Source organism: Prionailurus viverrinus, chromosome X, assembly GCF_022837055.1.
Source record: "Prionailurus viverrinus isolate Anna chromosome X, UM_Priviv_1.0, whole genome shotgun sequence".
In the NCBI taxonomy this organism is placed as follows: Eukaryota; Metazoa; Chordata; class Mammalia; order Carnivora; family Felidae; genus Prionailurus; species Prionailurus viverrinus.
This window is the reverse complement of record NC_062579.1, coordinates 106,085,419-106,229,597: the sequence shown is the minus strand read 5'-3', so window position 1 is coordinate 106,229,597 and position 144,179 is coordinate 106,085,419. Positions and strand designations below refer to the sequence as shown.

Genomic DNA, 144,179 nt, shown 5'->3' with positions numbered 1-144,179 from the left:
CTTCTTCGCTTCCCTCTTCAATTACAGACCCCAAGCTGATCACACCATTCTAATAAGGCCCTGATCAATGCTAAGGAGTTATTTTATGATTCCTGCAGGTTGTATTCCTGTTATTATTACACATCACAGCATCACATTAGCTTTCAAAAAACAAACCGGCATTGATTTGCTGACTCACTCTATGGTCTCTTATGACGCCCAGATCTTTCCATTATGTTTGCATCTCCAGGCAAGGAGAGAATTGATTTCGTCTCCAGCCCTCTATAAGAGGTTCCTGTTCACTCCCTGCTCCCAATCTCCACCCTGTCTCAGTACCTCAAGCGGAAAAGTGTGGAAAGCAACAGAATCCTGAGGTCTATTTGTCAAACCCCCAAGCAACAACAAAACAAAACAAAACAATCACAAGAAGTAAAGCAAAGTCTCTTGCCTACTTTCTGCCAGACCTCTCCGATTTCTGTTTTAAAAACAGAAATAGCCCTGGCGCCTGGGTAGCTCAGTCTGTTAAGCGTCCGACTTCAGCTCAGGTCGTGATCTCACGGTTCATGAGTTTGAGCCCCACCTCGGGCTCTGTGCTGGCAGCTCAGAACCTGGAGCCTGCTTCAGATTCTGTGTCTCCCTCTCTCTCTCTCTCTCTCTCTGCCCTTCCCGCTCTCTCTCTCTCTCTCTCTCTCTCACTCAAATAAATAATAAAAAAAAATTAAAAACAGAAATAGCCAAAAGTAGTTTCGATTATGGCCTGTAAATCAACGCAGTGGGGGTAATTCAGGGCTTAAGCTATGAAATCACAGAGCTCTGGGTTCAAAATCCAGCTCCAAAACCTCCCAGCTATGTGACCTTGAATAAATCGCTTTGCCTCTTAAGACCTCAGTTTTACCACCTGCAAAATGGGAGTAATTACAGGACAGTCGGTTCTGCTACAACGTGATGTATGCGTTCCTAAAAATCCCATGCTATGTCAAATTGTGCATTCAAAGTCACAGGATTCACAGGAAGAGATAAGTTGAGAGGCACAACAACTCAAAACCTTCATCAGCAACATGTTCTGGAAGACAGGAACCTAATAAAAATAGCATGGCCATTTTGTGCATGTTAAATGGTCAAGTAATACATAAATACGACAACAAATGTGACACTTTCAAAAGACCTGAGGTTTGCTTGTGCAGATGGCTGTCGGAAGGGCTGCAGCCTGTGAATTCTTGCCAGGCAGGGGAAGGAGGGTGATCTAAAATTGGACAGAGGAGGGGCTCCTGTGTGGCGCAGTCGGTTAAGCGTCCGACTTCAGTCAGGTCACGATCTCGCGGTCCGTGAGTTCGAGCCCCACATCAGGCTCTGGGCTGACGGCTCGGAGCCTGGAGCTTGTTTCCGATTCTGTGTCTCCCTCGCTCTCTGCCCCTCCCCCGTTCATGCTCTGTCTCTCTCTGTCCCAAAAATAAAAAAATAAAAACGTTGAAGAAAAAACAAAATTTTTTAAATAAAAATAAAATCGGACAGAGGGGCTAGAGCAGCTGCGGACTGCTGTGGCTCCCATCACACGTGGGGAACTGAGAGAGCTGTGGCATGTCTAGGGGCGTGTCCGTGCATGCTCGCACATGCTCGCACATGCTTTGTGTATCCCTGTGTGGTTCGGTTCAGGTGGGTGCAGTTTCCTGTGCTCAACTCGTGTGTCTTGCGGAGGAAAGCACGTGTGAGCAAATACGAAGTTCGTGTTATGCTCAGATTGTTCCCGACTCTATCAGCCACACTAGTCGGAAAACGACTTCACATTTTTTCGAAAGAGGAGTTCGAGTGGAACTGACCGTCCTGACCTCCTGGGCCTGGGAAGATTACATGAAATAAGGCCTTTAGCAAAATGCCTGGCACACGGTCAGTTCCCAATAAATGATAGCTGCAGTTATCAAAAGCAGCAGTAAGAGCTCAGACCTACAGACCTTACGGTGCCTGCAGACAGAATCCAGAACTGCCTTGATGTGGGGTTTTCCTGCGCACATCTGATGGGAGGCAGTGGAAGCCCAGTAGAGCTCAGCTCTGTTCAGAGTCAGCTCCCCCCCCCCCCAACACCCTACCGAGTGCCTATTTGCCGTTAATTCTACGAACGTCTCTTATGGCCCTAGGGTGCCAAACAGTGGCTCTGCAACGCAGGGTCTACAAGAGGAGCCAGAGGCCCAGCTCTTGGCCTAAAAGAGCTTCCTCTCTCTCTGCTCAGTGAGAGGGTAAGGTGAGACGGGGGCCGGAGCTGGCCGGCTGGAGAGTCTCCAATAAGCAAAAAGGCGACACTGTCGGTTCCAAAGCAGGGAAGTTTCAGGATCAGGGCCACTGTTTAAAACAGGCGTCAGCAAACTTTTTATGTAAAAGGCCACAGAGTAACTTTTTAGGCTTCGTAGGCCATACGATCTCGGTTACAGTTCATCAAATCTGCTATTGTAGCAGGAAAGCAGCCATAAGCAATACGTACAGGAACTGAAACAGAGGCCTGAAATTTGACTCAATCAGAAATCCAAATTTTACCAAAATAACATATGCAACACAAAAATAATAGGGTGCTTATTGGCTTTTGCACTCGAAAACATACATTCCAAATTAACATCTGCTGAAATGCACCAATTGGCAAACTTTCGTGCCCTAACTGGTGCTGGGGCCCAAATTACAGGTATACCTGGGGATCTCTACATGCTTAGGGGAATTACCAAATATGAAATAAAGGACAAAGAGGTATGCCCCACTTTAACCATCAGAACTACCATCTTGGCTAAATTGCCCATGGTCATCCATGCCCAGAGTGGGCATAGCCACTCTGACCCAATGAGTAACAAACCAAAATAAAATTAAATATTTCATAGTTACAATTGGCTTGGTAAAAATGAAATCACATGGACCTCTTCCCTGCTGTTTAAAATTCGTTAATCATACCCAGTAGCCCAAACTGGCCAATGCTCAGGCCTGATTAAAATGAATGATGCCCAACAGTGGATTGCTTCAACCTTAACTACATGGCACCCCTGATTGAGGCCCCTCCAAAGTTACAGGGAGCACAGTTCACAAGACTGCCCTCACTTCCGACACCAATTATAAGTTTAAGCATTCTTGCGATCACACTAGGCTTCAGTAATTCACTAGAAGAATCCATAGAGTGGCACCTGGCTGGCTGAGTCAATAGCACATGGGACTCCTGATCTCAGGGTAGTGAGTTCAAGCCCCACGTCTGGTGTGGAGCCTGCCTAAAATTTAAAAAAAAAAAAAATCTTTGGGGCACCCGGTTGGCTGGAACATGCAACTCTTGATCCCGGGGTCATGAGTTTGAGCCCCACATTGGGTGTAGAGATTACTTTAAAAAATAAATAAATAGGGGAGCCTGTGTGGCTCAATGAGTTAAGCGTCTGACTTCAGCTCAGGTCATGATCTCACGGTCTGTGAGTTCGAGCCCCGCGTTGCGCTCTGTGCTGACAGTTCGGGGCCTGCAGCCTGCTTCGGATTCTGTGTCTCCCTCTCTCTCTGTCCCTCCCCTGCTCACGCTCTGTCTCTCTCTCAAAAATAAACATTAGAAAATCAATCAATCAATCAACTTTGAAAACAAGAACTCATAGGGATAACTAAATGCTGTTATACTCACAGTTATAGTTTGTTACACTGAAAGAATATACAGACTAAAACCAGCCAAGGGAAGAGATGCGCAAGGCAAAGTCTAAGAAAGTTCCAAATGTGGAGCTTCCAGTTGTCCTCTCTCCACAGAGTCACGGACAGTACTACTTTCCTGGCATCCAGAATGTGCCAATACACATGGGCTATTGCCAATCAGGGGAGCTCACCTGAGCCTTGGGTCCAAAGTCTTTGTTGGGGCTTGACCACACAAAGCTGGTCGGCCATCCGTGTGGCCGACCTCAATATCCAGCCCCTCCAGAGGTCAGTTGATACTCTGTGACACAAAGCCCTCACCCTAAATTGCGTTGTTGGTATAGCCCAAGGCCCCAAGGCAAACAAAGATATTCCCGTTAGGCATGCCACTTCAAGGGCTTAGACACCACCTCTAAGAAGCCAAGGGCGAAAGCTGGACCTGCCTTTGGACACGGTGAAATTCTTTCCTATACACTTGCCACATACACACCCAATATTATTGAAATTATTGACTCCATGCAACCCACAACTGGAAACATCTTTGGCTATTGTAGATTTGCTGAATATGTTCTATTCAGTGCTTTTTTCAATAGTCTCTCCGCTGAAGTTTGCCCTCATCGCCAAAGAGACATAGTAGGCCTTTACCCAGCTACACACAGAGTATCTCAACAGCCCTACCATTGCACGCCACCTTTGCAGCCATCCAACTTCCCCTAAGAGCGGAGGTATGATATCACACTGATGACATCATCTCCAAAGAGATGCATTTGACACACTCAATCAGGGTATTCAAATAACTGGGAATCGTTTGGTCAGCCAAGGGCCACTCCATTGCTGATAGCGTTAGGAAACAACTACTGACATTCCCAGCACCTACATCATTAAAACAAGCCAAACATCTTTCAGACACGTTTGGGTTCTGGAGGCAACATATTCCTTGTTTAAAATTTTTTTACTTCAGCCCACTTTATGCTGTTACTTACAAATCAGTTCATCTTGAATGGGGCTCCCTCCAACAAGGCTCTACAAAACAACAGGCACTCCCATTCGTGTCCTTCACTACAGTGGCTTTAGCAACCTCCTCTCATGCCTTCTAGAGTCTCTGGACCATCTATGATGGCTTATAAGTTGTCTATGCAGAAGAACCTGGTTTTTCTGTAGTACAAAACAACTTTTCTTCTCGGCCCCATGCTACACGTCATTGGAGCAACAAATGCTAGCTGTATACTGGGCCCTTCTGAAGACGGAAACTCTCACAGGTGACTCAATATTCTTTTGATCGTGGAGGCAACACCCCTTCTTATGAAATGAAAATGATACTTCCATGATACTCACAAACCTGGCCTCTGGTATATCTCACCTCTAAGAAGGGGGCCCTCCCCTTCCTCAGTCTTCTTAACAGATACGATGGTGCCGAAAAATAGTATCCCTCTCTTATGCTCAATGACCACATGGGGAGCCCCTTGAATTCAACTGAGTGATCAGAAAAGGGAGTTTGTACCCTTTACATTCAGCAGTGCTGCTGGACAGCTGCTGTCTGTCATCTAACCTGGATGTCCCTAATCAAAGACAGGACGCCACTGTCAGCAAAATGAGCCAAACTTCAGGCCATCATCTTAGCACTAGACCATACCTGGCCAACAATCGGTCGCATACGCACATTTCTACAGACTGTTGTGCTATTTCCACTGATCTGGCCCTCTGGTCTGACCAGTGGCAACAATTCCTTACCCAAGGTTGCCCCCCTTGGGGTAAGGAACACCGGGAATTCATTGCCTCACAGATACCCAAAATATAAACGCAGGTCACTCAGAGTTCCAGACATCACTGATGGTGAACAAGGCATTCATGTCACTTCATAAAATACACAATGCTGGGCTCTTGAACAAGGTATCCAGTGGAACATTCCCTTCCCTTAAACTGGTTGCAGGCTGCAGCCCTCATAAAGCATCATAACGGCTTTCTCAAACACATTCAAATTCAAATAAATGAAATAAGGTACAACTGAGTCATCTGTGAAACATCAAAGGTGAATTGTAATAAAGAGGCTGACTCCAAGTGAGCAGTGGGGCCGGCTAATGATAACAGGGAGGAGAGACTGTTCACAGAGCAAGTTGAAGATGAATGTCAAAGGTCTCGGATCACAGCTAAAGGACAGCATTCCAGTTACTGAACTTTGAGCAAGTGGACCTTTATGAAAGTCATGATCTTCTTCGAAAAGGTCTTCCTTGTGTGAAGAATGAACTTTTGCCTAGTCATCCTCTTGAAATACCAGAAAAAAATTTCCAGCTCAACCAAGATAAAATGAATTCTTCCATACTGAGAAACATCCGGGGTCTGTTTGTTCCCCTAAAATTACAAATGGAATTCAAGGCGGTACAGCGGGTTCAGCGTCTTCCATTTCCTCCAAGCTCTAACCTTTCACTGGATACTTTGAGGGGTAATGATCAGACTATTGCATTTGAACATATTCTTAATGAGCCATCACAAAGTGAACTAATGGGAGAACCGCACTTGATGGTGGAATATAAACTGGGTTTGCGGTAATCTGGGGTGCTGTTCACGAAAATACAGGGGCTACGCCTCGTTCATAGTCATCTTTTTACTCTAGTTTGATGTACACGACGTTAAACGTACTGAAACGAGAATTTTGCCTAAAGAGTATCTGTCATCATTTGAAATTATGCGGGTCTTTGGCTTATTGCCATGTGACAATTGAAGGCACTAAAGGGAGATGTTAAAACTCCCAATTTATATGAAAAGAGTAGCCTTCTAAACCTTTTTAAAAAATTGTTGTTAATGAGAATTTGAAAACTGTCTACAGGTCTACAATGCAACCTATTTCCGGGTATTCTATAAATTTAATTTTGAAACCATCATCAGCATTTGAGTCTGCAACCTTCCTAATAATGTCTTTCAGAATAAACACCTGTAATTGATTTTAGTGGCAACACTTCAAATTACGTACAAAGCCAGGTATTTATATCTTACCTTGTTTCAGTATAGCTCATTAATAGTCACCAGAATAATATTGGCTGTATTGATGCTATTTTAGAATTATAGCTGTTCTTTGATTCTTTCAGGTTGAAAAGTATAAGTTGGAAGGTTTTGATTTTGGTCTTGTTTTAAAGTGAAAAATTAAATAAAGCAACTAGGATATGTCGATTTAAAACAAAACAACAACAACAACAACAAAGAGTCTGGGGCACCTGGGTGGCTCCGTCAGTTGAGCGTCCGACTTCGGCTCAGGTCATGATCTCGCAGACTGTGAGTTCGAGCCCCGCGTCGGGCTCTGTGCCGACGGCTCGGAGCCTGGAGCCTGTTAAAAAAAAAAAAAAGAAAGACTCTGACTCCATTTTTTTGCTTGCTGACATCTTTGAAGCCTCGCTCCTCCTCTGTCTTTTGTCCCACATTTGAGCAAGCCCATAAGGAAGCCTGGGTAATCCCCCCCTTTGTGCTGACACGGTAGATCGAACCACCGGAACCTCAGCCCGTGCGTAGGAACCCTCACCCCTACCCCAGGCCCCAATCTCAATAAAACCAAAGGCACTAGCGTCTTCCTTCATTCAAGCTAAATGGACCAGCTTGGGAGCCTGCCCCGTTGTCCCCAAAGAGCCTCATGGTGTGCCCGATAGCTTTTCCATACCACCTTTGGTGCACAAATGGGATCATCGGCCTCAATTTCAAAACCAATCTGGGACAAAGAGCTAATCCCACCCTCTCCGGGGCACACGCAAAACAGAGATTCTACCAATTAATAACTAATGTAAGACAGACCATCACATTTCTGATGAAAACTAACCCCACCTCCAGGAGAAATCAACTTTTAGTCATAAGAGTACCCGTTGAAGGAACAAGACATTTTAGAAGCTTATATAACATGTCACCTATCTCCCCCACTCCCACTTAGCTACAAATTAATTTCCCCTTCCATGTATTTGCAAAAGCTTACTTTTCTAGCCTGGCAGAAAAGAATGCCAGATTCAAAGCCGTCATCTGTACAGAAATCCCGAGAGAGTTTTAAAGAACTGCAATGTCACAGCTACCCTGGTATTGTTAATGCTTGAAGAAACGGAGTTGGTGTTGCCCAGGAAAGCTTTGTCAATACTATAACCACGACATATTTGGCCAACAGCAACAAAAAAGTAGCAGCAGTAGGACTGAAATCCTGAGTAGGTTTTATAGAAATGAAGGTTCTGTAAGAGGCTGTGTAATGGAAATGATATTGACAAATGCCATAGCAACCAAAACTGCTTGTCGCCTTGTGAAGATTAAAATCTTCCTGATGATCAGGCATTTGGTGTGTGTCTGGAAGCGAACGTATGAATAAAAAGCTTCCCCCGAATCCTACATAGACGATATCAATCTCAGCTTCCAAACAGAAAGGAGAAATGTGCATGTATGTGAGAATGTGAGGCCAAAAGGCACCTGCAGAGGCAGCCACTACATCAGGAGCCCATCGATAGGGTTGTGCTTCCAAGCGAGGCTGTTCAGAAATTCTGTATTTCCACAGAACGGTATTTCATTTTCTTCCTTTGCCAAACACTGATCACAGCCCTCACTCGCAGAGTTATTTCTGGGTCTAACTTCCGCTCTTCTTGCCCTGGTTTCAGTGCTTCTCGTTGTTTTGGAGATTGTTTTCCTTGTACCTCAGCCATCCAATCTAGCCTTGTCTGCGGGTTGAGAAGCTCAGAAATATTTCCATTCTGTCACAACGCTGACCCTGGCATTCGTCCCCACTGAACACAAATGCTCCTGTCTCTCTGTCCTAGGAGTCACTGCACTTCACGATTCCTGCGTGAAAAGAATTCTAATGGAAGATTTCTGTTTTTATTGTTGAAGCATAGCTGACATACAATATTACATTCGTTTCGGGTGTGCAGAATAGTGATTCAACACTTATATACATTACAGAATGATCACCACAGTAAGTCTAGTTACCGTCTGTCACCACAGAAAGTCGTTGCAATATTATTGACTATATTCCCTATGCTATGCTTTTCATCCCCTATTTATTTTCTTTTTTTTTTTATTATTTTTTTTAATGTTTATTTATTTTTGGGACAGAGAGAGACACAGCATGAACGGGGGAGGGGCAGAGAGAGAGGGAGACACAGAATCGGAAGCAGGCTCCAGGCTCTGAGCCATCAGCCCAGAGCCTGACGCGGGGCTCGAACTCAGGAACCGTGAGATCGTGACCTGAGCTGAAGTCGGACGCTCAACCGACTGCGCCACCCAGGCGCCCCTCCCCTATTTATTTTCGAACTGGAAGTTTGTACCTCTGGATGCCCTCCATCTTTTTGTCCATCCCCCCACCCCCTCCCCTCTGGCTACCACTAGTTCGTTCTCTGTGTCTGTGAGTCTGTTTCTGGTTGTTTGTTCATTTGTTCCGTTTTTTAGATTCCACATATAGGTGAAATCCTACGTGTCTTTCTCTGACTGACTTACTTCACTTAATACCCTGTAGGCCCACCCATGTTGTTGCAAATGGCAAGATTTCATTCCTTTTTTTTTTATGGCTGGGTAATATTCCGGTGTGTGCGCGTGCGGGTATATGTGTGTTTGTGTGCACGTGTGTGCACGCACACATTTGTGATTGTGTATACTACGCCTTCTTTATCCATTCATGTATGGATGGACACTTAGATTGCTTTTGTATCGTAAGTATTGTAAGTCATGCTGTAATGAACATGGGGGGGGGTGCACTTATCTTTTCAAATTAGTGTTTTTGTTTTCTTCAGATGAATACCCAGAAGTGGGATTGCTGGATCATAGGGTAGTTCTCTATTTAATTTGGGGGGGGGGAAACTCCATACTGTTTTTCATAATGGCTGCACGAATTTACATTCCCACCAACAGTGTGCAAGGGTTCCCTGTTCTCCACATCCTTGCCAACACTTGTTATTTCTTACCTTTTTGATTCTAGCCATTCTGATTGACGTGAGGCGATATCTCATTGTGGTTTTGATTTGCATTTCCCTGACGACTAGTGATGTTGAGCATGCTTTCATGTGTCTGTTGGCCATCTGTATGTCTTCTTTGGAAAAACGTCTATTCAGGTCCTCTGCCCAGTTTTTAATTGGATTGTTTTTTGGTGTTGAGTTGTACGAGTTCTTCATATAGTTTGGATATTAACCCTTTATAGGATGTATCATTTGCAAATATCTTCTCCCATTCAATAGGCTGCCTTGTCGTTTCGTTGATAGCTTCCTTCAGTGTTTAGTTTGATGTAGTCCCAGTTGTTTATTTTTGATTTTCTTACCCCTGCCTGAGAAGACGAATCCAAAAGTATTACCGAGACTGATGTCCAAGAGTTTACTGCCTACGTTTTCTTTTAGGGGTTTCATGGTTGCAGGTCTTACATTTAGATCTTTAATCCATTTCTAGTTCGTCTTCGTGTATGGTGTGAGAAAGGAATCCAGTTTCAGGGCACCTGGGTGGCTCAGGTGGGTTAGTCGCCAACTCTTGATTTCAGCTCAGGTCATGATCTCACAGTTTCATGACTTCAAGCCCTGTGTCGGGCTCTGCGTGCTGACCACAATGAGCCTGCTTGGGATTCTCCCTCTCTCTCTGCCTTTCCCCTGCTCTCTCTCTCTCTCTCTCTCTCTCAAGATAAAATAAACATTTTTTTTAAAAAGGAAAGTAATCCAGTTTCATTCTTTTGCATGTAGTTGTCCAGTTTTCCCAGCACCATCTCTTTTTTTAATGTTTATATATTTATTTTGAAAGAGAGAAAGAGAGAGAGAGCACGCACAAGCAAGCAGAGGAAGGGCAGGAAGAGAGGAGAGAGAGAGAGAGAGAGAACCCCGAGCAGGTTCTGAACTGTCAGCACAGAGCCTGATGTGGGGCTTGATCCCATGAATTGCGAGATCATGCCCTGAACCAAAATCAAGAGTCAGAGGCTTAACTGACTGAGCCCCCCAGGCACCCCCAGCACCATTTATTGAAGAGACTGTCTTTTCTCCGTTGTAAAGTGTTGTTTCCTTTGCTGTAGATTAATTGGCTGTATACACGTGGGTTTAGTTCTGGGCTCTCTATTCTGTTCTATTGATCTATGTGTCTGTTTTGGTACCAGTACCATATTGTTTTGATTACTATACCTTTGGAGTGTAGTTTGAGAACAGAAAGCAGGATGCTTCTAGCTTTATTCTTCTTTCCCAAGATTTCTTTTGGCTTTTCAGGGGCTTTTGTGGTTCCACACGCATTTAGTGATTATTCGTTCCAGTTCTGTGAAAAATGCTATTGTTATTTTGACAGGGACTGTACTGAAGGCATAGATTGCTTTCGGTAGCATGGACATTTTAATAATATTGGTTCTTCCAATTCACAAGCACAATATGTCTTTCCTCTAATGGAAGACTTCCTTTTCTTTCTCTCTCTTCTCCCTTCCTACAAACACACACACACACACACACACACACACACACACGTGTGTGCACAACTGCTCAGGATTCACAATCTCAACAAAGTAGAAGGAACAACAATAACTTGAACTCTCCCTGCTGCCCGTTTGATGAACCCCTCTGACCCCCACTCAGCTCTACAGGTTGCTGTTCTCCTTTTCCACGTGAGGAAACGTAGGCTCAGAATCATAGAAGAAGTGCTCACAGTACTAGCCCTTGGTGGAAATGAGATGCCAAGCTTTAACTCCTAGGTGCCCACAACGCCTGGGTGACCTCGGGTTGGCCCAGCTCCCCCCCCCCAAAAAAACGCCCGGAGATCAAGAGTTGGGACACAGCGAGTCAGGCCACTCCCCTTATCCTTCACATCTTGAAAAGTACTAGCAATAGCACGAAGACACCCAATGGCCTTTTCTGGGAGTCCAGTCTGAGGCTTACCGACCAACCCAATCTCCCAGGAAGACCAAGTAAACAAAACAAACAAAGGAAGCAGAGGTTGCACAGTTTCAAAGGGAAACGAAGCATTTGAACACTGGCCGAAGAAATCAAGTTTGACCTCCGCACTTCACACACGTGCAACAATAAAATTAAAAATATAAGGGCTACGTAAGGGAAAAAGAAAAAGAAACCCATTTAAGAAGATCCACGCAATGCAAGTGCTTCTGCAAGCTTTGGACTTTCTTAAATGGGACATGCAATTGTTTCTTGCAATTGTATTTCTCTTATCATTTCCTCCTTCCAACCTCTTACAGATCTGCCTTTCACAGAAAACGCATTTGGTGATGGGTACTGAATCGGAACGCTATACTTGTGATAAACCTGTCCTGCTGAGTTTACATAAAAGGAGAGGGGAGGCAGGGGGCGGGGTGGGGGGAATCAAGTAAGAGAAGATAATGCCATAATTGAGACAATAATAATTCTTCTTCTTACTTTTGCCGTTAAAAACATTTTAACATTTGAAGTGATGAATGCATATCCTCCCAGTCTCTGCTATTCAATAACCCAACTCATTAGGAGGGAGCAGAGAGAAATCTCGGTGGCATTAAGAACACCGAGCAAGGGGAAAATGAAGGCCGGTGTTACAAGCCCCATGGCCAAATTCAGAAGTGGAATGGTAATTAGATTGTCGATCAACACGCACAGGCGATTCAGGCACACATTTTGAATCGCATCCACATTTGCAGAAGGGAGAGGTAACAATGCCTGGAATGTTGCCTTTCAAAAGTATTAATGATGCACTATAAATTTCGTCCACGTATTAACAATAATTCAGTCCTCATTAAGCTCCGGTGCCGATAGCAAACCCACATTTCGGCACAGCAGGCCCCTGCAAAATTATTTTCCCTTTGTTAAATCTAGTTTACTTTAATAGTTTGCCGAGCAATCGGCAGACGCTGCGTGGGGGTGGAAATCAATTTCTACGTCTGATCAAATACCGGCTTTTCTAACCAGCAGCACCCACGCTCTACGGACACGCGGGCACCTTCTGGCTTCCGAGGAGAAGAGGCTATGCCCGGGGCTGCAGGTGACATTTAGTTACGAATAGGCCGCAGAGAGATAAGCGCCCCCTCCCTCCTTTGAGTGCTTCCCGAAACGAAAATGGGGGTGGGGGCAGCAGATGACAGCCGCTAGGGCGTCGCGAGACGGGGCCCGGCAGGGACGCCGCCCCGAGGGACCGGCAGCGGCGTCGGGATCAGGGCGCGGTGGGGACCTCGGCCGCGCTGAGCTGCAGGCTCTGCCATCGGCAGGAGGTGGCGCCCTCGGGGCAGGCGCGGCCAAGCCCAGCGCCCAAGGGGCGCCCCGTCTTAGGCACAGTTTCGCTAAAGAAATAAAAGTCTGGAAGCGCCCCAGGGTCCGCGTTCTGTGCACCCAGGGGGACTCGGGATACCGGGGAGGGGAGGGGTGCAGGCGGAGGCGCGGGGCAGGGCGGAGGTCTCGGCAATCACCCACCGAGGGGGCCGGCGGGCTCCGGGCGCGCGCACCGGCGCACTGACCGCGCCGGGACACCAGAGGGCGCCGTGCGCACAGCTTGCTTAAGGTGCGAGCCGGGCAAGGTCGGGGAGCTGGGTGCCTCCGCGAGGGTGGGGACCCCAGCGGGTCTTCCTCAGCCCTCCCGAACCGCCGCTAGTCGCCCGCACCGCCCCCGGGCCACCCTGTGCGGTCCCGCACTTCTCCGGCACACCCGATCAGATACGGTCTGATGACAACCCAGCAAAACGCAAATGAAGGAGGGGGAAGCATCCATAACACCTACGGGAGCTCAAGCAAATGTCATTTTAAACTGCCGAGCATGAGCGGGCGCCTTCAGACGCTCTCCTGCGGCACCTCACAGCCCCTGGGGGCTGCCTGTGTCCCGAGGCACGCTCCGCCTCAGATGCAACGGTGCCCCACCAAGGGGGCTTCCCGTGTGCGACGCCCCAGGACGGCATCACGAATGGTCAAAATAGCACCTACTATTTGCCGTCGCTGCCCTGGCTACTTTCACACTGATCATCTTCCTCGATGCGCAGAAGAATCCCTCGAGGCGTTCTCAGCCCCACTCTGCAGATGGGGAAACGGTGGCTCACGGGGTCGTAGAACCCGTCCAGGTTCGCGCAGAAGCCGCGTGTCTTTTCACCGAATGCAAGGCCTCCCTGATGGGGAACACATATTTCTGCTTACATGGCTGCTTACATACTTCTTCAAGGCAGCAGGAGCTGTCAGAGCTGAAAGGAAGCGTGTGAATTCATAGAAATAACTCGGGCTCTAATCCCTTTTCACTTTGGGAAATAGCCCCCAAAGCCTTCCGCTGGTGCCCTTTCACTGCGGTATCTCAGACTGGTTGAGGGACACTTCCCCACTTAAGTCAGGAGGTCATCACTCCCCACAGGATCCACGGTGGCCCGAGACACTCAGACCCTTTTCTTTCAGACTCTCAGGCACGGCTCTTGTCAACATTTGCAAGATCTGCTTTCTGCGCGCAGAGCAGAAGGGAGAAGCATCCAGTGGTTAAGAGGTGGCACCAAGCACACCGGTATGAGCTGCCGATGCCAGGGTCTCCCCACCTTCCAGAAGCCTGTGCCAGCTCCCTCGGCCCACACCAGCCTCTGACCTCCCCCCCCGGCACTTACTGTAGGAGCCATCCTGTAGCAACTTGCTCATTTCTACCTCCCGTTCTCTGGCTGTCTCGTGTGTGTGTGTGTGTGTGTGTGTGTGTGTGTGTGTGTCTTCCCAGGGAGCTGGCGAGAACCACAAGAGCAGAGGTCGTGTCAGCACTGGGCACTAGCAGCTCTCGGGCAGTTGTGAAATTGAATTATGATCGCGTCTCCGCCTGCAGCATCAGTCACTTTCCACCAATTAAACAGGGTGGCCCTGTTTGCTTTTTCTTCTGGTTTTTAGGTTTGTTTATTGGAAACAGTGCGGCCCGCTGACCGGTACAGTTGCTAAAAAGACAACAGCAGTCGTGAAAATGTGAATCACTTCCTTTGCACAATGCAATGTTCACCACTGGTGTCCACTCTTCTCGTTTGCAGCCCGTTTCATATCTTTGTTTATGTTTCTGCGCGAATTCCGGCATGGTTAACACACAGCGTAACATTCGCTTCAGGTGTACAATATAGGGATTCGACACTTCCACATGTCACCCGGGGCTCATCCCGACAAGTGCCCTCCTTGGTCCCCGTCACCTGTTTCACCCATCCCCCCACCCCCCCCCTCCGGTGACCATCGGTTTGTTCTCTATAGTTGAGTCCGTTTCTTGGTTTGCCTCTGTCTCTTTCCGCGCCTGCATTTTGATAACAGGTACTCATCTACGCTACAGAAAGCCAAATGCAAATTAATGCTAATAGGAAACACTGCTGTCCAGCCAATTCCCGTCTTCTCCACAATTTGCTAGAATGTGTTTCGAGTGCCGTGGAGCAATCAGATGTGCTGGGCTGGAGATCTCTCCCTCTTCCCCATAATGCAGTGCCCAAACTGGCTGTCACTGGTCGGAAATGGAAAGATGGGCAGTGAGGGGGAGAAAGCAGGGGCTGATGAAGAAACATGAAAAAAAGGCAGAACAGCGGTCGGGATGTTGGAAATTGGAAACGCAACAGGGCAGCGTGGACACTACAGAACCCAGTAGCTGGAGAGACAGAGCGTTACGGTCTTGATGCTTGTGTCTCCCGAGGATCTACGTGTTGAAATCCTAACCCCCAGTGTGAGGCTATTTGGAAGTGGGGCCTTTGGGAGGCGATTAGGTCGCGAGTGTGGAGCCCTCATGAACGGGGTTAGTGCCCTTCTAAAAGAGACTCTAGAGAGTTCCCCTCACCCTTTCCACCATGTGAGGACACAGTGAAAAGACAGCTATGAACCTGGAAATGGGTTCTTACCGGGCACCAAATGTGCCTTGATCTTGGACTTCCCAGCCTTCAGGACGCGGAGAAATACATGTCTGCTGTTTAACTTCTGTTTTCTTACAGCAGCCCAAACTGATGAGGACACGGAAGAAGGCCTAAAGGGTTGAGACTTCTCGATAGACCATGGCAGGCCACCCAAGTGGCTCCATCCAAAGCACACACCCCTGCGAAGGCTCCAGAGTTTGCAGACCTACCTCATCATGCGGAGCTGCTGCCTCAGTTTGAACAAGAGTTCCGTGAGCTCCCTGAGGTGCTTTGGTTGAAAAGGACAGAGTCTCGTCCAGGATCCCTTCAGAAAATGGTCCACCTCACGAACAACTGAATCTAGGTAATGATCCGCAATGGCTGTTAACATCGCCAAGAGAGAGACAACCAGACGCCGCTCATCTGTTGACAGAAGTACATGGCACCTTCTGTGAAGGGGTCTTGCCGAAAGGCAGACAGGAGTCTGATGAAGCTTCCGTCCAACTACTAACTTACAGGAAATACAAAGGACTGAGGAACATGTTGAAAGACATCACAGGGATGCGATCAGTAAGATCCGGACTCTGGGAAACTCTACAGAACAAATGATCTCGCTTCTTTAACAGATAAATTGGAAAGACAGGATATAGGGGAACCTGTAGATAAAAAGGCTTAAATCTGTATCAAGTGATCTCAATTAAAGACCTTATTTAGCTCGAGATCTGAACAAACTATAACTTTAAAAATTCTATGGCATCTAAGAGATCACTGGAACTTTTAGTACTGATTGGATTATTAAAGAATTATTGTTGGGGCACCTGGGTCACTTAGTCGGTTAAGCATCAGACTCTTGGCTCCGGCTCAGGTCGGTTTCTGAGTTTGAGTCCCACATCGGGCTCTGCGCTAACAACGCAGAGCCTGCTCGGGATTCTCTGTCTCCCTCTCTCTCTCTGGCCCTCCCCTGCTCGCTCGCTCTCTCAAAAATAAATAAATAGGAGCGCCTGGGTGGCTTAGTCACTTAAGCGTCCGACTCCTGATTTTTAGCCCAGGTCATGATCTCACAGTTTGTGGGTTTGGTTGGGCCCCACATCAGGCTCTGTGCTGACAGTGCAGGGCCTGCTTGGGATTCTCTCTCTCCCTCTCTCTCTGACCCTCCCCTGCCCGTGCTCTCTCTAGAAATAAATAAATAAATACATAAACTTAAAAAAAAGCTTTTAAAGGAATTATTGTTGATTATTTCACATGTGGTAATGGCGTTGTGTTTATGGTTGGTTTTTTTAAAGGCTGCTGTGCTTAATTCAGAGATACATCCTCAACTATTCGCCGATGAAATGATGTCAGAGGTTTGCTTCAAAATGTTCCAGGAGTGAATATTACTAACAGTATTATTGATAATGGCCAAAGAGTAGAAACAACCCAAAGGTCCATCCACTGGTCACTGTATAAATGAAATGTGGTATGCCCATATACGATGGAATATCATTCAGCCATAAAAAACGTACAAACTACTGATACATTCTACAGGCTCAAGAACATTATGCTAAGTGTAAGAAGCCAAATGCAAAAATCTGCGTATTGTATGATTCCGTGTATATAAAATGTCCAGAAATGGCATATGAGGAATCTCTTTGGCGTGATAAAAAATGTTCTACGACTGGATGTGGTGACAGCGGTACAAATCTGTAAATTTCCTAGAAGCCATTGAGTTTTACACTTAAAATGGGTGAGTCTTATGGTTTGTAAATGATGCCTCGGTAAAGCTGTTTTTGGCGTAGCGCTCCAGGGGATGGGAGAAGGAAGTGGGTCGGAATGAAACGAAACACGACCGGCTCAGATAATGGCTTCAGCCAGGTGACGGGGTACGTGGGGCTTATAAAGCTATTGTCTTCAATTTTGCATATGTTTGAGAATTTCCACAATAAAAAAAAAAATAATTAAAAAGTGAGAGGAGGAGCTCGGAAGTTGAAAGTCGTCAGGAAGGAAGGAAGGCTTCTCTGGGGACCCGCTACTCCCGCCAGTTCTCTTGCTCCTGCGCCACAGTATCTTTCCTGGTGTCTCTGCTCTTGCCCGTGCCCTTGCAACGACCAGCTGACCAAGCGTCTTGACATTCCCTAGTCCACAACCCAGAGGGCACTTTCCGCATGGCCAGGCTGACTGCCAGGGCCACTCTGAGGCAAAGTCCTTGGTGCCAGCGTAGGGGGCTGCGGAACAGGCTGTTCGCGCTAGAAGCAGAAACTCAGTACAGCGGACTCTAGCATGTTCCGTATAGCCCCCATTCCCCTTGCCCGCGGAACAGAACATGAGCTGTTGCGTTTCTGGCACTGCCTCCGCTGGACGTGGCTCCGGCAGTTGAGTCTGAGACGCAGAGCACGGCCTGCCGACACGAATGAGCAAAAGTGATGGCAGGTACCCCGGTCTAGCGCTGGAGGGCAAAAGCTGAAGAACAAGTCAAAGTCTTCTGAAGGGCCCATGGACCCAAGTGAAGGCTAAAGACACTCAAAGAGCCCCCAGCAACCTGGGGGGTTCACTAATTCTACAGGCCTGGTACGCGTCCTCAGCACCTTCACTCTGGTGACCAACTCTCCCAAGTTCTCTCCTGAAAGTCCTTGACCATAAAGAGGATAAAAGAGGTCCAAGAAGAAAGGGAAACAACTTCTGGGCAGCCAAAACTGTCTCTGCCTATTTGTGGAGGGGCAAATAAGTGATGGCGAGTGGTTCATTAGCAGCAATTCGCCCTTCCGCCCCTGAAGTGGTTGATTACAAACATTTCCCTGGCCATTTCCCCGTGAGCTCACCTACAACCACCCACAGAAATGGCACGTTGCCTTAGGCAGGGAAAGTGCTACATTTGAGCCAAAGAAGCTATTCAGCCTCTAAGCCCATTGGCTTGTGCCACCTGAACAACAGCACAGGAAAAGCAGGACTCTCCTCCCGCCACAGTTACACTCCCGCTGCCGCTCCAACTCTCTGGCTGGGTCCAATGCCAAGGGTAAATTCAGGATGCCAAGCAGATGCCCCAGGCTGACACGATTAATTCCAATTAGCTGACCCCTTTTCCTCCTGCCTGCTGGCTCCAAAGGAGCTTTTCCCCGATGCTGCCAGTCTAGCCAGAGCTCTTTCACAAGCTCCGTATCTTGGACAGTTACCCTCCATAAATGTTCACCGCGGAGGGTGCGTACAGCCGGCACTCAACACAGCTCAGCCTCCAGCACGGACATCGTGCTTCAAAATGGACCAAATGCAGGTACATTAAGGAGGGATCTGCATACACCAGACGACGCCAGTGCCCTTTGCCCAGCTCCTTCTAATCTCCACTCTCTGGGTCTCAACATCCCCCTGACACCTCACAGTTCCATGGCACAGATGAGCGGGCTCTCGACAAAGGAAACCATGACCTCTCCATAAAGAAATAGAATATCAGTGTGAGGGAAGTTCTCCCGAAAAACATCCCCCCTCCCCCACCATTTACTTTTCCTTAGGCTTGCTTCTTTTTTCAGGCCACTGGCTCTCTAAGTCTGCTCATCTCGCCCAGGAGCAGTCCTTCACCCTCACTCAGCCACTTCTCATCTGAACATACATCCCTCTCACTTGGGCCTTCATCTCACTCTTTACTTGGCTATTCGTTCATAGATCTTGGCTGCTATAGCAGAAAGCATGGATTCTCCTCCTCATTTGCCAACCACAGAAGCACTTCCCAGCCATTCCACACCCACCAGCAAGTCTCTGGCCAGACAAGCCCTTCGACCTGAGATGCCGTGAGAATCTGCCCACTTGGCCCCCGTTCCCTCTCCTTATTATCATTGGCAGAGCTTAGCACAAGTTCTCAGCTACAGAATCACCGCCCAAGAGGGAGCTGGCTCCTTCCCGATACAGTCAAGGCTCTGGATCGAGTCTGGTGGCTCGCTGATCACCCACACTGGTCCTAGTCCATAAAGTCAGAGCACAACCAAGTGGCAGGGGAGGATGCTGGGCTCCGTGAAGGCCAGGAGCCATTTTCTAGAGCAGGGGTTAACCGAGGGTCCCTAGAACCCAGACTCTGTGGATTGTCTTCAAAGATCACGAACACTCTACGATTGGGGTCAGACTGGTACATGTCTCTGTGGGTATGGATGCTGGTACATGCGTTCTTTGGTGGACAGGGTCCCTAGCTTTTATCAGCTTCTCAAAGGGGACCCTGATCCAGAAAAAAAAAAAAAAAGAATCACTGCTGTCAAAGAAACAGTAGGCTTGGTTGGCTCTGCTCCTCAGACCATTGTGGAAAAGACCGGAGAGCCAGAGTACAGGGAAGGGCATGGTAGAACTGAGAATGGGATTTCAGGACCCTCTTCTCCAGAGCCAAACAGCCCAACCACAGCCATCAGTCCAGATCTAAATGCTGACTCCAAGGTTCAGACACTGGACGGATCCAAAACTCTTGCCCAAGTCTCAATGCAACGCTTTACTCATGGACAAGGGTACACATTAAAAAGGTGGTAATGGAAACCGAATCACTGGGACCTCAGTTATATATCCCTGTCCTTCCTGTGGGTCGTCCCCTCATTAAAAAGAGGAAACTGAGCCCAGAGGAGGGAAATGGCCTTCTAACTATCATACAGGGAAATTGTGACTGAGACAGGCCAGAAGCCAGATTCTCTGACACCACAGATTGCCACGAAGCACCCATTGGTTTCACCTATCACCCTCCTGCGCCCTGGGCCTATAATCAGTAATGGCTACTGATCAGGTCATAGTGAGTGAAGCCTTTGAAAACGCTGATGTCAGAATAACCAGCGCCACCATCCCCGTGGGACACGGAAAGCCAAAGAAATCCACCATACACTCGTTTACTTCATTGCAGCAAAGGGAGCCCTGACCAAATGTGAGCATTAGTTAAAAGAGGAATTGAGGGGCGCCTGGGTGGCTCAGTCAGTTAAGCGTCCGACTTCAGCTCAGGTCACGATCTTGCGGTCCGTGAGTTCGAGCCCCGCGTCGGGCACTGGGCTGACGGCTCAGAGCCTGGAGCCTGCTTCTGATTCTGTGTCTCCCTCTCTCTCTGCCCCTTCCCTGTTCATGCTCTGTCTCTCTCTGTCTCAAAAATAAATAAAACGTTAAAAAAAAATTTAAAAAATAAAAATTAAAAAAAAAAGAGGAATTGAAGAAGTTAAGAAAGTTAAGAACCTCAAGAGGCCTGTAGATGGTTTAGAAAACTTACCTAACCGAAATACCAGGGTATTGTGTGGCAAAAAATCTCAAACACCAGAAACTTGGAAAGAACTATCTTCAAGCAACAAGTAGCCAAGTAAGAGAGGAGCAGTGTGAAAAGGGCTCCTTCTCCAAATGGAAAGGTGGCTCAAGAGAAGGGAACGAAGACACTACCCAAAAGGGGCAGGGCAGAGGCAAGCTGAAAATCAGGAAGGACTGAGGGAACTGGCGAGAAACCAGGCAAGGTACCTGAAAGCCAAAGCCAAGAGCCTCTTCAGTTATAGTCTAGGAAGAATGCCAGCAAGATGATCAGTGAGGACAACTGACAGTTGGGATAACAGCCATGCTCGGGAGGCCAAGAAGTGATACCACACAGGATGTCACTGCGATGTCTGTTCCCTAAGCTCTCACTGGAAGTGTCCAAGCTGCGAGACTAGACTGTGGCAAATGCTGAGGATGTCCAAGGCCTACAGAATAGGCTAAAAGTATAGCCTTCACTAGAACACAGTGGCAAAGTGTCCCCAATGAAATTAGGGCAGAAGGTGCAACCTGTCCTTACCAGGTAGCCCCCATGATGAAGGCGGGCACATTGACAGTATGAGTTCCATCCATAGGTAGGGTCCTAAAGAGATCTTGGGGCACAGGCTGGGAAATGCCTAATTTGCATAACGAACAATGAGCTCAATGACCAGTTAGACCTCAGTTTACACAAGATGAAGTCGTGCCTGGCCAATCTATCGGAAAATTTTAAGCAGTTAAAATGCAAATAAGCAGTAAATAAAAAGCATGAACAAAAAGGGAACGTGAGAATAGAAGCTTTTTGATATAGTGCCAAATCACTATGGGATTGAGAGCATATTTGTGTCACGGATAAGCAGTGGGCATAAGGACAAGGACACGGGGATAAACTTGACTTTCTCTTAAGGAGAGAAGTGTAGATACTATGGACTCCCCCCCCCCCAAAGATTGATGGAGATCTAGCTTATTTGACTTACTCGAAAATTAGGTGGAAGAAAGTCAGCCTCGTAAAAACTTCAGGTTTCCAGGCAACACCCAACCCTTCTGGGTAGTAACATGTTAAGCTCTTTAGATTAAACTGCAGGAAGATGCTGAGAGGCTGTGTGAGTGGGCTGAAAAGTAGCAGGTGAGCGTCAGTGTAGGCAAGTGCAACATAATGCACTGAGAAAAAGAATCCCATTAACCACTCAAAATAACACACGGAGCAATCAAGCCTCCTTTGTACAAATCCTCGGGACATCTGCATACAAAACGAAAGGGCCAATTTTGCCATTAGACCGATGGAGTGACATAGAGGTCATCCACTCAAATTCCTCCTTTGAGGAATGAGAATATGGAGACCCGGGGACCCAGCCAGGTCTAGAACCAGGAGCACACTCACTGGACAAGAGTATTAGTCTTTAAGCATCGGCTAACAGATCAAGAGTCACGGAAATGATGTGGTGTGATAGAGGCCCATGGCTTTGCAAGCCAGACACATACAAATCCCAGCCCCATTTCGAGCTGTGTACAAATTAAGCGAGTGGCTCAATCTTTCCGAGTCTTTCTGAGTCTCGGTTACCTGTAAGATAGGAATCGTGCAAGGCTGTTATGAGGATTAGAGACACTTTAAAAGTGCTCCACAGAAGGATCTGAATAGGCACTTATCTAAGGAAGATATACAAATGGCAGTACGCACATGAAGAAATCATTAGGGAAATGCAAATCAAAACCACCACGAGATATCACGCCACACCCACCAGGACGGCTCTAATTTAAAAAAAAAAATGGAAATTAACAAGTGTTGGCAAGGACGCGTAGAAATCACAGCCCCAATACGCTGCAGGCAGACACGCAAAAGGGTGCAGCTGTTGTGGAAAACAATTCAGCAGATCCTACGTTAAAAGGAATCACCATACGACCCACCGATTCCACTCCGAGGCACAGACCCAAAAGGATTGGAAACAGGTGTTCAAACAAAAACTTGTACGTAAATGCTCGTAGCCGCGCGATTCACAACAGCCAAGAGGTATAAACAGCTCAAATGTCCAGCAGCTAATGAGCAGAGAAGGAAATGGTGGTCTATCCATACAAGGAAATATTACTTGGTCAGAAAAAGGAATGAAGTACCGATACATATCATCAGTTGGATATACATACGTGGATGTATCAGTTGAATCCAAGTGTCAACGTGGATGAAACTTGAAAACACTGCGCTAAGTGAAAGAAGCCAGTCACAAAAGACTAAATATCATGTAATCTCGTTTACATGAGATGTCCGGGATGGATAAATTTATTGAGATGAAAAGGAGATTCGTTGTTGGTTAAGGCTGAGAAGTGTAGAGCGGGGGATAAGGGACTATAAGCTAAAGGGTATGGGGTTTCTTTCTGAGGCCGTAAAAATATTCTAAAACTGACCCTGGTGATGGTTGCCCGCGTCCATGAAGATACTAAAATCGGTTGAACTGTACACTTTAAATAGGGTGTAGGGCGTAAGGATTACATCTCAGTAAAGCTGGATAAAAAAAAGTAATGTGTTCTACGGACAGTGATGTGTTGGTAAATGTTTAACACCTGGATCTCAGAGAAAGAAGTCCTCCTTTGTAGTGTTTGATTATTTCCATGGTGAGAAGGGTCCCTTGACCCATTTCGAGTGACCAACGTGGTGTCGGGAGATACAGAGCTGGGACGAGATGTGTTGAGGCATGCCATTATAAAGCATGTGCATCATGGGGACACAATGGATGTAAATAACCTCGAGATCACACGTGGTAGGAAAAGGTGATAAAATAATTAGGAAGTGGTGTGTTTTGAGGATTTATTACCTGTGCTTTGAAGGTGACTCATTTAACTGTAGGTTTATATAACTTTTAACGGGTGCCTGCAAACTTCCTGGAGACTTACCAGTCGGCTCTCACAAACCCGGCACCGACTGTCGCCAGGCACCTCACTGTAAGCACTGAATACTCCCTTTGAAGGATGACACACACGCATCTTCCATAAAAGTGCCACCTTTTGCCTTCACTTGGGCAAAAACTCAAAACCGTCTATGGCCATTACAGTTTGGCTTGAACAAGCTGCTATTTCCCCCCTCTAATGCTGATATCTGAGCATGGCAGGAATGTTTTCCTAAACGTGGAAATATAATCCTATTTTCTGAGACTCCATCTTGAGGCGTTCTGGCAACATCGCCACAACCCCCAAGCAACGCTAACTGTTCAAGGACGGCACCCGAACACGCTGGAGTTGCCTTTCTCTGGTCAACCCACTGGCCCCGGGGGCTCTCTGCTGATTCTCAGCTGCCATCAAACTCAGGGTTCATACTGTTTTATGAAGTCGAACTTCCAAATGTCTTAATTCAATTATAAACAAAATATAAACCAGCCTTTAAAAACTCCACAGACCCTGCACTTCAACGCACAGCCAGGGGAGGTTTGAAGCGTTTGGAGCTCTGAATATTCACTACCGATTAGCGATATGTCAGTTCTAACCACCCAAGCCCTCCACCCAAGGAATACATGTAGAATGCGGCAGGCCGGCCCAATGCTCCCGGCCCCTGATACTTCACCAAGGTCACATTGTGAAACTCTTGAGCCTCTGGGCAAGTTGACTCAAGAAGAGTAAGCGTGGTTCCAAAGATAAGAGGGTTTCCTGTTCTGGAAATCTGAACAGGAAAGCGAAGCAGCTACAGCGAGCTCTGAGGTTTTTCCACATGTTACTGGGGGGACTTTGAGCAAATTATACAGCTTCTCTGAGCCTCGGTTTTCTCGTCTATAAGATAAGAAATATTGGCAATACCCATCTCATAAGACCGTTGGGAAATTAGATGAGATAAGGTGTATAAGATGCCTTGCACGTCAGTGATATGTTTTCAGAGCCGCTTACAACAGGGAAGCAAAGTCGCGTAGCAGCTAAGCAGCCATGTTGTAAAGTCAGAGTCTGTCCTAAATTCAAGTTGTATTATTTTTAAAAGTTTATTTACTTATTTTGAGAGAGCGAGAGAGAGCAGACGTGCCCGTGCGAGAAGGGGAGAGGGGCAGAGAGAGAGAGAAAGAGAGAATCTCAAGCAGGCTCTGCACTCGGTGCACAGCCCGGCACAGGGCTACACCTCACGACTGTGAGATCCCGACCTGAGCCGAAATCAAGAGTTCTTTGCTCAACCGACCGGGCCACCCAGGCGCCCCACTTTAGGTCATTTTATTTATTTATTTATTTGTTTATTTATTTATTTATTTATTTTAATGTTTATTTATTTTTGAGACAGAGCATGAACGAGGGAGGGTCAGAGAGAGAGGGAGACACAGAATCGGAGGCAGGCTCCAGGCTCCGAGCCGTCAGCACAGAGCCCGACGCGGGGCTCGAACTCACAGACTGTGAGATCACGACCTGAGCCGAAGTCGGTCGCTTAACCGACTGAGCCACCCGGGCGCCCCACTTTAGGTCATTTTAGATTTGTGTGCATTTCTGAAACATTCTGTGGATGGAATCACACACTATGTACTCTTTCCGTGTGTGGTTTCCTTCACTCGGCATAATCATTTTGACATTCACCCATGTTGCCGTGTCTATTAACAATTTGTTCTCTTTTGTAGCTGCAAATGGGATTCCGATGTGTGACTATGCCATTTGCCTGTTGGTAGACATCGGAGCTGTTGCCAGTTTTTATCTGTTACAAATAAAGGAGCTGTAAACGTTCAGGTACGCCACGGGAGAATGTTCTAATTTCTTTTAGGAGTGGAAAGGCTGGGTCATACAGTAGGTGTATGTTTAACTTTGTTGTTTTTTTTTTTTTTTTTTTTTTTAACCAACCCACTTCCCAATGTGGCTGTCCTATTTTCCATCCCAAAAGCAGTGCGTGAAGATTACGGTCTCTCCAAATCCTCATGACCTATGCGGAGAAACGAGCATTAGGATGCGCTGTGATACGGTTTTCCTCCGACCTGTGGGGCTTGGGTTTTGTTGAGGCTCTTGCATCCATGGATGTCTACTTTTTACTCCCTTTGGGAAAGTTTTGGCCATTAGGTCTTCAAATAATATTCCTGCCTCCCTAACTCCTTGTGGGACTTCAGTTACACTTGAAATTGTCTCACAGCTCACTGCTGCTTTGTTCCTTTCTTCTCTTTTTCCTTTCGGTTTCATCTTGGGCAGTTTCTCTTGCTGTGGCTTCAAGTTCACAAACGTTTCCTTCTGTGGTGTCGAGCATGCTGACAATGTCATCCCGTGTGTTTCTTATCTCAGACATTATATTCTTGAACTCTAGAAGTCAGATTTGAGTCTGTTTTCTCTCTTCCATGTCTCTCCTTCACATGCCCATGCTGTCCTCCACCCTCTTGAACGTATGGAGTCCGTTTTTCAAAAAACCACTTTAATGTCTTTGCCTCCCAATTCTATCACCTGTGTCTGTTTTCTAGCTAAGGGGTTTTCTTCTCATTACGGGCCACATTTTCCTGTTCCGCATACTGCGTAATGTTTGATTGGACTTTGGGCTTTGCAAATGTTATGCTGTCGGCTGCTAGATAATTTGTGTACTCCTTTACATATTTCCGAGCCTTGCTCTGAGTTGTGGTAAAGATACTTGGAAACTGTTCAGTCCTTTCAAAAGCCTGATTTAAGCTTTGTCGTGTGGGGTCAGAACAAACTTTAGACTGAGGTTAATTTGGCTCCACCACTAAGGCAATCCCGTTCTGAGCACTGATAACCCTGTACGGTATGAAGTTTCTTCTCTCTGACTTCCGGGAAACTGGGCTATAGCCAGCCATGTGTGAGCCCTAGAAATCCCTCCACCTATTCCTTTTGTGTCATTCATTCCCCAGCCGTGGGTAGTTCTCCCACACACATGTGCTGATCAGTATTTGGTCAAAACTCTGAGGGGTACCTTTTGCAGATCTTTGGAGCACGAGTGTGCTCTCTCTCTCTCTCTCTCTCTCTCTCTCTCTCTGTCTCTCTCTCTCTGCTCTCTCTTTCTCCCTCTGGAAAGCTCCTCTCTAGTATATTACCTTGTAAATTCTAGCCACCCTCACCTCCCTGAATGCTAAACTCTGTCTCCTCAAGTTAGGCAGATTTTCAGATTCAGCCGGAGTTCCCACCCTGGAAACTCTCTCTATGTAGTAAACTGGGCCAATGGTAGGGCTCACTTCATTTATCTCTCTTTTCTTGAGGATTATTGTCCTGTACTTCCTGTCTTGCAGTGTGTGACAATCATTATTTCATTGCCAGAAGCAGAAGTCCAGATATCACATTTTAAAGATTTGGGTTGGATTAGTTTGGAGAATTTTTTTAAACGTATGTTTGTTTGTTTGTTTGTTTGTTTAGAGAGAGAAGGCATCTGAGAGGGGCAGGGGCAGAGAGAGAGAGGGAGAGAAAGAATCCCAAGCAGGCTCCATGCTCGCTCAGCGTGTTGCCTGGAGGGGCTCGGTCTCATGACTGTGAGAGATCGTGACCTGGGCCAAAACCAAGGGTCAGACGCTTAACTGACTGAGCCACCCGGTGTCCAGTTCAGAGGATTTTTAATGACACCCTGATAGAAAGTAGACGGAATCAAAAGTCAGAAACTGAGAGGACCCGTAGAGATTATCTAACCCTGCCCTCGCCTCATTTGGTAGATTCATAACACTGAGATCAGAGAGGGGAGGGGATCTTCTCAAAGTCACACAGCAAGTTAGCCCCAGAATTAGGACTAGAAATCAGGTCTCCTGCTCTTCATTTCTAATCCATCCAGTTATTTCCTGCCAATATTCTCTTCCAAACCATTTGATTTGGACAGCCGTGACTTTGAAATCCAGACCTTCTGTCCTGCCCAAGCCTACAAAGTGGGCAATATTAGCTCACACCCAGATGGTACTTAATTTCCCCTGGGTTTTGCGAACACAACCTCTAGGGATGGCCTAAAGTGAATGCCAGAGCAGTTCATAACATGAAAAAACTCAAAACGCCCCCTTGGGTAGGCACTCCAGAACGAAACCATATATCATTCCCCGCTGACTTATTACGAACCCGCTAAGCAGGAAGGAGTGTGACTTAGAATTTAGATTAACTCATCTCGTCATTTCATCACCTATGGGAGCCATGTATCCTACTAAGAGAAGCCATTTTCAGCGCGACTGCGTTTGTCTTCCCACAATTCTGGCAACTCACCTGGATGCCAAACTTTCTCCTGAGCTGGGTCTCTGGGAGCCTTTCTGTTTTGCTTCTTGAGCCTTCCAGGAAGCCGTCTAGGAAATGTCCTCGCGTCGGAGTCAGAACAGGTTTTACCTCTCAGCTCCAACACTTACTTGCTGTGTGGCTTGGGTAAGTTATTTAACTTCTCTGTAAGGACAGGGATGGAACTATCACACACAGATTCTGAAGCACATTTTTAATTTTTTTTTTTTACTTTAGCATCTTTGAAATCAAGAGGTATATTGCTATGAGTGATGTGACAGCTAAATTTGCAGCTTTTCTTTCTTAATGATAAATGATACCTTGGATTCTAAAAATACTGTATTGATCTGTAACTTGCAGAGTTTCCTCAAGGATTAAATAGGATAAAGCAAGCATAGGGCCCGACCCATGGTAGGCACTCCAGGACCCTTGTACCTCCCTTGTTTCTAGAACCAACACCTGGCTGGGCTGTGGGCCTGCGATTTCCCTCGTCCAGCAGTTGGTTACATCCATCGGGGCAGTCTGATGAGGTGAACAAGACGGGGCCGGCATGCTGCTGGCCAATGTTGCTGTGTCTGACTGTCATCAGGCCCTAGACCCCTTTCTAGAAACTTCCTGCTCTCCAGCCCCACCTCATTAATACCACTGTCCCGAGCTGATTTCTGCTGCTACTGAATTATGAAGGTAGAGAAAAGGACTAGGTGGCTTCTTGTGCCATCACCCCAAACTCTCCCTGTCTCGTCCCAAAGAACCTCTCCAGAATCTAAGGAGGCTTGTCCGTTGAAGGGCTCTTCCAAGGCCATCAGAATCAGAGCCTGCAGGGCCCGAAGCCAAATCCACATTCTCCAAGGCCCCCCACATACCTCCAGTTGGTTGGGATGCTGATACTTGAATGCCTTTGAAATTCAAGGACACCAACTCTGTTCATGCCTGGAGGGAATAAGAGGAACCAGACACCTGAGGATTTACAACCCTCAAATATCTCCCTGTCCAGAAGAGCGCCTTTCATTTCTTGCCGTCTCCTGCAGGCCCACTGGCCTGTTCCAGAGGCCTCATCCCGCTCGGGCTCCTCCACTCCCCCCTCTGCCCGCTTAGTCCCCAGGGAGGCAGCTGCAGCCTCCATGAGCCTGCCACCCTGAGGCACCCACCTTTAATATGTACCTAGAGGTTTGCGCCCTGTCCCCCAGCAGATTCCAGCAGTCCAGAGAACTCTCGGGACCACAGGGAGGAGCAGGAGAGGGTAGGATGGACCGAACTGGCCTGTGCTGTGGCCACTTCTCACAGGATTCTGTACCACGGCCAGCGTGAGGCTAGGAATTAATAACTGTGAGCGATTATCATGGGAGCTGTCTCCAGGAAAAACGACCAGGTTTATACCATTCAACCTTGGGAAGATAAAATCAGGCCTAGCAGAAAAAAGACAAATGATCTACAGCAAATGTAGGACTTAAAATCCAAAGAGCGTCCTGGAGCCTGATTAGACACCTGCCTTGTCTCCCTGTCCAGAAGGCATGGGGTGCAGGAGTTGGCGGGGGGGCATCTCTCTCTAGCCCATCCACCGACTCAGAACCCTGTGCTCATCGTCGGCCCTCTCCAACACCTTGCCATTCTCCCTCACCGCTGTCAATCTTGCCTCTCTGTGGGTCTCCGTTCGGCCCCCTCCGGGTGACCTCTCAAGACCCAGCTGGTCCCCTGCCACAGCCTCCTTTCTGCTCTTTCTCCCTTCAGTGTCTCCCCCACCCCCACCCCAGTCCCGCTTCTACAGGACCCTGGAAAAACAGCAATCTCATCACATCACCCTGCACAGAAACCCGTCAATGAACGATAATGGCAAAATGTTTATCATTGTTAAGGCTAGATGGTGGGAACATGGGAGGAGGTGATTTTCTTATTCCCATGACACCCCTGTACGTTGGAGATGGCTCAGCATAAAGCAAACCCTCAGCAGCCCTCCAGGGATCTCAGGATACAGTCGCCAGTCCCCAGACTGGCACTCGAGGCCGTTCAGGATCGGCCCCTGCCCCATTTTTCCAGCTTACCTCCTGAAGCTCACCGCGCTGCTGCCTCTCCTGGCCCCCAGCTCTCTCCTGCAGCCTTATCTCTGCCAGCTCGTCTCCTTCTTGCAGAACATGCTTTCCTTTCGGTCCTGCTTAGAAAAACTGTCTCCACATCCCTCGGGAACCAGATGCAAATGGCCCCTGTACACGGCTACCTTCCCAGGCCTGACCCTCCCTTTTTTTTTCTTCTTTTGGTAGGTGGGTGGGGGGGGGGGGGATGCCTTATGCCCTGGTATCTGCCCAGGCGTGGCACAGAGCAAACACCCCGTATGTGTTTGGGGGAGACCGGAAAGTCTTGGTTAATAAAGCAGGTGCCACATTGACTTGAACTTGGGCAAGTAGGGGAATCTCTCTTGGCTTCGGCTCCTGTCTCTATAAAACGAAGGTAATAGCAGTGCCACTCTCACAAGGCTGAGGTGCGGATTCGGCGGCATTCTCTGCGTGAACAGCTTACCACAGTGCCACGCTACCTGGCATGGAGGGTGGGGGCGGGGGTGGCTGACAGACAGACTTCCATCAAACAATACCGTGGATCATTAAGCGGCTTCTCTCACACGAAAAGCTCCCCAAACCCCCACGAAAGGAACTACCGCTCAGCTCTTGCCGGGAGCCAGAGAAAACTGTGGAAAATTGGTGACATCAAAGTCACCCTTCCTCTCTCGGGCCCGGGGGCAATTCTTACTTTGGGAGGGGGAGGGGAAGGGAGCGGAGCGGGGTGGGGGTGGGGGGGGGGGTCTTCAAAGGTCGAGGCCCGAGGCCCCGGGACCGGGTTTCTGCGCCTCTTTGGAAGAACTGTGCAGGTCTGTGGCCGGGGCCCGGCCCGCAATCCGGGGGCAAGGGAGGCACAGGTCTGCCCGAAAATCCGTCCCGGCGACAAGCCCCAGTCTGTGAGGCCTCGGCGAGTTCGGGGCCGCCCGGGTGGGGATGCGGGGCGAGAAGTAGCCGAGCGGGGTCCGCGGCCGCGCGCGCGCGCGCCCCTCTCCCTCCCCCCTCCCCCCGCCGCGGGCCCCCGCTCCTCCGGGCGCCCGCGGCCTCGTGCGTCACCGGCGCGGGCGGGGGCCGAGGGGAGGGGGGCGCCGCAAGGTGAGGGCCCCGCGCCGCCTTAAGACGCCGCGCGCCCCCGCCGCCGCTCAGAGCTTCGCAGCGCTGCGCGCCGGCCGGACGACGTGCGGGCTCGGGCGCCCCCGCTCCCGCCGCGCCCCGCGCCCCGCCGCCCCGCCGCGGGCTCCCCGCCGCCGGCGCCTCGGGAGGCAGCCCGGACGAGCGCGCGGCGAGTCCCCGAGGGAGCGGCACGCAGCTCCCGCGGCGCGACGCCTCCGCCAGCAACAGGTAAGCGGCCCGGCCCGGCTCGGCTCCCCGGCGCCGCGGCCCGCACCGCCCCCCCTCCCCGGCCCCGCGCTCCAGCGCCCCGGACGCCCGGTCCGCCGCGGCCCCGACGGCAGCCCCGCCACGCGCCCCCCGTGCGCCCCGCGGCCCTCGCCTTTGGCCTCGCACTTCTCGCACGCGGCCTCGCGCTCCCCCCTTGCTCCCCACCCTCCCTTTCTTAGCCTGCCCTTCCTCGATTTTCCTGTCTCTGTCTCTCCGCGCCTCTCCTTCGCTTGCTGCCGCTCTCATTTCGTCGTCTCCATTCCTCTTCCTCTCGGTCATTTTCTCTGCGTCCCTGGGTGGGCTCTCATCCTGTCTCTGTCTCCCATCCTCTTTCTGTCTCTGCGGGTCTCGTTTTTTGTTTTTTTTTTTTTTCCTTTCATTCTCTCTCTCTCTCTCTCTCTGCCTCCCAGCGTCTCCCGCTCTGCCTCTCTCAGACTCTCCCGTCAGCCCGGCACCCCTGCCTCCTCTCCTGCTTTCCTCGAGCTCCCCCTCCTCACCCGCCCCCCGCCGCCGCCGCCGCCGCCGAGAGAGACCGCGGGAGGACCGGAGGATTCGGGGAGGGGGCCGAACAGGGAGGGGGTCGCGGGAGGCATCCTCCCCGCATCCAGCCGCGGCGGTGCCGCTGAGAAACTAGGAGATTTATCCGCCTGAGCCCGCGGTAGCCAGGGCGGCAGCTGGTTTCCATGGCAAAATAGTCAAGCGAGAGATAGAGATCGGGGACAGAGAAAAACCGAGGTGAGGGCTCGTCGGAGACAAATGGAGAGCCACAGGGACGCACACGCGCTGAAACAGACGAAGAAAGTGTTCCGCGAGAGTCCCGGGGACAGAGGGAGAGACAGAGATCCCGATTCTCCAAGCGCACGCGCTGGCGAGACAGCCTGAGACAGGGACAACTAGGAGAGACAGCCGTAGATCGTTAGAGCCAACGGCGAGAGACCAGGCGGACGGCGACAGAGACGGAACTTCGCGCGCGGAGAGACAGAAACCGCAGGGAGACACGGGGGAGACAGAGAAGAGATGGACGGAGACGCGGAAGCGGGAGGCTTGGGGAGACGCGGAGACCGACAGGGACACGCACGCAGCGAGGGACAGTGAACAGGTGCACCGGGGACTCACAGAGATCGTCGAGGAGATAGGCTGAGAGAGACGGGGAGAGACGAGACCGCACTGGGAAAAGACGGAGGAGCGCACGCGCTGGCGAGAGACATAGACAGTGACAGGGACACAGGGAGAGACGGGAGCGCAGCAGAAAGAGACGGAGGGAGAGACGGGGACAAGGCCGGGAGAAAGGCAGAGAGAGACAGAGAGACGTGCACACACAGCTACAGAGAGAGTGCGCTGCCGAAAGAGGATGGGGGGGGGGGAGCGATGGGGAGGGAGACTGAGTCAGAGACATTGACCGAGACTTGGAGGGAGAGACGGGAGTGACGGAGAGACAGAAAGGCAAGAGAGAGCACGACAGACTGACGGAGACCGACAGCGCGCACGTGCTAGCGAGAGACCGGGAAGGAGAGACAGCGTGCGGGACACGGGCGGGCGAGAGAGTCGGAGAAAACCGGTGAGGCGCGGCACACACACACCCCCCGAGAGACACGTGACGAGTGCGCTAGTGCGGGACACTGGGGTGAGAGAGACAGCGACACGTAAACAGGCAGAGACAGCGCGCGCGCATGCGCCGGCGGGAGAGATCGCTGGAGAGATGCAGAGACGGTGGGAGAGAGACGCAGCGCGCGCGCGCCCGCCGAGGGGCCGGTGGGGGTAGGGGGTGGGGGGTGGCGCCGAGACCCCGAGAGGGAGGGGCGGAGGGGCCCGGAGGGGCAGAGGAGGTTCAGACGAGCCGCGGTCACGCGCGGACTGGCGCGGCGCGGGGGTCCCCGAAGCGGCCCCGCTCGGCGGGGTGACTAACCCGGCCCGCGTGTTTTCTTTGGTCCCCGGCACAGGCACTGAGTGCGGTCCCGGCGCGCCTCCGCCGCCCGCCCTCTGTCGCCATGACGTCCACCTGCACCAACAGCACGCGCGAAAGCAACAGCAGCCACACGTGCGTGCCCCTGTCCAAAATGCCCATCAGCCTGGCCCACGGCATCATCCGCTCGAGCGTGCTGCTCGTGTTCCTCACCGCCTCTTTCGTCGGCAACATCGTGCTGGCGCTCGTGTTGCAGCGCAAGCCGCAGCTGCTGCAGGTCGCCAACCGCTTCATCTTCAACCTCCTGGTCACTGACCTGCTGCAGATTTCGCTCGTGGCCCCCTGGGTGGTGGCCACCTCCGTGCCTCTCTTCTGGCCCCTCAACAGCCACTTCTGCACCGCGCTGGTGAGCCTCACTCACCTGTTCGCCTTCGCCAGTGTCAACACCATCGTGGTGGTGTCCGTGGACCGCTACCTGTCCATCATCCACCCTCTCTCCTACCCCGCTAAGATGACCCCCCGCCGGGGCTACATGCTCCTCTACGGCACCTGGATCGTGGCCATCCTGCAGAGCACCCCCCCTCTCTACGGCTGGGGCCAGGCTGCCTTTGACCAGCGCAACGCCCTCTGCTCCATGATCTGGGGGGCCAGCCCCAGCTACACCATTCTCAGCGTGGTGTCCTTCATCATCCTGCCGCTGGTCGTCATGATTGCCTGCTACTCGGTGGTGTTCGGTGCCGCCCGGCGGCAGCATGCCCTGCTGTACAACGTCAGGAGCCACAGCTTGGAGGTTCGGGCCAAGGATCGTGTGGAGAACGAGGACGAAGAGGGAGAGAGGAGGGCTGCGTCCCGGCGCCAGGACGGAGGTGAGGCCAAGGCCGAGGAGGGCGGCGTGCCGGCCGAGGAAGAGAGCGCGGAGGCCAGTGCGGGTAGGGTGGCGGCCGCGGGCAGCGAGGAGGTCCGGGACGGCGGCTCGGTGGCCAGCGAAGGCAGCTCAGAGGGCCGGGACGGTGGCCCCCAACCCGCCGGCAGTGTGAAGGCGGACAAGGGCCGCGTGGAGGTCAGCCAGTGCAACGTCGACCTGGGTGAAGATGACGCGGAGTTCGGCGAGGATGACCTCAACTTCAGCGAGGAGGACGTCGAGGCAGTGAACATCCCCGAGAGCCCCCCGCCCAGTCGTCGAAACAGCACCGGCGACCCCCCTCTGCCCAGGTGCTACCAGTGCAAGGCTGCGAAAGTGATCTTCCTCATCGTCTTCTCCTACGTGCTCTCCCTGGGGCCCTACTGCTTTCTGGCGGTTCTGGCCGTGTGGGTGGATGTCCAAACCAAGGTGCCCCAGTGGGTGATCACCATAATAATCTGGCTTTTCTTCCTGCAGTGCTGCATGCACCCCTACATCTACGGCTACATGCACAAGACCATCAAGAAGGAAATCCAGGATATGCTGAAGAAGTTCTTCTGCAAGGAAAAGCCCCCGAAAGAAGACAGCCACCCGGACCTGCCGGGAACAGAAGCCGGCACAGAGGGAGGGACCGAAGGCAAGACCGTCCCTTCGCACGACTCCGTCGCTTTGCCTTGAAGCTAGCCGGAAGGCAAACCTTGAACTGTCCACAGTGCAGAAAACGGGAGCGGCTTTGTTTCACACGGACCCCCCACAGCCCCACTCACGCCAACCCGTACCATTTCAGGCCAAGGTGTTGCACACGTCCTTCTCACCACGAGATAGACAGACAGACAGATAAATATACGGAAGAGGTAGGAACTGGAGCATTCCCTTAAAAGTGTGCCCCTCAAAGCACGGACTTGAGGATTCTGACTGAAATTTCTCGCCCCCGCCCCCCGCCCCAAATTATTAGGCTCTGAATTTCTTAAGGCAACAAGGGCTATCCACTTTGGTCCTGGATCTGTCTGCCCAGAGCTACAACGTCCCAGCTTTTGCCCTGAGGGAAAAGGAAGAGGAAGAGGAAGATGACGCCTGTGAACCTGGGGACTTTTAGGCCCTCGGGTCAAGAGATTATGGGTGAGAGCTACAGCCTAGGTTCGACTGAAAGAAAAGCAGTGACCAGATCGTTCCTGGAGCCCAAGAGGCAGAACCTGACTGACTGATCAGTGTTGTAAACTGAAGAGACCCACAGTCCGGTGCAAAGACTGTTTTGGAACCTAAGACAAAGGGCGTCGTGTGTGGAAGATACGAAGAAGGTCCCCAGATCCTCTCAAGGGACCCAGAGAAGTGGAAGAGGATATTGGGGCATGTTTGAAATGGGAAGCCGGTCCTAGGGAACAGTTAGAGAAATAACACACATCCATGAGGCTAAACAGTTGGCTTTTTTTCTTTTTCTGTAAAACCCTGGGTTTGTGCATGGGCTGGGACCAAGGTCATTCCCTACGCATGGAAAATTGTCAGTTGACACTAAAACGGTGTTTGTTCTGTCTCCTATTTGAGCCACAGTGGGACAGGAATCACGCCACTACTTTGTAATGTTCCTCTTGTGGTCGAATTGGGATGCCCATCAGAATCTGCAACATCTCCTCTGCCAGTCCCAGAGGCCTTTTCGGTCAAACAGATTTTTTCCAGAAAAAAAAAAAAAAAACGTAACTAGGAGCGGCCAAAAGTTTCTCAAACTCACACTCCCGATCGAGAGTGACGTGCCCATTAGAAATCTCTTTTGTGTCAAGGGGATCCTAGACAAGAAACGTGACCTCCACGTGGGGAGCAAGCGAGGCAGAATAAACATTTTTCTTCCCCCAGGCACACCCATGGGTTTTTTCTACCTGTGGCTCTCCCTTAAAGCCCTTAAGCTCCCCGCAGATGTGGAAGAGAAATACAAGAGAGTCAGAAATAGCAGAGAGGATGGTTTCTCAATACCTAGCAAGCATCCGACCTATTTCAAGCAACCCTAGTTTCAAAGCATTCGGGTCAGACATGTCCCGATTATTGCTATTGGAATGTATTGCTTTGGGAAGACCGTTACAATATCTAAATTATCCCCAGGGTCAGTGCAGAGGGAGGGCTTTTCACATCTCCGACCCTGAAATCACTCCGGGTCAGGAGATCCCTGTGTGTTCCTGGGGGCCCAGACCACGTCGACATGACCAAATAACACGGGCCCCCAAAACGGTCAAGAGAGTGTTTTTGATCGTCCTGAAGGTCAAGTTAAAGCCGACTGGTGGCCAGTCAACTGTTCATGCAGAAATCCAATGTTAATATGGGTGGAGGCACAGGTGGGAGGGTTTGGTTGAAAAATGTTCATCGGACGGTTGTATACAAAGATGGCCACATTCAGAGTTTAGCCTCATTCTTGTGTGGTTACCGTGTCTGTATTAGAACTCAAACTGCAGCCATGTAAATGCCCGGCTCACTGATATTTTCTTTATCTCTTCCTCCTCACAGATCCCAACCTGAGCTTCTCAAGGGGGAGAGGTAAACAGCAGCGTTATTTGAGCTGTGAATAAGTCTGCCTGGAGATTTGGGCTTGCCATGTTCAGGATTTAGGAAAGGAGCCGGGATTGATGCAAACAGTATTAAGCTGGCCTGTCGACTCAGTATGACCACGATAAACTTAACTAATTCCAAGCCCATTAACCTGGAGTGTGTGGCAATTGAGACAAGACACGCGGGCTGCTGTTTACCCTCGCGCTATCGTTCATTTTTCTACCAAAATGTATGAAGCGAATTAAGAGTCGTCAATTTATGACACCCGTTCATTGCCACATTCTCACACTGCCCCGTCCTCAAAGGATATCTGGGTGCGGAAATAGCCTGTGTGGGCGACCCTGTTATGGGGGGAGGGGTATCGCCTCGGGGGTCTGTCATGGTCAAGAGTTCCAAACAGCTCCGGCCTGTCCTTTGGGTAGAAATGCTTACCTGGGTAGGAGACAGGCTTTCAAACGTAAAGTGTCCCCAAATATTATGTTGAAACTGAACTTCTCGTTTTATTTTTAAAGCTCAACCCCTTCCAAGTGTATCAGAGAAAATTGTTTGCCAAAATCATAATCAGAACGGAACCACAACCTGTACGAGCGTGGTAAGTTCATTTAACAGCACACACAACATTCTCCAGGGCGCCAGGACTCGCCAACTTCCTTCTCAGAGTTCCTCTCTTCCCTGTTTTAGTCACTGTCTGTTCTTACGGCAAATTGGATTTTTCAAAGGTGAAAACCTTTTGAAAATAGACTGGAAAAGAGGACCTTCGAATCGAGAGCACTCTGCTTTGCTGACATTTTCTGCTTAATGAACAATGGGGCCTCTAGTTAGCTCGAGATAGCAACTGCTTCAAATTTTGTGCCATTTCGAATAAAACACTATCAACTTAATGAGGTTTTACTGCACATACTCTTTTGTCATTTAAAACTCTGGAAGCACACACAAAAAAGCCATCATTAGCCTCACACATCCTCGTGTGCAATAGCTCTCCCTAAATGTTTTTAAAGGATGTATTCTTTTGCCAAGGCCACTTCATATGTGCAGTAAAAATCCCATTAAAGTACAGGGGCCAGACGAACCAGACTTTGAAATGATGTGATTTCCAACTTAATGATTTCCTTATTTAAAAATAATAAAGCATCCAGTTTTGCCAAGGAGCCGCAGGTGCTCTCGCTAACGTACCAATTTCAACAAGCCTGGGAAGGCGGTAATAAGGAACAAGCCCAGGGCTTCTATGATGCAAGGGTCCATCTTCTCGAAGGCACCGCCGACGGCAGCTGCTGGGAAGTCCTCTGCACTGCCAGCTCCCTGCCCCCCTCTTGCCCATCACACCCCTGCCTCCACCTGCCTCACTCCCCCTCCCCCTTGCCTGCGCTGGCCCCTGAGGACGCTCCGTGGGCTCACCCCGTCCCATGCGTCCCCTCCTCCTCCGGCACCCAGAGCTGGCACATTCTCCAAGGGACCCCGGGGGCCCGAGGAAGCAGGGAAGGAGAGAAGTGAAGGATAGGAGTGGCCAGCAGTTAAAGGCATGTTTCCGTCCAATACAATTTAGAGATGACGGGATATCAACTTCAAATCCGACGTAAGGAAAAGGGCCATTTTATCATTTAGGAGGTAGGCACCTTGTTTCTTACCCAGAAAAGCACCCACTACCACCCGTCTTCGGGGGCACATTCAATCCTGTGGACCACCGTCCACTTATTTCAGAAAAAAAAAAAAACCACAGAACACTAAAAAACCCCTTACCTCATGTTTTTTTTTGCTGTATTGCTCTTTAAGACAAAACCCATGCGGTCAGGAGAGGCTTCTCTAAAGCAAAACGTCTTTTCCTCCTAGAGCAGACGAAAGATTGAAGGAACAGTTGGCTGCCAGCCAGTTACCAAGATAAGGAGAGAAAAGCTGGTCAGTCATGGCTTTTAACCCTGTCCCTCCTTATCTCTGTCCCTCTCGTTTTCTGCGGGCCGGACAGGTGCTCTTGACCCCCCTCGAAGCCCCTCCCAGCTTAGGCATAAGGAGACAGGCCGCCGCCGAAAACGTAGAAAGAATGGAAGCCCTTGTCGTAAATTCTTTCCAGTTACTTCCAAACGCTCTCTTCCTCTACGGCCAGTGCCCTGCCCGCTGGCAGCAGTCTTCTGCTAAAAGCAACAAGACTGGCCGGAGGCAGAAGTAGGAAAGCCACAATCTGCAGAACTTGACCACTGATTGCCGCGTCACCGGCAAGTTCACCGCTCTTTGGTAAGTAGAGTAGGCACCCTCGAGGTAAACAAAGGTTGCCAACGGGAGTCAGACGTTCCCACCGTCACCTCCCAAAGCTCTTCGATCTCCAAACACACACGCACCAAGAGGAGACCGCATCATTTCCACACTCGCCAGAGGCTCGCCGTGTCTGAGGGTTCATTACCGGATCTCCCTTATTCCAAAAACGAGACTGGTTTCGGTTCGGTGCTTTAAAGTTGAGTGGATTCCACCACCCCACCCCCCACCCCCGCTTCATCCGTGTTACAACTCTGATGTTAAAAATTTGATATTTTTGTCCGTTTCGGTGGTGTATTTCTCTCTGTAGTAGTTCTCCGAATTGTAAGCTGTAACTGTATATATAATACCAGTGTTCTTGGAGATAAGGTGCTAGATATTAGATCTTGTGTGTTCGTAGATAGTGTCATCCTCAAAAATGGGTAGATGTACATGTAACGTTAATCAAGTGCATGCGGAATTCTCTGTGTGACCCACACCTTGGTCCGTTTCTGAAGTAGAACGTAGTACATTCGTTTGTAAAATTTCATTTTTAAAGTGTATACTACAGGCTGTATAACATGGCTCCAAGGTGGGGTAGCAGGTAACGGTGCCTTTAATTCCTCAAGCCCCTGGTAGAGTCTCTGACAGGTGAGAACTCATTCTGGTACAATTGGTCACTAATGCGAATTAATCATCTCGGCTGAAGTCCCCGCTGGCAGTTCTCCACGACACTCTTGGCACTGGTATGCCTGGCGTCCACGAGTTGAACGTATAGAATGCAGAATCCGAGAAGACAATCCTTTCCCCCTCAAAGAGCAAAGACCCCCAGATAGGCTGTTGGAGTCCTGTTAGCAGGATTAAAAAAAAAAAATTACTGTGAACCGACAGGATTTGCATTTAGCAGGGCTATATCGTACCCCTCCCCGCCCCCTAGAGCAGCGCCCAAACCAGAAAAAGGCTGCTCAGGTTTTTTTCTTTGGTCGATCACCTGAGAGAGAAGACAGAGCACGGGTGGGTAAATAAAGTAGTGGGACTCCTCCAGGGGTCACAGCTAAGGTGTTTGAGAAGATCACAATCGTGTATCGACAGCGTTTGCATCAGACAAAAAGAGAGAACCACGAGTTTATTATATTTTAAGAACAAAAATAATTACAACTAGAAAACTGTGTATATATGGATACCCTCACTGAATAATTTCTCAAACTGCCTTTAATACCAAATTGTGTGTGCTACTTTGAGACTGAAAACAATAGAAATCTTCATTCAGTCAACAAACAGTTCTCCTTAGTATTTTAAATCTTGAATTTAAAATGTTCCTTTTCCTTTCCCCCCCAAAATTTGTCATTTAGAAGTGCCTTTTCAAAGGGTTGCCAAACTACAATCCTGGGGCCAGGTTCCCATTGGCACAACTTACCTTCAGGTGCACAAAAGGGGTGGGGCTTTGTCCTCCTCACCCGGCAGGAAGAGAAACCCCGTCACACCCCAGTCAAATTCATAAATCAATACTGTTACACGGACTAGTGTCTCAGAGACTCTGCCCAAGGACAAGGTTTCATATATTGGTTGGCTTAATTTGGATCGTTTCTAAAATGATTACAATGCATTTTTTTTTTTTTTTTTTTTTTTTTTTTTTTTTTTTTTTTTTGCTGGACAGGAATAACGGACTCCTGCTTGGGGAAGGCAGAGAGTTTGATGTTTGTGGCTTAACTAATTATTATTGAGTAATGTTTGTGTTTCTTAAATAGGTGCTGTTAATCTGTCCTTGGTATTCTTCTTAAATATGCTAAATAAAGTCTAATTTTAATGTGCGTATCTGGTCATTATGTGGGAAGACAGCGAGGGAGACACACAACCAGCTGTTCGTGCCTCCTCTTTCGCTGCAAGGGAAGACGCGGGATGAACTAACTGTATTACACAGAATGAAAGACGGGGGCTCTGAGATTTCCCATTGTGCTATCCCGATATAAGAAATACTAAGAAGTACGCAGTGGGACGGGGGAGCCGTCCTGATGGGCTTGGCAGAAGAGGGGCGGGTGCCTAGCCCTCCATGAGTGAAAAGGATGTCAAAGTGAGGGTGGGGTGGGCAAAGTGGAGAAAGAGCGGGTGGCCTGTGGGGCGACCAGTGCCCGTCTTTATTCCCAAGGCAATGAGGTTGGAGGGGGGAGCGGGGCAGGGAATAGCCTTCATTTTCAGGAAACAGTACTGCCCAGCACCCGGGCCACCCCCCACTGGGCTCCTGACCCCCCCCCCCCCCGGTGCCCCGCTAGTCAGGACTAGAACACCTCCCTGGGCCCAATCCGGTCACAGCCACTGCGGCTCACCAAGGTCTGGGGGACTAGACGGCAAGTGCATATTCCCTGGAGCCCCAGGGTGAGAAAACGGTGACACCTCGAACGCCAACCATGAAATATGTACACACGGGACACGGATGAAATAGTCAAATATGTCTAAAACTTAAGAGCCCGCCAGTTCGTCTGGAGCTGACGCGCTTGACCTACTCGTAGCTCTTCTTCTGTCATTTCATCAGCAGTAGCTCAAGGAATCGCGTGCCTCGTGCTTCCCGAGTGGCATTCAGGGCCCACACGCAGAGGCTCAGGGAACTATTCATCTCCGTTTCAATCAAAGTGAAGAGCCCTTCTCCAGTTTTCACTCCGAAATCAGGCTAAATACTGACTGACACATTGTATTTCAAGATGTTCAAAGATGGCCGCCATGAGACCCGCATGTGGCTACCTTCACCTTAACCTGTGAATGCCATGTCTAGGCGGCGACTTTTTCCTGCTGCAAAAATAGATTTGCCTTTGTGTTTTTAGCCCTTATTATTGAAGCATAGTTGACTTAGAATGTTATATTAGTTTCAGGTGTACGACGTAGTGACTCAACGATTCTATACATTACTCACCGCTCACCACTGTGGGTATAGTCACCGTCGGTCACCACACAACATTATGACGCTATTATTGATGGTATTCTCTTTGCTGCACTTTTCATCTCCGTGACTTGTTTTATAACTGGAAGTGGGTACCTCTTAATCCCCTTTGCCTATTTTGCCCATCCCCCCACGCCCCTACCCTCTGGCAACCACCAGTTTGTTCTCGCATCCATGAGTCTGTTTCTGTTTTATTTGTTCATTTGTTTTGTTTTGGTTTTTAGATTCCACGTATGAGTGAAAGCCTATGGTATTTGTCTTCCTCTGTCTGACTTATTTCACTTAGCAGAATACCCTCTAGCTCCATCCATGCGTAACAAATGGCAAGATCTCATTCTTTTAATAAATTTGCCTTTCGAGCAAACTACTACCATTAATGCAAGTAGGAGGGCTTGTGAGCTTAAATAAAACTATCAGGCAGCCAACCCGGCGGGAGAAGAGTCCCCCGAAGCTCACTATAACGACTGCTTAGTTCAAAGTATTTAGAGGAGAATGGAATTGGTTCCAATGAATCTCGTAACTGCACTTACTCCTCACAGGGCTCAGCCTATGATTCTGAGACTGAATGGAAGAAAGTCGAGAGGATCTGAAAATTCCACTGTTAAGAGACACCTTTGACCTTGCGTAGCCACTCCCTCCTCTCTCACCAGCCAGCTCCAGGTGCCAGGCCTATTTGCCACCAATCAGAGCCCTGATCCTTCAATGTAGACAAAGGCATCCTAGTGGTTCGGGAATTACCTCCCTCCGTGAGGAAACCAGTCGAGTTCCACGTCCCCCCAACCCTCCTTCAGAATGCAACTCTCTGACCCTGTCCTTCTGAATTTCAATCTCCCCTTCAAGGGTAACCCGACTTCTTTGATCCCCACCCCCCCACCCCCCCCACCCCACCCCCCCACACACACACAAACAAGTACTCCTCAGCTTAAGGACGGCTTTGAGAATGTTCATGAATTGAAGCATATGTGTACGTTGTTTTCAAACGTTTTCCCCAATAAGGCCAATAATTATCAATAACATTTATCACAGGAAATGTATGATTTTCATGACTGCTTCCCCAAAACAGCAAGCTGGGAGAATATTTGCCGCACAAACTCCTGACATTTGGGGAGTTATGACACCTGACTATTGTTTAGTCAAAGCAAATAAATCCAAGAAAATTGAGTCCCAAGATTTTTAATCTACACACAGCTAAGTCAAACTTGAACATTCTCAACCTCCAAAGGACAGCAAACAGAAAAAGACAACCAATAACCAGAAATGTGCAGATTTAATTGAGGAATATGACAGCGGTATCTGGTATTTCATAAACTTTATATGCTAAACCAATGTGCATTTTTAAAATGGTCATCCAGGGACACCTGGCTGGCTTAGTCAGTAGAGCACGTGACTCTTGGTCCTGAGTTCAAACCCCACAATGGGCATAGAGATAGATAGATAGATAGATAGATAGATAAAATGATCAACTACAAGAATGGAATACAGTTTGTCCAATTCACTGACGTTAGAAAAATTCACGTTTTATTTAACATTTATTTGACAATAGTTCTGATGCCGTATACAAAATGAGGAAGAAAAAGGAAAAAGGAAAAAAAAAAACATTTCATCTGAAAAGCCAGCGTGCTCACCTTTCATTTTGTAAGGAAATGTGCCTCCCTTGCTCTAATTGCTTTCAATTAAACCTTTTTTATGCTATCTTTTCAGAACGGTCTGACTTTGAATAAACCTGTTTCCCAACCTGTTTTTTCCACACACTCGGTATTTTGTGTCATACAAACGGGAGCCAGACGATGAGATTTTTAAGTGATGTCTGTTTATAGATGTTCATTTAGATACAGATGTATATATTCCAAAGCCACGGTGATGGGCCTGGAAGCCCCTGGGTACGTTCTTTAATCCACTTTCACCACACTGTAGATTTTAATAATAAACCAAAAGCAGGAAAAAAACCCAACTGTCCCTGAAAGAAAATGAAAAAAGATCCTTGTTAACCAGACACTATAGCAAATCAAAGCATGTCAGTTTTGAGGTGGGCCACTGATTCTCTAAGTCTCAAGACTCGTACCTTATCAAATAAAAAAATCACCAGGCTCTCTTGCCGAGCAAAGAGGATGAGCAGAAGGGCTCGAGTAGCTTAAGTTCTCTATTTCAAAAAGGATACAAAGAGGTCCAAGGCTTGTTCCTAATATAATAAACTTGGTAGAACTTGCTTCGATTTAGAAAATGTAAATAGACTTCAGCCAGGTCACGATCTCGCGGTCCGTGAGTTCGAGCCCCGAGTCGGGCTCTGGGCTGACAGCTCAGAGCCTGGAGCCTGTTTCCGATTCTGTGTCTCCCTCTCTCTCTGCCCCTCCCCCATTCATGCTCTGTCTCTCTCTGTCCCAAAAATAAATAAACGTTGGAAAAAAAAATTTAAAAAAAAGAAAATGTAAATAACCGTTATCATTCTATGTAACAAAAGTGGCAATAATCTATTGTTTACTTGCATACCCTGAACATATATAAGTTTTTTTTTCTTTTAACGTTTCTTTATTTTCGAGAGAGACAGAGACAGAATGCGAGTGGGTTAGGGGAAGAGAGGGAGGGAGACACAGAATCCACAGCAGGCTCCAGGTTCCGAGCTGTCAGCACAGAGCCCGACGTGGGACTCGAACTCACAGAGTGTGTGATCATGACCTGAGCCGAAGTCAGACGCCCAATCAACTGAGCCATCCAGGCGCCCCTATATTAGTTTTATAAATCAAGGTTTTGTCTTATTAAACTTGAGAAATATCCAATTTCTGGGGATTTATCTAAAAGAAATGACCCCATAGAAGGAAAAAAAATTACATCCAAAAATGGCATTCATAATACTATGATTTATGATATTGAAAAATGAAAAACAAACCCAATGCCCCCAAATAGGTGACTTAGCTCAATGCTGGACTAAGTGCTCAATGAAATAAGACAGTCGTCAAAAGTGCCTGGGTGGCTCAGTTGGTTAAGTGTCCCACTCTTGATGGTCGCTCAGGTCATAATCTCCCGGTTTGTGAGATCAAGTCCTGCCTTGGGCTTCGTGATAACAACACGGAGCCTGCTTGCGATTCTCTCTCTCCCTCTCTTTCTGCCCCATCCCTGCTTGCTCTCTCTCTCAAAATGAAACATTTTAAGAAATGACAAATTTAAAGCAGCATGGGGCAATCTCTGTAATATGGTGTTAGGTAAGCCAGACCTTAACTCCCCAGTGTGGACACGGTATATACACTTAAACCCAAGGACCAGATAGAGCAGAGCGTGGACAAAAGAAAATACCTTTATATTTACAGTGATACAATTCTGGGCAAATTTTTCTTTACCATAGGATTTCATTGATGTTCGTGTTATAAAAGCAATTCTCAGATATTAAGGTTCAATGACTCAATCAAAGAGAACTCTAACAGTTCTCTTTCCCAGATCCTATAATCTAATGGGGCACCCCAAGACAATTCAGTTGTCTAGGAAAACATCTTAACCACAGAAAGCATTAGGCAGGATTTGGTCCCTTTTTCTTTGCCATTCTCCAAGCTCAGAATAACTTCCCATCCAATACACTATCCTGCCACTTCCCTCCCTCCCTTCAACGCTCCTTTTCAGCAGTCAGTATGGTACAGTGACTAAGACCATGGGCTCCGGAGTGACACAAATCTCCCTATTCCTACTTTAAGCTTCCTCTTCTGAATCCAGCAACTTTAAGGGTTCAGGAGACAGCAATGTGTAGCTAACACATGCCTCCGAATCTAAGACATTCCTGACTTCAGTTTGCTGCATATTATCCCCATAAACTACGGAAATGCCTATGAATTTTCAACTTTTTGAGGCTCTACTCACAATACCCAAATTGTCTCCTACCCGAAACACAAATATCCAGCAACCCTCACACTGTTCTGATAGCCGACTGAGCTCAGTCAGCTGACTTCGGAGTCAGGCAGGCACTTAGCTATATGATATAGAACAAGCTGCCCATCTCTCCTGCTCCTCCTAAGTGAAAAGGAGTTATAGTCCCACCCAAATAACACGCTTGACCTGAGAGAAAAAGGTAAGATACATGAGCGTGCCCGTCAGAGTAGAAACTACAAGAAATTACAGCTGCCGTTCATGTTCTGATTTGAAAAATAGGTTCATGTTGAAAAATATGGTCACATGGGGCTTATTTGACTAGTGTAGTAGGACTCAAGATTGCCTGTACCCTGGAATCATCTAGGGAGATTTAACAACTACTAATGCCTGGGTCACAACCCCCAGAGATTCTGATTTAATTGATCTGGGATGCAATCTAAGTATCAAGATTTTTAAAACCTCCCCAGGTGATTCTAACATGCAACCAGGGTTTCAGAACCTGTGGACTAGCGGGGCGCCTGGGTGGCTCCGTCCGTGAAGCACCTGACTTCGGCTCAGGTCATGATCTCACGGTTCATGAGTTCAAGCCCCGCGTCGGTCTCTGTACTGACAGCTCAGAGCCCGGAGCCTGCTTCGGATTCTGTGTCTCCTGCTCTCTCTGCCCCTCCCCTGCTCGTGCTCTCTCTCTTTCTCAAAAATAAATAAACATTAAAAGACATTTTTTAAAAAAGAACCTCTGGACTAGCCTGCCTGCCTTCCTACCTTCCTTCATTATATGTAAGCAAACATAATTCAGTATAAAGAGAGGTGGGGAAATTTCTCTTCTGAAGGTCACTGAACCACACAATTGAAAAAATAACTTAAAAGGATCTGGAGAAATTAAAATATTTTTTTTCCTACAACTCAATTGCGTGTAGCACAATTTGAAGGTAGAAAAACAGAGATGGACCAAAAAGGGAGAGAACGATCACTTCGGTGTCTCTGTCTACTTTTGCCTCAGGTCAGAGAAAGTACTAACGCAATACGAGAAATGTCCCGGTTTCTTTCTGAGCTTCATAACCTTTTATCGTTAGGTCAGGGGATACATAAGAAAAAGACAATCTCACCACAGAATCTTGATGAGGCACTCCAAGACAAGCAGAGAAGCCCATTTTTCCCCTTGTCTTTTCCCTAATTGCAGTTCTAGCACATTCTACTCAATATAACCAATCTTTAAAGGGTCTTCCCACAGCCACGGTGGGCGCTAAATTCCAATACACATTAATTTAAGAATGTGCAGCACTGAGTAAACCATGCAGACGAAAGCTTTTCCTGAAGTTGGAATTAAGGCCGTGCGTTGCACGAAGGAATGAAGAGAAAGCTTGTTTGAAGAGAGTCTTGAGGGTCGTGACTCCCTTCAGCCATGTTTGATTCAGTATTCATGAAGCACTCTCCCCGGGCCTGGCCCTTGCTGGCCAATGGGAAGGACAGACAAGGGCTCTCGTAGGGACTGATCTCAGGTGATGTCTACACACTCCTATCTCTACTTACATAGACAACACGTTAAATCCTTCTTCATTTGCATCCACATCTTGTGGATCACATCACCAAGACCTGCCAATTCCAACTACTTATGACCTTTGGAATCACCCCCTCCATACGTCTGCCCAACTGCACAGCGACTGGGCCTCCAGCCACATCCTTTTCATCTCTCATCTAGAAAACTCTCTCGGCTTGCCTCTACCTCCAATCTCTCTCTCTCTCTCTCTCTCTCTCTCCCTCTCAAATCTATCTTCCACCCTGTCAGAGTGACGGTGAGATTTCCAAAGCACAATTTTGATTACCATGCCTCCACTTAAAACCTTACATTGTTTCCCATAGCAGAAGCACTCAAACTCTTGAGTGTAGGAGAAACCTTTTAAGCTGTTAAAAATAAACATCAGCAAGGATTCTGATTCAGGGCTGTGCGATGGGCCATGGGCATCGGATATATTGGTTTTAAATAATTTTCACAAATGAATGGGATGCACACCCCCATTTGAAAACGACGACTGGATATAAAAATTCCAACTCCTTAGGGTTGGCACACGAAGCCCTCCAGGACTGGGCCCTACCCTACTTCTTTAGGACTTGTTCTTGCCACTTGCCATCCCATGTCTTAAATTTCTTTTTTTTTTAATGTTTATTTATTTTTGACAGAGAGAGAGAGAGAGCGAGCATGAGCAGGGGAGAGTCAGAGAGAGAGGGAGACACAGAATCCGAAGCAGGCTCCAGGCTCTGAGCTGTCAGCATACAGCCCAACGCAGGGCTCGAACCCACAGACCGCGAGATCATGACCTGAGCCGAAGTCGGACGCTCGCCCGACTGAGCCACCCAGGCGCCCCACCCGTGTCTTACATTTCAAACTCCAGCAGCCCAAAGTTACCTATAGATCTCCACATACCATGCCTTGCTCAGCCTGTCAGTTCCCCCTTCACCCTGTTAAGACTCCACTCTATCACTTTCTCCAGCAAAATTTTTTCTGATCTCCTTCGCTCCCCCCACCACCTATGCCTGAGCTGGGAGGCCCTGTTCGGGGCTTTCCCAAAACCCTGGGCTTCACTCTACTAGGCTCCTTGCCACAATGCATGGAAATGATTTGGAGGTCTTCTCTCTCCACACTGTAGCCGTGAGGCTAGGGGTTAAGCCTTGCTCAGTTTTGTACCCCCAGTGCTTAGCATAGTGCTGAACACGTTGTAGGCAGACGACACTCGTTTGTTAAACTGAACCGTTTGAATGAACTGCATAGCAATGTAAGCTCCACGAGGGTAGAGATTTTTATCCCGTTATATAAAGTTTTGCTCACGGCTACAGTCCCGGCCTCTAAGGACTGACGCACAGTAGGTATTCAATATATACTTCTTGAATGAATGGCAAGAATTTGGAGAGGGCATCACAGAGAAGGTACTCTAAAGCAGGACTCAGGGGCATTGGAGGATGGGAGACAGCTATTCGAGACACAGCAAAAAGTACCCATAAAGGCCTGGAACAATTAAACCCGGCAGTGTTAAGGAACAGCGAGAACCATGGCAGAAGAATTGGGACATTAAGGATGTGTCATCAAAGAATGAAAGGAACATTGGGGAGCCTGGCTGGCTCAGTCAGAAGCACACACGACTCGATCTTGGGGTCGTGAGTTTGAGCCCCATGTTGGGAAGAGAGATTACTTAAAAATAAATAAATAAACTTTGAATATATTTTTCAAAAATTAAAAAAAAAGTACAAATTAAGGGAACACCAAAGACAGCATATAGGAGAAAAAGTAGGTGAGAGCCAAATAGGGAATGCCGAGTTAAGAAGTTTGGATTTGATCAGGCAGGCGCCTGGGAGCCAATGAAGGCACATAAGCCAGAGAATGAGACGACCAAACTTGTAGTTCATGACGACGAAAATAATGATGATAATAATGCTAATAATGATGAGCATATCTGCTGTGTCCTAAATACTTACATGCTCAGCTCTGGGTTAAGTGCTTACATGTGCGATCAGATTGAGTTGAAGTCTCCGAGGTAAGTACCAGGATTTTCCCCACTCTGCGAGGAAAGAGAGGCTCAGACAGCCCGTTGACTTGCCTCACAACACCCAGCCAATAAGCAATACAGCTGGAGCTCAAAGCCAACCCTGTCCGATTGTTCCAGGTTAGGGAGATCGATACAGGTTGAGGTGACCATGAACTGCTTTGTGCAGAAAGACCTCGAAGAAGAAGCACCAGTTGGACACAAAAAGCTTGGGGTGGAGGGAGGAGACATCAGTTCAGGTATGAGATGCCAGAGAACGTAAAATACACAATACGAGAACGCCAGAGAATGCAGATTCTGCTTCCCTCCGGGGAAAAGGAACGCTTCCCTTCCAAACTAGAGGAATACTGGCTACTAGGGGCCCAGAGCTGGAGGAGGAGGCCAGCAACCACTTGCGCTGGGAAAAACAATGGGAGCCGGAAGTTTTCAATATCCTTGAGAATCGACGGGACTCTGTCCTGCTCATTTCTACAGCACTTAGCATTTAGGGCCATAAATGTAAGTTGAAATCAAAATGAGCTGGGACTGAAGAAGTAATGAAACTATTCCAGAGGAAAAACTAGAAGAATGTGCCTCTATTTTTTTTTTTTGTTTTGTTTTTTGTGCCTCTATTTTTTTGAAAGAAGGGTCGAAAGGGCATGGGAAACACTTGAGATACTGTTTTCATCATGGATTCCCAAGGGCGATATTGTATCGTCTTACGTGTGCCGATCAGCTCTCCCGATTAAGAGCAATCTACCTGGCCAAACAGAGGACCACAGAGAAGAGTCCGTGGGCATTCTTCCGTTGTTGGTTTGGCCTCCGCCCAAGGAGAGTCTCTCTCTTGAGGAGGACATGCAGAGTTGTATTTAAGAGAATGAGCTTTGGAGTCAGACCAACCTGGGTTTGACTGAATCATAGCTCCAACGTGTACTAGCTGAGTGACTTTGAACAAGTCACTTAATCTCTCTGGGTCTCAGTTTCCTCACCCATACAATGGGAGTTACATGACCTAACATGTCATGATAATTAGACAATTAGGTGAAAATTAAGTGAGATAAATATATGCAAACAGTTGGTAGTCAACTCAACAAAAAATAAATAGTCTCAGATCTGTGTTTCCGTATTCCCTATTAGCACATTGCCAAGCCCACAGAAGCTTAATAAATATTTGTTTGTCGGTTAACAATTAGCATTAATACGTCTTTATCCCTTTTTTTGATTTTTTGGCCTCTAGAGCCGAAAACTTTAATAAGGCAGAGACAACTTGGTGTCGTAAAACACAAAAGGCCCACTAGAGCTAACATTTGTGTGTTAAGGTAATTGGACTTTTCCTTCAGGATATTTCATCTTACACTGATAAACTAGGACACAATAGAAACTCTCAAAACATATTGAGCATCGTGAGGCTCTTTTAATGAATAGAAATATATCCAAAGCACTGGCTTCAACACCGCACAGTGATTGGTGGTTCGGAGTCTCAGATTCTAAACACAATCTTGATTCCTGAGACGATCAAAATTGTGTTTTGAAAACAGCATCAACTCCCAGGTAAAAGTGAGGTTCAGAAATAGTTCAACTCTAGACCAGGGTTTCTTAACGGTGGCACTGTTGGGCATTTGGGGCCAGATAATTCTTTGTGGTAGAGGGCTGGTCTGCACATAGTAGGATGGTTAGCAGAATCCCTGGCCCCCACCCACTAGATGTCACTACCAACCTCCCAGTCATGACAATCAAAAATGTCTCCAGGGGCACCTGGGTGGCTCAGTCGGTGAAGCATCCGACTTCGGCTCGGGTCATGATCTCGCAATCGGTGGTTCAAGCCTCACGTCGGGCTCTGCGCTGACAGCTCAGAGCCTGGAGCCTGCTTCAGATTCTGTCTCCCTCACTCTCTCACTGCCCCCCCCCCCAATGGCTCTGTCTCCTTCTCTCTCTCTCTCAAAAATAAATAAACATTTTTAAAAAACTAAAAAAAAAAGTCTCCAGATATTGCTAAATGTTCCCTAGGGGCAAATTCACCCCTAGTTGAGAACCACTGCTCTCAATGGCTGAATAATAGATTGTGGCTAAATGAAAGCATTTTTCATTGCTTGCCTAAAATATACATCATCACATAAAATATTTCATTTACTACCCAATATCCATGGAAGCCAGGTTTACATTAGGCTATACATTATAATACAACATAGCACTATAGACTTTTAAAGAAGGAATCCTAAGGTTAGATCTTAATTGGTTATTGTGATCATCTGTCCTTCCTATCAATATAAAAATCTATTATTTCAATTCATTTTCTTAAGCCTTTAACTTATTTGGGGTGCCTGGCTGGCTCAGTCAGTAGACTGTGTGACTCTTGATCTTAGGGTCATGAGTTTGAGGCCCATGTTGGGTGTAGAGATTACTTAAATAAATACATTTTTAAAAAATAAATAAAGGGGCACCTGGGTGGCTCAGTTGGTTGAGGGCCTAAGTTCGGCTCAGGTCATAATCTCACAGTTCATGAGTTCAAGACCTACATCGGGCTCACTGCTGTCAGCACGGAGACCACTTTGGATCCTCTGTCCCCCCTCCCTGCCCCTCCCCCGCTTCCATTCTCTCAAAAATAAATAAAACACTTTAAAAATTAAAATAATAGGGGCGCCTGGGTGGCTCAGTCGGTTAAGCGTCCGACTTCAGCTCAGGTCACGATCTCGCGGTCCATGAGTTCGAGCCCCGTGTCGGGCTCTGGGCTGATGGCTCAGAGCCTGGAGCCTGCTTCCGATTCCGTGTCTCTTTCTCTCTCTGCCCCTCCCCTGTTCATGCTCTGTCTCTCTCTGTCTCAAAAATAAATAAACTTTAAAATAAAAAGATTAATTAATTAATTAAAATTAAAATAATAGGGGCACCTGGGTGGCTCAGTCAGTTAAGCATCCGACTTCAGCTCAGGTCATGATCTCACGGTTTGTGAGTTTGAGCCCCGCATCAGCTCAGGACCTGGAGCCTGCTTCCGATTCTGTGTCTCCCTCCCTCTGCCCCCCTCCCTTGCTCACACTGTCTCTCTCTTTCTCAAAAACAAATAAACATGTTTAAAAAATTAAAAAATAAATAACATAAAATAAATACATAAATAAAAATAAAGGATTTGTAGCAACATGGAAATAGACTTAGTGTATAAAGAGTCTTCCCTAGAGTCACAATACTCAATATTAAAAGATGACAGCTGTGAAGTCCTAGCCTTCTGCTGTGATGACACAGATGAATCCAAATACCAAAGATAAATGAGGTGATCGCAAGGAATAGCTTCGGATGAATGCATAATTATTCTAAATAAGTGTGAAACTCCTCAGCATTTTTTACCATGAGTGGACACTGCTAATTTCCAAGTTGCCATTAAAAAAAAAATCACTTTCAGGGGCGCCTGGGTGGCTTAGTCGGTTGAGCATCCGACTTCCGCTCGGGTCATGATCTCGCGGTTTGTGAGTTCAAGCCCCGCGTCGGGCTCTGTGCTGCCAGCCCGGAGCCTGGAGCCTGCTTCGGAGTCTGTGTCTCCCTCTCTCTCTGCCCCTCCCCTGCTCACGTTCTGTCTCTCTCTCTCTCTCTGTCAAAAATAAATAAACATTAGAAACAAATTTTTTTAATAAAAAAATCACTTTCAGAAGCATGTGTCTACAGCAAGAAAGAGTAATCAGCAATTAATAACCGTACTCTTGTGTACATCTATATTCTCAAGACTAATGATTTAATTGCGGATGCCTTCCTCAAAAGTGAAACAACATGAACATAGACAATAAGACCTGCTTCCTGCCGTGAACCTCAAAATACAATGATAATGAAAAAATAAAAGCAATTCAACAGGAAAAAACTATATGATGATGAAATGTAAGGAGATGCCATTTACAGGTCTGTGAGCAGACAGGGATTCTTAAAAAACAATTCTAGAAAATAGGCGTCAAAAACACACTTCATAATTTTACTAATGTTTTTTCTGATACGAACGATAACCAGAATTTACCTGGGAGGTTTCTCATACCTATGATGTAATTTTTAAAAAAGATATGGAAACATCACGCCATAATGGTATCTCCTCTCTTTCACACTCTACACAAGTCAAGAAGAAACATGTGCTTTGCACAATGAAGGATACAAAATAGGCATAAGACATAGTCCCTGTTCTCAAGGAGATTCCAATTCCGTGCTCAAACAGTCTGGAGGAGGCTTAGAAAATACACTGAGTAGGCAGAACAGGGGCCCAACCCCCAAGGTCAGTTTACCCTTGATAGACAAGGACATACGTCACTATTAAAGTTTTCTAATTAGAAGAATGATGGGCGCCTGGGTGGCTCAGTCGGTTGAGTGTCCGGCTTCAGCTCAGGTCGTGATCTCACGGTTCATGAGTTCAAGCCCCTCATCGGGCTCTCTGCTGTCAGCACGGAGCCTGCTTCAGATCCTCTGTCTCCCTCTCTCTCTGCCCCTCCCCTGGTCGCTCTTTCTCTCTCTCTCTCAAAAATAAACAAACATTTAATTAGAAGAATGATACAATCACATTAGTCCCTTGTTTAAACTCCCTGAACTTCCTATGGCTCCTCTAATAAGATCTAAATTCTTTAATATAGTTTCTAAGACCCTTGTAAGATCTGACCCCTCCCTACCTCTCTGGGGTCTCCCAGAGCCCCCCTCCCTCTAATGCCATCCTAAGCTTCTCTGTGTTCTTTGAAGATGTCAAATTCCTTCCTATGTCAAGACTTCTGAACACACTGTCACCTCTGCTTGGAACAGTTGACCACCCACCTCTTCTTTAACATCATTTCTTTCATGAAGCTCATGCAACTAATAATTGCTTGTCTCCCTGCATTAGAATATAAGGTCCACAAAAACATGGGACCCCCATGTCTTCTTCACCCCTATGTCCCCAGCACCCGGCATAGTGTCTTGTGCAGTGTAAGCATTCTATAAATATGTGTTGACATATTAAAATTAATCTTGGACCGAATTGCATTAATATAATGAAAAAAAAAAACGACAGAAGTTCACCATCAGGTAGTGTGCGGAGTGGGCTAGAAAGAAGAGACTTGGGTCCAGCCAACTGAATAGGAGGCTGTCGGAGCAATTCTGGCATCAGGGAACAAAGGCCTCGACCAAGACCAAAAGCAAGAGCTGGGCAGAATGAGCAAAGATAAGAAACTTCCGAAGAAGCACGACTAGGGAAGTTTAATCGGCTACCGGGCACGAAAGGGCTATGTTAAGAATTCCTGACTCGGGAGCTGTCGGCATCGAGCAGGTAAACAAAGCCCAGAGGGGCACAGGGAACACGACACAAATCACACTGAGAGACTTCCACACAATAGGTGTTGGGGAGTGAGCTGCAGAAGCCCAGGAGGGTGAAGGCTAGAGAAAGGCCACTGGATCTGGCAAGGGATCACCGGGAACCTTCACGAGGCGGAATTCGGGGGGGGAAGGTGACAGACGACACCGCAAACGGTGGAGCCAACCAATGGGAGAAGATTTCTGCCTGCAGTGTGACCATCCGGGATTCCACCTACCTTCGGAAAGAAGCTGTTGTAATACGAGGCTTCCAGAAAAAAAGCAACCGGAGTCAAAGTGCTAGGTAATGAAGAAAACAGAAGCCTGAAATTACCGTGCTCAACACAGCCAACTCCGTATCACCCAAATATAAAAGCCAGTCAGTCCCTGGGGGAGAAATCCAAAACAGAAGACACGAGGGGTGTAGAATGTCCAGTGGCTGAGAGACGAGAGGAAGTCTGCACAGCCTTCTGTGTACCGAGGAGTTGAGACCGGCAGCTCACGGGTAATACGGTATCAAAAAGGAGCCGCCACCGAGATGCCTTGGTTTCTCCGGTGACATTTACACCTGTCTCAGGGCTTTGATTTCTTTTTTTTTTTTTTTTAAGTTTATTTCTTTTTACAGAGAGAGAGAGTGCACACGCACACAGGAGAGAGGCAGAGAGAGAGAGAGAGAGAGAGAGAGAGAGAATCCCAAGCAGGCTCCAGGCTATCAGCACAGAGCCTGTCATGGGCCTCGATCCCATGAACTGTGAGATCATGACCTGAGCCGAAACCAAGAATTGGACACTTAACCAACTGAGCCACCCAGGCGCCCCTCTCGGCTTGGATTTCTGACAAGTTTCCACTGTGGATTTTTACACATTTGTTGAACCTGAGACTTAAAATCCGAGACAGTAACTTAAAATTTGTCAAAATGACCTGTGACTCGAGCTAAAACTAGAACTTAAAAATGAAGAAAAAGTATGGGGTGCCCGGATGGCTCAGTCGGTTGACGAGCATCCGACCGGCTCAGGCCATGATCTCACAGTTTGTGAGTTCCAGTCCCACATCGGGCTTGCTGCTGTCAGCATGGAGCCTGCTTTGGATCCTCTGTCCCCCTCTCCCTCTGCCCCTCCCCCACTTGTGCTCGCTCTCTCTCTCTCTCTGTCTCTCTCTCTCTCAAAAATAAGTACAACATTTTTTTTTCCAACGTTTATTTATTTTTGGGACAGAGAGAGACAGAGCATGAACGGGGGAGGGGCAGAGAGAGAGGGAGACACAGAATCGGAAACAGGCTCCAGGCTCCGAGCCATCAGCCCCGAGCCTGACGCGGGGCTCGAACTCCCGGACCGCGAGATCGTGACCTGGCTGAAGTCGGACGCTTAACCGACTGCGCCACCCAGGCGCCCCACAACATTTTTTTTTTAAGTGAAGCAGGTAGATGGGTGCCTGGTTGGCTCAGTCATAAGAGCATGCGACTCTTTTTGAATTTTTTTAATGTTTATTCACTTTTGAGAGAGAGAGACAGAGCGCAAGTGGGGGAGGGACAGAGAGAGGGAAACACAGAATCCGAAGCAGGCTCGGGGCTCCGAGCTGTCAGTATAGTGGACACACTGATGACTAGAACCCACAAACCACGAGATCATAACCTGAGACGAAGTCAGAAGCCCAAGTGACTGAGCCACCCAGGCGCCCCAAGAGCTTGTGACGCTTGACCTCGGGGTTGTGAGTTCAAGCCCCACATTGGGTATCGAGATGACTTAAAAATAACATCTAAAAAAATAAAATATAAAATAATAAACTCTTTTTTTAAAAACGTGAGGCAGATAGAGATGGAACACTGCCTCACTTGTACTGAAAAGGGTTCCAAGCTCTCTGACCTCATAATTTCCTTAACCGGATCATTTTATAAACCACTCCATTTTGTCACGTACTTCAACAAGCCTTCATCTACAGAAAGGCTGCTGTCACATCTTGAACCCAAATAACAACCCCAAATGAGTAATCCTGGGGAGTATACATCTTGTCCCTCACATCTAATTGCTTATATGGCCACACATTTGCTTCATCTACTTTTGCTAATTTAAAAGTTATTCAAGTCAGTTCATTTTTATTCTTGGAGGCTATTCAAAGGTGATTACACATAACCCTTTATGTGCTTTGGAACACATCCCTACTGTTTAGAAACATTCACAAGGGACAATCTTGAAGCTAAGTACATCAGGTCCCTCCGGTTCCCCAGGCTTTACAATCTTTTATCCCCAAAGCATAAAAATGAACATGATGACTTTGTTCCCTATTCCTCCCATTAGTTGTTAATTGATGCTTATCACATTATGGCTATCTCCGAGTCTCTTCAGAGAGTGTGAAATGCATGAAGTCATTCTGTGGTTACCTGTGAAAAGGAAGAAAATCAGGACCATGGCCATCGTGTACCCAAAATACAAAATGGCGCTTGCCGTGCCTGTGATTTGAAGTTTGGCGAAGAAGTAATGAACTGTATATATCAGAAGATAAACAGCTGTAAAACTGCTAGTGAAAAAGGCTCTCCACCACCAGTGATAATCCTGCAAAAAGAAGTAGAAAAAATTCACTTTAGGTGAAACCTAACTCTAAACGGGTTAGCGATTATTGTGATAACAAACCACATGAAACAGGCTCCATTAGATTGCGGATGAGAAGAAATCCAAGGGGAAGTTGTATAAGAAACCGTCGGACTAATGTACGTTCTGCTTGGGGTGCCTTAACATTGATAAACTCCCTGTTTCCAGGGGGACCACGTGTGCCCTCGGGGACCGTACTTGTAATGCACGCATCCTTTCTGTCATGACACTGCCTCAGCCTTGGAGGGCTTTCGGGTCAGCTTCAATTTACTGGCAGGAGCTGGGCCTGAATTGATGTGTCGGGCCAGGTAGACAAAGGTTAGTACAGAAACCGCATATAGAGCTTTCTGGTGAATGGGATTTGTCTCACCCAGCTGAATTCGGGACCCATGGGGGCATGACTGAGGTCAATACACAGGTTTGCCTCACCCTTCCCCACGGCTCCAACTGATGCTCATTTTACTGTAAAGGCACTGTGGTCAAGGGCCAAGGGAACCTACAGTGCAGAAAAGAGTTAACATAGCAGGTCTGAAGTTGCTATCTTTAGAAGGGCCTGCTTGCAAGGTTGGCCCTTGGCTTATATCTGAGAATTCGGCATTTAATCATCCCCTGACTGATAAGACGTGTTGGCTATACCTAGGCCGTACAAACAGTGTGATTTATGGCGAACACATGCTTTCCTTTTGGGGGTCTGGAATTGTTGTAATTGCTAGGCAGAGGGTGCCTATGTGACCAGCTCCCAGTAAAAACCTTGGATGTGAAGTATCTAATGGGCTTCCCTGGGCAGAAACATTGCACATATATGACTATATTTTTTATCGCTGAAAAAGGGAACGTAATTGGCGTGTCCCCTCATGGAAAAGAAAAAGTACAGGAAGACTAGACGTGGATTTCTCCAGGCTCCACCTGTGTCTTTTCCCCTTGCTGATCCTGTTGTGTGTCCTCTGGCTATATTAAGCCCTAGCCAGGCGTACATCTGTGTACTGAGTCCCCCGAGTCTTTCCAGTGAACCACCAGACATGTGGGTGGTCTTGGGGGCCTTCAAAACACTTCTGAGAAACAGAAATATACACATCATCTGCCTGTGAGTATATACTTCATTCACGATTGTTGCGGATTTTCTGTGACAAAAAAATACACCGTAGAACTGAGAAGCTGAGTATAATATATACAAAATTCTAATTTTTTCACCCTTATACTTGTAGCTCAAGAAGAAAATGCTCTAAGAACATCATGCATATGATCCTCATTCCCAAAACTCTCTATTGTTACGTTTAGAGAGTCACATTTAACTACCCAAACAAGAGGGATTTAGGGGATTTAAGAAAATAACGTTCACTACCACCTTAGTTACCCAGAAGGACATCAGAAACAAAGTGGGGGTACAGTGGGGTAAACAAAACTACTTCTGCCCATGGTAACCAAAAGTAAGAGAAAAGGCCTTTAGCAGCAATCTCAAACCCATAAAATGCAATCCTGGCCCAAGCTGTGAAAACTTCAATTGTCCAAAAAAAACAACAAAACACCAATTGAGCCAGATCTTTTGTATGTCTAAATATCAAATCAGTTCCCTGCTTTTTTCTCTGTTAACTGAATATTATGCAGCAATTATAGTAACTAGCCGGAGAGAAATTGCTTTCTGTTTAGATTTTCCATCAAAGTAGCATTAACTTTCCATCAAAGCTGCATCAAAATCAACATGTGTCATCAGGAAAACACAATATGAAACTGATCCCAAGTTGTAGAAACCAGGTAGTTAACATGTGCTTCCAATAGTGCGAGTTTGGGAAGGAGAAGATGCATTCGTTTCTTAGGTCTTTACCTCAGCACACAAGTAGAAATAACACGGCAGAACCGCAGCTTCTGAGCAGGTAATCAGGAGAATTATAAAGACCAAGAAAAGGAAGCCAAACATGAAGTACATTTGATGAGACCTGAAAATAAAAATGATAGCCTTAAAATTAACTTCACAATACACAGAAAGACCATTCCAAATGAATACAAGAGACGGTCACGTTTGTCTAACCTGAGAGATTCACTCCAGACCTTCATCGATCCATCCAACATCCAGAAACCATTCCCTGACCGACCAATGTGGCTTCAGAGTTTGGCCTGATCTCCTCCAGTACGAATCCGTGTTCCTACTTACCCCTGTTTCTCTGCTCGCGCAATTCAGTTTTCACTAAAGAACCATCAGTATCTCTATCGTTTTCTTCATCCACATTTTATGGTTGCGTTGTTTTTTTCGAGAGAGAGAGAAAGCAAGCGGTGGAGAGGGGCAGAGGGAGAGAGAGACAGAATCATAAGCAGGCTTAGCCTGACACAGGGCTCGATCGCACAACCCTGCGATCATGACCTGATCCAAAATCAAGAGTCGGACGCTTACCTGACTGAGCCACGCAGGCGCCCCTCTTCACGCACACTTTAAGGCATGCTTTCTTTTTAGCAATGGAAGGTTATAAATGCCATTATACAACCAAAAAAACCCCACAGAGTCAGGGGCACCTGGGTAGCTCAGTCGGTTGGGCATCTGACTTCGGCTCAGGAAATGATCTTGCAGTCCATGGGGTCAAGGCCCGCAACGGGCTCTTTGCTGACAGCTCAGAGCCTGGAGCCTGCTTCATATTCTGTGTCTCCTTCTCTCTCTGCCCTTCCCCTGCTCGCTTGCTCTCTGCCTGCCTCTCTCTCTCTCTCTCTCTCTCTCGAAAATAAATAAGCGTCAAAAAATTTTTTAAATCTCGTGTATATACCTGGTTGCAAGGACGAAGAATGGGGGTTGGGGAGCATCATGTATATAGATAATAAGTATATACAATGTTGTACACAGCAAGCACCCTCTTTTTCATTGAAACAAAAGTTAACTTGTCCAAAGAAGCTTTTAGTTTTCACTTTAAAATTATCCCATCAAAAACATCTGGAAAATACAGTTACATAATCTATTTTGCAGCATGTTAAATATTTCGTTGCTGACAAGGTAACAGATTTTACTGCTTATCTTTTAAACCAATTTGCCACAATGCTGTTTAAAAAGTGAGCAATTAATGTGCATGATTAAACCTCACTTTTGAGGACTTGAAAGCTTTGTCTGAAAGATTGCTTTGGGATGAAAGTGTTAGAAATACACACAGCTGGCTACTCCATTTGATTTTATGGGGCCTTTGCCCCATCTCCAAAACTCCCTCTGCAGCGACACCCCACTTGCCCAGCTCCTGAAAGCAGAATGCAGTCAAGAATCAGGAATTAAGGAAAAAGGGACTGGGGGAAACTGAAATAGCTGTCACGGACCTGGAGCTTTGCAAGTAAAAACTGTCGCACTTTGGAAAGCCTGGGTTCTCACCTTACGTGCGTTTCTGTCTTGGTTACCAGAATTCTTTAAAAAAAAATTTTTTTTTAATATGTATTTATTTTTGAGAGAGACAGAGACAGAGCATGAACAGGAGAGGGCAGAGAGAAAGGGAGAGACAGAATCCAAAGCGGGCTCCAGGCTCTGAGCTGTCAGCACAGAGCCCGTCGTGGGGCTCGAACCCACGGACCGTGAGATCATGACCTGAACCGAAGTCGGTCACTCAACAGCCTGAGCCACCCAGGCGCCCCTTGGTTATCAGAATTCTTTTTTTAGAGATTTTTTTTTTAATGTTTATTTGTTTTTGAGAGAGAGAGAGAGACAGAGCGTGAGCGGGGCAGAGAGAGAGGGAGACAGAATCCGAACCAGGCTCCAGGCTCTGAGCTGTCAGCACAGAGCCCGACGCGGGGCTCGAACTCGCAAACTGTGAGATCATGACCTGAGCCGAAGCCGAACGCTTAACCGACTGAGCCACCCAGGAGCCCCGGCTATCAGAATTCTTAAACCCCAACAGATTCAAAGCAGCAGATAAAACGAGGAAAGCTGTGAGGAAAGAGCAGGCATCCTGACACCAGAACTAACAGTTGACAGAAAGGAGAGCCGAAAAACATGACTTACAGCTCAGAGTAAGTCTTTGAAGCTGTAAGTCTTCCAAGTATTTTTAGCAGAGGAACTCTGAACTCTTGCATGGAAGGTCGGTATGGAAAAGAGATACACATCACGGCTGCCTCTTCAGGTCTTTAGGTGCCTCCTTCCAAGGGACACCCCCCCCCCGCCCCACCCCCTGCGAAGGCTCGGAGAAGTGTGGTGTGAGCCAACTTTGTAAGTCATCTGGAAAGGCTTAAAAAGAGGTTACTGCTTTAAAAAAAGGAAACCTGCGTAGAAATTTCCATCAAAAACTGTCTTTAAAAACTTGTGAATTAAGTCTCAGTTCCCTAGGAAGTCCCCCCCACCCCAGGGGTCAGAGGGCTATTTCCTGGATAAAACCAGAGGCAAATGAAGTTTTGCCATACCCAGACTCTAACCTCCTTGAAATATAGAAAACTTCGTTTATCAACAATTAAGATGTTTTGAGGTTGTGACGATACCGTACTCACCAAATACTGTTCAGAATGAGAAAGAGTTGAATGAAAACACAGCCAAAAGGTAAAATGCCACCGACCATGATGCCAAACAGTGGTTTCGTAAAAAAACTCTGCTGAGGAATGTGACGGGGAATCTGGTTCGTGCAAACTGGAAACCTAAACTGCTCGAAGAGAAATCAATGGAAAATCAGAATGACATGAAATTGAAGTGAATTTATAGACATATAATCACAAGACAGAATCCTGAATCGGAACTGGACGCAGAACACTTCCCAGAGCAGTCACGTGGGCAGAGGCTAGACCGACACTGTGCTATAGAAAGATAATGCAAGCCACACAGGCAGTTTTAAATTTTTTAGAAGCCGCATTTTAAAGAGTAAAAAGAAACAGGTGGAATTAACTTGTGAATCCATTTCATCGGATCTAACAAATGTTCTCAGTTGCGTGTGTCATTGCTGTAAGAGGGACTCAGTAGGGGCACCTGGGAGGCTCGGTCTCTCCAACGCGCTCTCTCTCTCTCTCAAAAATAAATACACATCACAAAAAACTGTTTAAAAAAAGAAGTGGTCAGTAGATGTTTTCTATTTGGCTGCTGTTGTTCTGTCTGCAATCCACTGTGGATTTGCCACTTCCTCACAGCACGTCCCAGTTTGGAAGCAGCCACATTTCAGGCCCTCAAAAATCACACGTGGCCAGTGGCCACCACACGAGAAAGCACACAGCTAGGCAACAAGGATGTTTATCATTTCCTGTCAGTTTCAAGGGAGAGACTGGACAAGATTTAGTGGTGCCTATTCCAACATGAAGTAATACATGTCAAAAAGTCGTCTCAGAATTTGTCTCACGCATTTCCCTTAAAATCTGTCGGTAGTTTTCAGACATTTTTTCTTTTTTTCTGCTCTGTGTGGACCTCCAGCTTCCGTTTTGTGCTGTCTGATTTCTCCCTTTGCACACAGTGTGCAAACTCACACTATGTCTTTACACATTCCTTTTGCAGAGTAGTCTTTTCAGTGTCCTGCTCCTTTGCCCTGTATGTAGAATAAGCTAACTTCAAATCTATAAACTCAACAGTTCCATTTTCAGACTGTACCTTAGCTTTCTTCCCCCGCCGTCTACTTTTCTGACTCGGTTAAAGTCAGCCTTCCTACTACTATATATCCTTTTAATTTTCTCCAACAGAGACAGAAATTTAAACAACCTATAAAGTGGGGAGTACTTTAAATAACGTCTTTTAAAGGGTTACTGGGTTCCATTTTTGTTAATTTTTAAATCTTTGATTCTGGAATGATTATCCCAGGATGCCTGGCTGGCTCAGTCAGAAGAATGTGTGACTCTCGATCCTGGGGTTGTGAGTTCGAGCCCCATGCTGGGTATATAGATTACTTAAAAATAAAATATTTTTTAAAAGGAGTATTCTAGGAGCGCTGGGGTGGCTCAGTCAGTTAGGCGTCCAACTTCGGCTAAGGTCATGATCTCACGGTCTGTGGTTCAAGCCCTGTGTCAGGCTCTGTGCTGACGGCTCAGAGCCTGGAGCCTGCTTTGGATTCTGTGTCTCCCTCTCTCTCTGCCCCTCCCCTGCTCATGCGCTCTCGCTCTCTCTCTCTCTCTCTCTCTCTCTCTCAAAAATAAATAAACATTTAAATAAATGAAGAAATAAATAAATAGGATTATTCTTCGTAGTTTTCTCCAATGGTACATTTCACATTCCATGTACAGTAATATACACGTTGAGGTATTATTTCAGACATCAGTCAATGGTCAAAAGCAGTATTTTAGAAATTTACCTTTTTCTTGGCTCCAAAATACGCACCCACAAATGTTAGGGGTACTGAAATTCCACACCACATTGCCAGAATCCCTATCAGAGTACCAAAGGAGATGGCAGCCGATGAACCTTCCACCCAAAGAATCACGTTCATAAAAAAGAGGTCGGCAAAGACAACACTGGGGAGAAAAAGAGTCATCAGGAAGCAATATGCTTTCGTGAAAATGTTAAACTCATACTTGAGGTGAATATCAGAACGTTCTTTTGGTGAGAAGGATAGAATAAATTATAAGGCTATACCCTAAAAGAATAGTAAATCTCACTGTGGGAAACCAGTCATTGAGCTGGGACTTAAACCCAATACCATCTTTGCACCCCTAGAGTCCAGCAGAAAATAAATGAGATGGGGAGTAATATGCCACGGAAAAACTCAATATGCAATAGAGCGAACACAAAGACAATGCATAGACTCGGGGCACCTGGGTGGCTCAGTCGGTTAAGCGTCCGACTCGGTTTCGACTCAGGTCATGATCTCATCTCACGGTTCGTGGGATGGAGTCCGGCATCAGGCTCTGCGCTGACGGTGCAGAGCCTGCTTGGGATTCTCTCTGCCCCTCACCCGTTTGCGTGCTCTCTCTCAAAATAAATAAATAAATAAACTTAAAAAAAAAAAGAAAATGCATAATAAAAACAGATTTTTTTAAATCTTGTTATTACTTGAGAGAGAGACAAAGACCGTGGGGGGGGGGGGTGCGTAGAGAGAAAGAGAGGGAGAGAGAGAATCCCAAGCAGGCTCCGAGCTGCCTGTGCAGAGCCCGATGTAGGACTTGAGCTCACAAAACCCGCTAGATCACGACCTGAGCAGAAATCAAGGGTCGAACATTTAACCAACCGAGCCACTCAGGCGCCCCTAAAGACAGATTTTAGAATCCTAGACTGAAATAGGCTACAGGCCTCAAGTCCAATAAATGTTCACTTAAAGCAAGAGCTTTAAGTCAATCGCTCAAAATCAACAGGTCAGCTGCTGAATCTACTGGATAAATCACCAGGCAAGCCCAGTTGTCGTGCCCCTATTTGTTCCAGACAAGTTGGCTCAGTGCTACAGGTGAGTATGGGCAACCATATGGATGTGAGTGTTTCTGAAAGCCTAAAACATGAGGTTGAAAAGGTGGGCGGAGGCTAGATTGTGGAAGGCTTTGAATGGCAGGGTAAGGAATGCGGACGTCCAGAAGCGGCCGGAGGGTTTTTACGCTCAAAGCTGTGAGGTACATAGTACAGTCTTCCCGGCAGATGAGTCCACAGCGTGGCAAAGGACAGACCTAAAGGAAGAGAAACTAGAGACCAGGAGACTAGATAAAAAGTGGTAAGAAACAGTATAATGTGGTGATGGTTAAAACCTAAGTGATGGATATGAAACACATGAAGAATTAAGAGGTTTGGTCAAAGATGGTACATGGAAATCACACCTTTGGCTCTGCTCCCTCCTCAAAACTCTGATAAAATTATGGTGAAAGAACTTTAAAAGGGTATGAATACACAAGGGTGGGGGGCACAGGAGAGAAGCAACCCATTTTGTAAACCAGACAGCAGAAGGACAAGTAGTAACTGAGTTAGTAGAACAGGGAGACCCGGGATCCCGAGTCGTCCGTAGGGAAAGCTGAGCAGCAACTCCGCTGACACCAAGGAGCTCCAACAAAGGCTCAGGGATTTGTAGCGCCGGGTTCCTCTGGAAGTGGGAGGGAAGGAGTGGCTAAAACCAGGACTGGTTGGAAGTCAGCCTAAGACACTGACAGGATTGCCGGCTCCCTCCCGACTCTGCAGAGCCAAGGAACTTCCCTTCCTGACCCCAGCAGAAGACTGGAGGTCTAGTCTCTCAGAGAAGGTCCCTGAAGCTCAGAAGAAAACTTTAAAAAGGAAAATCTGTGACTGACATCCTCGGAGAGATTAGAGGAGGCACTGCAACCATGAAGCAAGAGGAATTCGAAATATGACAAGGAGAACTAAAACCTCAGTAAAAGGGTTGGGATATAAAGCTAATGATATGTCTTAGAGAGCAGCGTTAGGGGTGCCTGGGTAGCTCAGTTGGTTAAGCTTCCGACTCTTGGTAACGGCTCAGGTCATGATCTCAAGGCTCGTGGGTTGAGTCCCTCAGAAGGAGGATAAGGAGGAGGGGGGGGAAGAGAAGAAGAAATGAAGACACCCTAAGTGCCCATCGAAGGATGAGTGGACAAAGAAGGTGTGGTGCACATATACATTAGCACATTATTCGGCCTAAAAAGTGAGGAAATCCTACCATTTGCCACAACATGGATGGACCTTGAAGGCATTATGTTGACTGAAATAAGTCAGAGAAAGACAAACGCCGTATGATCTTCCTTACACGTGGAATCTAAAACGCAAACAAAAGCAAACCAAACTCCTAGAAGAAGAAAATCACACGTGTGGTTTCTGGGGCCAGGGTGGAGGCACGGATTGGAGGAAGGTGGTCAAACTTCCAGTTAGAAGAGAAGTACGTCCTGGGGACGTGATGTACAACGTGATGACTACCGCTAACACGGCCGTGTGACGGGGAAGCTAAGAGAGTAAATCCTCAAGAGTTCTCATCATCACAAGGAGAGATTTGTTTTCCTTTTTTCCCCTTTCTTTTCTTTTTATTGTATCTACGTGAGATGACGGACGTGAGACGAACCCTTTGTGGGACTCATTTCACAATATATGTAAATTGAACTGCGATGTATGTCGATTGTTTCTCAACAAAACTGGAGGAAAAAGAAAAAAAATTGAACAGAAGAAAAAAACGAAAGAAAGGAAAATTAGATAGACAACCCAGGCACGTGCAAAATAGGAGTTACTTGAATAGACAGAGTTCTTTTTTAATTTTTTTTAATGCTTATTCTCGAGAGAGAGACAGACAGAGACAGAGACAGAGGGTGAGTGGGGGAGGGTCAGAGAGAGAGGGAGACACAGAATCGGAAACAGGCTCCAGGCTGTCAGCACAGAGCCTGATGCGGGGCTCGAACTCACATACCGTGAGGTCATGATCCGAGCCGAAGTCGGACGCTTAACTGACTGAGCCACCCAGGAGCCCCTAGACAGAGTTCTTAATGTCTTTTAGGGATATTAAATAATTCCTCAAGGTCAGACAGCTGATAAGAGGCAGAGCTAGGATTCGAATTCACGTGTGTGTGTGATTCTTTAAGGGCAAGCTGTTTGCATCCCACTATGCTATACTAAAGCCTCTATGGTGGGGACCTCCCCCCACCACCAATCAGGGTGTCTTCCCCCAGACATTTAGTCAAAGACCAGAGAGAGGGAACATGGTAACATCCACATTATGAGGCACCGGGTAAGGCTTTGAGGTCTCCCGTCGAGGGAATCTCTGGTTTAGTCCTGTAGTTGGAAGTTCTCTCAAGGTCCATTCCAATTCTAGGATTTAATGCTGCCTTCCAATTTCTGATTCGGGATCATTTTTTTTTTTTTTTTGGATGTTCCTCATCTCTCATGATAAACCAACTTCAGCCATTTTCTCCTTCATTTTACTATTTCTGCCTCACCCCCCCCCCCCCCACCTTGTGTGTACGACCTCTTCTGCGTACTAAATCTATGTCGGTAGGGACATTGTGCTTTTTCAAGGCTCATACTTTGCCCCTGCTGGAGCTGTGGTTTTGAACCCTTTCAAACAACAACAAATACAACCACAGTAAACCTCCACCTTAGGTCTCATTGGTTTCTGGCATCTTAATAAGGGAGGCTGGTTTCCCATGATTTAACCATACTTCTTCAAATGTTTCTTAATACCTTTCTGCTCTAATGAATTTGTTTAGCCACAGTATTCCTCTGCCAAATTTCCTAGCTTTTGAGAGATTCATTTCAGCCGTTATCATTCCATGGCCAGAAAAAATTACTTCTCACTTGACAAATCATAACCTCCCTTCTTATACATAAATTCAATTAACCTGTCTCAACGATTTCCCTTTTGAAAGTACACTCTAGAATGTTAATATGTGTTTTATATTCTAAATAGTTCTTCCTTTGTTGGTCTCTAATTATTTCTAGACCTTTTCATGGAATCTTAAACAGCAAAACTAAAAGGAGACTCGAGAGGTCATCCGGGTTCATCTCCTACCTGAAACATTTATTCACACACTCATCAAACATTTATTGAGTACCTATGTGTTCGGCCCTGGTGTTCAAAGATAAATAAAAATCTTTGCTCTGCAAAGCTCAGTCTAGTGGGGGACAGAGATAAACAAATAAATTACAACACGACACGGAAAATGCTATGGCAGATGATAAACACAGAGCAGTAGGAACACAGAAGAAAAGAGTGACCAAAAATACTTTATAGCTCACAAAACAATTTCACAATCCATTAGTTCATTTATTTCTCTGAACGACTCTGTGACACAGGCATCACAGGCAAGGAAACGGACAATCAGGAAGGGGATAGGACTTCCCCAAAGTCACTTAGCTAATACTGACTGCCTAATATTAAGTGCTGGAATTCAGACTTGCTTCTTCTAATTGTAAAGTTTGGGTGCATGACCATCAAACTATGCTGCCTCTTCTTTTCCCTTCCTACCACTTTTGGGGTTACATGAAGGAAACGTATGTAGTTTAATAGTCTTACTTTCTTCCATTTCTTCTAGGGAGCCTAAGTGTTCATTAGTCTAAATGCTTCTCCTCTTAAATGTAAAGCCTGATTTTTTTTAAATAATAAATTTGAAGCCAGTTTTACACTGCCCATTTATGGCACTGTATCAGCTACTCACACGTTTATACACTGCGAGGCACTGAACTTCTCTTTCAACCTACTACTTTCTAAGAAATAAGAATGCCAGTACCTTACGATTTTCTCTCCCATCGACCTAAGAGGGCCCCTAAACCACTTGAGGGAAATCTATCCTTTGTATCACGCCTGTTTACTGCTTTAAAACTGCATTCAGGGGTGCCTGGGTGGCTCAGTCAGTTGAGCGTCCGACTCCTGATTTCGGCTCAGGTCATGATCCCAGGGTCATGGGATCGAGCCCCTCATTGGGCTCTCCACTGAGTGTGGAGCCTGCTTAAGATGCTCTCTCTCTCCCCTTCTGTCCCTCTCCCCCACTCACACTCTCTCTCTAAAATACAATTTAAAAAATTTACAAAATTTTAATTGCATTTAGTTCTACTAACAGAACTAGGAAACTGAATCTGTTTTGTACTTTTAAATTATTCACTTTATTCAATCATACAGTGATTGTTTACTGAGTACTTATTCCATATAAGGCACTTATACTCTGTATAAGGCACTTGGTTACACACTGTGAAAGATACAGAAATGAATAAGACCTCATACCCTCATGAACATTAGAATGCAGAATGAGGGGCGCCTGGGTGGCGCAGTCGGTTAAGCGTCCGACTTCAGCCAGGTCACGATCTCGCGGTCCGTGAGTTCGAGCCCCGCGTCGGGCTCTGGGCTGATGGCTCAGAGCCTGGAACCCGTTTCCGATTCTGTGTCTCCCTCTCTCTCTGCCCCTCCCCCGTTCATGCTCTGTCTCTCTCTGTCCCAAAAATAAATAAACGTTGAAAAAAAAAAAAAGAATGCAGAATGAGATAAGACATATCACAAATAACTGTAATCTAAGGGACACTGTGATAAGTAGTATAGCGATGGTGAGAGACACTGTACAATTTCAAACATGGAAATGGTGGCATTTGAGCTGGGGCTTAAAACAATGAATAGAAATCTGGCATCGGAGGGTTGGAAAGAAGTGATTACAAAAAGGTGGAACAACACAGAAAGATGGAACAGCATGAGCAAAGGCATGATAGCAGAAGGGTTGCTAATAACCACAGCTACCATTCACTGAGCACTTAGTATGTGCGAGGCACTGTTCCAAATGCAGTACGTACGTTATCCCGTTTAATCCTCACAGCTCAACCAGGAGGAAAGGGACACCATTATTCCCATATGACCCATGAGGAAACCCAGGATTAGAGAGGTAACATCACTTGCCCAACAGGCCATGATTAGTAAATATTATCTGAAGCTCTTTTTTTGCCGAATTTAAAAGACACCTGCGTAGCGCGATAATTTTAAATCTGCGCTGACGAGCATACAAAGTATTAAGACGTAATTGGTATGGCAGTGACAGCACGAAGAAGGGAGGTGAGAAAGGAGCTTGATAGGAGCAAAGTTTTGTCTAATATTGAAATTAAGCTGGGATTCATCCGAACTAGATTGGTGTAAATTGGGACACTAATTGTAATCTGTAAGGTAACCACTAAGAGAATAACTCAAAAAAAAAATGGTCAAATAGATGACAAGGGAACAGAAATGGCACCGCAGAAAATATCTATGCAACGGAACAGAAGACAAAGATCGCAAAGAGGTACGTGCACGCCTATGTTCGTCGCAGCGTTATTCACAATGTGCTCAAGGCCCGGTAACTAGGAGGAGGTAGAATTGGGAAATGAACCACTCTATACGTTTGCAGTATAGGGTACGTGTGCGTGCGTGCACACGCGCGTGTGTGTGTCCGACTCTAAAGCCTGTGCCGTCAGCTTCTAGCACTACCTCTCCCCTTTAATATATGGTTCTGAGTTGGTGTTACTGTTGTTCATAATGAAATTACTTAAAAATAGGTAACACGTGCATATGGTACATGATGCAAAAAGGTGGGGGAAAAAAGAGCGAAAAGTAAATCTAATACAAATAGTCTCCTTCACACTCCTGTCCCCCAGCCCCCCCGAAAACCCACCCCAGGACACAACCACTGTTCCCAGTTGCTTTTCAAATCAAAAACATTTTTTTTTTTTACTTTGACAAAACTGTGTCTTGACACCGCATCATCGCAAAGTCCATGTAAACCTGAGCCATGTAATTATGGATTTCTACTCGAATTTTTGAATTTCTCTGTGTAAAACATGCTTCACAATCAATCTCATGGAAAACATGATGAAGGGGCGCCTGGGTGGCGCAGTCGGTTAAGCGTCCGACTTCCGCCAGGTCACGATCTCGCGGTCCGTGAGTTCGAGCCCCACGTCGGGCTCTGGGCTGATGGCTCAGAGCCTGGAGCCTGTTTCCGATTCTGTGTCTCCCTCTCTCTCTGCCCCTCCCCCGTTCATGCTCTGTCTCTCTCTGTCCCAAAAATAAATAAACGTTGAAAACATGATGAAAACAGTTCATAGCGCATTGGGAATGCTAATGCTTTTCTCAGACATTGATTGTTCAATTTGGCTCATCAAGCTTAGCGAAATGATATATTCTAATTCTTTTACATTTTCTTTTTTTTTAATTTTTTTAACGTTTTTATTTATTTTTGAGACAGAGAGAGACAGAGCATGAACAGGGGAGGGGCAGAGAGAGAGAGGGAGACACAGAATCCGAAGCAGGCTCCGAGCTGCCAGCACAGAGCTCGACGCGGGGCTCGAACTCACGGACCGTGAGATCATGACCTGAGCCGAAGTCGGACGCTTCACTGACTGAGCCCCCCGGGCGCCCCTTACATTGTTTATTTCTATGATGTAACTTCTTTTTACAGTAAGATGGAACATGTGTGATGAACGCTGGGCCATTATTAGTCCTCTTGAGCCACGAAGACAGTTTCAGAGACAATTTGTATTTAATTTCCTCTACAGTGCCTAGGATAATGCCTTAAATAGGGTAAGAACGAAAGCAAAACACAACCAAAAAGACCACGCTGGGTGTGCCGAATGAGTAACGAACTAAAGCAGAGAACAGCGGACGATTTGTGGACTGGTTCCTGCACGTGCTGCCCCTTGTAATACAACCCAGTATAATGACACTTGCACAATGGCACTTTGCTGCCAAATTTATCCAGTGTGGGATTCATTTGAGTCTTGAACTTGAAGCAACAAATAGCTGAAATATTGTCAAGGACATTGCTTTCTTACATAAATGTAATAAAGCATTCACCTCAGAGAAGACCACCCATTCTAGTTCCCTTGAAAACAGTTACAGGAAAAGCAGATGGCTCTAGTCAAGGTGGGGAGGGGGAGGGGACTGCGCTGTCCTTACTTTAAATAAGTCAAAAATTCTGAGGTTCCTGTATTTGATGTGCAAACTCGTAATGTTCAATCCTCTCAATGATCTCCTCTTTTTCCCCGGAGTTTCAAGGAAAACAAGCCACATGGAGATAAAAGGTTATGGGTCTACAGAATCTATCACTGCGTTGCCTCATTCACGGCATCATGCACAGCCCCAGAGCATTGTGAAAGCATTTTGCTCTCCCTTTGCCACCAATCAGCATATAATGTAACTGAGTTTACTATGTATAACTTTCATTATAGGACCTCTTCCACTATGGGGACATACTTCTAGCATCAAGGACATGGGAATTTTGTAACAAATAGGAACTAAAGTACATGACAATTAAGATAGAATCCACTAGTTTTTCCTTAAAAAACAAAAAAACTGGGGGGGGGGGGGGAGGTGGGGAGCCTGAGTGGTTCAGTCGTTTAAGCATCTGACTCTTGATTTCAGCTCAGGTCATGATCTCGTGGTTCGTGGGATCGAGCCCGGCATCAGGCTCCTGGCTGACAGTCCCTGCTTGGGACTGTCTCTCCCCCTCTCTCTCTGCCCCTCCCCCACGTGTGCTGTCTGTCCATCTGTCTCTCTCTCTCAAAATAAACCTTTTTTAAAAAGACCTTTCCTGGGGCGCCTGGGTGGCGCAGTCGGTTAAGCGTCCGACTTCAGCCAGGTCACGATCTCGCGGTCCCTGAGTTCGAGCCCCGCGTCAGGCTCTGGGCTGATGGCTCGGAGCCTGGAGCCTGTTTCCGATTCTGTGTCTCCCTCTCTCTCTGCCCCTCCCCCGTTCATGCTCTGTCTCTCTCTGTCCCAAAAATAAATAAACGTTGAAAAAAAAATTTTTTTTTAAAAATAAATAAAAAGACCTTTCCTTCATAACATCAAGGAAAGAATATGAGAAATGAAACGTGCTATGGACTGAGTTGTGTCCCCCTCCCCAAATTCATATATTGAAGCACTGATCCACAAGGTAATGGTATTTGGGGGTGGGGCCTTTGGGAGGTGATTAAGCTTAGATGAGGCCTTCATGATGGGATTAGTGCCTTTATGAGAGGAGACACTAGAGAGTTTACTGTCTCTGCCGGCCATGTGGGGAAACAGCAAGACTGCAGTCGTCAACGAGCTAGGAAGAGACTTCTCACCAGGACCCAACCCTGTTGGTGCCCTGATCTCCAACATTTCCGCCTCCACAACTATGAGAAATCAAATGTGTACTGTTTTGTTTCAGCCCCTTCCCCCCACTCTATGGGATTTTTTTTACATTTATTTATTTTTGAGAGACAGAGACAGCACAGGTCGGGGAGGAGCAGAGAAAGGAGGAGACACAGAATCCAAAGCAAGCTCCGGGCTCTGAGCCGGCGGCACAGAGCCCACAGAGCCGGACGCGGGGCTCGAGCTCACAAACTGAGATCATGACCTGAACCGAAGTCAGACGCCCGACCGCCTGAGCCCCCCAGGCACCCCTCCAGTCTATGGATTTTGGTAGGGCAGCCCGAGCTGACTAAGGAGATGAAACCCTAAGTGAGTCAGCACTTCATCAGCGAGGTTCTGTGGGAAGATCCCAGGACAGGATGCAGGGGGGACATTCGGTTAGATATAGCGCTCTATTACTGACATCCCACGTGACCTTGAACACTTGCTCCCCCGCTTGGCCACCAATCCCGCACGTCTGTAACTAGGGGGCTGACGGCGCTACTCACACAGCCACTGTGCGGCCCCGCCCACTCCCCCTTGGACAATGACTCTACCCCCGAACTGCAGTCACTAATGACACTGCAGTCACTAGGGGAGACGGGAAGAAAGAATCACAGAAGGCAGCGACAAGGGGACTAACACAGGTGGTGCCTAAATTGCCATTCTAATATGGTATATAATGCAAGATGTATAACTGAGATGAGCATTTATGAAACGTGCTCCAAGACGGAAGATCAAAATTCAATACAGCAGCACCCTGGCTATCTCTTTGCACTCAAGGCTACGCTGTACAAAGAGAGAATGCTGCCGCTACAGAAAACTCCTCTCCCTTCGACCCTTCATTATCGCCTACGATGATTTCTCCAAGACGAAGTCTAAGGAAGAGTGTAATTGCATAGAGAACGGAGAACGTGCAATGCTCACCCAGGACATAATAGTGCCGTCAGCAAAAAGTTTGTCTTCCATTTAACACCTTTAAGTGCTGAGGAAGGAAAAAACAGAAGAGTTACTGTCGCAACTTGATTCAGTCCACTTTAGACCTACTTTATAACCAGGACACAAGTACCTTTGGATGGGTCGGCTAAAATGCCCCATGCGATTCTCAAATGTTGTGTTTTACGGCCTTTTAATTTCTACACTGAACGCATGAACTTACTGGAATGAGAGCAGATGTAATGCTTACTCTTATACATTCTTGCAGACACATATCCGGCAGGGGTTCCCAGAAGGACCCAGAGCACAACGGCACAGGTCATTAAAGCACCTCGGTTGGAGGGGGATAGAAAACCAAGGCAGGCCAGAACTAAAGGCACAAAAAAGAAATATCAAACCAGTTACGATCATAGCCTCAGAAGCACACAAGACTTTGTAATAAATTAAAGACCCACTGATTAAGACATATTATGTGTAACAGCACACAAGGATATTCTGTCATGTGAGATCTTAAGTGACACTGTGAATGAATGTTATTCACTTAACTAATGACAATTGTGTCTTAATGAAAAGTTGTGATTTTCAAGGCAAGGCAAGTGAAGTTCAGTTTCCAAGTTGGATCTAGTCTTTACCTCACCATTTAAATCAAAATTAAATAAACAATCCCCCCTACTCTAGTATCATTCCGTAAACAGAAAATCATTTTCCCACAAAAATTTCCTTCTGCTTCCTTGTATTCAAGGGGAAAAATAAAAAAAAAAATCAAAGCAGTGGGGCACCTGGGTGGCTCAGTCGGTTAAGCATCCGACTTTGGCTCAGGTCATGATCTCATAGTTTATGAGTTCGAGTCCCATGTCAGGCTCTGTGCTGACAGCTCAGAGCCTGGAGCCTGCCTCAGATTTTGTGTCTCCCTCTCTCTCTCTGCCCCTCCCCTGTTCTCTCTCTCTCTCTCTCAAAAATAAACATTAAAAAAATTTTTTTTAATCAAAGCGAGACTTGGTCTCAGGAAAATACAATCTTGAAAGCTGAATTTTGAAGTTAGCACTGACATCTGAAACACCTAACAAGCCTTTTTTTTTTTTTTTTTTTACAGCAGCCTTGTTTATGAAAATCACCACTCTGGCCATCAAAAACTGACAGGCTCCATTTTTACTTTATACATGAAGGCAGCCAGGGTTCAACAGCCATTGTGAGCCTCCTAAAGATGCCATTCTGTTTATACGTTTAAAGACCAGCACTTAGGCTTGCCACAGCATTTCAAAATGCTAGTGTTTCATTATGAATTCCCTTAGTCCACTTAAAATATGATTCTACCCACATGCTGATTTTCAAGAAAGCTTCTCTTTTGCAAAGCAAGGACTTTGTGTATTGGACAGCGCGATAAATTATTCACAACTGAAGAAGCCATGAAAGGTCCCGGAGACAGGAATGTATTCAGACTCCTATCCTTAATTTGAGAAGATAGAATTGTAAGTACCATAAAACATACATTTTCTTCAACTTTAGGGTATTTTCAAAGCCCTTTTGTACACGTGGATCAAAATTTAACATACGGCAACAGTTCACTAAGAATGTTTAAGATGACGCATATCGATCTGAGCCTACTTACGTAAGGTGATAAACGTCATGATCAAAACTTGTGTTCCTTGGCCCAGGAAAACTGACAGCAACATTCTACTCCTTGGTGGTCTGAATACATCCCCATGAAGCAGCTTCCAACCAAAGTCCTCCTGGGCATCTTCCTGCATATGAGAAAATCTTTGGTAAACACACTGTGGCAGAAAGTTACCAGAACTCTCAAAGTTAGACGGAAATGAATTTTCCTCTAAAGACAGACTAACTGGAAGCCAATGGCTCATTCTGGATACAGCAGCCCTCTGGAAGGTAGGTGATCCTGCCATCCAAATGAGGCACTCCCTTACTCTAGGTTTTGCATTAGAGGGAATGTGTTCTTCATATAAGGAACACACCTGGCTAAATTGCATGAAGAAAGTGAAATGATTTAATATACAGAGGGAATTCGGCCAATTTTTATAGAAATTTAAAATTCGGGGCACCTGCGTGGCTCACTTGGTTGAGCGTCTGACTTCGGCTCAGGTCATGATCTCATGGTGTCTGAGTTCGAGCCCCGCATCGGGCTCTGTGCTGTTAGTGTGGAGCCCGCTTCAGATCCTCTGTTCCCCCTCTCTCTGATCCCACCCCCGCTTGCACTCTCTTTGTCAAAAATAAGTAAACCTTAAAAAGAAAAGAAAAACAAAGGATTCTCTTTTTTAAAAAAAAAAAAGAAATCTAAAATTCACCAATACACAGATGATTATAAGAGTCAAAACAGTATAAATGAGCTAAAACTAAATTTAACCTCAAAAAAATTTTGTGAAAAAAAAAGAGGGGTGCCTGGGTGGATCAATCGGTTAAGCGTCTGACTTCGGCTCAGGTCATGATCTCACAGTTTGTGAGTTCAGGCCCCGCATCGGGCTCTGTGCTGACAGCTCAGAGCCTGGGGCCTGCTTCCGATTTTGTGTCTCCCTCTCTCTCTGCCCCTCCCCCACTCACACTCTGTGTCTCACTCTGTCTCTCAAAAAATGAATAAATGTTAAAAAAGATTTTTTTAACTAAATTTAACCCAAATGATAACATTTTGCAATGTTTGATACATTTATCTCATACTCCAAATTAATGGAAACATTAAATAATACTTTAAAAGTTCAGAAACATATAAAAAGGAATAGAACCAGAGTGGGTAACAAATACCTCTCTCATAAACTGACTTGTACTTTTACAGAGCATACCCAACTCTATACTTTCTGATAGAACCTACCCAACTCTATACTTTCTGATTTGGTATAATAGGCTAAATTGCTAGATGTCGAAATGTGCTGTATTCGAGGTATTATATGCCCTAAGTAAAAATATAACATTGACAAGTGGACATAGTCATTCAAATATTTGCTGAATCAAATATGTGCATTTTTACTTACAGAAGAACTCATCTCATTGTATCTGATAATATCTCTATGAAGAGTCCTCAGTATAATTATAGCCACCATGCCAGATAAGAAGAGAATGATAACAAAGGAATTCATAATACTAGAAAATTTAAAGAAGAAAAAAGAGAAGTTAAACGTCAAGTTCCTTATTTAAACAGTGAGAAGAAAATGTGGGTACATATAAAAGAAAGGCATTCAGGGGCGCCTGGGTGGCTCGGTCGGTTAAGCATCCGACTTCGGCTCAGGTCATGATCTCATGGTCCGTGAGTTCGAGCCCCGCGTCGGGCTCTGTGCTGACAGCTCAGAGCCTGGAGCCTGTTTCAGATTCTGTGTCTCCCTCTCTCCCTGCCCCTCCCCTGTTCATGCTCTGTCTCTCTCTGTCTCAAAAATAAATAAACGTTAAAAAAAATTTTTTTAAATAAAAAATAAAAAAAAAAAATAAAAGAAAGGCATTCAAATTTTCATCATGTTGATCACTTTTCCAAGGTTAGACTTAGATCAAAAGCTGAATACATCAGTATATTAAGTGAACTTAATATATTATAATACACAATATATTGATATTATGTATTAATACACATAATCCACAAAACTGTATTACAAATAAAGCAATATAGGGGCGCCTGGGTGGCTCAGTCTGTTAAGTCCGACTTCAGCTCAGGTCATGATCTCACGGTTCGTGAAGTCAAGCCCCACATCGGGCTCTGTGCTGACAGCTCGGAACCTTCTTCGGATTCTGTGCCTCCCTCTCTCTCTGCCCCTCCCCCGCTCATGCTCTGTCTCTCTCTGTCTCAAAAATAAACACTAAAAAGAAACAAAACAAAACCAAATAAAGCAATATAAGCAACATTATTCTTAAGGTGATTTTAGAATTTTTTAAGGGTACATTCCCAAAAAGAAGCAAGAAGAATTAAATAAGATCAATTAACAGAAACTCAATTCCAGAGCATGGAACTGAGAATGAAAGTCCAGGAATCAAGGTTGAACTAATGGCTGACTGACTTCTTAACTGATAGACCAAGGTTGTGGTCTTTTTATGAGCTTCAGGGTAATGACCCCATGGTCACTGTACTTCCCAGCTCTTACTGTTTCTAAAATTTAAACTTCAAAATTATTCCCAAATCAAAACCAATCCCTTCTGCCATCCCACCACCCAGCCAAACCCGAACACATCAACAAAGCTTCACCAGAATCTGAAAAGACCAACACTGTTCTAGAAAGATGCCAATAAGGAGGAGCCTGGGTGGCTCAGTCAGTTAAGCATCTGACTTTCCCTCAGGTCATGATCTCACAGTCCGTGAGTTTGAGCCCCACATCAGGCTCTCTACTGTCAGCACGGAGCCCATTTCAGATCCTCTGTCTCCCTCCCTCTCTCTCTGCCCCTCCCCCGCTTGTACTCTCCCTGTCTCGCAAAAATACATTTAAAAAAAGATGCCAATAAGATGATTGATGTCTATGGTTGCCAGAGAGGAGGTAGTATGGGGGGATGGGCAAAATAGATGAAGGAGATTAAGAGGTGCAAAGTTCCAGTTATAAAACAAATAAGTCACTTGTGGCTGCCAAAGGGGAGGGGGTGTGGGGGGATGGGCAAATGAGTGCAGGGGGTGGGAGGTACGGCCTTCCAGCTATGGAATGAATAAGTCACAGGGATAAAAGGTACAGCATAGGAGGGGCGCCTGGGTGGCTCAGTCGGTTGAGCGTCCGACTTCAGCCCAGGTCATGGTCTCACGGTTCGTGAGTTCCAGCCCTGAGCCAGGCTCTGTGCTGACAGCGCAGAGCCTGCTTGGGATTCTCTGTCTCCCACTCTCTCAACTGCTCCCCTGCTTGCGTGTGCACACTCTCATGCTGAAAATAAATAAATTTTGTACATTTATTCATTTTTGAGAGACAGAGAGAGAGAGCATGAGTGGGGAAGGAGCAGAGAGAGAGAGGGAGACATAGAATCCGAAGCAAGCTCCAGCCTCTGAGCTGTCAGCACAGAGCCCGACGTGGGGCTTGAACCCACAGACCACGAGACCATGACCTGAGCTGAAGTCGGACGCTTAACCGACTGAGCCACCCAGGCGTCCCTCTCAAAATAAATAAATAAATAAATAAAAACTTTCAGGGGCGCCTGGGTGGCTCAGTCGGCTAAGCGTCTGACTCTTGGTTTCAGCTCAAGTCATGATCTCACGGTTCGTGGGTTTGAGCCCCATGTGGGGCTCCGAGCCGACAACATGGAGTGTGCTTGAGATTTTCTCTCCCCCTCTTTCTGCCCCTCTCCTGCTCATGCTTTCTCTCTCTCCCTCAAAAATAAACATTAAAAAAATTTTAAAGATGACTGATGTCTAAAACGTCTGTTAATGTGGTAAGTGAATTAGATCATGGCTGAAACAAAGTACATTCCTTATTATGCTATAAATACGAATACTACTACAGATTAGCCCCCACAGTGTATCTGGGGGCCCTTTGGTCTCCCAATCCCTTTGGAGAAACCATTTAAATAAATTTTACCTGAGGAGACTTCTGGGGATGTGAGAAAATGGGACCTGGACAGCTGCCCAAACAGAAGACTCTGTTAAAGCTACCATATGATCATAATAATGAGGAGGAGGAGGAGGAGGAGGAGGAGGGGGGGGGGAGAGCAGGAAGACACGAAGGAATAAGTGTAGAAACACAGGAGCGGGGGGTGTTATTCTCACTTAAAAGGCAATGGGTATATAAGGAGGGTCATCACCTCAAGAGACCATACTCGGAACCACACCTTCCCTCACTTTCATTTTTACTTCCATAGTCTTCTTCCACCCCAAACTGACCTACCCCCCGACCTCCCTCAGCACTTGGCCACAGTCACGCCCAATCGTCACGTTCTCAGCTGGTTCCTCCCTCCATTTCAGGCTGAAACTTCCACCTCTGCGGTTTGGCCCTGTTGAAGGTTCCCGAGCAATCAAGCGCGTGTCCTCTGCATCCGCCCGAACATAAAGCCTCGCGGGAGCAGAGGTCCGTCTGCCTCCCTCACGCTGTCCCAGAGCCCAACGGGGCGTCCGGCCGCCTCGCAGGGACGAGGAAGCACACCAGTGGCATGAGCAGCCCCTCCCCGACACGCCTTGTCCCCCACACGGTCCTCTCTGTCACCGGCCCCGCTGAGGGAACGAAGGGCCCCTTGAGAGGTCTTGGTGTCTCACATGTAATGCCTCCACCTTCCTCTTGGCCCTCTTCCTCACACGTTCTGAACCCAGGAGCACAAGTCTCTACTGTGTTTTCCTCTCATCTCGCGCGCGGTGTCCCCTTCCGCAGTCACACCCTGCCCACTTCGCGCCCCCCCCACGCTCTTTGCAGGCTGCAAGGCACCTCTCAGACACCTCAAGCCGCTCTGCCCTTCGGCGTACGCACGCAGGCGTGTATTTAAGGCCCGTCTTCCTTTTTCTCTTTCTTTGTGCACGTGGAGAGGTGTGTGCGAGGAAGGAGAGGGGACACCAGCCACAGGGAGGAAAAGGTGTCACTCAAGATCATCTCCGGTAACAAAAACACATAGGTATAGAGATCTCACCACTCATGGGTTCGAGCCCCGCGGCCGGCTCCTCGCTTTCAGCCCCAAATTTTCTCTCTCTGCTTCTCTCCCTCTCTCTCTCTCTGCCCCTCCCCTGCTCTCTCTCTTAAACTTTAAGATATAGATATAGATATACATATATAAGATATAACATATATATATGATATATATATGTATATTTAATACAAATATATATTTACATTTCTCCTACTGAAGCTACCTACTCTTTGTTTTATAAAGTACTCACCTGGGGGGGGGGGGCGCCTGGGTGGCTCAGTGGGTTAAGCGTCCGACTTTGGATCAGGTCATGATCTCACGGCTCATGAGTTTGAGCCCCGCGTTGGTCTCTGTGCTGACAGCTCAAAGCCTGCAGCCTGCTTCAGATTCTGCCTCTGTCTCTCTGTCCCTCCCCTACTCACTCTCTGTCTCTCTGTCTCTCTCTCTCAAAAATAAACATTTATAAATAAATAAATAAATAAATAAATAAATAAATAAATAAATAAATAAATAAATAAAATAAAGTAGTTACCTAGAAGCACCTGGCTGGCTCAGTCAGAAGAGCATGCGACCCTTGACCTCAGCATGCTGAGTTCGAGCCCCATGTTGGGCAGAGGTTACTAAAGAAAATAAACTTAAAAATAAAAACTAAAAATAAAGAACTTACCTCAACCACTGAATGTTGGTATGAGGCATGGAATCCAAAATGTAGTCCCACCTAGATGCCCACTTGATGCTTTTGTTTTCCTAACAAACAAAAATATACAGTTATATGACCAAACTTCTAGTGACTTTTGCTGGTTATAATCCGAAAACAGACAGAAAGTTATTCTGCATATATTTTCGCCTTTTCTTTACTACTAACTTCCTGGAATAGTAAGATGTGTCCTGACATTTTTATCTTATTTTTATTAAGTGATATTCTTCTTCATTTCAGGAAGAAACTACGAAGAAAGTACTTGTAGCTTGCCACTGTTCACCAGAAATAGCACCTTTAAAAAAAAACAGACTCAGTATTTATTTGTTTGTTTACTTATTTATGTAATCTCTATACCCAACATGGGGTTCGAACTCACCACCCCCAGATCAAGAGTCGCATGCTCTTCTGACTGAGCCAGCCAGGTGCCCCTACATTTTTATATGTTAAGTATTTTGAGATGTCGTAGCAACAAGTTTATAAAAGATGCTTTGTTTGTAAGGTTTGTAGTTTTCAATATTGAATAAACCATAAGAAAAAACAATGACTGGGGTGCTTGGGTGGCTCAGTCAGTTAAGCATTCGGCTCTTAATTTTGGCTCAGGTCATGATCTCACGGTTTGTGGGATCAAGCGTGGAGTCAGGCTCTGTGTTCACAGCGTGCGGCCTGCTTAGGATTCTCTCTGTCCTTTTCTCTCTTCCCCTCTCCCTCTTCTCTCTGCCCCAGCCCTGTTCTCTCTCTCTCTCTCTCTCTCTCTCTCTCTCTCTCTCTCAAAATAAATAAATAAACTTAAAAAAAAGAAAGAAAATACAATTACCAATCAAGCTGTTTCTGTGACATGTGATCAACCTCAAACTGTCAGTAGCTTTCTTACAAAATATCCCCAATAGATGAAGTTCGGAACTGGGAATCCCCAATAAACACACCATTAATACAGTGTAATCACCGCTCAAATCAATAACATGCTTTTAGCAAAAGGAAAATGCTGGTACAAATTGACTAAGTAATGTTTGAAATGACTTATTATTTAAAACTGGGTGTTAGGTGTTTTTCCTACTTTTTTCTTAAGTAGGCTCCACACTCAACATGGGGCTCGAACTCATGACCCTGAGATCAAGAGATAACGCTCTACTGACGGAGCCAGCCAGGTGCCCCTAAAGTGTGCCACTTAAAAAAAAAAAAAACCCAAATGATAGATTTTAATTGGGTTTTAATTCAATGATGGATTTTAGTTAAAACCTGATGACCAGGTGACCCTGGTTAACATTACCAGTGATGGGGCAGGTTGACATCACGTACTTCCTGATGTATGCAGCATCAGGTCTGTGGTACGATCCCTGCCAAGGACGTACAGCCCGAGCCTTGTCATAAAGAACCATCAGACAGGGGGCGCCTGGGTGGCTCAGTCAGTTAAGCGTCCGACTCCGGCTCAGGTCATGATCTCACAGTTTGTGGGTTCGAGCCCCGCGTCGGGCTCTGTGCCGACAGCTCGGAGCCTGGAACCTGCTTCAGATTCTGTGTCTCCTTCTCTCTCTCTGCCCCTCCCCCACTGTGCTCTGTCTCTCAAAAATAAATAAACATAAGAAAAGGGTTTTTTTTAATTTTTTTTTTAAATAAGAACCACCAGACCCAGTTTGCTGGTCATCCTGCAGATTGTAAGGTCTGTACTCTATAAAAATTTCAAGGATGTGAAAGACAGAGAAAGACTAAAGAACGGGTCTGGATTGGAGACCACAAACTAAACAACACATACTCCTAGACAGGACCTCAAACCACAAAGGGAAAAAGTGACATTGTTGGCCAGCTGGCAACATTTGAATGGATGCATGTGGACGGGATGGTAATGTGATAGCAATACAGATTCCTGATTTGCAGAGTTATATGCTAGTTGTATGCTATTCTAGTAGGAAAATGATCTTGTTTGGGGGACTCTGGAGCGTTTAGGGGCGATAGAACATCTAGCTCTCAAAAGATTCAGAGAAAGACTAATGATAATGGACACAGAGAGAAGGGTGAACCATGGAGCAAACGAGGTAAAATATTAACAATTGGGGGGTTCTGTTTAAAGGGACTGGGGGAGCTCTTTGTATTGTTCTGGCAATCCTTCTGTGGTCTGAAACTGTTTCAAAATAAATTATCACTTAAAACCTGTAAATAGGAAATCAGAATTTACAGATAAATCAAGGGATCAACTACTCGCTGCCTAAAAACATACATCTTAGCTGTTCTACTAAAATACTGGGCCTGTCGTCAAATGTGACTTAATTTGTAAAAATTTGAATTACAGGCTTCTCTTCACCAGCCTACCCATTGCCTTAAGCAAGTTAATTCATATCGGGTCTTTCAAAAAGGAGAGATACTTTCCAGTATGCACCATGAAGTTTGAATTTTAAATACTAAGAGAGCCTAGAAAAATCTGCAGCTGGTAAGCCTGACAGTTTTTGCACCAAACATCGCCATCTGCTGGCAATAACAGACCATAACACGTGGTACTCTGCCCTAAGAAAATAAGGAACGATTTAAAACTCCTAAGGCACATTTGAGAGCAAAATGACAAACGCAGAAAGGTAAGTAAGTGGTGAAACCTACTTCCTCAATCCCCCGAACACTAATGAGCTATTCCGCTTCTTTACATGGCAGTGCTCACACAACCACAGCAGGTAAACAAGTCCTTCGTGTTTACTACCGGAGGCACGAGCCGCAAAAGTAGAAACAAAACCAGACTTCTTGAATCCTGACGCAGGACCCCACGATGGATGTCACTCAAAGAATATTCACGCAGGGACTCAGAGAATGAAATGGGCAGACGGCTGGGGTTTCTTCTGGTCCAGGTGATTGCAACAGAGGGAGCAGCACCCCCTAAGGGGCATGATGAGGATGCGTAGGGGATACTTCAGGGATTAAGCAGCAGAGAAGGCGGGACCCACACGGCACTTCCCTGGGAGACTGGGAGACGAGCACAACACAGAACTGAGTTGATCAACATCTCAGAAAATCATGCCCTCTCTCGGAAAGATGTGGAACTTGAGCTACCAATGGACGATATTCTCATATTCGTCTGCATTCACAGCCCTGACATTTACAGTGATTAAACACATTGGTGCATGCATCTGACGGGGACTGAAATATGTACTGAAATACATGCTATCTTCTTAAAAAATTACTTTTTTTCTTTTATATTATAGTTAGGATGTTATACTGATGTTTATTGAAACTAGGTGTACAGACAGGTTCAATCATCTAGTGTCTATAAATACGGATTTACAATAGTAAAGGGAGACAGAGAAAACATTTGATATTAAAATAAGACATCAGGGAGCCTGGGTGGCCCAGACAGTGGAGTGTCGGGATCTTGAGTTCCACTCTCAGGTCATGATCCCAGGGTCCTGGGATCGAGTCCCATGTCGGGCTCCACACTGAGCATGGAGCCTGATTAAGATTCTGATTCTTTCTCTCTCTCTCTCCCTCTCTCTCTCTCTCTCTCTCTCTCTCTCTCATCACTCCCTCTGCCCCTTTCCCCCACTCATGCTCTCTCTCTCTAAATTAAAAAAAAAAGAGGACATCAGTCTGATAGGGTTGAGACTACTGATCCATTTCAACTCTCTCATTTTATTACAGGGGAAACTGACGTTCAGAGAGCAAAACGAACTTGCTCAAGGTCACAGTGTGAGCTTGAGGCAAGCCAGCACCAAAATTCTCTGCTTCTCAATTCAGTTACTGGCCCATGCTGCCTACAAATCAACAATATGCTTTGGAGGGGGAACAAAAACCCAATGCTATAAATGTGGCTAGGATCCCAGGCCAACCCACAAATGAAGCTTATGTAAGTCACATACATAGCTAAGAGTAATGTGATTAGAATGAAGCCACAAAACCTTTGGTTCGTGGTATAAAAACGGTAAGTTTCTGAAATAAAAGTATTGTGAATCGTAATACGTAGCCCGGCATTCAAGGCCATTCAAACTCTGGCCCAAGTCTATCTTTCTAAACTTCCTACCAATACTATATAAACGATTAAAGTCTGAGGTGTCAAAGTGAATCTTTTGGGCCTTTAGGGACCCCAGCACCTAATCCCTGGCACATAAAATGCATTTACTATCATCTGATGAGTGAATAAGCAAATGAAGACAATTTTCTTTCAATTGGACTTTTGTTCACTCTTCCCCATAGGTACTGTTCCCATGTACACTCTGACCCAGAAAGCCCTACCCTAGCTCCTCCCCTAATGCCTAAAATCTAGGTCTCTTAACTCAGTCCATTGGCCTTCCCACAATGCCTCACACTCCTCTCTTATAAAGCCTTCTTGGCCAATTCACCTGCCATAATTCCTTCCCATTTTAAACTCACACCATGTATTATAGAGGCTGCGTCAAGAGCCTGGACTCTCTAGTCAAACTAATCTTGGTTTATAATCCTTTACATTTGTAAAAGCCATTTGGCAAGTGGCTTTCCCTCTATGGGTCTCAGTTTTTATTTCTTTTTAAGTTTATTTCTTTATTTTGGGAGAGCGAGAGTGGGGGAAGGGCAGAGAGAGGGGAGAAAGAGAGAATCCCAAGCAGGCTCCGCGCTGTCGGCACAGAGCCCCACGCGGGGCTCGATCTCACGAACTGTGAGACTGTGACCTGAGCTGAAACCAAGAGTTGGACGCTCAGCCGACTGAGCCAGCCACGTGCCCCTCGGTTTTCTTTTCTATAAAGTGGAGTTTTAAAACAGTACCTGCTTTCAGAGGACTACTGTGAGAAATGAAGGTAAAGAAGTTACTTAATAAAAATTCCCAGGCTAGGCATATAGTAGGCACTCGACAAATATCTGTCATATAAATGTATGAATAAAAGGTCTTCACTCAGATATTAATCTTTATGACCCATCCTTCAATAACTTCTGAACATATTTGTTATATAAACTCCAAACTGTATACCCATTTGGGAACATGAATCATTTTCTGAAAACATAAAATACACAAGATGCTTTCTTTTTTTAGAGAGAGAGAGAGAGAGAGAGAGAGAGAGAGAGCGTGCATGCACTAGTGTGGGGGAGGGGCAGCGGGAGAGAGACTCTTAAGCAAGCTCCAAGCTCAGGTGGAGCCTGACGCAGGGCTCGATCTCATGACCCTGGGATCGTGACCCGAGCCAAAATCAAGAGACAGACTCTCAACCGACTGAGCCACCGAGGTGCCCCACAAGACGCTTAATTAAAAACCCGAAAAGAATTGTAACTAAAAACTATACCGCCTCTGGACCTTTCTGTAGCCAGTAGCTGCCTGACCAGGGGCTGAGGCCCACAACCTCACCGATGACCGTGAGCTCTGCTTCCAAACAGCAGTTTGCAGGTGGCTGTCGAGGAGGTTCAAGGAGGTCTCAGGTGGTCGAGGGCCCCAGCTGCTGCATGGTCCTGACACCTGTAAGTGGTTTGACGTATGCATGGGGTGTGGCTTCCTGTCCATATCTCCCTGCCCCGTCCCTGCGTCAGGATTGTGCCTGCCCCTCTCCCACTGACCCGGAGAACAACCCCGTGTGCCAGAGGTACATGGAAGCCTTCCGCAGTCCGCACGGGGTGAGACAGTGTAGTTCATCCAGCCAAGGGCCTGGAATCCATCCGTGTCATGAGACCTGGTGGGATTTTCTGTACTGAGAGTGAGTAGCAGCAGGAAGGGGGGGAAACACGTGGAAGCGTGGACCCGAGGGGAAACTGCCAGGAAGCACGGTGGTCTAGATCTTTGCCAAGGTAGTGGCCCCTAGTCACATGTGGCTATCCAGCACTCGAAATGTGGCTAGTCCTAAGTGAGATGAGCTGTGTGAAATACGTGCTGGCTTTCAAAGATTAAAAAAAAACAAACCCACAAGGTATTTCTTTACTAAAATGAGTGCTATAGATACACTGTATTCCAGTTAATAAATTTGTCTCTCGGAGCCCCTGGGCGGCTCAGCCGTATAAGCATCTGACTTTGGCTCAGGTCATGATCTCATGGTCAGTGAGTTCGAGCCCCGCGATGGGCTCTGTGCGGACCGCTCAGAACCTGGAGCCTGCTTCCGACTCTGTCTCCCTCTGTCTCTGTCCCTCCCCTGCTTGTGCTCTGTCTCCCTCTTTCAAAAATAAACATTAAAAATATATTTTAAAAAATCAGTATCAGAATTTCCCATTTATAAATAAATTATTAATTAATTAATCTCTCACAGGGGTATGGGTTATCAGTTTTGACACTACATGTATGCTAGGACTGAACAAATAAATCAGGAGTGCCTGGGTGGCTCAGTTGGTTGAGCATCCAACTTCGGCTCAGGTCAGTCTCACGGTTCCTGGGTTCGAGCCCCGCATCGGACTCTGTGCTAACAGCTTGGAGCCTGGAGCCTGCTTCAGATTCTGTGTCTCCCTCTCTCTCTCTCTCTCTCTCTCTCTCTCTGCCCCTCTCCCACTTGCACTCTGTGTCTCTCTCTCACACACACAAAAATAAATAAACATCAAAAAAAATTTTTAAAAAACAAATAAATCAACACATTATAGAAGATGGGGGCCACACTTCTCAGCATCAGAGAAAGAAGTTAGCAGTCAGCAAGGGGAGAGGGCTAGCCCAAATGCTGTAGTGCTGCATTATGGTCAGAGATACTGATACGAACTCGTGTTCATTTATTTCCTTATCCACTCACTTATTTTTATATTTTCCCATTTGCAATTAGCAAGTCATGCGTGGGGTGACACTCTCCCACTGTGAGAACAACCAGCTTTCCTAACGCTCGTTCATCTCCGATTTTAACATCCATTGATACTATCGGCCTGAATCAATTACTTAATTGGAGGTTGAAAAATAGTGATTTTCAAATTCACGTTCAATTTCCACTTCAAGTAGTTATTACCACTGAAGCAACTCAATAGATAATGACATCAACCCAGCTAACTGACAAAATCCTTCATACGCTATCATGCGATTTCAGTTCTTTTATATCACAGTTACCGACATATGAAGGTTTGCTTCTTATTTGTCGGCGGAAAACTCAAGCTCTGTTGTGGTTTCAATAAGATTTTGTGAGCTACTCTAAGATGCAACCACCATGGACACTTGAGACACCCCAAGTGGGAGCCACGATGCGATAGATTTTACTCCACGAGAGTACTCCAGAGTCCAGTGTGGTTGCAAAATGCTGAGTTAGACTCGGTCAAAAGATTTCTTCATTAGGAGACTTTTAAATATTTTCCTCATGTGCTTTGGGAAGCTCAGAAAGGAAGTAGTAGAAAGCAGCACTTTCCAAACTTGTCTGGCTCGTGTTCTAGGGAGTGCACTTTGGGAAGGGTTGATGTGCATCATTATCACTGGGTTAAGAAAGCATTTTTCAACTCGAGACCATACATAAAATGAACAGCGCCAGAGATGTGTAACCGCACGCGTCCTTACGCTCTCCCCCGCCTACAACGGCAACGCGCTGGTGTTCAGACACAGACTATGGCAGCGTGGTGTTTTCTCACCACACAATCTCACGCTGCTGTGTGCGACACCTGTAAATCAAGTGCTCCCGTGTCCGCAAGAAGGAATGGAAAGGATTGTGTGCCAACTACAGGCTAGGCACGGTGCTAAACGTTTTATGTGAGCTCACATACCCCAGAATAATCACCGGAGGTGATGATTTTATCCCCAGTTTACAGATGCGGAAGTTCACACAGCTAATAAACGTCAGCGCCAGTTTTCAAACTCAGGCGCGTCTGGGCCTTTGCATCATGCCACTTATTGAGGCCAAGGGCCTCCTAAGAACCCTAAGTGAGTTTCCAGGAGAGGGAAAGAATATTCCCTCTTCTGGAAAAGCTTCCAAAAGTAGGTGTGTTAAGGAACAAGGGATTGAGCCCTAGCCCCAAATAACGTGACTTCCCCAAATTCCCCCACTTGGTACAGCTGCACCTGAACTTGAGCTTCAGCTCGGTCGGTAGCCACAGTTGCTTCCTGACAGGCAGACAGTCCACTAGCTCCATACCACGGAGGCTCCCAGTGTGAATCTGCACTTCAATTTAGATGTGCGTTCCCTTGGCTTTTACTATATGCATAAAAGTTCCTACATTTAATTTTTTTTTTTTAATTTAAGTACGCTCCATGCCCAAAGCAAGGCTTGAACTCACCACCCTGAGATCAAGAATTGCAGGCTCTACTGACTGAGCCAGCCAGGCGTGCCACCACATTTAAATGTGTATAGCTGATGAATAAGTGATAAAAATGCAGAAGGACTTCAGTTCTTTGATCATCTTCTTTTAATGTTTTTAATGTTTATTTATTATTCTTGAGAGAGACAGAGAGAGAGAGAGCATGTGAGCAGAGGAGGGGCAGAGAGAGAAGACAAAGAATTTGAAGCAGGCTCCAGGCTCCGAGCTGTCAGCACAGAGCCCATCGCGGGGCTCAAACTCACTGACCATGAGACCGATCATGACCTGAGCTGAAGTCGGACGCCCAACCGACTGAGCCACCCAGGTGCCCCTGATCAACTTCTGATAATAACTTAGACTTTTAATAATGTTCTCAATCATTAGGGAGAGGTTATTTTAATTTCCTCAGGGTGTATTTCATTCCTCCCCCCAGATTACACTTCTGTATTTCATCCAGAGATCAGAAGGCTGACCATATTGGACTAGTAAATTGCCTGTTTTCACCGATTGTACTTTGCGTAAACCGCAGGATGTAGGCTCAAGTAATCCTGACCTCTAGCCAGATGATCCAAAGCACACACACGCATTTCTAATATAAACGTTTCTCATGTTCTTTAGAGTAACTCTGTGGACAGAAGATATAATAGACCTTTAATACGGAAAGCCAGAATGGTATAGCAGAAAAGCTATGAGTTTGGGGGCCAGACAGTTTGAATATCACTTGCACCTCCCGCCAGCAACGATCCTGAGAAAATTACCCCACCTCACTGGGCTTCAGTAGCCTCATTTATAAAATGGATATAACCACATAGGTGATACATAGGGACAAAAGCAAGGCAGCCCTAAGATGCGATTGCTTTCAGAGTGAGATTAGGAAAAAATCATGTTGTAATGGCTGGCAGGTCATGTATAGAAATGACACAAGCTGAGCACAATTTGTAAATGTTTGAAGAAATTTGAGACCTAATCCCCAATAATGTGATTAGGGCTTGGTCTCAAGAAAGCACATCTAAAGCTTTAAGAAATAAGTCATTTACACCAAATCAAGTATGATCAAAGCCGACTCAAAAATATGAGATATTGCCTTAAAAAAAATAAAAAGAAATGCATAAATCTATATAGCCTTAAAAGGCTTTCCCTATAAAAGGAAAGCCCCCAAGTTAATCTTTCGATGAAACACCTGTAATACTGTCCAGGACTAAGAGTACCCAGCCCATGAATATAGACATCTGGTCCATGGGCAAGGAGAGGACTAGAGGGCCATGAATATCACGTTTTAATACCCACTTCCTTTTGCTCTGGGGTCCTAGGCTCACCAACAAACTTTCTATTTATGCTATTCTATTTCTATTTGCTTTCTCATATATCGTTATCACAGGCAGATGTGCTAACCAGCTAACATGAATGGTGTGGTCCCTGGCACTCATATTTTTCCATGTAAATTAATAAATCGGTATTCTGGTTTATACATTGGACCCTTAGGGGTTTGCTTAATATGAATCGATCTCCCTTTGGTATAGTCACAGAATTAAAATTCGGAAGCACAGGACGGCTCTTGGTCAGGGCTCAGGTTACGATCTCACGGTTTTGTGAGTTCGAGCCCCGCATGGGGTTCCGTGCTGACAGTGCAGAGCCTCCTTGGGATTCTCTGCCTCCCTCTCTCTCTGCCCCTTCCCCGCTCGCACTCTCTCTGCCTTTCTCAAAATAAATAAATAAATCTTAAAAAATAAATAAATAAAATAAAACTCTGAAGCAAAATTTTAAAATATTGACAAAAACCTAGCGCTGCTGAGTATGTGAGGAAACAGCACATCCCTGGGCCAGCAACTTCTCTGGACAAGAATTTGGCAATGTGTTCTCGAAATCTGCACGCCCTTTTACCTACATAATCCTGGTGCTGGGAATTGAACTTTAGGAAATAATCACACAAGAAGAAACATAAAAATGTTCATTAAAGCACCGTTTCTAAATTAAAAATTAGACATTTGGGTTGTTTTTCTCAATGAAGCACTAAATAAGTCAATTATGGCCTACACATTAAATGTAGTATGCAGTAAATTAAAAAAAGGATGGGGGGGTGCCTGGGTGGCTCAGTCGGTTGGGTGTCCGACTTCAGCTCGGGTCATGATCTCACTTTTTGTGGGTTTAAGCCCCGCGTCGGGCTCTGTGCTGACAGCTCAGAGCCTGGAGCCTGCTTTGGATTCTGTGTCTCCCTCTCTCTCTGCCCACCCCCCGCTCATGCTCTGTGTGTGTCTCTCTCTCAAAAAAGGAATAAACAATAAAGAAATTTTTCTAATAAAAAAAAAATCTTTAAAAATTAAACAATAAAAAGGATGTGACTCTACTGACATGGAAAGACATCCATGACATACACATGAAGTGAAAACAGCACATGTAAATATCTCATTTGTACAAAGTCGTGTATTTTTTGGCACCACGTGCAGTGTTTCCCTTGTATATTCTAAAGAACATTATATCCCCATGAGTTCTGCCATGGTCTATGAAATGCTAAGTATTATAATTATCTTTTGAAAATTCAGTGTTTTTTAACATAACGAATACTCTCAATGCATTGTTTTAACATTGCTTGACCTAGCATTCTCCAAAGTAACCTCATCACAGGACCCTTTTCTCACCTAACACCCTTTAAAACACAAAGCAAAAATAAGGGGCGCCTGGGTGACTCAGTCGGTTGAGCGTCTGACTCTTGATCTTGGCTCTCGTCGTGATCTCACAGATCGTGAGTTCGAGGCCGCGTCGAGCCCTGCTGAGCCTGCTTGGGATTCTGCCCCTCCCTCTCTCTGTCAAAATAAATGAACTTAAAATAAATATGAAGAAAAGAAAATATAAAGCAAAAATAAATAAAATATGAAGCAACTAGTTTCCAGAAAAACCTTTGGGAAACACGGGCATCAGAGAGCTGTTAGATTATTCACCAGACTGTTAATAGTCAGTCTGTACGTCTCTCTAGCCACTGAAGATACACACCACTTCATAAAAATAGCTACTTACAAAAGAAGAATTAAATGTGTAGAAACAATAACGAAGGCCATATGTTGAGGACCTATTCTGTGCAATGCTAAGGTCTTTATATATTCTGAAAACGAGGAACAAATGACCCGAGAAGAAATCGAGCCTGAGATCCCACGACTTACCTAAGCTCACGCGGCCAGTAAGTGGCCAAGCCTCAATTTGAACCACAGGTCGGTCTGAGGCCAATATGGATGCTCTTCTCACTACATATCCTATCCTCTGTCTCTTCCACAACATACTCTTCCTTTCAGGTCCCACTCGAGCCACCTGCCAAGCCCAGGCAACCCCCCTCCGGTTTCCCACGTACTTCCTTCAAACCTCTGAGGAAGTAGGAGAAAGTAAATTACCTGGCACGGTACCTGAAATGTCGTAAATTTAATACAGATATTCCTTTAAGGATGGTCCTCTGAACGGTTTGAATGTAAAGAACTTACCTTCTTTCTCGGGCTTTTGGCTGGGTTATACAACCCTGATGATCAAAATTAAGGCTTTAATATTAATGAAGTATATGATAGTTATGTCCCTGATTTGGAACAAAAGTAAGATGATGGCGTGGAATACTTACTTCAAATTGCACAGAGTAAGTGTAGGTTACATTAAACTTCTCTGTATGTTCTTCAGGAATTTCCATAGGGGGTCCATTACAGGCTAGGCGGCCTTCACCTGAATGCTTATAGCTAAGAAAGAAGCGGGGAAGGAAGAGAAAGTAATTTTTATACCAAACTAGCGTTGTAAATTTCCGATTCATGGCTATTCAGGAATGTAATAGTAGCAGGCTGAAAAAATTTGCCTTTCATTATAATTAGTATTTAAAACTTTATGATTTTATTTTTTTTAAGGTTTTTTTATTTATTTTGGAGACAGAGAGAGACAGAGCATGAGCAGGGGAGGGGCAGAGAGAGAGGGAGACACAGAATCCGAAGCAGGCTCCAGGCTCCGAGCTGTCGGCACAGAGCCCGACGCGGGGCTCGAACTCACGGAGTGCGAGATCATGACCTGAGCTGAAGCTGGACGCTTAACCGACTGAGTCACCCAGGCACCCCAAAACTTTATGATTTTAAATACATTTGTTTTGGGGCACCAGGGTGGCTCAGTTGCTTAAGCGTCTGACTCTTGATCTCAGCTCAGGTCTTGATCTCAGGGGCATGAGTTCAAACCTGCTGGGCATGAAGCCTACTTAAAAAAAAAAAAAAAAATAGCCTTGTTTCTAAATGTCCCTAACACTCAAATAAGACTCAATATACTGCCCAACACATCAAACAGGTATGCCCTGCTTTTCCAAAGCTCACTTTATGCCACTTCGCTTCTACGAAAGACCTCCATTAGTACCTGTTTTCACTAAGCGAAAGAAATCCGGAGAGGATTTTCACTTTTCTGAACAATCAAAAAGCGCATTCAGTGTTGGTGTTGCAGGGAGCCATTAGAGAGGCAGTTCCCCTCCCACCCAGTAGCGAGAGTGGCGCCGCCCAGCTCCTTCCTGGGGAACCACACTCGACATTTCGACATCAAGCCCCCAGAGCTCTGAACTGTGTGAGCATCTGCGCTTTATCTTGGCTTATTTTGTGCATCCATTAGCAAGATGTGCCTTAAGGTATCAGAAAAGCCTAAGAAAGGGGATTTGGGGAGTCTGGAAACGCTCACAAAATTTTCCGTATAAATGAATGGCAATTGCTTCTTCGCTTTCGACATTTCGACTTCCAAAAGCTTTCAGAGGAGCGCTCTACTTTCAGATAGCAAGAGAAAATGTGTCGCTAAGAACCTTCTCATGGGGCGCCTGGCTGGCTCAGTCGGGAGAGTACGTGATTCTGGATCTCCGGGTTGTAAATTCGAGGCCCATATTGGGTGTAAAGATTACTTAAAAATAAAATCTTTAAGAAAAAGGAATAAAGAGACTGCAATATCATGCAAAAAATAAAAGAAGAATAAAGGGGAGATGGAAAAATCAAAAGGAGAAGCAGTGATGCTTCCCTTTTGAATTATTTGCTCAACATACAATTTATCCCTTGGCTTCTGTTTAAAGAATAATATGCAATCCTTGTGGGACTGTTATTTCTACAAGTACATGTGCAGTAACGCCATTCACTCACAATTGCGGATGCCATTCATGTGCACCTCTTCCCATTCATTTTTTGTCACCCTAGTGTCTGACATATGATATGTCCTTACTAAGTATTTGGAGGGTGAATTCATTGAAAGCCAAATTGTATTGTGAAACAGCTATGAATTTTTAAAATGATCATTGTTAAGGCTACCGACAAACAACATCTACAGAAAAAAATTCAATGACTGCACGATAATGCATACCAAGGTTCCCTGTTAAGTCTGGGCCTTGAACCCAGCACATGAAATATCTGCATTTCACATCAATGAGATTATGCGGCAAAAATTGTATTAGGATCTCTAATCATGGGAATGCAAACTGGTGCAGCCGCTCTGGAAAACAGTGTGGAGGTTCCTCAAAAAATTAAAAGTAGATCTACCCTATGACCCAGCAACAGCACTGCTAGGAATTTCCCCAAGGGATCCAGGAGTGCTGATGCATAGGGGCACATGGACCCCGATGTTTACAGCAGCACTTTCAACAATAGCCAAATTATGGAAAGAGCCTAAATGTCCATCAACTGATGAATGGATAAAGGAGATGTGGTTTATATACACAATGGAATGCTACTTGGCAATGAGAAAGAATGAAATCTGGCCTTTTGTAGCAACGTGGATGGAACTGGAGAGTGTTATGCTGAGTGAAATAAGTCAGAGAAAGACAGATACCATATGTTTCACTCTTATGTGGATCCTGAGAAAGACAGGAGACCATGGAGGAGGGAAAGGGGAAAAAATAGTTAGAGAGGGAGGGAGCCAAACCATAAGAGACTCTTAAAAACTGAGAATAAACTGAGGGTTGATGGGGGCGGGGGGAGGGAAAAGTGGGTGATGGGCATGGAGAAGGGCACCTGTGGGGATGAGCACTGGGTGTTGTATGGAAACCAATTTGACAACAAATTTCATATTAAAAAAAAAATCTCTAATCAATGTAAAAGCCCTATTTTAAACCACTGGCCTTGCGTGTGCTCTGTATAAGGCCTTGTAGGCCATTTTCAAAACTGGCTTTTACTCCAAGTGAGATGGGAAGTCACTGGAAGATTCTGAGCAGGTTGACATGAGCTGACATTTCAAAAGGAATACTCTGCAAGCTGTATTGGGAAGAGACTGCTGGAAGTCAAGGGTGGCACCAAGGAGACCAGCGAGGGTTTTGCCCTAATTCACTTGAGATATAATGATGTCTTGGACCAGATGATAGTGGTGGAGGTGATGAGAACTGGTGGTGGGTCCTGAATATATTTTAAGAAGAGAGCCACGTTATCTGCCAAAGGTTGGCATGGATATAGGGTATGAATGAAGAATAATAAAGAGGAGTCAAGGGTGTGGCCATAGTTTGGGGGCCTGAGAAACTGGAAGGAAGTAGTTGCCATTTACTGAGATGGAGAAGACACTAGGAAAAACAGGTTGGAGGAAAGATTAGAAGTTCATTTCTGGCCGTGTTAAATTTGAAGTGCCTACTAGACATCCAAATGAACATGTCAAGTAGACAGCTGCATAAACAAGTCTACAGATCAAAGAGTCAATGTGGGCTCTAACACCAGGAGACAGGGTAAGATTGCCAATGTGTAAGTATATATAAAGAAGAAAAAAAGTTCAAAGACTCAGTCCCGGGACCCTCCAATATTGAGATGTTGGAGAAATGAGGAGACGACTGATAAGCAACTAGTGAGACAGGAGAAAATCAGTGAAGTATGGTATTCTCAAAGCCAAATTAAGCAAGTGATTCTAGGAAAAAGGAACGATCAACCATGGTAACCATCAGGCAAATTAGCTGGGTACAGTACCTAAAAGACAACACAAGATGGTAGGCTTAGAACACCATTAGGCCTAACTCACTGCTATGGCCTTGAACAGATTGTCTAATTCTAAAAAAAAAAAAAATTAATTATAACACAGTCCTCGTTCTCAAGAGGCCCACAAAAATGACCTTTACAATGACTAGATACATGCTACTCTAAAAAACCATTTTCTTGGCTTTTTACTCTGAGTCTGAGAATATGAGGTATAACTGTAAAGCCTTAAGTTTGATTTTCATATAGCTGATGAGACTAGCTTCTTCCTGGATGATCATACTTTGTATGTTTACTACCTAATGACGTTGAATATGAGCAGCCATCCTGAGATAGACCTCACAGTCCATCGTCCTAAAATTCTGTTGCCAGATATCAGAAGTGACATACACACAAAAAAAGCACGGGTGATTGCCCTTGACAATGACGAGTATTTCCTGGCCTCTCTGGGTAGCTATGCTTATTCCCTATTGTTCAAAAAATACGCCCTGATCCTTTTCCCCAGGAAAATACACATCAATAAAAATTTCCAGGGTTTGATACATCAGGGGCCATGTGAAAAACTCCTAATTCAGCCCTGTCCTTTCACAGATGAGGAAATTAAGCCTATGACAGATCAAGTTAACCTACCCATGGTCAAAAGCTTGGCATGATACATTCTCTATTCTTTCTCTTTGAGCATCATCTGTGACAGACGGAACAGCCGTGGCTAAAGTAAGATAGGGTAGTAGCCTTAAAAATAATGAAGTCTGACTCATTTCTACAAACTTAGGGTTCACTTCCAAAATGGAACCAGGACAGATGAGACTAAAAATCCAAGTTTCCTAATTCCTTGCTCCGTGTTCAGAAAATTATACCACATGTGCTTCCTTTAATATACTTCACGGAAGTTTCAAGGGACAACTTCCTCATCTTAATATTTCAGGTTTTGTATATTTTTCCCATAATGGACCATGATTTTATACATTGTGTGCCATATTCCCCTCTCTACCTGTCTTAATGGAAGAGTACTAATTTATCCTATAGGATCTTAGAGTCGGAACATTAAAGGTCGCCTGTCGAGTCTGTTACCCAATGTCCTTTACAATTCATTGAGCACTTACTTACTAGGGACCAGACACTGTGCTGGATGCCTACTTATGAACTCTCCAACACCTGGGTCATCCAGGCTCTTTCTGTAACATCCAGGGATACAGTACTCATTAATTCTTGGGATTGCTTATTTAATTAGAGTTAGAGAACTCTAATTGTTAGTAGAGTCTTCCTTATACTCAGGTGATACCTGCCTAATAGACTCCAGTAAGAGACCTGTCCTCTGAAGAAGCACAAATTGAAATCTAAGCTCTTTATCATAGGGCAGCAAGTAAAGAAGAGAGTAAGGATGCCCTCAGTAGGTCTACTCCCTTCCAGATCTGTCAATTCTTTCTCACATCACATGGTATTCAAACGCTAACTACAGGCAGAAGGGTTAGGGTTAGGGAATTGCCTATTTGATTTTTCAAATTGTATGTCTGAGGTGACATCACACATGTATCCTAAAAATGAGAATTCTAGTTGAGAACTTCCATATTCTGAATTAATTTTTAAATGAATGGAGCTAATTACAAAAGATATTCTCTAATTACCTTTGGGGCTCAAGTCTAGCAGAAACCAATCTCGCAAAGCCCCCATTTCTTCCACTGTCCTCGTGGTATGCAATAGTAATATCAACGTGGTTGAAGAGGAAGTAAATATTACTTTTGTCGAATTCAGGCTGCAAAAAGATAAAGAAATTTTAAAGAAGCTTGAACTTTTCTTAAAAACTAAAAAAAATAAAATCTGGCCATGGAATAAAAATGAGATACACTATAATATTATTGACTATATTCTCTCTGTTTTTCATCTCCATAACTTACTTTTTTTTTATATACCTGGAAGCTTGTACCTCGTAATCCCCTTCATTTATTTTTGCCCATCCCCCAACCCCTCCCCTCTGGCAACCACCAGTTCTCCCTCAGAACCTTCGGAAGGAACCAACGCTGCTGACGCCTTGATCTTGAACTTCTAGTCTCCAGAACTGTGAGACAATGAATTTCTGTTGGTTTGAGCTCCCAATTTTGTAGTGTGTTTTTAGAGCAGCCCTAGCAAACGAAGGGCTTGGCAATATGAGCTTTGCAATCAAACAGCTGGTTACTAGCTGCGTGACCATAAACAAGTCATTTAACCTCTTGGACCCTCAGTTTCCTCTTTTTATCTTTTTAAGAATTTTTTTAATGTTTATTTATTTTGAGAGAGAGAGAGAGTGTGCCCGTGCAGTGGACTGGCAGAGAGAGGACGAGAGAAACCCAAGCAGGCTCTATGCTGTCAGCACAGAGCCCCATGCAGGACTTGATCCCACAAACTGTGGGATCATAACCTGAGCCGAAATCAAGAGTCCGATATTCAACAGACTGAGCTCCCCAGGCACCCCTCCTCTTTTTAAAAACGGGGACAATAGGGACACCTGGCTGGCTCAGTCGGTACAGTATGTGACTCCTGATTTCAGGATCATGAGTTTGAGCCCCATGATGGGTATAGAGATGACTTAAAACAATTTTTTTAATTAAAAAAATAAGATGGCTCATAGAACTGTTGAGGACTACATAGAATCATGTATGTAAAGTACTTAGTGAAGTGCTTAGCATAGGAAGCCTTGAATAAATACTAGCTGTTACATCACCCAGGCCCTTCAATCTTCAGAAAATGAGTCCAAATGAACCTTGTCAATTACCATATTGAGTAATCTGCAACACGCAGAACTCCTAGATTAAGAATCATGGCTCTGCAAATCCCAGAACTGAGAGTGACGGGCCTGAAGGAACTTTAGAGATCCTTTAGTACAGTGATGATAGAGGGTAAGAGTGATCCTACTGGGGCTGGGCGACTGGGTGGCTCAGACCGTTGAGCGTCTGACTCTTGATCTTGGCTCAGGTCATGATCTCACAGTTCGTGGGTTCGAGCCCCGCATCGGACTCTGTGCTGATGGCGCAAAGCCTGCTTGGGATTCTGTCTCTCCTTCTCTCTGCCCCTCCCCTGCTTGTGCACACTCCCTCTCTCTCTCTCTCTGTCTCTCAACATAAATGAATAAACTTTTAAAAATATTAAAAAAAAAAAAAAAAAGAGTGCCCCTGTGGGGGAGTATCACAATCAGCTTGGGGTGGAGAGTAAGTACTGCTCACGGCAATGCTGTCCATTATTGCAAAGAACTAGAAACTGGAAAACAAGACCATCAGGACAGTGAAATGAAATATGGAATAACCATATAGAGCAATAAAATGCAGCTAGCAGATTTGCATGCACTAGGATGGAGGGATACCATGTATCGGTATTGGATGTTCATGATCTGTACTAACAGAAGCGGCACAAGCAGCACAGCACAGTGGTTAAGGATGTGGACTCCACAGTCAAACCGCCTAAGGTGGAAAGCTCGGGTACGGCATCCGCTAGCCTGTGTGACCAAGTCGCTTAACCCCTCAGTGTCTCCGTTTCTACACCTATGACGCAGAAATCGTAACAGTACTTACCTTTTTTATTTTATTTTAGAGATAGAGAGTGAGTGGGGGAGGGGCAGAGAGAGAGGGGGAGAGAGAAAGAATCCCAAGCAGGCTCTGCACTCAGCGCAGGGCTCAATCTCATGGACCATGAGATCATGACCTGAGCCCAAATGAAGAGCGGAACAGTTAGCTGACGGAACCACCCAGGCGCCCAATAACAGCACTTATCTTAATGGGTACTGTGAGGATTAAATCACCCCAGGAACAGCATCTCCACCACTCGGGGACACAAAAGGGTCCAATGTGATGGGTAAAGTGGTAACAAGGCCCTTAAGGATCTGGATCCTGCGTCTCTCTCCAGCCTCATCTGCCGCCACAGCCTCTACGTCTAACCAGGTAAATGACCACAAAGAATTCTTTATGCTGTGCTCTCATAGCACTGGGCTCGTATGCCAGTCACTGACCACATCAAATTGTAGTCAGTGTACTCACACGTTTACATCCCCTAGTCAACTGTGTTCCCCAGCAGATCACAAGGCTGGGAACTTTGCTTCATTCATCCATTCGTCCATTCAGCAAAATATTTTTGAACATCTACTATGTGCCAGGCACTTCTTAACTGTGTCCTAAGAGCTAATATCCTACAGGGGGTCAAAAAATGCAAGAGGTAGTTTGGTATATTGCAAAGAGATGAGAATTTGGATCAAAAACCATTGGGATGCAATTCAGATTTTGCCCCATATAATCCTCTGTAGGTCAGTCTTTATTCGCCTTAGTTTTCTTTTTCTTTCTTTTCACATAACAGGAAATGAATTTTTCTTTTTTTTTTTTTTTTTTGAGAGAAAGAGAGGGCAAAGTGAAGGAGAGCAGAGAGAGAGAGAGAGAGAGAGAGAGAGAGAGAGAGAATCCCATGGGAGCAGAGAGGAAGGGGGAGGGAGAGAGAGAGAGAAGTGGGACTCCAGCTCACCTAATGCGGGGCATGAACTGGTGAACGGTGAGATCATGACCTGAGCCAAAGTCGGATGCTTAACCGACTGAGCCACCCAGGAGCCCCCAAAGTAAAGTCTTTTAAATTAAAAACAAAAACAAAACGTGAGCTGACAAGAAAGTAAAGAACTGCCATGTCAAATTCTAAAGCAGGAAGCCAGAGAGGTAACCTCCGTGAGGGAGCACTGATGGTGCTCTTGCCCTGGGGACATCTGACCTGGGCAAACTTGGAAAGACAGTTTGGGTAGCCTCCTGGAATAAAGAGCAGAGAACTCGAGGAGGGCCCTCCCAGGCAAGAAGGCTCTGAGACCACCCAATCCGCTCAAAACCAATACCCTCAGGGTAAAGACGAACAGGAAGCAAGCTTTTTCTCCTCCCCCAAAGGACTACAGGGAAGATGGCCTTGGTGCTAAACAGAAAAGGCAGTGGGGGAACTGTCCTTGAACAGTTGTGGCCACAGGCCAGCCCTAACATATATATGCAGTTTGGAGTCCCATCACCGAAGTGGCCCCAGGAAAGTCAAGTCGTGAATTTGCTTTCAGGCGGCCCCAGACTGGTATTTCCCAAAAACCCCTGGAAGAAGTCAATGAAAATCCTCTCTGGAGGAAAGTACTTTGACCCCAGGGCTCAAAGAAACTCCACAAACAATTGTTGAGAACAATGTGTATGTTGGGGCACCCGGGTGGGTGAGCCTGTTGAGCCTTGTGACTTCAGCTCAGGTCATGATCTCGAACCCCTCGTCAGGCTCTGTGCTGACAGCTCAGCCTGGGTAGCTCCGTTGGTTAAATGTCTGACTTTGGCTCAGGTCATGATCTCAGGGTTCATGGGAGGCCCCATGTAGGGCTCCACGCCGACCGTGAGGAGCCTCCTTGAGATACTCTCTCCCTCTCTCTCTGCCCCTCCCTTGCTTGCATGCACACTCTCTCTCTCTCAAAATAAATACATAAATAAAAACTTTTAAAAATTTTTGCAGAAATGAGACAGATGATTACCGAAATTAAAAATTCAATCCCTATGTTCAGGTGAGCACAAGCCCCGCTTAGGGCAAACACGAACCCTGCTTCGGGTGAGCCCCGCTTCTCTCTCTCTCTCCCTCTGCCCCTCGCTCACTTGCACTCCCTGTCTCTCAAAAAAAAAAAAAAAATCAATGCCTATGTTTATTTTTTTTCAGTATTTTTGAGGTTTGTTTATGGATGAAATAACTTAGTAATTCATCACTTACATACAACACCCAGTGCTCATCACAAGTGCACTCAATGTTTGTGTTTATAAGAGAAGAAACAAGTGAGGAAGAAAATTTATAGACTAGAAGATAGGGCAGAAGAACACGGCACAGGAAAAAATGGAAAATACAGAAGGAAGGTTAAGAGACACAGAGGAGAAAACAAAAACTTTTAACCTAGGTTTAATCGGAGTCTGAAAAGGACAGAAGAAAAGTTCTGACAATGGCTGAGAATTGCAGAACTGATAAAAGGCACCAATCCAGGGGCACCTGGGTGGCTCAGTCGGTTAAGCATCCGACTCTTGATCTCAGCTCAGGTCTTGATTCGGGGTTGTGAGTTCAAGCCCCACATTGGGCTCCATGTTGGCATGGAGCCTACTTAAATCATACTACAGGGCATCTTGGTGGCTCAGTCAGTTGGGCATCCGACTTTGGCTCAGGTCATGATATCCCAGTTGGTGAGTTCGAGCCTCGCATCGGACTCTGTGCTGACAGCTCAGAACCTGGAGCCTGCTTCCGATTCCGGCTCCCTCTCTCTCTATGCCCCTCCCCCCTCTCTGCCCCTCCCCCAGCTAAAGCTCTGTCCCTCCATCTCTCAAAGATGAACATTAAAAAAAATTTTTAATCATACTTCACAGAACCCAAATGCCACCAATTATAAAACATCACTATTTTATGTGCTGCTAGGAAAAAACATTGCCAATTAAACTTTGACAACCCATCATCTGAAAGAGACACATCCTAATTTCATAAATGTTAAAATATGGGAAAATAGAGTTTTAGAATCAATACAATGTGGGATATAAAAATAATTTACAAAGCATAAAATAATACAACAGAACTGAGACCAAACGTCATATCCATAAATGTAAATATGTTTAACTCACCTGTTAAGAGGAAAGGGGCTTTCAGAAGTTACCACAGAGCAAAACTCAACAATACATTGTATATAAGAGACACATCTAAAACAAAAAGGTTCTGTCTGGGGTGCCTGGCTGGCTCAGTCAGTAGAGCATGGGACTTTTAATCTCAGGGTTGTGAGTTCAAGCCCCATGTTGGATGTGGAAACTCCTTAAAAATTTTGAAGAAAATAAAGAGTTTCTGAAAAATTAAAAAGAAAGGAAGGGCCAAGTTACAGAGTGTGAACGGGGGAGGGGCGGAGAGAGAGGGAGACACAGAATCCGAAGCAGGCTCCAGGCTCCAAGCTGTCAGCACAGAGCCCGACGTGGGGCTCGAACTCACGAACCATGAGATCGTGAACTGAGCCCAAGTCGGACTTGTAACCGACTGAGCCACCCAGGCGCCGCTTACGCTTTCACTTTAAACAACTAAAGCCAAAATGGGTAACAAAGTATATGAAAACAGCAGTTTTTGAACCTCAGACAACAAAGAACATTAAGAGAGTGATCACCAAGAGAAAGGCAACGAATACGCCGAGCCCTACTACTGCACCAAGCTTACTTCCCAGAGAGAGTTCCCAGGCTGTGGTGCAAGGAAAGGGGCCCCAAGCAGCGCCCTGCAGGCTCCCCGAATTGAAGACAACAAGTTCACGGTCCAGGGACACCGAGGGGCTAGATGGTGTGGGGCAGAAAACCAGAGAGAAGAGAGCTACCCAGAGATTTCTGGAGGTACGCAGAGGGCTCTCTTTCATCACAGTATTGATGAGCACACGCGTATAAAGTGTGCCAGGCCTTGTCTCTTTGCCCCTCACCTCCAAATCCATTCCCTTTGGTCTCTGTGAAAACCATCTAGGCCCTTTAGTTTCCGTTTGCAAGCTGGCGCCGAAAGAAGTTTCGTCAGTAGAGGGCGCTAGACAGCCATTACCCGGGAATAGGCAGAAAGCAGAAGGCAGGCGGTTTGTGGGGCAGTGAAACTACTGGGTATGATACTGTAACAGCGGACGCATGTCGTCACACATTGGTCCAAACCCACAAAATGTACAACCGAGAGTGAACCCTACCGTAAACTGGGTGGGTAATGGTGCCAGAATGTAGGTTCATCAATTATAACGAACGTACCACACTCTGGTGAGTGATATTGATCCCGGGGGAGGCTATGCATGTGAGGGGGAGAAGGGGGTGCATGGGTGGCTCAGGTGGTTAAGTGTCCAACTCTTAACTTTGGTTCAGGTCATGATCTCATGGTTTGTGGGATCCAGCCCCTGCTTTCGGCTCTGCAGCGACAGCATGGAGCCCGTTTGGGATTCCCTCTCTCTCAAAATAAATTAAACATGTTTATTTTTGAAAGAGAAAGCGGGCGTGAAGGAGAGGCACAGAGAGAGAGTGGGGCAGAGGATCAGAAGTGGGCTCCCCTCTGACAGCACAAGCCCGAGGTGGGGCTCAAACTCACAAACCAGGCGATCATGACCTGAGCTGAAGTCACACACTCAACTGACCAACCCACCCAGGTGTCCCAATAAATAAACATTTTTTTAAAGATAGATAGATAATGGGGCTAGAGAGAAACAGAGTATGAGCAGGGGAGGGGCAGAGAGAGAGGGAGACCCAGAATCCGAAGCAGGCTCCAGGCTTTCAGCTTTCAGCACAGAGCCCGACGTGGGACTCGAACCCATGAGCCATGAGATCATGACCCGAGCCGAAGTCGGATGCCTAGCCGACTGGGCCACCCAGGTGCCCCTATTTAAATTTTTTTGAGTTTAATTATCTTTAGTAATCTCTACACCAATGTGGGGATCGAACTCACAACCTGGAGATTAAAAGTTAAATGCTCTACCAACTGAGCTAGCCAGGCACTCTGTCTCTCTTTCTCTCTCAAAAAAATAAACATTAAAAAAATTTTTTTTAATTTAAATAGATAAATAACACAGGTGCCTCAGATCTGGCAAAAACAACCAAGGTGGTGTAAAATGACTGAAATTTAGGAAGCACCTGCCCTCTTCTCTGGAAAGAAACAGTTGCCAGTATCATCAGTTAGAGCATGGACGTTTTTTGTGCGTCCCGTGTCCCTGAAATACAGCCAGACCAACACGAAACCATCCTACACACCTAGAAAACTGACTGGAGGATAAAACAACCATCTGCACAACCTGAACCACAGAATTCAGCAGGTACGCGGCGCGGAGAGGTGAATTTGGGGAGCGAGAAGCCGCAAAAGGTAGGGAACTGCTTTTGCGGGCGGAGAGAGGAGGGAGACTGGGGAGGGGGGGAGAATACGGGAACAGCACCCCTCCCCAAAAGCAGCTGGAGAGAAAGTGGAAAATTGGAAACAGCCGCAGGGACTGAGCTAAAAAGGGAGAAAAGAGAAAGGACAGGGCTTAAATTCCACTAAGACCATAAACAAGGGGAAAGCAAAGGCTGCAACTCTGCAGTTCGATACCTGACGGTGCTCTGGTGGGAAGGGCGAATCCCCAGGAGCAGGGTGGGCTCCGGGAGGTTCTCGGGCCACACGGGGAGAAGCGGTTCCACCCGTGGAAGGATATTTGGTAGACTGTTGAAGCCGCCTGGTCCCAGCAGACCCCGCAAAACGGCCACATTCGCTGGTGCTGGAACAGGGTCGTTGAGGGGGAAGCCTGGTGCCAGGTGTGTGTTGTGATTTTCCATCATCCCCGAGACGCCGCTGCTACACTGTCTCGCGGGCTTTTTCTGGGGCGGGCTGGCACCTGGCCGCAGTCTCGGGGTCCCGCCTGCGTTCCTGGGTGCAGCCGACGTTCGGCCATTGCTCATTCGGCCTTTGCTCTGTGAGACCCTCCCGCAGAGGGGTGGAACGGGTCAAAGCCGAAGTCCTTGGGAAGTAAGGGGCCGGGGAACACAGCCGCATCTGAGACAAAACTTCGGAGAGAGGCACTGCCTGGGGCCTGGTGACGGAGAGTGAAAAAGCGGGGAGTGGACGAGAGCTGAAGACAGAGGTCGGGTGCGTGATTGCTGAGCCAGGAGAACAGACAGGGAGGCTGGGTGGCGCCGTTTTCACCGCTCCCGCGCATGCGCATAGGCACCTACGAGCACTGCAACAATCCACCCCAGTAGGCTAGCAGCGCCATCTAGTGGAGAGCGGAGCCGTTACACTGAGCCCCGCCCTCCTGGGCCAACCTGGCTCTCGAGAACACAAGTCTCACTGCCGGCTTAGTTTATGGACTATAAAGTGCTACATACACTAACATCTAAGGGAAAACAAAGCAATTTCAGTCCTACTTTAATCTGTTAGGTTCATCTATTCATATTTCTTTCTTTTCTTTCCTTTTTTCTCTCTTTTTCACAATTCTTTTCTTTTTCTTGAATACAGAAAGAGAAAAAATGCATTTTTATTTTCAATTTTTATTAAAAATATTTTTCTTTAATTTTTATTACTATACTTTTTCCTTTTGTGTAAATTTTTTCAGATTCTATTTTACTTCCATCATTTTATTTTAGTCTACGTCAGTGTATTCACTTTTTCAAATTTTCAAACGATTTCTTTTTTCTTTTTTTATCTTTTTTCTCTTTTTCGTTTCTTTTCTTTTTTCTTAAATACAGAAAAAGAAAAAATTCATATTTATTTTTAATTTTTATTAAAAATATTTTTCTTTAATTTTTCTCTACTCTTTACTTTTGTGTATATTTTTTCAAATTCAATTTTACCTGCATCATCTCATTTTAGTCTACTTCAGTGTATTCATGTTTTCAAATTCTCAAAAGATTTCCTTTTTTTTCTTCCCCCCCCTTTTATTTTCTCTAATCTGTCAAACCACTTTCAACACCCAGACCAAAATACAACTAGGATCTAGCATCATCTATTCAATTTGTGTGTGTGTGTGTGTGTGTGTGTGTGTGCGCGCGTAATTTTTAATTTTAATATTTTTTTAATTTTAATTTTTTTAATTTCAATTTTTCTACCTCATTAATTCCTTTTCTCCCTTCAAAATGACAAAACGAAGGAATTCACCCCAAAAGAAAGAGCACGAAGAAACGACAGCCAGGGATTTAACCAACATAGATACAAGCAAGATGTCTGAACCAGAATTTAGAATCACGATAAGAATACAAGCCGGGGTCCAAAATAGATTAGAATCCCTTTCTGCAGAGATAAAAGAAGTAAAAAATAGCCAGAATGAAATTAAAAATGCTATAACTGAGCTGCAATCACGGATGGATGCAGCGGCGGCAAGGATGGACGAGGCAGAACAGAGAATCAGCGATATAGAGGACAAACTTATAGAGAATAATGAATCAGAGAGAAAGAGGGAGATTAAGGCAAAAGAGCTCAATTTAAGAATTAGAGAAAGCAGTGACTCATTAAAAAGGAACATCAGAATCACAGGGGTCCCAGAGGAGGAAGAGAGAGAAATAGGGGTAGAAGGGTTATGTGAGCAAATCGTAGCGGAAAACTTTCCTAACCTGGGGAAAGACACAGACATCAAAATCCAGGAAGCACAGAGGACCCCCATTAGACTCAACAAAAACCGACCATCAACAAGGCATATCAGAGTCAAATTCACAAAATACTCAGGCAAGGAGAGAATCATGAAAGCAGCAAGGGAAAAAAGTCCTTAACTTACAAGGGAAGACAGATCAGGTTTGCAGCAGACCTAGCCACAGAAACTTGGCAGGCCAGAAAGGAGTGGCGGGATGTATTCAGTGTGCTGAATCAGGAAAATATGCAGCCAAGAATTCTTTATTCAGCAAGGCTGTCATTCAAAATAGAAGGAGAGATAAAAAGTTTCCCAGACAAACAAAAATCAAAGGAGTTTGTGACCACTAAACCAGGCCTGCAAGAAATTTTAAGGGGGACTTTCTGAAGGGAGAAAAGATGAAAATGTAAATAAATAAATAAATAAATAAATAAATAAATAAACAAATAAATACCAAAAGCAACAGAGATTAGAAAGGACCAGAGAACACCACCAGAAACTCCAACTCTACAAGCAACATAATGGCAATAAATTCATATCTTTCAATACTCAATCTAAACATCAGTGGACTCAATGCTCCAATCAAAAGACATAGGGTAACAGAATGGATAAGAAAACAAGATCCATCTATATACTGTTTACAAGAGACCCACTTTAGACCTAAAGACACCTTCAGATTGAAAATAAGGGGATGGAGAACAATCTATCATGCTCATGGTCAACAGAAGAAAGCCGGAGTAGCCATACTTCTATCAGACAATCTAGACTTTAAAATAAAGACTGTATCAAGAGATGCAGAAGGGCATTATATCATAATCAAGGGGTCTATCCACCAAGAAGACCTAACAATTGTAAACATTTATGCGCCAAATGTGGTAGCACCCAAATATATAAATCAATCACAAACATAAAGAAACTCATCGATAGTAATACCATGATAGTAGGAGACTTCAACACCCCACTCACAGCAATGGACAGATCATCTAATCAGAAAATCAACAAGGAAACAATGGCTTGGAATGACACACTGGACCAGATCGACTTAACAAATATATTCAGAACATTTCATCCTAAAGCAGCAGAATATACATTCTTCTCCAGTGCACATGGAACGTTCTCCAGAATAGACCATATACTGGGACCCAAATCAGCCCTAAGTAAGCACAAAAAGATCGAGATCATACCGTGCCTATTTTCAGACCACAATGCCATGAAACTCGAAATCAACCACAAGAAAAAAATTGGAAAGGTAACAAATACTTGGAGACTGAAGAACATCCTACTAAAGAATGAATGGGCTAACCAAGCAGTTAAAGAGGAAATTAAAAAGTATATGGAAGTCAATGAAAATGATAACACCACAACCCAAAACCTCTGGGATGCACCAAAGGCGGTCATAAGAGGAAAGTATATAGCAATCCAGGCCTTCCTAAAGAAGGAAGAAAGATCTCAGATACACAACCTAACCTTATGTCTTAAGAAGCTGGAAAAAAGAACAGCAAATAAAACCCAAAACCAGCAGAAGACAGGAAGTATAAAGATTGGTGCAGAAATTAATGCTATCGAAACCAAAAACACAGTAGAACAGATTAATGAAACCGGAAGCTGGTTCTTTGACAGAATGAACAAAATTGATAAACCACTAGCCAGTTTGATCAAAAAGAAAAAGGAAAGGACCCAAATAAATAAAATCAAGAATGAAAGAGGAGAGATCATAACCAACACAGCAGAAATAAAAACAATAATAAGAGCATATTATGAGCAATTATATGCCAATAAAATGGGTAATCTGGAAGAAATGGACAAATTCGTAGAAACATATACACTACCAACACTGAAACAGGAAGAAATAGAAAATTTGAACAGACCCATAACCAGTAAGGAAACTGAATTAGTAATCAAAAATCTGCCAAAAAACAAGAGTCCAGGGCCAGATGGCTTTCCAGGGGAATTCTATCAAACATTTAAGGAAGAGTTAACACCTATTCTCTTAAAACTGTTCCAAAAAATAGAAATGTTCCAAAAAATAGAAAACTCCCAAACTCTTTCTATGAAGCCAGCATTACCTTGATTCCAAAACCAGACAGAGACCCCACTAAAAAGGAGAACTATAGACCAATTTCCCTGATGAATATGGATGCAAAAATCCTCAACAAGATATGAGCCAACTGGATCCAACAATACATTAAAAAAATTATTCACCACAACCAAGCAGGACTTATACCTGGGATGCAGGGCTGGTTCAATATCCACAAAACAATTAACGTGATTCATCACATCGATAAAAGAAAGGACAAGAACCATATGATCCTCTCAATAGATGCACAGAAAGCATTTAACAAAATACAGCATCCTTTCTTGATAAAAACCCTCAAGGGGCGCCTGGGTGGCTCAGTCGGTTAAGCGTCCGACTTCGGCTCAGGTCGTGATCTCGCGGTCGGTGAGTTCGAGCCCCGCGTCGGGCTCTGTGCTGACAGCTCAGAGCCTGGAGCCTGTTTCAGATTCTGTGTCTCCCTCTCTCTGACCCTCCCCCGTTCATGCTCCGTCTCTCTCTGTCTTAAAAATAAATAAACTTTAAAAAAAATTTTTTTAAAATCCTCAAGAAAGTAGGCATAGAAGGAGCATACCTCGAGATCATAAAAGCCGTATATGAACAACCCAATGCTAATATCATCCTCAACGGGGAAAAACTGAGAGCTTTCCCCCTAAGGTCAGGAACAAGACAGGGATTCAACATAGTATTGGAAGTCTTAGCCTCTGCAATCAGACAACACAAAGAAATAAAAGGCATCCAAATCGGCCAGGAGGAGGTCAAACTTTCACTCTTCGCAGATGACATGATACTCTATATGGAAAATCCAAAAGATTCCACCAAAAAACTGCTAGAATTGATCCATGAATTCAGCAAAGTGGCAGGATATAAAATCAATGCACAGAAATCGATTGCATTCCTATACACCAACAATGAAGTGACAGAGAAATCAAGGAATCGATCCCATTTACAGTTGCACAAAAAACCATAAAATACCTAGGAATAAATCTAACCAAAGAGGTGAAAAATCTATACACTGAAAACTATAGAAAGCTTATGAAAGAAATTGAAGACACAAAAAAATGGAAAAAGATTCCATGCTCCGGGATAGGAAGAACAAATATTGTTAAAATGGCAATACTGCCCAAAGCAATCTACATATTCAATGCAATCCCTATCAAAGTAACACCAGCATGCTTCACAGAGCTAGAACAAATAATCCTAACATGTGTATGGAACCAGAAAAGACCCCAAATAGCCAAAGAGATCTTGAAAAAGAAAACCAAAGCAGGAGGCATCACAATCCCAGACTTCAAGCTATACTACAAAGGTGTAATCATCAAGACAGTATGGTATTGGCACAAGAACAGACACTCAGATCAATGGAACAGAATAGAGAACCCAGAAATGGACCCACAAACGTATGGCCATCTAATCTGTGACAAGGCAGGAAAGAATATCCAATGGAATAAAGACAGTCTCTTCAGCAAGTGGTGCTGGGAAAACTGGACAGCGACACGCAGAAGAATGAACCTGGACCACTTTCTTACACCAGACACAAAAATAAGCTCAAGATGGATGAAAGACCTAAACGTAAGACAGGAAGCCACCAAAATCCTCGAGGAGAAAGCAGACAAAAACCTCTTTGATCTTGGCCACAGCAACTTCTTCCTCAACATGTCTCCGGAGGCGAGGGAAACAAAAGCAAAAATGAACTACTGGGACCTCATCAAAATAAAATTCTTCTGCACAGCGAAGGAAACAATCAGCCAAACTAAAAGGCAACAGAGAGAATGGGAGAAAATATTTGCAAATGACATATCAGATAAAGGGCTAATATCCAAAATCTATAAAGAACTTAGCAAACTCAACACCCAAAGAACAAATAATCCAGTGAAGAGATGGGCAAAAGACATGAATAGACACTTCTCCAAAGAAGACATCCAGATGGCCAACCGATACATGAAAAAGTGCTCAACATCACTCATCATCAGGGAAATACAAATTAAAACCACAATGAGATACCATCTCACATCTGTCAGAATGGCTAACATTCACAACTCAGGCCAACAACAGATGTTGGCGAGGATTCGGAGAAAGAGGATCTCTTTTGCATTGTTGGTGGGAATGCAAACTGGTGCGGCCACTCTGGAAAACAGGATGGAGGTTCCTCAAAAAACTAAAAATAGAACTACCCAACAACCCAGCCATTGCACTACTAGGCATTTATCCACGGGATACAGGTGTGCTGTTTCGAAGGGACACATGCACCCCCATGTTTATGGCAGCACTGTCAACAATAGCCAAAGTATGGAAAGAGCCCAAATGTCCATCGATGGATGAATGGATAAAGAAGATACGGTATATATACACAATGGAGTATTACTCGGCAATCGAAAAGAATGAAATCTTGCTATTTGCAACTACGTGGATGGAACTCAAGTGTATTATGCTAAGTGACATTAGTCAGTCAGAGAAAGACAAATATCATATGACTTCACTCAGATGAAGACTTTAAGAGACAAAAAAGATGAACATAAGGGAAGGGAAGCAAAAATAATATAAAAAAAAGGGAAGGGGACAAAACAGAAGAGACTCTTAAATATGGAGAACAAACTGAGGGTTACTGGAAGGATTGTGGGAGGGGGATGGGCTAAATGGATAAGGGGCATTAAGGAATCTACTCCTGAAATCATTGTTGCACTATATGCTAACTAATTTGGGTGTAAATTTTAGAAAATAAAAAAACAAATTAAAAAAAAACAAAAAAAGAGTACCATCAGTTAGACAACCAAGCAAGAAACTGGGCAGTCATCCTATATTCTTCCTTCTCTCTTCCCCTTTGTCCCCATCGCTGGCCCACATCGAGTCTTGACACGTAAAACAAATTAAAACAGTGCTGTCCTGGCTGACCTATTTTGCGGCCATTCGAGCCTCTTCATTAGTCTCCACAGCAGTCTGAAGACCCTCCTGTTACCCTGGGGCCCAGTGGAGACTGCTGGAGAGTCACAAGGCCGACCGTGAGATGGGGACTTCCAAGCTAAAAAGTTCTGAGCTGGATTCCTACTTCTGCACTTAACAAGCTGTATGCCTCTAGTCATGTCACTTAACCTCTCAGAGACCGAGTTTCATCACCTATAAAATGGCAGCAGTAGGGTCCTAGCAACAGGGCTGTTCTAAGGATTAAATCAGGCACCGTAGGAAGTAATATCGCACACAGGACCTCCCTCCACGACCCAGCTTCTGCCCAGCCACCTTTTCAGCATCATCTCTAGCTGCACCTCCCAAACCCTAAACCTTAGGCCACAGACATGCTCAACTACTCACAGTCCCCCAATCATAGCATCCTGTTTCAGACTTCCAAGTTATTTTTTTTTATTTTTTTTTTTGTAATGTTTATTTATTTTTGAGAGAGAGGGGGGGACAGAGTACAAGCAGGAGAGGAGCAGAAAGAGGGAGACACAGAATCTGAAGCAGGCTCCAGGCTCTGAGCAAGCTGTCAGCACAGAGCCCGACGCGGGGCTTGAACCCACAAACCGAGAGATCGTGGCCTGAGCTGAAGTCAGATGCTCAACCAACTGAACCACCCAGGTGCCCCCAGACTTCCAAGTTCTTGATCACACTGATTTCCCTCCTAGAAATGCTCACCCACCCATTTATTTCACAAATACATTTTCACTCCCTCCATTATATCCTCCTTGTCTCTCAGTCTCCTATCATAGAACATTCTGTTGTATTGATCTGTCTACAGGTCTATCTCCTTAGTCAGGACTGTGAACTTCTAGAGGACAAAGACCACGTCTACTTGAGTTTGTATTCCCAAAACCTAGAAGATGGTAGGTGTCCCATAATGTTTGCTAAGTGACTATCCTAGAAAGCAAATTATTAAGTGAAGCAGTATTCTTATATTTCTAAGTAAGTTCTCAACACTTACATGGGTAAGGCAGGCATGTTTCGATTCGCCACTTTTGGTAATAAAACATCCTATCGGAAATCCTGGTGTGCAGCACTTTGTTCCATCCCCTGTATTACGGCACCATATTACAGGCATATTGTCAATAATCCTAAATACAAATATTTTAACAATAAAAGTTTTGACAAGCGTTTCACACCAAGCAAAACCAACATCATCTTGCATGGATTTAAGTTCAAGTTTTTAATCAAAGTTACAAAAAATAGCATACATACAATTTCAAGGACCTATTAAAACTACTACTTTGGGGCACCTGGGTGGCTCAGTCGGTTAAGCGTCCAACTTCGGCTCAGGTCATGATCTCGCGGTTTGTGCGTTCGAGCCCCGCGTCGGGCTCCGTGCTGACAGCTCGGAGCCTGGAGCCTGCTTCGGATTCTGTGTCTCCCTCTCTCTCTGCCCCTCCCCCGCTCACGCTCTGTCTCTCTCTCTCCTTCAAAAATAAATAAACATTTTTTAAAAATTTTAAAAAACTACTACTTTTTTTTAGGGGCACCTAGGTGTGGCTCAGTCACCCAGGCGTCCAACTCTTTGTTTCAGCTCAAGTCATGATCTCACGTGGGCTCAAGCCCTGCGTCGGCTCTGTGCTCACGGTGTAGAAGCTGCTTGGGATTCTCTCTCTCCCTCTCTCTCTCTGCACCCCCCTTCTCGTGCTGTCCCTGTGTCTCTCAAAATAAACTTAAAAAAATTTTTAAAAACCTACTTCCTTTTTTAAAAAAAACTACTTCTGAAAGGACTTGAAAAATTAAATCAGGTCCTCTCATTTACCAAACCTACCAGTGATGCTGATAATTCAGTCGTATTCCTTTCCTCAAAAAGGCCAGCTTTTTCTCCTGGTCATCATTTGCTGTATCATAGGATTTTACACAAACTTTTACGCATGTTCCTGTCCTGTTAAAAGGAAACTGTTGAGAAAGAATTAAAAGATTAAAAGATTTGGCTAAGTTTTATAAATCAAGGGTCACAAAATAGGCAATTTATCTTACAGATAAACCTTTCCTTCAGAGACTTCAGTGTGCCATCATCCTCAACACTATCTCCTTTAACTTTCGATTTATACCTGAAATGATTACACCACACACACACACACACACACACACACACACACACACACACTATGCTTTCACGACTAAGACCAATTTGCCTTCTTCAATAACTCTCATATAGAACCCTTCACTTAAAAGTGGTAACAGAAGTGATTGTAATCATGGTCACACAACTCTCTCAATATACTAAAAACATTGAAGTGGACACTTTAAGGGGTGCCTGGCTGGCTCAGTCAACAGAACATGCAACTCTTCATCTCAGAGCCATGAGTTCAAGCCTCACCTGGGGTGTAGAGCTTACTTAACAAAAAACTGGACACTTGAAGTGGGTGAATTATTTGGTATGTGAAACTCTCAGTGGAGCTGTTCCCAAAAAAGTGATAACAAAATATCTGATATTTTTCATATGAAGCCTCTTGTTTACAAAGTCTAGCTATGAGGGATTCTCAGGGTAAAGTGCCAATGTTATTAATCAGGAAATCAGGGGCAAGCATAAACTATGAAAAGTGTTATATTTAGCACCTCATATCCTGGAAGCACACGACGATTAATCCCAAAGTTCCCTACTGGCAGCTGCGGAGAACACTCTCGTGCTTCTTTCTTTCTTTTTAATACGGTCATGTTTGTTTCTTCATTCCAAGGGACACCATTTCTTGAAAAAGTTCACTTTTCCATGAGGACAGTGGTATGCCACAAGTGTATGTTGGGCAACTTTAATTGTCAAAAAGCTAATGCCTGACACAGAGACCAAAGGAAGAGATCAGCAAAGAGCCCAGAAATAGATCTACATAACTATGTCCATGTGATTTTTTTTGACAAAGGTCCAAAAGCAATTCAGTGGAGGAAGGATAGTCTTTTCAACGGCAGGTGCTGAAGCAATTGGACATCTACAGGCACAGGAGGAAGAAGAAGGAGAAGAAGAAGGAATTTCAACCCAATCTCATACCTCATACAAAATAACTCAAATAGAACAGACTTAAATATGTAAAGTAATTATGAAACTTTTAGAAGAAAACGTAAAAGAAAATCTTCAAGACCTAAAGGCTGTATCACATCTCCTTCGACCTGACACCAAAAACACAACCCATAAAAAGAAAACTTGACTATTGGACCTCATAAAAAGTTAACAAAGTTTGCTCTGTGAAAGACTCTGTTAAGAAGGTGAGGAGTGCCTGAGGGCTCAGTCGGTTAAGCATCGGAGTTCAGCTCAGGTCATGATATCACGGTTCGTGAGTTCGAGCCCCACGTCGGGCTCTGTGCTGACAGCTCAGAGCCTGGAACCTGCTTCGGATTCTGTGTCTCCCCCTCCCTCTGTCCCCCTCCTGCTCACTCAATCTCTCTAAAAAAATGATTAAAAACGTTAAAAAAAAATTTTTTAGATGAAAACATAAGGGTGCCTGGCTGGCTCAGTTGGAAGAGTATGCAACTCTTGATCTCAGTCATGAGTTCAAGCCTCATGTTGGGTATAGAGATTACTTAAAAATAAACAAACAGGGGAACCTGGGTGGCTCAGTTGGTCAAGAGTCAACTCTTGATTTTGGCTCAGGTCATGACAGCACACTCATGAGATTGAAACCCGAGTCAGGCTCCACGTGTAGAGTCCGCTTGGGATTCTCTCTCTTTCTGTCTCTCTCTCTCTCTCTCTTTCCCTTTGTTCCTCCCTCTGTCCCTCCCATTCTTGCTCGCACCCTCTCTCTAAAATATAAATAAATCGGGGTGCCTAGGTGGCTCAGTTGGCTGAGCGTCTGACTTCAGCTCACATCATGATCTCAAAGTTTATGGGTTTGAGCCCCATGTTGGGCTCTGTGCCAACAGCTGAGAGCCTGGAGCCTGCTTTGAATTCTGTGTCTCCCTCTCTCTCTGCCCCTCCTCCACTCGTGCTCTCTCTCTCTCTCAAAAATAAATAAACATTAAATAAATAAATAAATAAATAAATAAATAAATAAATAGGCTTTAAAAGAAAAGAAGGGGCACCTGGCTGGCTCAGTCAGTACAGCATCTGACTTTCCATCTTGGGGTTGTGAGTTCAAGCCCCACATTGGGTGTAGAGATTACTTAAAAACTTTTTAAAAAGTAGATGATAAAAACACAGGCTGCAGACTGGGAGAAACAATTTGCGAACTACTGTTGCACCAAAGGAATCACACCCGGAATATATAAGGAATTCTGCAAACTCCATAGTAAAGGAACAACCAATTCAAATAGAAAATGGGTCGAAGAGGAGACATCTCACTGAAGAGCATATACAGAGAGTAAACGCACACATGAAAAGGTGTTCAACATCATTAGGCGCTAGGAAAATGCAAATGAAAGCTACGGCGAAATTCACCTATCGGAGTGGTCAAAATAAAAAATGACAATACCTTGTATGTCAACTATACTTCAAGAACGATTTTTGTCATGACAACACCAAATGCTGGCAAAGACGCAGAGAAACGCCGTCACTCCTACTTTGCTGGTCGGAACGTAAATGGTATGGCCACTTTGGAAAAAGGCGGTTTCTTGCAAAATTAAGCACGCCACTCTCACATTACCCGGCAGTTACACTCTTGGATGTTTACCCCGGAAAAATGAAAACCCAGCCGCACACCAAAAAACCTCCACCTAAATGTTCACAGCAGTCTTACTCATCACAGTCGGATGCTAGAGAAACAATCCGAGTGTCCTTCAACGGGGTAAATAGTCAAACCGGAATATCCACACCACGCAGTACTACTGTGAATGCACACAACCCACGTGGATCTCAAGGGGATGATGCTGACAGAAAACAAAGCTGATCCCAAGAAGGTTGCAGGCAGCGTGATTCCACTTGTGTAACATAATTGCAATAACATGGTAGAAGCAGAGAGGACTGGAGGTGGGTGGGGGGATGGGTGAAACAGATGATGGGTATGGAGAACCATTTATCGCGATGAGCACTGGGTAATGTATAAAATTGCTGAATCACTATATTGTACACGTGAAATTAATGTAACACCGTACATTAATTACACTGGAATCAAAGCAATAAATTAAAGGACTTGAAAAGAGGGGTGCCCGGGTGGCTCAGTCGGTTAAGTGTCTGGCTTCAGCTCAGGTCATGATCTCACAGTTCATGGGTTGGAGCCCCTCATCGGGCTCTGTGCTGACAGCTCAGAGCCTGGAGCCTGCTTTGGATTCTGTGACTTCCCCCCCTCCTTGTCCTTCCCCCCGCTTGCATTCTGTCTCTCTCTCAGAAATAATACATGAGTAAACTTTAAAAACAGGAAGGTGTTACCGTTGGGCAAATCTGGGCAAAGGTACCAAGACCTCCTTGTTCAAGATTTTTTTGTAGCTTCCTGTGAATCTATAATCATTTCAAACTAAAAAGTTTTAAAAGAAACTAATGCCTGATGGTTTCACAAGTGTCTACATATATTACAATTGGGGCACCTCGGTGGCTCAGTTGATTAAATGTCCAGCTCTTGATTTCGGCTCAGGTCATGATCTCACGGTTCCTGAGATTGAGCCCTACATCAGGCTCTGCACTGATAGCATTGAGCCTGCTTGGGATTTTCTCTCTCCCTCTCTCTCTCTCCCTCCCCCACTCACACATGCACTTTCTTTCTCTCTCTCTCAAATAAATGAACTTTATTAATTAAAGAAAAATAAAATTGGCCAAACTACACACTTTCAATACACACAGTTTACTGTACTTCAAGTATATTTCAATGAATTTGGAAAGAAGGAAGGAAAAAGTTAATGCCTTCATAATCATAACTGCTTATGAAAAGATCCTTAATCTATCCCAATATTATTAAGATATTGAAGGCAAAATCAATAGAGAACGACAGTCCAATTACATCTGCTTATATCACCTACCCAAATTATGCAGGAAACATAAATTAAGCTTCTTTCCTTTACAAAACAAAAGTAAAACCTCAAAGACACGGAGCGCCTGGGTGGCGCAGTCGGTTAAGCGTCCGACTTCAGCCAGGTCACGATCTCGCGGTCCGTGAGTTCGAGCCCCGCGTCAGGCTCTGGGCTGATGGCTCAGAGCCTGGAGCCTGTTTCCGATTCTGTGTCTCCCTCTCTCTCTGCCCCTCCCCGGTTCATGCTCTGTCTCTCTCTGTCCCAAAAATAAATAAACGTTGAAAAAAAAAAAAAAAACCTCAAAGACAAAACCTTTACGTGGAACCTCAGACAGTTTGAACAGCACATATTAAATGCATTCTTCTGGCAACACCACATTCTATCCCCTTTCCTTTTCTGGACCTCCTTTTTTTTTTTTTTTTTTTTTTTTTTCAACGTTTATTTATTTTTGGGACAGAGAATGATCGGGGAGGGGCAGAGAGAGAGGGAGACACAGAATCGGAAACAGGCTCCAGGCTCTGAGCCATCAGCCCAGAGCCCGACGCGGGGCTCGAACTCCCGGACCGCGAGGTCGTGACCTGGCTGAAGTCGGACGCTCAACCGACTGCGCCACCCAGGCGCCCCTCTGGACCTCCTTTTAAAACAAAGACTCTTTAGGGACGGCCTGGGTGGCCCAGTCAGTTAAGCGTCTGACTCCAGCTCAGGTCATGATCTCATGGTGCATGAGTTCGAGCCCCGCATCTGGCTCTGTGCTGACAGCTCAGAGCCTGCCTGAAGCCTGCTTCAGATTCTGTGTCTCCCTCTCTCTCTGCCCCTCCCCCACTTGCACTCCATCTCTCTCTCTCAAAAATAAATAAACATTAAAAAATGAAAAATATCTCAAACAAAGACTCTTCGGGGCACCTGGCTGGCTCAGTCAGAGGAGCCCACAACTCTTGATCTTGGGTTGTAAAGTTTGAGTCCCACTTTGGGTATAGAGATTACTAAAAAAAATAATGATAATAAAAAAATAAATAAAACAAAGACTCTTTGCTACAATTTTAAGCACCCAGTTTTGAAAAGATTCAATTTGAAATAATATTTAATAAGAAGATCAGTTGAATCACCTTATAAGGAGATGATGCTATTCGTTCTCCAAATAGCACTTGTCCAAGATTTTCAGAAGGATTTCTCCTTTCAGAGTCTTTACAGAAGTCAAAGCTAGAAGAGAAGCTCAGGTAAGATAAAAAAAAAAATCAGCAAAGAAATCCATCTTTGTAATCTGTCTAGCGTCTCCACTGTTAATGGTAGATGCTTCTAAAAACATGACCCAGAGGTGTCGAATTATGATTTATAGACTTCATTGTAGATTCCTTTTTAAATTATTTAATCTTTTATAGCTATGAATTCATTATTATTTTTTTTTTATTTTTTTTCAACGTTTATTTATTTTTGGGACAGAGAGAGACAGAGCATGAACGGGGGAGGGGCAGAGAGAGAGGGAGACACAGAATTGGAAACAGGCTCCAGGCTCTGAGCCGTCAGCCCAGAGCCTGACGCGGGGCTCGAACTCACGGACCGCGAGATCGTGACCTGGCTGAAGTCGGACGCTTAACCGACTGCGCCACCCAGGCGCCCCTGAATTCATTATTTAAAATGCTCATGTTACTGCTCTTGACTTCTGTAATGTAGGTAATCACAATCTTAAAAAAAAAAAAAAACGAATGGTATTTTCAGGGCTAAACTTCAAATTACATAAAAATAAGCAAACAATAGCTTAAAATGTGTAGTAATTCTAACCTGAGACATCTAGAAACTGCAATTATCGGTTCTGATCAAAGGAAAACTGAAACGACAAAACCCCTCCTCAAATATATGCCCACAAATTCACTCACAGATCAAATGGTTACTACATGAAAAGAATTACAACTACCTTTAAGTAAATGTGAATATACAAAATCGAATATAAAATGGTAAAAGATAAAATCAGTTGGTGGGTTTGTGTAATATTTTAAATGCTTATATTAACATTTAACATTTAACTTGGTATTTTAATGAAAATTAGACCTGATTTTACCTCTGTTTCATTAATGGAAATAAAGCAATATCAAAGGGAGTTACAATTATTTTTCTAAAAAGTACATCATTTGTGGGGCGCATGGGTGGCTCAGTAGGTTGAGCATCTGACTTCGGCTCAGGTCACGATCCCACAGTTTGTGAGTTCGAGCCCCAGGTCGGGCGGGCTGTGTGCTGACATTTCAGAGCCTGGAGCCTGCTTCGGATCCTGTGTCTCCCTCTTTCTCTGCCCCTCCCCTGCTCGTGCTCTGTCCGTCTCTCTCAAAAATAAATAAACATTAAAACAAATTTTTAAGTATATCATTTGTTGTTATTCTCAAATGACTGATCTTAACCTTGATTATGTGATACATGCTCACTATTAAACTAAGCAGGTGCATTTATTAAGTACCTTAGGATAAACCTAACTAGCCTATGTTTTAGAAATACATTACAAATCTGTGAAGATTTTTGTAACTTCAAAAGGTAGTAAATTTATAATTTGCTTTTCTTAGAAAAATCAAATATGGCAACTTCTTAAATTTTTAAACACTTGTCTCACATTGAAATCTCTATATTCTAATCATTTCGTTCCTGTTACCTTTATTACAAAATTAGCACCATAAATCTTTAATATATCCAGGGATTTCATTCACTATCATTAAAAACTTTTAAACACATTCTAGGGCGCCTAGATGGCTCAGTCGGTTAAGTGTCTCACTTCTGCTCAGGTCATGATCTCACAGTTCGTGAGTTCGAGCCCCGCATCGGGCTCTGTGCTGATAGCTCAGAGCCTGGAACCTGCTTCGGATTCTGTGTCTCCCTCCCTCTCTGCCCCTCCCCCTCTCATGCTCTGTCTCTCCCTGTCTCTCAAAAATAAATAAACATTAAAAAATCTTTTTAACACAATATCATAATTGTGATATAACCACAATTATATCAATTATATCAGACATAATTATAATACTTATAACTTACGTATTGTATTCATAAGGTAGGACAGATTCCACGGAGTCCAATCTATTTACAAACAGTGCTACTGTGGACTACAAAACGGAAAGAAAACACTCGTTAATAATACAAGGTAAAATAAGGTAGCACTTGCAAAATACATAATGAAGTAACTGAAAGGTAATGGGGTCTATTGCTCCCATCAATTTATAACTGTGCAATTATAAATTTATAACTTAGTACAGTGTTATAAATTTTTAACATAGTGTAGCTATAAATTCATAACATTTCATTTGGCTGGAATCATTGGATTCTCTGACTACATAAATTTTTCAGATACCTCGGCCATCTTAACCCTTTTTAATTATAGAACCCTTTGAGAACTTGATGAAAGCCATGGCCCCTCTCCCCAGAAAAGCACACGTATTCACCAAAGTCACGGCTCTGTTTTAAGAGGCTTCATAGGACCCTTGGAGTCCATGGAATTCAGGTTAAGAAAATGAGATACTTATTTTCTTTAAAGGAGGGGGCACCTGGGTGGCTCAGCCAGTTAAACATCTGACTCTTGATTTCGGCTCAGGTCATGATCTCAGTTTCATGAGTTCAAGCCCCGTGTCGGAAAGCTACCTGTTGTATTATTTTAACCACTTTTATAAGAATCATTCTAAAATACACTTCACTCTTTCCTATCTTAAACAGAACGTGATGATCACAATGTGACTTTCCCTGATGGTTCAGGGTCACTTTGAACTTTAATCCTTGTGCCAGCTTTGACTCCGTGACTTACTCAGTATCTGAAGTGAGAACCATTTGCTCCAAAGCCAAATTGCCATTGGTGTTACCCACACTCCTAATACCCACATTCCGCACCCCTACCAAAGAACTTAAACTTCTTGGTAAAGATTTTATGTCTTTCTTTTCAACTGTCAGTTGTCGTGATGCCTCTTCTCCCTTCTCCCCACCCCCCCCCCCATCTGCTAGAAAGCAAGCCCTCAATTTGTGGAATAAATCAGCAGATTTGTTAAACAGCTTGAGAGTTAGTACATGAATATTAGGACATCTATCCTGGCTTTTCACAGGATACTTCTTACTTTCCTGGACCTCAGCTGTGTTCCTGATCATTAACAAGACAGGATTTTTAAAACCACTAGAACAGCAGAACTTGGGTAATCATTTTATTCAAAATTCCGTAAACTGCTTTAAAAAAAAAATATGAACATCCGCTATCATCTTTACCATATGGTTAGATTTTTTGTAATAAAAGGATGTAGAAAATCAAGTTTGGGAACAAATACAAGCCTTACTATTAACTCCGTAAGAGCATCGTATCTTCACTTAATTGAAATCTAATCAGGCAGTTAGCAATAGCAACATTTATCAGTCATAGTTTTGCGAAGGTGAACAGGCAAAAGTTTCTAAAAGGACAGCAGATAATTAAGGATAATACTTCTTATCTGGAATCCAAAAACACAACGTACATAAGATTTGAACTATGTTTTAAAATGCATATTTGGAGCTTAATGTATTTAAAAGAACCTTAATAGTTTCTCAGATCAAGTGGAAAAAAGACAAATTATTCTATAATGGCGTTAAGACAACTGTTCAGTGATTGAGGGGAAAAAAAAGGTAAGTTGGATGCTTACCTCATACATTACACCAGGAAATATCAATTTTATGTGTTACAATTTAAACCGTGAAAGTAATAAAAGAAACCAGGGGAGAATTACTTTAGAATCTCAGCTGGCTTAGTTAAAACCTTTTGAAACAGGGCACAAAACTCAGACCCAAAAAAATTGTTTTATTTATTTATTTATTTTGAGAGACAGCATGAGTCAGGGAGGGGCAGAGAGAGGGAGAGAACCCAGGCAGGTTCTACACTGACAGTACAGATGTAGGGCTTTAACCCAGGGACCATGCAATCATGACCTGAGCTGAAGTCGACTGCTCAACTGACTGAGCCACCCTAAAAATTTCCTTTGATAAATTAGAAGTCAATTTTTCGAAATGGCAAAAACAGAAACAAAAACAAAACACAAGAAGCAAAACCAAGAGGCAACTGACAAACAGGAAAATGATGTCACAGACAAGGGACCTATTTCCTAATTTAAAAGTGTCCACAAATCAGTTTTTTATTTTTTATTTTATTTTATTTTTAATTTTAACGTTTGTTTATTATTGAGAGACAGAACATGAGCGTGGGAGGGGCACAGAAGAGGAGGAGACGCAGAATCTGAAGCAGGCTCCAGGCTCTGAACTGTCAGCACAGAGCCCAACGTGGGGCTTGAACCCGCAAACTGCGAGATCATGACCTGAGCCGAAGCCGGACGCTTAACCGACTGAGCCACCCAGGCGCCCCCGTTTTTTATTTTTTTTAATATTTATTTGTTGAGAGAGAGAGAGCGCGCGCACACGCTCTTGTGTGCGAGTGGGGGAGGGGCAGAGAGAGAGAGGGAGAGAGAGAGAGAGAGAGAGAGAGAGAGAATCCCAGGCAGGCTCCTCACTGTCAGCACAGAGCCCTAGACGGGGCTCAAACTCACGAGTTGTGAGGTCGTGACCTAAGCCGAAACCAAGAGTCAGACGCTTAACCAACTAAAAATGTGTTCATATGGAAAGATGGAGTTAATACAAAAGTGCGGGTTACAAAATAACATGGATACTATGATTTGATGTTGGTAAACAATGCAGGTGGACTCTCATTCATTGCTAGTGGGAATGCAAAATGGTACAACCGCTTTGGAAGACAGCTTGGCAATTTCTTACAAAACTAAACATATCCTTAGCGTGCAATCCAGCAATGATACTCTTTGGTATTTGCCCAGAGGAGCTGAAAACTTAGGTCCACACAAAAACCTACACGATGCCTAGCGCGGCTTTATTCATCATTGCCAAAACATGGAAATAACCAGGAGGTCCTTTAGTAGGTGAATATATAAACGAACTGTGGTACGTTCAGACAGTGGGATATTATTCAAAACTGAAAAGAAATGAGCTATTAAGGCATGGAAAGGCACAAAGGAACACTAAATGCATATTACTAAAAATAAACATGTGGCAGGGGGCCTGGGTGGCTCAGTCTGTGGAGTGACTTCACCTCAGGTCACGATGTCATGATTTGTGAGTTCGAGCCCCGCATTGGGCTCTGTGCTGCCAGCTCGGAGTCTGCAGCCTGCTTCAGATCCCTTTCTCTCTGCCCCTCCCCTGCTGGCATTCTGTCTCTCTCTCTCAAAAATAAATAAACATGAAAAAATTTTTAAATATACAAATGTGGATATTAGTATATACAGAAAAAAATGTACATTATATGTGGTTTTCAAGGTTTTATTTTTTTAAGTAATCTCTACACCCAATGTGGGGCTCAAACTCATGATCCTAAGATCAAGAGTCACGAACTCTTCCAACTGAGCCAGGCAGACGCCCCCGGAATACATACTAAGATATCAGAAGTAGTAATTCTATAGTTATTATAAATGCTTTTCTTTTCTTAGTTTTGCTTGTCTGCTATTGCTTTTGTAATAGTAAAAATTTTTAAACTAAAAAAAAAAAAATCAACAGGCGCCTGGCTGGCTCAGTTCGTTAAGCATCAGGCTCTTGGTATTGACTCAGGTCACAATCTCATAGTTCGTGAGTTCGAGTCCCATGTCAGGCTCCACACTGAAAGCACAGAACCTGCTTGGAGTTGTCTCTCTCATCCTCTCTCTCTGCCTCTCCCAGGCTCTCATGTGAGTGTGTGTGTGTGTGTCTCAAAATAAATAAATAAACTTTTTTTAAAAATCAAGGGGCTTGGGGCACCTGGGTAGCTGTTGGTTAAGCGACCGACTTCGGCTCAAGTCATGATTTCACAGTTCATGGGTCTCCCCTTCCCGTCTCGCTTCTCCTCTGCCCCTCCCCTGCTCGTGCTTGCTCACTCTCTCTCTCTCTCTCAAAAATAAATAAAAATTTTTAAAATTTTTAAAAAATCAAGGGGCTGGACACTAGCAAGTGAAGGAAGTTTGGAGTGTTGAACCTAGAAATGAGAGATTCACCAAAAGACAGAAGGCAAAATCTCAGAATAAAAAGTAGAACACATTAGGGATACAAGTAACAGCCTAAAAAGAAAAGAGCTCACAGAAAAGAAACTCCAGATATTTGTTATGATTAAAGATGTTTCTTTGCTAGGAAGCCTGCTGAAATAGAGAGCCAAGATGAGGTATCACCAGAGAGAAAGCAGACATAAAAATATTTTTTAAAGGCCATTTCTTTTTTTTTTTTTTAAGTTTATTTTGAGAGAGAGAGAGAGGGAGCAAGCGTGGTAGGGGCAGAGAGAGGGGGGAGAGAGCGAATTCCAAGCAGGCTCTGCACGGTCAGCGCAGAGCCCGATGTGGGGCTTGAACTCATGCACTGTGAGATCATGACCTGAACCGAAATCAAGAGTCGGACGCTTAACCAACTGAGCCACCCAGGTGCCCCTAAAGGCCGTATCTGTAGGAAATTACTATCAATACTTCTCGCAGGAAAAGGCAAATTCCAAGTTTTAAGAGCAAATTTGCTGCACCTACAACTGGCCTTTAGAAAACCCCGGAACTTTCACGTTGGTTAAGAATGTAGTCAAACCACACCCAGCACTGTTCTGAGCTTCCCAGTGCCCTTGTGGTATGCCAGAACACTCCCTCATACACTAGATCAGGCAACTAGGAGTCAGAAAAATAAGTCCCTTTCTAATGTTTATTTATTTTTGAGAGAGAGAGAAAGAGAGGCAGATCCTGGGTAGGGGAAGGGCAGAGAGAGAGAGAGAGACAGAATCTGAAGCAGGCTCCAGGCCCTGAGCCGTCACCACAGAGCCCCTGAGGCAGGACTTGAACCCAAAAACCTGCAAGAGATCTGAGCCACCCACTGAGCTCAGGGATAGGGAAAAGGAATAGGGAGAGGGAGAGGGGCAGGAAGAGGGAAGAGCCAAGGAGGGGGAAAGCAGAGGAGCCCGACAGAGGAGGAGGAGCAGCCAATAGGCAGGGGGGAGAGGGAGGAGGCCCAGGAGGAGCCCAGAAGGGCAGTGGAGAAGTAGCCTAGAAAGGAGGAAGCAGAGGAACTAAGAGAAGACAGCCAGCCAAGAGGGAAGAGAAAGAGGGTGGGGTGGAGTTAGGTGGGAGGCGTGGGACCCAGACGGGAGCGGTGGGAAGGGAGCATTGGGGCCTAGAGGGAGAAGGGAGAGGGGATGGGGCCTGGACGGAGTGGCAGGGTCTATAGGGGAGGGGGGGAGCACAGAGAGGTAGGAATTGGGAGGGGAGGTGCCTGAGTGGAGGGGCCAAGCCTGGAGGGGAGAGGAACATGGAGGGGCGGGGCCTGGGTAGAAGGGAGGAGCCTGGAGGGTAGAAAAAAGGGGAAAGGCGGGGCCTACAGGGTAGAATAAAGGAGAGGGTCGACTCTTAGAAGGGAGAGGAAAGGGGAGGAGCATGGACTAGAGGGTAGAATAAAGGTGAGGGGTGAATCCAAGGGAAGAGAGGAAAGGGGAGGGGCGGGGCAGGGGGGGAAAAGCAGGGTCTTGAGGGAAGAGGAAAGTTGCCCGGGTGGAGGGGCATGGCCTTGGTGGAACGGTGGGGCCCAGATTGCAGAGGAAAGTGGAGGGCCAGGGCCTACAGAGGACAGGAAAGGGAAGGGGAGGGGACTGGGTGGAGGATGGGGACATAAGGGGGAGAGAGGAAAGCTGAGGGGCGGGGTCTAGAGGGGACAAGAAGGTGGTCAGGCGGGGCCTGGTTGAAGGGGCGGGGCCTAGAGAAGTGAGGAACGCGGAGGGGTGGGGCCTGCATGGAAGGTCGGGGCTTAGAGGGGAGAGGAAAGGGGAGTGGAAGGGCCTAGAGAGGAGACCAAAGCAGAGGGGCGGGGCCTACAAGGGAGAGGAAAGGGGACTGGAGGAGCCTACAGGGAGAGGAGAGGGGAGGGCGGGGCCTAGAGTGTAGGAAAGTGGAGGGCCGGGTCCTAGAGAGGAGAGGAAAGAGGAGGGGAGGGGCCTGGGTGGAGGATGTAGATAGGGGAGAGGAGAGTTGAGGGGCGGGTCCTAGAGGGGAGGATGGGGGATGGTTGGAGGGGCAGGGCTTACAAGGAATAGGAACGCGGGGCGGGGCCTAGAGGGGAGAAGAAAGTGGATGGGCAGGGCCTGGCTGGAGGGGCAGGGCTTAGAGGGGTGAGGAACCCGGAGGGATGGGGACTGAGTGGAAGGGCAGGGCCTAGATAGGAGGGGAAAGGGGAAGGGGGAGGCCAGTGTGGAGGGGCGGGGCCTAGAGGGGACAAGACCTGGGAGTGGAAGGGCCTAGAGGGAGAGAAAAGGAGAGGGCCTGGGCACAGAGGAGAGAGAAAAGGGGAGGGGTAGGGCTTAGAGGAAAGGGGAAAGGGGAGGAGAGGGGCCTGGGTGGAGAGGCAGGGCCGTAGAGGAAAGATAAGGGGAGGGGAGGGGCGGGACATAGAGGGAGGTAGAGGGGAGAGGAACTTGGAAGAACAGTTCTCCGTGGAAGGGCAGGGCCTAGAGAAGAGAGGAAAAGGAAGAGGAGGGGCCTAAAGGAAAGGAAAGGGGAGAGGTTGGGTCTAGAGGAGAGAGGAAAGGGGAGGGGTGGGGCCTAGAGGGAAGAGGAAAGAGGAGGTGAGGGGCCTGGGTGGAAAATGGGGACATAGACAGGAAAGTTGAAAAGCTGGTCCTACAGGAGAGAAAAAACTGGATGGGTGGGGCATGGTTGGAAGGACGGAGCCTAGAGGGGAGAGGAAGGTGGAGGGGTGGGGCCTGGGTGGAAGGGCGGGGCCTAGAGGGGAGCAGAATGGTTGGGCGAGGTCTGGTTGGAGGGGCGTGGCCAAGAGGGGAGAGGACCATGGAAGGGCGGGGCCTAGATCGAGAGAAAAGGGGAGTGGAGGGGCCTACAGGGGACAGGAAAGGGGAGGGGCAGGGCCTAGAGTTGAGAGGAAAGTGGAGGGCCAGGGCCTAGACAAGAGAGGAGAGGCGAGGGGAGGCTCCTGGGAGGAGAGAGGAAAGTTGAGGGACGGCCCTAGAGGGTAGAAAAAAGTGGACAGACAGGTCGCGGTTCTAGGGGCAGGTACTAGAGGGGAGAGTGATGTGGAAGGGTGGGGCCTAGAAGGGAGAAGAAAGTCGATGGACTCGGCCTGGTTGGAGGGGCGGGCCTAGAGGGGAGAGGGGTGGAGCCTAGAGTGGAGAGGCAAGTGGAGGGCCAGGCCCTAGACAGGAGAGGAAAGGGGAGGGGAGGGGCCTGGGTGGAGGATAGGTTCACAGACGGGAGAGGAGAGTTGAGGGGCGGGTCCTACAGGGTAGAAAAAATTGAACAGACAGGTCGTGGTTCGAGCGGCAGGTCGTAGTTGGAGGGGTGAGTACCAGAGGGGAGAGGAACACGGAGGGGCAGGGCCTGCGTGGAAGGACAGGGCCTAGAGGGGAGAGGAAAAGGGAGTTGTGGGGCCTACACAGTGGAGAGGAAAGTGGAGGGGCATGCCCTAGAGAAGATAGGAAAGGAGGGGGGAGCGGCCTGGGTGGAGGCTGGGAATCTTGAGAGGAAATGAGAGGGGTGGGGCATAGAGGGGAGGGGAGGGCCTGGATGGAGAGGCGGGGCCTAGAGGCCTCACCCTAGAGGGGTGAGGAAAGTGGAGGGCCAGGGCCTAGAGAGTAGAAGAGGAGGGGCTGGTCCTAAGGGGAGAGAAAAGAGGGTCAGGACCTAGAGGGTAGATGAAAGTGGCCAGGTAGGCCTGGGTGAAGGGGCGGGGTCATAGTGGAAGGGCGTGGCCCAGAGTGGAGAGGAAAGTGGAGGGCCTGGGCCTAGAGAGGAGAGGAAAGGGGAGGGGAGGGGGCTGGAGGATGGGAACACTGAGGGGAGAAGAAAGTTGAGGGCCGAGTCCTAGAGGGGAGAAAAAACTGGACGGGTGGGGCGGGTTTGAGGGGTGTGGCCAAGAGTGGAGAAGAAAGATAATGGGTGGAGCCTGGTTGCAGGGGCGGGGCCTAGAGGGGTGAGGAATGCGGAGGGGCGGGGACTGCATGAAATGGAGGGGCCTAGAGGAGAAGGGAAAGGGAAGGGGCGACCCTAGAGGGGAGAAAAAAAGTGGGTGGGAGGGGCGTGGTTGAAGGGGCGGGGCCTAGAGGCAAGAGGAAAGCGGAGGGGCCGGGCCTGCGTGGAAGGGCGGGGCCTAGATGGAAGAGGAAATAGGAGGGGCGGAGCACAAAGGGGAGAGGAAAGGGGAGGGGTGGGGCATTAAAGTGAGAGGAATGGGGTGGGGAGGGCCTAGAAGGGAGAGGCATGCAGAGTGGAGGGTCATAGAGGCGAGAGGAAAGGGGAGGGATGGTGCCTAGACAAGAGAGAAAAGTCGAGGGACCGAGTCTCGGTGTAGGGGCGGGGCCTTGTCGGAAGGGCTGGGTCTAGATGGTAGAATAAGGGCGAGAGGCAGGGCCTTGAGGGGAGAAGAAGGCGGAGGGGCAGGGCCTAGAAGGGAGAGGAAAGGGGCGGGACGGGGCCTGGGTGGTTGGGCGGGGCCTAGAGTGGGGAGATAAGTGGAGGGGCGGGGCCTACAGGAGAGAGAAAGGGGAAGGGCAGGGCCTGGATGGACAGGGAGGCTATCAGGGAAGGTGGGAAGGGAGGAGCAGAGCCCAGAGTGAAGAGAAGAGGAAAGCTGAGATAAAAGGGAGGGAGCTGAGGGAAAGGGGGGAAAGGAGGAGCTATGAGGGAGAAGGAGCTGAGCGGGAGTTGGACGAAGGCACAGCACGGGGCAGGAGCCAAAAGGGAGGGAAATAGAATCCGGGAAAAAGAAAGGTCCAGATACTCCCAAGTGCGAGGCTCAGAGACTGGGACGTTGAGACACACCTATGGACAGGGCTTTGGCGTTCCGGGTCCGAGTCCAAGAGCTCACGACCATGGTCTCCCCTGGTGTGCCTGATACCCCAACCCAAAGCCTTCCCCTCACATCTCACTGCCTCCCAGGGGTCCTCACCTTGCAGGTTGCAGTCTCTCGGGATGCCTCGCAGAAGTTAACTGGAGCCAACCCGGGGAGGTAGAAAGCTGCGCTGCGGGAAGCCTGAAGCCCCAGGAACAGCCCCAGCCCCAGCAGCCACCTCAGCCCGGGCCGGACGAGCCCGAGGCGCCAGGGGTTGGTTCCCATGCGGAAACGAGTACTCATTTTAGGAACCGCCTCAGGGCTCGGGAACACACACCAGAAGGCGAGATTGAACCAGTGGAAGGGAGAAGCGGGAATGATAAGGAAGAACCGTGGACCGGGAGGAGCCTAGACCGGCTGGTTGGACGAGAACTCCTGGGAAGGCCACTTATTCCGGCGAGACAGTGGCTTGGAACCCGTTGCTAGGGCGCCAGGCAGTGTTTGCGAGCGCATTCAATACGCATGCGTGCGGATCCCCGCTGCGCCTTCCACCCCCTCCCCGCCGCGTCCCGCATTCCCCCATCCCCCCACCCGCAGCCCGGCACTTTCCAGCGGTTGGCTGTACCTCGAGAGCTGCCTTTGGGGCTGTCTCGCGGTGCGGGGGAGGGGGACAGGGAAGTCTGGCTGAGAGGTCTCTCAGCATCTCAACGTCACATCACAGGGTCTTGCGTCCTCCCCGAGTTTGCCTCGGCCCCAAAGTAGCAGTGTTACCGCCCCCCATCATCTTCACTTCTTCCTGCGAGGTGGGGGGGGGGGGGGGACAAAAAGAGGGAAAGGGGGGGAATTCCGGGGCCAGACCGTACAGGATGATGGGTATTAGGCGCTAGAAATGCAGCCAGTCCGAAATGGATGTTCCATAAGTGTCAAATGCACACCCAATATCAGAGACTGCCTGGAAAAAGAAGTGCAAACCTCTGCATTCGTATATTGATTGCAGGTCGAAATGACAATATTTTGGGTCTATTGCGCTAAATAAAACATTTTTTAAAAATAAAATGTGGCTGGGGCGCCTGGGTGGCGTAGTCAGTTAAGCGTCCGACTTCAGCCAGGTCACGATCTCGCAGTCCGTGAGTTCGAGCCCCGCGTCAGGCTCTGGGCTGATGGCTCAGAGCCTGGAGCCTGTTTCCGATTCTGTGTCTCCCTCTCTCTCTGCCCCTCCCCCGTTCATGCTCTGTCTCTCTCTGTCCCAAAAAAATAAATAAACGTTGAAAAATAAAGTGTGGCTGCTAGAACATAGAATATTTACAGTGACGTGGCTCGCGTCATATTTTTTTGTTAAAGCAATGTTAACATAAATGCCGCAAAAAAAAAATACAGCAGACCCCAAAAAGCCATTCAGTGATACAAACTAGCCAGTTAAGCTGTTTAATATTTTTATGTTGTCTCTGATGATACATGTGTCACTCAATGTGAAATAAGTTGTGCCATCATTTCTACCCGGGAGATACAACTTTTATTTCACATGCATGACTTAAGCAGAGTATGTTTATTATATTATGATTCATTGATCATCTGAAAAACCTCAAGATAAAAATCACTTGAAGAAAGAAAACCACAATAATCACATCCTAGAGAATGTCAGACGGGCGTATCCTAAATTTTTTATTGAAGTATGGTTGACAAAATGTTATATTAATTTCAGGTGCACAGCATAGTGTTTGGACCCTAGTATGGGTTCACTCGCATTCTATTTCTGTTGGACAACATCCCAGGACAGTAGAAGAGCTGATGCTTTTTTTCCTCCTTGTCTCTCAAGAGCCTTGGAGAACAAGAGGTCACTTGTTTATGCAGAGACGAGTGCGCCTCGCCATTCTGTCCAACTTCCCTCGCTTGGGAGAGGTCTGTCCTCTGCCGATTGGCAGGCGACTATTGGAGGCAGAACAAAGGCAGCGAGCTGGCCGTTAGCAGAGGCATGTAGAATTTGGCGAGTTAACTCTTGGACCAGGGAGGCAGGAACGGTTGAAGGAGAAAATGTACCAAGGATCAGAATTCGGGGCGTTGGGAGAGTGGAAAGACCGGACTTGAGCACGCGGGCCGGAGAAGCCCTTGCAAAGATGTGGAGAACAGGATAAGGCCATCTGGAAAAGGACCCCGTTTGTGCAGAGGAACGGGAAAGGGAAGGTAGGGAGCGGTTGGGCGGTCACGGTTAGAAGTCACCAGAGCTTGAATACAAAGCTTACGTTCACCACTGCGTTACCGTCCCTCTCGGATCAGCCTTGGATGACAAGTGTACGTGTTCGCGTAAATGGGAGGCCCGGCCAGCCTCGGAGGCCTGGGCGCGGGAGACTGGCGGCTGCCCTAGGGCCCTGCGGAGCCGGGATGGCTGCGGGACTGGGCGCCCTGCTGAGCGAGCCGTGGGCGGCTCGGCGAGCGAGGGGACCGTGGGCGCGACGGCGCTCCCCGGGGCGGGTGTGCCACCCAGGTCACCTACGGGCCGCCGGCCCCCCGCCCCTCCGCAGGCGCCAGAGACGCATAAGCAGCAAAGAGCCGCGGTGAGCGTGTTCGCGATCCTTTTTTCCCACCATCACCTTCTTCATGTACAACTCCAACCGTGGCATTGAGGCCTTCCATTAAGGCTCCCGGCCGGGGCCGTGTCTGTTAAGAAGTGGAGCGTGGGGCGCCTGGGTGGCGCAGTCGGTTAAGCGTCCGACTTCAGCCAGGTCACGATCTCGCCGTCCGTGAGTTCGAGCCCCGCGTCGGGCTCTGGGCTGATGGCTCGGAGCCTGGAGCCTGTTTCCGATTCTGTGTCTCCCTCTCTCTCTGCCCCTCCCCCGTTCATGGTCTGTCTCTCACTGTCCCAAAAATAAATAAACGTTGAAAAAAGAATTAAAAAAAAAAAAAAAAGAAGTGGAGCGTCACCGAAGGTTACTTCCCCGTTCTCAGCTACAAGATACAGCCCCTCCTGGTGTCCCCAGTGTGTGACTGTCACCAGCTCCACCCACCTGCTGGGCCTGAAATGGAGGCGGTTCACTCCGGTGGATTCTCTGTGCTGCCCCGCGCTCTAGGAGTCGTCTTCTTGTCCCCCACCCCGCCCCCCAAATGCAGAAGCCCCTGGGCAGTCTTGAGCAAGCTAATCACTAGGGAGGCCTGGCTTTGCCCAACGCCAAGGCTCCCCCTCCCCCAGTTTGAAGAACTCTTGCAGAGTGGGGCCTGACTGCCACCTATAAATAGGGACAGTTTTATTTCTTCCTTTCCAATTCGTATGCCTTTTTTTTTTCTTGCCTTGTCGCACCAAATAGGATTTCCAATAGGATATGGAGTATAAGTGAGAGGAGACATCGTTACCCTGTTTGCCATCTTAAGGAGAAAGCATTCTGTCTTTAACCATGAAGTGTGACATCAGCAATAGGCTTTTTATACTTGTCCTTTATCGGGTTAAGAAAGTTCCTTTCTCTTTCCTAGTTTGCTGAGAGTTTTTACCACGACTGGGTACTGAATTTTACCCAATTTTGGGGGCAGTGTTTCTTTTATTTTTAAGTTTATTTTATTTTGAGAGAGAGAGAGAGAGAGAGAGAGAGAGAGAGAACAAGCAGGTGAGGGGCAGAGACAGAGGGAGAGAGAATCCCAAGCAGGCCCTGCACTGTCAGCACAGAGCCTGATTCAGGGCTGGATCCAATGAACTATGATAACATGACCTGAGTGGAAATCAAGAGTCAGATGCTGAACCCGCTGAGCCACCCAGGCACCCCTTGGCAGTGTTTCTTATTAAAACTATTAATATGAGGAGCGCCTGGGTGGATCAGTCCATTAAGCCTCCGACTTCGGCTCAGGTCATGATCTCATGGTTTGTGAGTTCGAGCCCCGCGTCGGGCTCTGTCCTGACAGCTCAGAGCCTGGAGCCTGCTTCGGATTCTGTGTCTCCCTCTCATTCTGCCCCTCCCATGCTCGTGTTCTGTCTCTCTCTGTCTCTCAATAATAAATAAATGTCAAAAAAAAAAACTATTAATATGATGTATTACACTGATATTCAAATATTGAATCAGCCACGTATTTCCAGAATAAACCCCACTTGTTAGGATGATGTATTTAAAAAAAAAAGTTGGGGCGTCTGGGTGGCGCAGTCGGTTAAGCGTCCGACATCAGCCAGGTCACGATCTCGGGGTCCGTGAGTTCGAGCCCCACGTCGGGCTCTGGGCTGATGGCTCGGAGCCTGGAGCCTGTTTCCGATTCTGTGTCTCCCTCTCTCTCTGCCCCTCCCCCGTTCATGCTCTGTCTCTCTCTGTCCCAAAAATAAATAAAAAACGTTGAAAAAAAATTAAAAAAAAAAAGTAACAGCAAAATAAATGGGGCTATATTGTGGTGTGGAATGCAAAATTTGCAAAGCTTTTAAAAGACAAAATTCAAGAGGACCTGGGTGGTTCAGTCAGTTGCACATCTGACTTCAGCTCAGGTGATGATCTCACATTTTGTGGGTTTGAGCGAGCATTGTGCTTGCTGCTGTCAGAACAGAGCCTTCTTTGGATCCTCTGTCCCCCCTCCTCTCTCTCTGACCCTCCCCTGCTTGCACTCTCTCTCTCTCTCAAAAATAAATAAACATTAAAAAAAATTTTTTTAATGTTTATTTATTTTTGAGAAAAAGACAGAGTGCAGGTGGGGAAGGGGCAGAGAGAGAGGGAGACACAGAATCTGAAACAGGCTCCAGGCTCTGACTTCTGAACACAGAGCCTGACTCCAGGCTCGAACTCACAAACCGCGAGATCATGACCTGAACCCAAGTCGGATGCTTAACCGACTGAGCCACCCAGGCGCCCCAATAAACATTTTTTAAAAAGATAAAATTCAAGAGAGAGAGAGACACAAACCAAGAAACAGACACTTAACTATAGAGAACAAACTAATTGTTATAAGAAGGGAGGTGGGGAGGGGATGTGGATTAAATGGATGATGGGGATTAAGGAATGCACTTGTGCATGTGATGAGCCCTGGATGGTGTGTGAAAGTGTTGAATCACTATATTGCACATCTGAAACTAATATGACACTGCATTTTAATTGGAATTTAGATACAAACTTTTCTAAAAAGATAAAAGTCAAAGAAATTAATTTCTTTTTTTAATGTTATATTCGAGAGAGAGAGAGAGAGAGAGAGCACAAACGGGAGAGGGGCAGAGAAAGAGGGAGGCCCAGAATCCAAAGCAGGTTCCAGGCTCTGAGCTGTCAGCACAGAGCCCAACACGGGGCTCGAACCCACGAACCACGGCATCATGACCTGAGCCAAAGTCGGATGCTTCACTGACTAAGCCACCCATGTGCCCCAAAGAAATTAATTTTGTAATGTAGGCTATGCCCCAAACTCCAGGGAGACGTGGGTTTTCCCTCCTGTGCCATTAGGAGTATTTTGGTGGAAAGTGAAGAATACATTATTCATTTTATTTGCTTACTGATCTCTCTTCCTCTACTGGAAGTAAGTATCTCAAGTACAAGATCTTTTTCTTGTCTTCATATTCCTAGCACAGACTCAGGCACTTGGGAAGAGTATGTTGGAGAAGAAATTTTTTTCTCTACCCTTTAAAGTTCTTTTGACTACTCAAAGAATTACACTGACATAAGACAGCTTAGCAGGAGACAATCTAATTTAATTACATACATATGGGGAACCCACAAAAACATGAGAAATTCCAAAGACAGGGAAAATGAAGTATATATGTCATTCTGGAATAAGGAGAAGGGGTAAGGATCTCGGGCTTCAAAAGGAAGACAGGCAATTCACAAGAAGATGAAAATGAGCAAATATTTGGTAAACAAATGTTTGCTGGGCTCGACAGAAACAATGGGACACAGAGAAGAATTTTAACAGATTTTGCTAAATTCCTTTGTCTACCACACCTAGATTATGTTATACTGTAGTTATCTGTCATGATAGCTCTCTTTCTGGAACAGGTCCTCTATCTAAATTCTTTTAGGCAGTTAAGGGGAAGGTAAAAAGAAAGAAAGAAAGAAAGAAAGAAAGAAAGAAAGAAAGAAAGAAAGAAAAGAAAAGAAAAAATTCCTGGGGCACTGGGCTGGCTCATTCAGAAGAGCATGTGACTCATGATCTAGAGGTCATGAGTTCCAGCCCCATGTTGGGCATAGAGATTACGTAAATAAACAAATACACTTTTTAAAAAAAATTTTAAAGAAGAAAAGAAAAGAAAAATTTCCCAAGTCTTGTGTTTCTTAAAAATAATCAGCCTAAAATAATCCACATGCCAAAAACACACATTTGGGGGTAGCAGTTTGCTCGCCCATAAAGACAACACATTGATTCAGAATAAATTAAAAGATGGATGAATGAATGCCATGTAACTTACACTGTTGTTGGGATTTGTATCTATGTTACCTCACATGAAAGTCAAAAGAGGATGCGACCAAAAGTAGGGGTGCCTGGCTGGCTCAGTCAGTAGACTGCGCGCCTCTTCATCTTGGGATCATGAGTTTGAGCCCCCTGTTGTATGTAGAGATTACTTAAAAATAAGATCTTACAAAAAAAAAAAAAAGATGAGAGCAAATGTAGATAACAGGATAGTACCCATTTATGTGAGATAACTGAGGCCAAGAGAAGTAAGTTTGCTTGTCCAAGGTCACACAGCTAACAAATGACCAAGTCAAGGCCAGGAAGCAGGTCCCCTGGTACCTAATTTAGTTTTGAAACCTAAGGGTATGAAAAGGAAATGCAAAGTGGTAATAAAAAAGAAACAAACTCAGGGCCCCTGGGTGGCTCAGTAGGTTAAGCGTCCAACTCTTGGTTTGGGCTCAGGTCATGATCTGTGGTTTCCTGAGTGCGAGCCCCGAGTGGGGCTCTGTGCTGGCATGGGGGAGCCTGCTTGGGATTCTCTCTCTCCCTCTCTCTCTCTGCCCCTCCCCCACTTGTGCTATCTCTGTCTCTCTCAAAATAAACTTAAAAAAAAGAAACTCATTTTACGATGTAGCTGTCGAATTTCCAGCTACATCAAATATGAAACAAGCAAGTAAAAGATTGAGTGAAGCATATGGGCCTTCGGAGGAGCTATCTTTGACAACGGTGCGCAGCGAAATTTGACCATGAAATTTGTGATACGTAGTGTCACTCAAACAACCTTGTGAAAGGAGAGAAACACAATAATGGCACTTCATAAAAGTGGGTGCTGCAGAGTGCAGTAAAGAAAATATGTAAAAAGCAGACGAATACAACTACTAGGTCTGTAATAGTTGGTTTTTAATAGGTAATTTTTTTCTCCATAGTTCTAACCATGTGGAGTTAAAGATATCCAAGGGGCACGTGACTCAGTGGGTTAACTATCTCAGAGCCTGGAGCCTGCTTCAGGTTCTGTGTCTCCTCTCTCTCTCTCTGTCTGTCCCTCCCTTGCTCGCACTCTGTCTCAGTTTCTCTCTCAAAAATAAATAAACATTTAAAACAATTATTAAAAAAAAAAAGATATCCAAGTGACAGTTCCCATCTTGCCAGTTCAACGTACACATACCAAAATTGAGTAGTGCAACCAAAGAACACTGTAATCCAGTGAAGTCACGTTCTGTTTAAGCCTCATTTCTAAATCAGCATATTGGAACATCAGAAAAAGAACTAGGGGCACCTGGGTGGCTCAGTTGGTTAAGCATCCGACTCTTTTTTATTATTATTTAATTTTTTTAATGTTTATTTTTTAGTTTTGAGAGAGAGCCATGAGTGGGGGAGGGGTCTGAGAGAGAGGGAGACACAGAACCTGAAGCAGGCTCCAGGCTCTGAGCTGTCAGCACAGAGCCCAACGTGGGGCTTGAACCCACGACCCAAGAGCTCATGACCTGAAGTTGAAGTCGGAGGCTTAACCGACAGAGCCACCCAGGTGCCCCTAAGCATACAACTCTTGATCTTGGCTCAGGTCATGATCTCACGGTTCATGAGATCGAGCCCCACATTAGGCTCTGTGCTGACAGCAGATTGGCATTCTCTCTCTCCCCCTCTCTCTGCTCCTCACCCCCCAAAATAAATAAATAAACTTTAAAATAAAAGTTAAAAAAAAAAAAAAGAAAACTAGTATGCCATGGTCGGCCAGGGTGTCAGCTTCAGAAGCCACATCAGACCTTTCACAGGGTGTTGACAGAAGTCAGTCTAACTTACCCCTCGGGCCTCCTGCCTTGAATCACGTTTTGCTTCCCAGTTCCCCCAAATCTGAACAGGCTTCCTTGAAACTGATAGTGTAAATCTATCCGTTTCACACTCCTCCTTAAAAGCCTTTGCTGCACAGGGGTGTCTGTCTCAGTGGGATCCCTCTTGATCTCGGGGTCATGAGTTGAAGCCCCACATTGGGTGTAGAGATTCCTTTAAATAAATAAAAAGTACAATTTTTTTCGCTGCACAGATCAATGTAATGTGGGGGCCCAGATTGGATCCTGGCACAGAAAAGGGACACTAATGAGAAAATTGATGAAATCCAATTACGGTCGTAGTTTACGTAACACCATTGTGCTGATGTTGATTTCTTCCTTTGCTCCTTTGATCATTGTACCATAATTATGTAAGATGTTCGCAGTAAGTGAAGCTCGGTGAAGGGTATATGAGACCTCTGTGTACTATTTCTGCAATACGTCTGTAAATCTAAAATTATCTCAAAATAAAAAGTTGAAACACTCTCCTACTGACTCCTCATTGCCCTAAGGATTAAGTCCAAATTTTGCTTAGTGAGGCCTGCTCTACCTAACCCCCAGCCCCCAACACCTACCTCTCCAGCATCAAAATTGGGGAGGAGGGAGGGGGAATGGGGCTCCATTCCCACAATCACTCTGATTCTGCTCCAGAGAATTGCTTTTAGTTATGTGAAGAGGCCACTCTCCCGAGCCCCTCGCCTGGGAACAAATTGAGCCTTGCTGCTCATTGGTCTAGAATGCTCGGCGAGCACTCAACCCCTCTCCTACCTTTTGCTTGGCTGAAATCTTGATCCTATATTTCAGCTCATAATTTGGAAGTTACTTTGCCCAGCACATGTTTCCTGACAGCCGCCCCCCCCCCCCCCCCACCGCGGCAACACTATACATGTTCCACCCCTTCCAACACACACACATGCACAGAGTTGGGGCAAGTGTCCCTTGAATGTGTTCCCACTGCACCCTATGTATACCTCTGGTTTGTCGCTTTCACACTGTGGTAAGGTCCTGTCTGCCCCGCCCCCATTCGTCAATTGCTAACTCTGGCTCTTCCCCTTGTGTACACACTTAGCACTTTCCTATAGCAAGACAGCCATTCAAAGTAGCTCGACCTCACAGGCTTTACACTTTGAGGCTTATGTTTCCCATTTGAGTAACTATCCTCGGAATTTATATACTCTGATACAGCGAGAGGGAAGAGTTTTAGTTTTTCCCTTGGGACTATAGAGTTTCCGACTGTGAAATATATTTCTGCACCAACAGCAACTTGTTATGAACGGACACGTATATCCCTGTATTGCAGGAACCATTGCAAAACGATCACCACCATAAATCTAGTTAACACCCATCACCATAACAGAGTTACAAAATTTTCTTTCTTGTGATGAAAACCTTGAAGATTTACTCTTAGCAACTTTCAAATATACAACATGGTGTTAACTATAGTCAGCATGCTGTAAGTTACATCCCCATGACTTTGGTACTAGAAGTTTGTACTTTTTAACCCCCTTCACCCGTTTTCCCACCCCCACCTCCCCACCGCTGACAACCACTAATACGTTCTTTGTATTTGCGAGCTCGCTTTTTCGTTGCTACGCGTTTCTGGTGTTTGGTTTTTTTGTTTTGCATTCCACGTATAAATGAGATGGTATGGTCTTTGTATTTTCTTTTTTTAAGTTTATTTATTTATTTTGTGAGAGAGAGACAGACAGAGACAGAGACAGAAACAGAGACAGAGAAAGCAAGCATGCGAGCAGGGGATGGGCAGAGAGAGAGAGAGAGGGAGAGAGAGAATCCCAAGCCGGTTCCATGTTGACAGTGCGGAGCCAGATGTGGGACTCAATTTCACGAACTGAGAGATCATGACCTGACCCGAAAGCAAGAGTCAGACACTTAGCCAACTGAGCCACCCAGGGGCCCTGGTATTTGTCTTTTCTGTTTGACTTATTTTGCTTAGTGTAATGCCCTCAAGGTTGATCCATGTTGTTACAAATGGCAAGATTTCCTTCTTTACTACGGCTAAATGATATTCCGTTGTATATATTATGCCACATTTTCTTTATCCATTCATCCGTTGAAGGATATTTGGGTTGCTTTTGTATCTTGGCTACTGTAAATAATGCTGCAGTCAACATTGGTGGGGGGAGCTATATCTTTTCAAATTAGTCTTTTCATTTTCTTTGGATAAATACCTAGAAATGGAATTGCTAGATTACGTGGTCATTCTATTTTTAATTTTTTTAAAGTTTATTTATTTTTGAGAAAGAGGGAGAACACAAGCAGGGTAGGGGCAGAGAGAGAGGGAGAAAGAGAACCCCAAGCAGGCTCCGCCCTGTCAGCACAGAGCCCTGCGTGGGGCTCAAATTTAGGAACCATGAGATCATGACCTGAGCTGAAATCGAGAGTTAGACGCTTAACCCACTGAGCCACGCAGGTGCCCCTATTTTTGATTTTTTGAGGGACCTCCATACTGTTTTCCACAGTGGCTGCATCAATTTACATTCCCATTAGCAGTGTGCAAGCATTCTCTTTTCTCCATATCCTTGCCCACACTTAATATTTCTCATCCTTTTGGTAGTAGCCATTCTAACCGGTGTAAGATGATATCTCGCTGTGGTTTTGACTTGCATTTCCCTGATGATGAGTGATATTGAGCATCTTTTCACGTGTCTGTTGCCTATTTGTATGTCTTCTTTGGAAAATATTTATTCAAGTCCTCTGCCCATTTTTAATCAGATTATTTTGTTGTTGTTGTTGTTGTTTGTTTTATGTGTTTTTGCTATTGAGCTGCATGAGTTCTTTATATATTTTGAATATTAGCTTATGAGATATATGATTTGCAGATATTTTCTCTCATTCAGTAGGTTTCCTTTTCGTTCTGTTGATGGTTTCTTTTGTTTTTCAGAAGCATTTTGGTTTGATTTAGTCATGTTTGTTTATTTTTGCTTTTGTTGCCTTTGTTTCTGGTGTCAGATCCAAAAAAATCATTGCCAAGACCAATGCCAAGGAACTTGTTGCCTGTGTTTTCGTCTAGGAGTTTCATGGTTTCAGATCTTACATTCTTATCTTTAATCCATTTGGAGTTAATTTTTTGCATATGATCTAAAATAGCATTCCACTTTTATTCTTTTGTATGTGCCTGTTCAGTTTTCCCAACATCATTTAATGAAAACACTATCTTTACTTCATTGTATATCCTTGGCTCCCTTGTCATAAATTGATGGGCCACATGTATGTGGGCTTATTTCTGAGCCCAACTTTGTTCCATTAATCTAAGTGTCAGGTTTCTTGCCAATCCCATACTGTTTTGATTACTGTAGCTTTGTAGTATAGTTTGATATCAAGGCACACAAGGCCTCCAGCTTTGTTCTTTCTCGGGATTGCTTTGGCTATTCTGGGACTTTTATGGTTAATACAAATATTAGAATTGTTTGTTCTATTGTCTATTGGTTCTTTTTTTTACTGCTTTTTTTTTTTTTTGAGACAGAGAGAGACAGAGCATGAGCAGGGGAGGGGCAGAGAGAGGGAGATACAGAATCCAAAGCAGGCTCCAGGCTCTGAGCTGTCAGCACAGAGCCTGACACAGGGCTCGAACTCACGGATTGCAAGATCATGACCTGAGCTGAAGTCGGACGCTTAACCGACTGAGCCACCCAGGCGCCCCTATTGTCTATTGGTTCTTAAAAACACCTGTATCCTCTAAAACAAAAGAGAGTAGTGAGAAGCGTGGTATTGTTGCAAATAAGCATTGCAAACAAGCGTGTCATTTTTGCAGATATTTTTAATGTCTGGCTTAATAGAAGACAGCCAGATGCCCCTACTTGTTTCTGCATTCCATTTGTTGTGACATCGCATGTCACATAGCCTCTGGACTGCTGCATATTCAAGAAAGAATAAGAGTGAAAAAGGCACGTGATATCTTGGTGTTACTATGCACATTTTTTCATCTTGTGAATGCACGAGAAGCGTCTCCAGATTCCCCCCAGCGTTCTCAAACCAAACTTTGATAACCTCTCAACTAGAGCATTACACTAGTGTTGACCATGGATATAATGAGCTATTGAGGAGTGAAAACTGATAGGATTTGGTGATTGATGGATCACACTGGGGGTGGACGGAGAGGGAAGTGTGAGTTGCACCGGTGGCCTTATGGTGGAGCCACTCACTGAGACATGGCATTGGAAGAGGACCAAGTTTAGGGGTGACAGAGAGAGATCAGGAGGGGTGTTTTTGGAACCGTTATACCTGAGGACACGCTGAGAGTTACAAACGGAGATATCAAGCATGCAGCGCTATCTACAGCTCTGGGATGGAGACACAAATGTGGGAATTGGTGGCTTTTGGATGATAGAAGAAGTCACATCCTGGGAGAGTCCAGAGCGAGAGCAGTAGAGAATGGATGGCCAGTCTTTGAAAAATGTCAACAATTTGTGGTTTAGTCGAGTGATAAACTACAGAGTTGCTAGAGAAGTAGCAGGCAGGGAGGTGGGGGTGGGGGGGAAAACCAGAACTATGTGATGTTAAATATAAAAGGGCTTGGAAGCCAAGGGAAGAGAGTATTTCAAGGAGAAAGTGGTCAAGAGCGGCAACAACAAAAAAGCCAAGTAAAATAGCACAGAGCATCTTATCTTTTTTTAAACAAGGATTTTATTTTTTTTCAATGTTTATTTTTGAGAGAGAGAGAAACAGAGCACGAGCGGGGGAGGGGCAGAGAGAGAGGGAGACACAAGAATCCGAAGCAGGCTCCAGGCTCTGAGCTGTCAGCACAGAGCCCGACGCGGGGCTCGAACTCACGGACCGCGAGATCGTGACCCGAGTTGAAGTCGGACGCTTAACCCACTGAGTCACCCAAGCGCCCCTCAAAAAAAAAAAAAAGATTTTATTTTTAAGGAATCAGTACACCGAACGCGAGGCTCGAACTTACAACCCTGAGATCAAGAGTCGCATGCTCTTCTGACTGGGTCAGCCGGGCATGCCGACATCTTATCTTTTTGATTTGGTGACACAGATATCATTGGTGACATGAGAGAGAGCTATGTGAGGGGAAATTATTGGGATTAAAGCCAAATTAGAGCAGATTCGGAGTTGAATAACAGGTAGTGAAATGAAGGTAGTTGGTATAGACAACTCTATTATTTGATTAGCTTTTTTTTTTTTTTTTTTTTTTTTTTGGGACAGAGAGAGACAGAGCATGAACGGGGGAGGGGCAGAGAGAGAGGGAGACACAGAATCGGAAACAGGCTCCAGGCTCCGAGCCATCAGCCCAGAGCCCGACGCGGGGCTCGAACTCCCGGACCGCGAGATCGTGACCTGGCTGAAGTCGGACGCTTAACCGACTGCGCCACCCAGGCGCCCCTATTTGATTAGCTTTTAATTGCATAACTAATACATAAATGTATTTCTCCTATAGGGGCATCTGGGTGGCTCAGTCAGTTAAGCATCTGATTTCAGCTCAGGTCATGATCTCACGGTTCGTGGGTTTGAACTCAGAGCCTGGAGCCTGCTTTGAAGGCTCCCTCTCTCTCTGCCCCTCGTCTGCTGGTGCTCTCTCTTTCTCTCAAAATAAACAAATAGACTTAAAAACAAAAGCAAGTTTGGAAGTTTGTGATTAGATTCTCAAAGAAAAGTATAGAGGACATAATGTGTGTTGTCAAAAAAGCCAATGATGGGGGCGCCTGCGTGACTCAGTTGGTTAAGTGTCTGACTTTGGCTCGGGTCATGATCTCACAGTTTGTGGGTTTAAGCCCTGCGTCGGGCTCTGTGCTGACAGCTCAGAGCCTGGAGGCTGCCTTAGATTCCATGTCTCCCTCTCTCTCTCTCTGCCCCTCCCCCACTCACACTATGTCTCTCTCTCAAAAATAAACATTAAAAACAATTGAAACATCGCAGAGAGCACTGAAATCCTCCGACCGCTGTCACCACATCCTCCATCTTCCAGAAGTAACCATTATTATTTGCTTGGTGTGTCCTTCCTGGCCTTTTTGTATGTATTAACATGTTGGGGTTACACATATAGCCTAGTTTACACATAAACATACACATTATAGAACGATGTACTTCAGTGTTTTAACAAATACGTTACAGATATTACATACTACGAGTATATCATTATTTGGCATTCCTCTATTGGCAATCATTTAAGTTGTTTCCACCTTTCTCCCCAGTCACTAACAATTCTGCACACAAAACTGTCTTAGACACACTGGCCTGGGCATTGAAGGCAACAAGAACGGTATGTTCATTTAAATTTTATTTAAAAAAAAATTTTTTTTTTAACGTTTATTTATTTTTGAGACAGAGAGAGAGACAGAGCATGAACGGGGGAGGGGCAGAGAGAGCGGGAGACACAGAATCGGAAGCAGGCTCCAGGCTCCGAGCCATCAGCCCAGAGCCCGACGCGGGGCTCGAACTCCCGGAACGCGAGATCGTGACCTGAGTCGAAGTCGGACGCTCAACCGACTGAGCCACCCAGGCGCCCCTCATTTAAATGTTAGTTGACACTGCTTGTGCTTTTGATATATTTTTTAAGATTTATTTATTTATGTATTTTAGGGGGGGAGTGGGAGGGACAGAGAGATAGGGGGACAGAGGATCTGAAGCCGACTTCGTTCAAAGTGGGGCTCGAACTCACGGTTCGTGAGATCATGACCTGAGCTGAAGTCGGACGCTGAACCGACTGAGCCACCCAGGTGCACTGATATTTTAATAGCTACTACCAAACTGCCCTCCCAAATGACTGTACCAATTTGCCTTCCCACCAGCACTGGGCATCTCATGAGACGACTGTCCCACACGCTCAACCCTTTCAAGATGTTTGGCTGTGGAGGCGAGGATAACTATCAAGTGG

At 45.8% G+C, this 144,179-nt stretch overlaps 2 protein-coding genes and 1 long non-coding RNA gene across 5 annotated transcripts; 2 read left to right on the top strand and 1 right to left on the bottom strand.

Annotated features, from left to right (window-relative positions):
• The first annotated feature begins 33,083 nt into the window (after window positions 1-33,083).
• On the top strand, window positions 33,084-34,577 carry GPR101 (G protein-coupled receptor 101). Its single transcript, XM_047843137.1, has one exon. It carries the CDS (start codon window positions 33,084-33,086, stop codon window positions 34,575-34,577), a length of 1,494 nt encoding a protein of 497 aa, XP_047699093.1.
• Window positions 34,578-43,141: 8,564 nt separating this feature from the next.
• On the bottom strand, window positions 43,142-129,525 carry LOC125156855 (transmembrane 9 superfamily member 2-like). Of its 3 annotated transcripts, none has more exons than XM_047843035.1 (17): window positions 129,294-129,525; window positions 120,378-120,445; window positions 118,472-118,565; window positions 113,266-113,393; window positions 112,453-112,582; window positions 97,047-97,174; window positions 92,097-92,208; window positions 80,348-80,427; window positions 76,146-76,254; window positions 74,777-74,909; window positions 73,418-73,537; window positions 73,159-73,216; window positions 63,031-63,190; window positions 61,259-61,407; window positions 58,641-58,752; window positions 56,611-56,782; window positions 43,142-43,543 (listed from the first exon to the last, which is right to left on the bottom strand). In XM_047843035.1, the coding sequence occupies exons 1-17, from the start codon at window positions 129,477-129,479 to the stop codon at window positions 43,476-43,478; spliced, it is 2,007 nt and encodes a 668-aa protein (XP_047698991.1). In that variant the 5' UTR covers window positions 129,480-129,525; the 3' UTR covers window positions 43,142-43,475. The 3 variants fall into 3 exon arrangements, with proteins under 3 accessions (XP_047698991.1, XP_047698992.1, XP_047698990.1); XM_047843036.1 differs by lacking the exon at window positions 43,142-43,543 and adding an exon at window positions 54,472-54,533; XM_047843034.1 differs by lacking the exon at window positions 43,142-43,543 and having other exon boundaries at window positions 56,181-56,782.
• Window positions 127,621-129,992, top strand: LOC125156856 (uncharacterized). Its single transcript, XR_007148814.1, has 2 exons — window positions 127,621-127,687; window positions 129,284-129,992. It is a non-coding gene; the product is annotated as an uncharacterized LOC125156856 (long non-coding RNA).
• The last annotated feature ends 14,187 nt before the right edge of the window (window positions 129,993-144,179 follow it).

Coding starts and splice junctions, on each gene's coding strand:
- GPR101 (XM_047843137.1), top strand. CDS start 33,084: ATGACGTCCACCTGCACCAACAGCACGCGCGAAAGCAACAGCAGCCAC.
- LOC125156855 (XM_047843034.1), bottom strand. CDS start 129,479: ATGAGTACTCGTTTCCGCATGGGAACCAACCCCTGGCGCCTCGGGCTC. Junction 76,255..80,347: donor ACCAACATTCAGTGGTTGAG/GTAAGTTCTTTA, acceptor TAAATTTTCTAG/TATTATGAATTCCTTTGTTA. Junction 73,217..73,417: donor GTCTGCAAGAATGTATAAGA/GTAAGCATTACA, acceptor TTCCTTCCTCAG/CACTTAAAGGTGTTAAATGG.